This window comes from Hyposmocoma kahamanoa, unplaced genomic scaffold (genome assembly GCF_003589595.1).
Source record: "Hyposmocoma kahamanoa isolate Upper Pololo Valley unplaced genomic scaffold, ASM358959v1 232, whole genome shotgun sequence".
Taxonomy (NCBI): domain Eukaryota; kingdom Metazoa; phylum Arthropoda; class Insecta; order Lepidoptera; family Cosmopterigidae; genus Hyposmocoma; species Hyposmocoma kahamanoa.
In genome coordinates this window covers 1,744,594-1,871,686 of record NW_020653750.1, presented here as the reverse complement: position 1 = coordinate 1,871,686, position 127,093 = coordinate 1,744,594, and the positions used below count along the sequence as shown (strand labels likewise).

The 127,093-nt window shown below is 35.8% G+C and overlaps 1 protein-coding gene across 4 annotated transcripts; it reads right to left on the bottom strand.

Moving 5' to 3' along the window:
• Positions 1-6,376: 6,376 nt before the first annotated feature.
• LOC113228638 (brain-specific angiogenesis inhibitor 1-associated protein 2) lies at positions 6,377-90,939 on the bottom strand. Of its 4 annotated transcripts, none has more exons than XM_026461996.1 (15): positions 44,188-44,209; positions 43,821-44,042; positions 18,958-19,033; positions 15,771-15,863; positions 15,301-15,362; positions 14,272-14,343; positions 12,461-12,598; positions 12,054-12,119; positions 11,773-11,964; positions 10,703-10,919; positions 9,792-10,047; positions 9,363-9,531; positions 8,936-9,154; positions 8,689-8,861; positions 6,377-6,549 (listed from the first exon to the last, which is right to left on the bottom strand). In XM_026461996.1, exons 2-15 carry the CDS (start codon positions 43,863-43,865, stop codon positions 6,477-6,479), a joined length of 1,851 nt encoding a protein of 616 aa, XP_026317781.1. In that variant the 5' UTR covers positions 43,866-44,042; positions 44,188-44,209; the 3' UTR covers positions 6,377-6,476. The 4 variants fall into 4 exon arrangements, with proteins under 4 accessions (XP_026317781.1, XP_026317779.1, XP_026317780.1 ...); XM_026461994.1 differs by lacking the exons at positions 6,377-6,549; positions 44,188-44,209 and adding exons at positions 6,556-8,568; positions 90,922-90,939; XM_026461995.1 differs by lacking the exon at positions 6,377-6,549 and adding an exon at positions 6,556-8,568 and having other exon boundaries at positions 8,689-8,858; positions 44,188-44,306.
• Between the last annotated feature and the right edge of the window lie 36,154 nt (positions 90,940-127,093).

The following is a 127,093-nucleotide window of genomic DNA, read 5'->3' as shown; positions in this document are numbered from 1 at the left end:
TTTAGATTTTCAGTACAAATCGGCAATTTCATACTTTAACCCCTATTGTTACACTAAGTAACACGATTTTTGTTTCTGGGTTATAAACCTCATTTTCCAATTAATTCTAACATAAACACATGAAAAAAACTTTTCTTTACAAAAATTTTACCTTGGTGGTCAGGACAAGCAAAAGTTTAAGTTTGGGTACAGTCGGTGCCCTCACTTACGTAACCACTATTTTTACTAAGTACTATATAAATAGTGGATACCTAAGTGAAGGCACCGACTGTACCATTAATAAAACGTACACAATTTTCGGGTATCTCTTATTTAAAGATAAAAAGAAAAAGAAACCTTACATTTAAAATCAATAGTACATTCCCACCGAAACTGTACAAATTTATTACAAAGAACCCAGAAAAGTGTAGCCTTGCGAGATTATGTAAATATCACTATATGGCTATGTAAATAGGCAGATATTGTAAATACCTCTGTGAAAGTCACAAAACCAAAGTTTCAGGGGTATAGCTAGTCTTATTACATCCTTGCTTCTCAAATAAACAGAAATCAAAACTGCCAAACCAAAAACAGAATCATTTTAAAAATTATAAGTGTTATCAAGACACCAACTTTAAACGAAAGCTAAAAAGTGTAAATAACATTGTCCTCTAAATATCGATTCCTTAGGTTTTCGCGATTGTTACACATAGGTAATGAAATTTTTTTTTCGGACCTAAATCTGCAGTCAGACGTGACTATGGAACAGGTAAAAGGTCCGAAACTTTCGTTTGTTTGAAAAAAAAAAAACAAATATATTATATCCTTCTGACAAATTTATTTTAAAAAATTGTATTCCAAAAACAATGCAAATAATTTCATTGTTACAGCAGTGCCTTATTTTAGAATATTCGTACGTAATTGATGTGTATATTTTGCTGAGAAAATAATGAGTAGGACATCAAAATAAATTATTTATCTCTTTTTACGTGAAAAAAAGTTTAGGAGGCTTATAATAAATGTAACAACATTATAGTCTAATAAAAAAAAGTGTAAAAACTTTTGCTCGTTTATTTGGCGGGGACGTCGAAATGCGTAGAGGGAGCCTGGTTTTAATTATGGACCGTGGGGGGACATTGATGACAGCGGTGCTGGCAGCTGGGGTTTTGAGAAAAAAAGAAAGTAGTGCTGATGAGTTTCAATAAAGAAAGTGCAGTATATTACCACAGTTGGGCAACGAATGTAATGTATTTGCGCAGAACAACGGCGGGTCACTCGAGGGAGTCGAGCAACGCGGTCGCATCATGCAAAATTTGCCTGATCGTAAGTTTTGACCTATAAGTGTTTTAAAAATATTTTCAAATACGTTCAACTAGTTCTACGAAAGTAGTTGTATGCATATATAATTGCGCACATTTCCAGACGAAATACAATAGTTACACATAGGAAATGAAATTATTTTTCCGGGTTTAAAATAGGCGTATATTTGTTTTTTCGGGCCACTGTTAGGCCATGGCACCTGTAAAGGGCCCGAAACGTCGATTTGTTTGAAAGAACAAATATACGCGATTTAAACCCGGAAAAATAGTTTCATTTCCTATTGTTAGACTTATTAGAATTTAAATCACGGCTATGCTCATGTTTGCCTATTTATTTACGATGAAATTTTTCATCCTTATGCAAATACACTATGTAGTTATTGAATAATAGAAAACTGAAAACATATAAAAACAAAGTGTCACACAAATTTTTGCCAGTAGACAACACTTGTAAATATTTATTAATAGATTAGTAATATAGCACACTTGTTTGCAATAAATAAATAAATAAAATTAATTAATAAAATTAATAAGTGGTATTTAATTAATAACTATTGTAACTATAGTGAAAACATAAGGTGGTTAGCATCAATATTAGACATAACTGGTTGAAGACTGTACCACCTCAGTCAACTGTGACCATGGGACCTGTAAAGGGTCCGAAACGTCGATTTGTTTGAAAAAAACAAATATACGCGATATAAATCCGGAAAAATAGTTTCATTTCCTATGTGTAACAATCGCGAAAACCTAAGAACTCGATATATATATATATATATGTACTTATTTATACACTTGTTTAGTCATAGGATTATTTATCGCATGTTTCATCGTATATAACTAAAACTTTACGAGTGAATTGTAAAGAGATTTGAACAAAATATTATCAAATCGTTACTTTTTAAAACACCGTATTTAATTTTAATAACATTAGCTCTTAAAAACAAATTCTTGTGCTCAAATTTTGTCTTAACGGCAATGTTTCAGGGTTACACAACCTTTCGCTGCCTTTGTTTATACGGATTTTGATGCCATAGATATCGAAACCGCGTTTTATTTTTATATAAATACGTAGAATATAAACAAAATAATAAATGAAATATATAAACGTACGCGTAATAATAACCTCGAACTAGTAAAAAAATTATTATTTATGATACGTCACTTTGACAATGAAGGTTATTTGTTTACATTCCTTCACCGAGTTAGAAAAAGCCAAATTGAAACACATTATACATAGTTATTGTTATCGGATTTCTAGAGACGACTCATGAGATTGTATTTGTTTTTGCTTTGCAACGAGAATGTCACACGCACCAGGCCATGAAAATGAGTATGAACTAGACACAGGCTGGAGTCCACTCCTATATTGTTATTCGAAGGATTCGCACGAAGCGTTATGCTTCCACATTTATATGGCGAACAGCTATGGAGTGGAATTTCCTGCCTGCAGACTTGTTCCCTGTACGGTATAACTTTGAAGGCGAAAGTGATTAAGTGTGCAGGCTTCATCATTTACCTCATCGTCACTTTCCATCATGTGAGACGGAAGTGAAATGCGTACTTATATTTTTTTAATAAAAACAGATCCAGGTTGAGCTGGTAACTCCATTCACGGTACTCAATAAGAACAAACACTCACGCTCAATAAGAACATTAGATACCCACTAGAAGTTTAGGAAAACTTCACAATAAACTTTATGTGACGTCATAATTCGAGGAAAACTTTATATCCTTTCGCTTAGCGGTAGCCATGTCTAAGTTTTAGACTCGGTTTATTACACTGAAATATTTCACGGCTACTCGAGTTTGCGGATTCTTATCAAGTAACGACTTTGCTACAATATATAGTTGCTAAAATTTTTGTAAATTGTTGCCTGCTTAGCTATTCTTTGTTGTGTTTTTTAATTAGACTTACGAAATATAGCTTAGTAAAATATCTTATAAAAATAATTGAGTACTCCTAGGTGTATTAAAAATACAGAAAATTTATATACTCACGGATTTTATACTTACTTAATTTTTTTTATTGATTGCTGTTATCCTCGAAGATGGTAGTTTTGTACTACATAAAATCATATTTAGATTTTGTGCGTATCGGTTTTACGTGTCTCATTAATGTTAAATCACAATGTTGTAACCTACTAAGAGCAGCGGTTACACATGGCGATGCAGTCGCTAATTGTCTATCTTTACAGAAACGCGCGACTTAAGCAGTGATACAATTGCGATGCAATCGCGATGCATGTTTTTAAGAGTCTATACAACCTCAAATGGCTTTGGTTGATTCCGCGTAACAGTGAAAGTGTTGAATCGACCACTTTGGAAAAAATAACTAGTAAAATTGAGGATATCGAAATCGAAATTTTACAAGGAAACCGCTGTATTCAATAGGCTTTAGATATACTAACATTGACCTACCAATTAGGTCAATGTATACTAATGATATTTTTATATCAAATGAACTAAATAGAATACGTATACTATTTTCAAATGGCTTTAATATCGTTTGTAAAAAAAATGAATTCTGAAATTAAACCAGTGTCTCTGCCGCTCGACCCAAGCAAAATGAACCGTATTAGTACAGGAAAAATTTGAATTGGAGCTAAGGTAGTATCGACTCTTAATGATTCAACATAAGCGACTGCATCTTTGCAATCGACTATAAATTGTATGTGTCGCGATGCAATCGCGTGTTTCCCATACGCGTATTTGTATCGTTGCTAAAAATTGCCGTGTGTAACCGCTCTTAAGGCGATGAGGTGCCAAAATCGCTTAAACATGGTGTTTTTGTGTAAGTTTTTAGGCGATAACATAGCACGTGGAACTTTGAAAATAGTACATCCTGTAACACGTATCTTGAAGTGTAGCTTGAAAATCCTAGAATATTGCTTATTGTCATAGGTAATACAAAAACTGGATTACAGTGAGACTCTGGAGGTTATTTTTTGACATATTTTTCTCGGGAAAACCAAACTTGCTTACTACCAAATTTGGTGTGGTTGGTATAATAGTACTTATCTTAATCCTGACACTTTATTCATTCTAAATAAAAGACAAATAACAAATTTAGGAGTAAAAAGTAACTTTCGCCTACTAAAGTACGAGTTAAATATTTGCTTGCAAATTATGGTCAGCCACTTAACAGTGTGAAAAAATGTCATACACAAAAAAAACGTAAATAAGTAAATATTTCGTTTCAATTCGTTGAAATCAAAACAAAATATTTAAAAAAAGTCAAGTTTAGCCATTAGGTGAGAGTAAAAAAGAAATATATTTTTGGTTGGATTAAAACCTAAAACACAAAGTATTCAAAACAAAAATGAAATTATTGTTCGCGTCCTTGATTATTTAGTAAAATTGCAACGTTGAAAACTTCTGCTGCGTTGCTTGCGTTCGTGAGATACGTTGCCAGACCTCTGTTTTGCGATGGTTTTGACAAATTAACTTATATTGTATTGTAATCGGCTGTCTGCCGTCGAGCACGATACTTACGAGATATGTAGTTGGTCATAGTTATGCAAACTATAACCAACCCACAAAATGTCACTTTCGAAAAACAGTGTGAAGAAATAAATAGGTAAGTTATTTGAGACTAGAGACGCGCCGAGTACTCGTTTCCTACTCGGTACTCGGCCGAATAACTCGGTTCATGAGAAGAGTACTCGGTTAAAATAAAGCGTCACAGCTATAGACATAATAAAGTAAAATCAACAATATATTTAAAATATTCAAAAGAGATTTATTACTAGAAATTGTAGACAATTATAACAATTTCTAGCAATTTAGTAATTTAAAAAGAAAGTTTACATTATTAATATTTATAATTTAACAGAGGCAAGTTATGATGTAGGAATATTTACAAGGCTTTCTGCGCGTTCAGGTAATAAATAGCCTGTTCCTTTTTTCTGCATACACATTACCCGCTTCGGCAAATCACCGCTCGCTCTACAGTGCTTGCAGGTGCACATAAAAACACTCGTGCTAACTGTGCCAGTTTAGGATATTTTGTTTTATGCTCTGCCCACCATTGGAAAGAACTCTGCTCTCGCGACAATAAACAAAATAAAGGTAAAGAACACTTCTGGTGTTCTACCTAAATATATAACTCAATTTCACTCGAGGTGTGGGTTTTTTCTTGTGTTGCATAACATGTCCAGTTCTTATATGCTTTGATATTTTTTGGTTTGATAGCATGTGTGTATATAAGTACAACGCCATCTGTTAGCGTCAATCAATATTATGTTAAATCAAGCTGAAGGTCCAACTACCACACTCTTACCGCATCGGGGCGTATGGCGCCACCTTATTGGAGAAATTATAGTAGGCGTGTTATCGCTCAAGGTCATCGACGCTTGTCAGCGTCTTAAAGTTAATAATAAAATTTTGTCTGATAAAATACACTAAAACAATAAAGTTTACCGACATAGTTTGTCTCTCGTTTTACTGTCATCGTATTACTGAATTAAATTTTTCCGATTCGTGTCTGGATGTGTGACATTCATCGTATTATATGATATATACCTTAATTAAAGGAACAAAAACCATTTTTGATTTGATCTCTTTGCTTACTTAATTTCCGTTTCATTAATTATTATTCTTTTCTTCAAAATATAGGTATTCAATCCTATTTCCTATAGTGGCCCCAAATGGAAAAATACAAACAAGGAAATATATTTTCATTCGTCCAAAAAAATATTTTTAGATATTGGAGGCTGAACGGCGATCCCTTAGGAAGGGAACGGTGACATATCATGGGGAATATTTCTCGAGCAGCCAGACTTGCGCCTACCTCCACCGGAAATATAATAAATCATCGGCCTTTGTCGTCTTCGTCCAATTGACTTTGATTTTTCTCCTGTTTCATCATGTCATCTGCACACGGTTATACATTTTTTATCCCGTTTGTTATCATTTAGATATTTATTTCGCTAAATTTACGCTATCTCATTTTCTAGGTACACGCTTACCTCGTAATAAGAGGAAAGAAATCTTGCTTGCTTAAAATTTTAATAAATTCAAAGAAATTGACTGTAAGGATATAAAAGAAACAAACAGTTGATTATTATAAAAAATGTGATATATTCTTTGTTAGACTATGAATAACTGTACAAAATACATGGTGTTTTTAATTTACAATTAATATTACACAACAAAATAATAACATTAAACATTAATTTACTCAATGGCAGGCGACGATCGATCATTTGTTAGAGTTTTCCTTAACTTCACCGTTGCAAATTGTTGTGGCCTGCGCAAAAATATCGTATAAGTTAATTCAAGTCAGCTAACTTTCACCACCTTGGAGTAATTACAATTGTATATTGGTTATATTAAGATATTAAAAACATCGGATTTCAAAACTCTAGCAATTCTTGTAGAGAAAAACTAGCAACAAAATGAATAATACGTAATATAAACAAAGGACCATCTAGTAGCTAATTAAAAATAACGCAAACCTAAGCTATTCTACTTGTAAACTGCAGTTTCCCGACCCCACAAATCGTACCACGGACCAAATGTATGTCCATCCTCCGGTAACTCACTTCCTTCGACCGTCCGTTTCAGTAATTTAGTTCGAGGTAGTAGTTGTGGTCTTTGCTGTTTCAAGGCTTCATTAAATTTCTGATCATCAGACTCGCTATAAGGTCCTTCACTATTACGATCTATGAATCGTCTCGCCTCCAGTCTCGCTTCTTCTTGTCGTATTTTCGACTTTTCAGCTTTTTTCGAGTCTGTTTCGTAATCGTATCGCGATACACGTCGCTCTTGGTCGCTGAAGTATGAAATATTCGACTCATAATAACGTTCTTCTCTACGCCCGTTGTATTGTAAGGAGCTGTCATCATAACTTTTATTTAGTTTGCTTCTGTTTTTGAAATCTCTGTTCTTTGGATTTGTTAAGTCCTTCCTTATGTTTCGTCTATCCAAGGAATAATCAATACGTGGTTCGCGGTTGTCATAATCATTACGTGGCCGTATTTCCTTCTTTTGGTTTCTCATTTCGACCTGTGGATACTCTTCCTTATGGTTTTTGTCATTTTCATAATTGTTCTTCCGAATTTTTTCTTCTTTACTTGAACGCTTTTTATATTTAAGAGTTCCTTCATCAACACCATTATATGAGTCTTCATTTCTGATATCATTCGGATTCCTTTTAGTTGGGATACCATACCGATCAGTTTTGATCTCGTTATCTTTATATTTCAGAGTCTCCGATGAAGCGGAATAAGTTTTAATTTCTTTTGAGTTGTCTTTGAATGTTTTAAATTCCATAGTTTTGGGTGGAGAACGTTCGTGAGAGGACTTCTTAGATTTTTCAGAAGAAAGTGTGGCACGAACATGGGGCTTTATTGGAGTTATCTCTATTTCCTCAAACTCGGGCATGTACGCATTTTCTTTGCGTTTTTTAATATCATCGTCAAGCGATCTTGCCTGGCGACGTCTTTCAATTTCTTGCTGCTTCCTCGGTGTCATGTGGTCATCAACGATGATGCAATCGTAAGGATCGGTACTGGAAGCAACAGAATTGACTTCAGAACTGCTGTCATTGTCATATCTTTGTAAAATCTCTCTTCGTTTCACCGTCTTCATCACAAAACCTTCACCAGTCTCATCATTGTAGAAACTGTTTTCAAAGTTTGTTTTTATTGTACTTGTATTAGTCATATCGGAGTGTCTTGATTCATTTCTTGGTATGAAATCTTCACTTTTCTCTTCAGCGATGGATTTTTCTGACATGCTTTTTTTATTCATCGATGGATAATTGTCACCCCCATTTCTAACTTTTTCCATGCGGTCTTCAGCTTGTATGGATCCTAAACTTCTAGCTTGTCTAATTCCGTTAGGGACTTTCATCTCTTTTCTATCAATTGTTTCTTTAATGCGCGGCTGAACCGGTTCGACTGGAGGGGATTTTTCGGGGCTTGGTGGTTTTCTTAGCTCAGGCACTTCAGGAGCTGGTCTCAATTCCTTTTTAATTTTAGTAAAAAGTTTCATCTTGTACTCTGGCACAGTATCGACTATATCTCTATGTTGCCAAAGTGACATGCCTTCCATTATTTCTTCAGATGTTGTACGTCCGAATTTCCAGAACGATTTTGTTCTTTTGACTTTTTGGGAGTCTTTGTCCATGTCAAGCATGTTTCGTAGCATTAACTGTTGGTCGTCCGTTAAATAACCATTGGCGTTTACAGGCCTCTGAGGTCGTTTCAGGCTTTGCGTTTTGAGCAGATAGGCTTTATGATTGTTGGCTGCTTGCCCAGACTTACTATAAAAACAAAAAATAAAATAATCATAACTAGCGTTCTACAAAAAAAAAAATAGTAAAAGCGAAAAAAAGTAGCGATAATAATTTAAAAGCGAGAGAATTTATTAAGAAGTTATTAACCTTATAGGTACACGAAGTCTCTGGGCCTCTTCATCGCTGTAATCAACATCGGGCTGTGGCGGAGGTTCATTGGAGAATCCAGAATCATTAGAGCTGTGCAGTGACACGTTACCAACGGCGCCCACCGCTGATACTACAGTTTTAGCTGGCCCTGCTTTATTTTGTGCTACCTGCTAGAAAATGTAAAAAATCAACAACCGTAAATAGCGTTTCTATTAGAAACAAAAATGGCAAAGCTTATACAAACCTGTGAGCGTAAAGGCAATGTCTGTGGTCCAAAACTTCTTGTCTCAATAACAGCGTGTGTAGTGAAGCTAGCAGCTGAAGTGGAGTTCTTTATGGCGCTAGTAGTTGCAGGGGCTGGAGTGGAAGAGTGAAAGTTTGCGCTAGCTGATGTGGTCAAAGCACTGGGTGATGGAGCTGGCAGTGTTGGCGGTAAACCTGGAGAGCCGCTTCCAAGACGACCCTGAGGATACGAATAAATTAACTTTTTTATATAGATGTATATTGACTGTGTAAAAAATAGGTACTTAAATTTATTTGATGAAAAAATATATTTTGTAAAGTCATCAATCATTTTTTCTAATGTACGACAACAATGGGTAGGTACATATATTCCATTCAGTTTATTCATCAGAAAAGTCAAATTTTATTTGCACAAGATGAAAACTAACCTTAGTTACGTGATGGGCAGTGATAGTGTCTCCGAAGATGCGAGTTGGCGGGTGCGAGTGACCGGCGTGGACGGTTGGCGTACTAGATCCTTGCGCATGGGTCAAGGGCGCAGGCGGAGGAGCTTCGCTCGGCGTCTGGGCGCTGCTCCAGCGGGCCGGAGAATTGCCCCTTGGAAAAGTAGGTGTAACGTGAGAGAAATTTTTTTAGAAAATTTTTTACGTTCAACCAATGTTTATTTGCACATTTGTAACCTTTTATATGACAATAATTAAACCGATGAATTCTGAAAACACGAGGTTTATAACGGGCAGGAAAAATCAATAAAGGATATTAATGAAATAATCTTCATTATTTCAATGAATTGTGAGCTACTTAATGAATCTTAATAACAAATTAACTTGATATAAATATTATAATGTTAAACATACGTGGTATCATCATTAACAATAGGCTCAGTGTAAGCCAAAGGGAACCAGCCAGCTTGATGTGTACGCATGTTCTCTCCATACTGCCAGCCCTTGGTCCTCTCTCCTAACAGTGCCAACACGTCTCCCTGTTGGAAGCTGAGCTGATTGTCACCGGCTGCTGCGTAGGCGTACAGAGCTCGGGCCAAAGGAGGGTCTCGGGATGTGCAGGTGGGTGGAGCAAGAGATGTTGGACGGGTTGCTGTGCGAGATTCGTTGTCTGATAGGAAACGAAAACATTCTTGTTCAACTATACAATTCTTTGTACTACCAAACAAAGAAAATAACAGCTATGATACTATTCCGAATACCTTAAAGAGAAATGAAATAGAAGTGTCAGGACCACTGTCACAATGGCCAGACTGCTTGCATATACATAAAGTATTTAGTTTTACATTACTGATAATGAAATGTTGTTTCTTACGAAAATAACGGTAATGATTAGGTAAGTCCATAATTCATTGGCCATTACGATTAAAATATTGTAGATTGGAAAATTTTGCAAACTGGTCATGTTTTTATATAGATCCAATTACTCCCTATAAGGAGGGAGAGGGTGTTTCGAGCACTTGTAGCTCTTTGCACGGTTGCACACATTGTTTCTTACAACCCATTACTACGCGCATAGCATTACCATAAATTTTAATATCTGGTATTACTTCGCAAGCCGCGTCCATTAGCACACTAATGCATTCATATGTCGGTACCTACAGACATGAATGAACACTTTTCCCTTTGTTCGAATACGGGTAACTAATTCCGGTAGTAGACCAAATCCAAAACATGATCATATAGTTTGATAGATACTATATATTTATTTGTTGATGTTAAATATTAGCAAATTATTTCTTTTACATTACACTTCAAGTGTGTACCTTGATCACCAGATGGCAAAGTTTGCAGATTAAAATCGGACTTGGCTCTCGAAAGTCCTTGTGCAGGCGATCCCAAATCCGCGATTGACCTCACATCGAGACACGAAGCATCGACAGAGCGTGTCTTCCTCAATGCTGAACCAACTGAAGCTCGGTCATCGTCGTCTCCCATTCGAGGACTCGCATACACATCTTCATCGGCCCAGAAAGAAACTTGCTGTTGAATAACACAAAACATTTCATTATTACTCGGTGACAACCAGACAACCTTGACAAACAGGTTCTGGTTGGTAAGGTGGAGGGAAAGACATTCCGCGGTCGATCACATAGTCGATGGAGTGAACAAGTGACCGCCCTCACTGGCGTCCCTATAATAACTGTCCTGAGAGAGGCCGAAGACAGAACCAGATGAAAGTTTCGAAAACCTTTTGGGGACATACCTTAAGCAATGAAGAAAACAACTAAAAAGGGAGTAACACAAAACAAGATCAGTAGTTTCTTCTTATTCGATTTTTTGTCTACATGGACTCTTTTCACTAGCGCGTACTGATTTCTCGTTGCCTTTCGAAGAATAATAAAACAATTTTACGTTGGTATAATTATTTTTATTATATTTGTCTATTATGGGTCTTTGCTGCCCGAAATAAATGATTTTTATTTATTTATTTTATTTATAAACAGATGTCTCAAAATTTTCACCATGCGCCCGGCGTTATAGCCCTATAATGTTCCTTTAGTATATTCAAAGCCCTTCTTATTATTCGTAACAGATGAGATATGCCGAAATCGAAATACTTTCGATATTCGAAGAAAAGACAAGTGAAGAAAAGTAGTAAAAAATTTTGTACGGAAAGACAATTTTTTGCCACTTTTCTTCACTTGTATTTTCCTCCGTTATATTTCACCGGATTTCTACGTGTCATAAAAACGACTGTACTCCAAAATCAAATTCACTGTGCTCCTAACACACTGTGTCAAGATAACGGTATTGAACAATTTATCTCTTGGAAATGTTTTTTTTCTTCGAGATTTGTTAAAACAATATCGGTTCATATGTACACGTCTCTTACCCTCATTCTGCTGACAAACATGGCTTCAACGTTGGGTGGAAGGTATTCCCTTGTCCTGGACACTTCAAGCCACTCTTCCAAGCCTGCGTTATATGCGTTTGCCCCCGCGGAATGGTAAGCTAACCAATGTTTAGCAAGTGAGCACTGCCTTTCAAGTACAAAACCGTACCGTCGACGTTCTTGGGTCATAGCCTGTAAATAAATTAACGGATACCAGTAATAACAAAAGTATATTAAACTTTCAAGTAGTAATTCCACATAAACAATCAATTTCAACTTACATTCTTCAAGCTTTGCTCGCAAAACGCATCTAATTTAGTTTTCTCCTCTTCCAGAATCTGCATGTTCTAAAACCATAACGTACATCACCATTGAGCTTGTATTATACGACTGACAAAGCATAAGTAAAGTTGTTGTACAAGTGATATACCCAAGTTAAGTCGTAAACTGTTTGTGCTAATAGTCAATCTCTTGTGATTGCTCGGGAGAACTTGAGACGTATTTAGCTAGCGTGTTTGCGACCGCGTGGGAGTAGTAACAAAGTTTTCTCAAACTTAAAGATGCCATCGACATTTCTACTTAGTGATCTTATATGAAACTTTCAAACGAGAGTTCTAGTATTTTGAATTCTTGAAATTAATTTTCGTTTGACAAAAATCTTAGTAGCAAACATAAGTATTTTATGTACTTTCATTTCCTTGTCCATAGCAGAACCAGCTTTAGTAGCGTTGGGCTTCTTCTTCCTCTGTTTCTTGATAGTGGCTGCGGCTTTACTGTAGCTCTCTGAACGCAGCTTGTGCTGTTGCAAGAACCTCTTTTGTTCCGACTGATACAAATAAAAACAAAAATTAATACTTATATAGTGTGACGAGGAGTTGATGAGAATTACTTCGAAGGGTTGAAAAATTACAAAAAAAAAACAGGTAAATAAAGAGTTTAAAAGGAATCTGAAGCTTTTTCTAGTGAAAAAATAAACAATCGCCAATCAAAATATCACACCTCCGGTAAAACACCGACTTAACTGCAAAACATTGTGATCCCAAACCATTTTTAAAATGCAATTGATATGGAAAAACAGAGATGCATTATGTATTCCTTCATTTTTCTATAGAGGGCGTAATGCGTATTGAAATAGTATAACACTTAAGAGCTCCTCAAATGTGCTCAGTAGCTCTAAATACAAAACTTTTAATTTATTTTCTGTAAATTTTGCAACTAGTCATTGTTTCACAGGAGATGCGATATGTTCTCGCTCATCTAGATTTAGAATTAGATATAGATTTTATTTCTTTTACATTATAGATTTTAATTATAAATTTTAATATTTACTATAACATAGTCATTCCTATATGTACATAATTTATTATTATATCATACAAAATTTTACGTATATATAAATATTAGATATTTAGATGTAAATATTTTTCTCTGTAAAGAGTTTTATTTTGATATTATAAATTTAAGATATGTTTTGTTGATTCATTGTCGGTGGCGTCCACTCCGTTCCTCGGCCACTACAGAATATCAGCGTTGGGTTGTTTTGCATGCACAACCCGACAAATGCTGAGTGGTGACCATTTTGGATCTCAATGTTTAATATTAAGATTTACTTTGTATTGCTGGTAGAGACCAAATAAATATTATTTTCTTTCTTTCATCTACTAACAAGATTTTTTTTCAATACAAATTCCTATAACACTGGTGAATGAGATATTTAAATTTCTCGTTTGCTATATAAATATCAGACAACACCTTAAACATTGCTTTGGACTCAAAGTAAGTAATTATAGCACTTGTGTTATGGAAATTGGAAACAACGGCGCGGTACCACAATCACCCTGACCCGAGACAATATAGAAAGACAGTTTTATACATTGACCCGGTCGGAGATCAAACTCAGAATCTCAGAGATGGCGACATCATGAAAACTCGACCACGGAGGTCGTGCTATGTTTGCTTTATCATGGACCAATAAGTGAAGAGGAATGCTAATCGCGACACAAGACAGCTTAGTCGTGTATTTAAAACCTACTGGTACAACAGATTTGCGCGACGAGTACCAAATAGCTATTTTTATATATAATTTGTTTTACATTGACAAGCTGCTATTTATCAAAATTACTCTAATTTCTAGTGATAACAAACAAATCTACTATATAGCGCTTATTGCACAGATTTATATGGATAGTGCCGGCTATTTTTTTATTTTGTTTTTGATTAGCGCTATCTAACCATACCAGCAAGTTTATAAATTAGTTTGTAACACAATACCATATATTTGTCAATGTTTAGAAAATAATTTTAGCTCATGATCAATTTTTTAATAATATAAAAAACCTGACTTCTCTTGCATTTCATATTAAAGAGGAATTAATTGATAACTACTGCCATTTACACAATATAAACTACATTATATAATTCATTACAACAAGTAAACAATGCCTAGAACAGAAATAATCCCGATTAAAGATTGTAAAAGGAAAAATCGCATTGACCTACCTGTACTACTTTTGTATCTTTCTCCAGGTTAGTTTCCAGGGGCACCAACAAATCTACGTAGAAAGCTTTCAGCTGAAACAAATAATTATGATGATTCATTAATATTGTTTTCGGAGATACTTCCAAGAATTAAAATTAATACTCTTTATATTAACTTTATAAAATAAAAGCCGTGATAGCCTAATGGTTTGACCTACTGCCTCTCAAGCAGAGGGTCGTGGGTTCGAATCCGGGCTCGCACCTCTGAGTTTCTCGGAATTTATGTGCGAAATTTAATTTGAAATTTACAATTAGCTTCTCGGTGAGGAAAACATCTTGATGAAACCTGCACGTTTAAGAAGGTTCACAATCCTCGGAAAAGTGTGAAGTCCCCAACCCGCATTGGGCCAGCGTGGCGGACTCTGGCCTAAAATCCTCGTCTGAAAGGAGACCCGTGCCCAGCATAGGGACGTATAAATGGGTTGATGATGATATTAACTCTAACCCTGGTGGAAACCAGGCGGATGACTTGTTCGTCCCGTCAGTTGGTATTTAAAAAAAAAATTAAATAAAAAATATGTAATTTTATTGTGAAATTACTCCACATGTCTGTGCCAAACCTGGCCAACCCCTCTACGAACTGAGCTACAGCTACAGATCGAATCACCATATTGTGGCAGATTATTTGTAGAAGGTTTTAGTAGCAGTAGAGCTCCTTGTGAAAGAGTTCATCCAGGGAAGTACTGCTACCGTACCTATTTCTGCTGCCAAGCAGTAATGTCAGCATTATTGTGTTACGGTTTTGAAAGGTAAGGGTGCTGGTGAAATTACAGGCACATGGAACTTGTCAACTTATGTCTCAGGGTGACGGACGCAGTGGCTGTGCCCCTCAGATATTTGCGAAGCTCTCAGTGGCACTGCAACTGCAACTGTTATCGACAGCATGTAGCTTACCATCATGCGCACGACTTGTTCGTTACTTGATACCATAAAAAAAAAGGTTTAACAATAGAAACAAATTAATCTATTGGTTGGGTAAAAAAAACTTACGATATTCATCTGTTGGTCTTGGATTTCTCGATACACTTCAACGACCTTCATCAACGCAGTCCCTGCAAATGAATAAGTTGAATTTTCTAATAAAAAACAAAAGGAATTAGTTATTCCAGAATTGTGTTGACTATAAATAAGGCGTTACCCAGCTTAGGAGGCCGAGATAAATGCGACGTGATTAATGTTTATTGGACTTTTTTTGGAATCAAAAGCAGGTACGGCTTATTTCCATAATAAAGATATCTAAAGGCAGCTTAAAGGAATTCAAAGTCTAATAAACGTTTCAAATGTAATTGGATGAACTTGTAGTAAGAATGGATGATTGTCTCGATAATAAGTAAGCGGTTTAATTAGACTTATTAACTTTCTGAATATCGTACTTCTTTTATTTTATATGAGACCGCTGTGTCGAGAATTCAATTTTTTTTTGCAAAAAATTACACGACGCATTTTTGATACTGGCTTACCTATATCGGCACATCCTCCCCAAGTGCCTTGCTGAGCTTGTCGTCCCAGCTTCCCCACCGCGTCCACATACAGGCGAGATGCAGCGGCAGCACCTGATGATTAAAAAGTGATATAATCAAGCGATTGTTACACACCGGAAATTAAACTATTTTTTCAGATCTAAATCGCATAGGTATATTTGCTTTTTCAAACAAACCAACGTTTCAGGCGCTTTACAGGTCCCATGGTTAAGGCTGACTCAAATAAACAAATAAATGTACGTAATATCCCAAATTTTTTTCGTGACCATTTACATTTGTATGCGACGAGGTTTAAACATATACAAAATTACATTTTACCAGAATTGTTAATAAAAAATCCCAATATTCATAAAAGCATTTTAAAATATTTTAATATTAATCTGAAGAATACTGATAAATGTTAAGGAGATTTTACCTTAATGAAATAACAAAGTTGATGCTATTTAATAGCGGTATTCATAATTTTCTGGCCTTTTTGTGGACAGTTCAATAGGATGAAAGGATTTTTATGTAATCCTATAAAAGGGGTGTTTTATAAAAGGTTCCTTCGATTATAGAAGATTATAAGGTAGGCTATGGTTATATTGCCCCCACTGAATTTAAGTATAATTGATTGGATTTTAATAACTGTAAAAATTTTGTGTCTTTTATAATTCTAGCTATAAAAAACAGATGACCACATAAAAAATAATATTACTATGTAATAAAGGAGCTTGGTAATAGATACTCCCTGTGTATTTAGCTTGCAGTTACACTGCGACAACGAATTTGCGTTGTAAGCGCGGCGATTATGTAAAAGCTCTTTTTTGCAAGAAGATGCGTTTGTCCAACTTTAGACTTTAATCATCGTGGTTGAAAGTTCAATCCCAAGTTCAGCGGAGACAAGTTAATTTGTTATAAAATATAAAACAATGTAGGCAAGTGACTCATACCTACTCAGTGAAACGTAGACAATTAATTTATCTGTGTAAGCCAAATGGGTGCATCTATATGCAAAACCTCAGTGCTCCGCGCTTGTTTGGCTCCAGAACTGGGACGCATTAGGGTGTCTAGGGTTTTAGTCAGGGACGGGCTTAGGCTCAACTTCAGTTCACTATTTTTATGGCACCAAGTGACAGGACGAAAAGTCGTGCGCTGTCCGTAGCAGTTGCAGTGCCACTCAGAGCGATTTAAAGAATCGCAAAAATCTCAGTGACACTGCCACTGCGCCCGTCACCCTGATTCATAAGTGCCATGTGCCTGTAATTTCGTTAGCACCTTCAAGACTGGAACACACTAATGCTCACATTACTGCTTGGTGGCAGAAATAGGTAAGGTGGCGGTACTTCCCTAGAAGAAGAAGAAGAAGAAGAAGAAGAAGCTCTACTGCTACTTCAGCGTTATACTTCGTTAATTAATCAATTAGGTTGAATACCTGTGAAAGGTGAAATTTATGAAATTTGTCGTCTTTGTTTTTATTATCTTATAAATAGAAAAATGAAATAAAACGAAATCTAGGTAAAATAGACCACCTCTGTTTTGCGGATATTTCAAGGATTCGCACGAGTGGAATTCTCTGTCTGCAGCAACCCCACAACTTGTATCTTTTCAACATTTTCCATCTCAATGGAGGTCAAATGCGCACTTATTTTTTTGATATAAAAATAGATACTACTAAAAAATATCCTGTTAATATATTTACTGTTTATTTATTAATGGTGCATACCTATGTAAAGAAACATTTGAAGTTTTTTTTTAAATTCGAGGTTATATTTATTTAAAATGACTTTTTGTCAATGATGTAAATACCCAGATACTTTTTAAGAGATTTATATTTAAAATATTCCTTAATATTTAACAATTGATTATTATTAATTTCCACATTTGGACGGGATTAGTTTAACTAAAATTAGACTAAGCCTATTTTTACTGAGAGCGTATTAGCTTATTGTACTTTTGCTAGGAATGTTGCTTAATTGAATATAAATACAATATTGTCCTTAAGAAAACCAGCTAGTGAGCTATGTAACCCCCACCTAAGGTTATTCTACATGCATCTCTGGCGAGCTGAAGCGAAGTTTGTGCCAAATTGTCTCCGTCGGCTTATCTAGAGTATTATGCTCCCCGCTGTAACAACAATAAACTTGTGCGGTGCTATGTATGGTTCTTGAGTCTTGTTTTGACTATACTTTGAGCTTAACCTAATTAGTTTTACTTCACATCATACGAAATTTAGAGAACTAAGTTACTTTAATTAATTAAACTTTTAAATTTCATGATCATCATCCTATTAACCTAATAGACGTCCCACTATCTTACGGGTTTCGTCCAAGTCATTTAAAAATTGGGATCGAATTTTTACACATCTTAGGTTTATGAACCGTTGCCAACATACATGTTTCATAAGAACGTCTTCTTTCACTGTTACCGAAAGGTAATGCTACTAAATATTCTTAAATTAAAACATTACTTAGAAATTAAAGCACTAAGTACATCCAGATAGAAGATATATAAAGATCTGTAAATCAAGAAAGAGCCGTTCCCTCGGAATTTTTTACAAATTAAGTTTTTAAGTATCTGGTATAGAAGAGCTTTTGTCGGTGTCGGTTTATACAAATGTTAGTGCTGAAAACTTTTTGCTGAACCTCCTCGATGACGCCACATTTTCTAAGCTAGCTAGATTTTTTGCTATTAGGTACAGTGTAGTTAGTTTTATATGATTTTTTTTTTTATTCACCGTGTTCTCTTAAACTTCTTGTTATGTTCGTAATATATCTTTTTTTATCTCTTTAATAAAAACGTTAATTTTTATCTGTTTTAACGATATGTAGATCACTAGCAAATCTACTATCCAGAATGAAGTTTATAGAAATTGATGACGATGTTGAAAAACTGGGTTGGGCATTTATATTTCTTTTTTATAGTTAATGTTCCCTAGATGTCACTTGACTACTATGCCCTTAGGGGATTGACAATATGGCACTTGAAATGACACGTCTAACCTTGCCTGAAACTGCAAAACAAAAATTCACTAAGACTTGGGTGTAGAATGTAAAATCTTTGCCTTAAACGCAGCAACGATAACGAAAGCAAATTTTAAATGGTTGCTGTTTAAATTAAACATTAAAATAATTTAACAATTCCTAGTTCCGTTTTTTCAGACGTATTTTGATGGGACGACACTTACCGTGCAAAGCTTTTAGATAGGCTTTACCAGCGGTTATCATCTGCCGCGCTCCTGGATTGAATTTATCCAGGATATTCTGAAACAAACAAAATATACATTATATTTTCTTTCCAAACCAAACGAAACTATTGTTTCGAATCAAATTCGAGTATATTTGTTTTTTAAACAAAACCCGACGTCTTGTCACGGGACCTAAGATTATATTCTCGTAGTTGTTAGTCTCTTAGTTATATCGGTACGATTAACATACGAAATAATAGATTCATTTCTGAAGTGACCAAATGGTTTAGTTAATTTAAATTTGCTAGCGCTTAATGGTAAAACGATAATGTGGTCTAATTTATAATTCCAACGCATTTGATTTCGACAAAATTGGAATTCGTTGCACATCGATCGATGGATTTGCAGAACATCCAATATTGTGCACAACAAGTAAAGGCGATATAAAATATATTACAGATAAATGTACACATAGAGTACAGTATTTTAAGAACGGTTTTAAATATACCTCTACTTTGTTATTGTTATTGAGACAAAGATTGAACAAAGAAAAATCCCTTCGAGTCGGCTGGACTCAAAACCGCCTGTTGCCTCAGCGTGATTTAAAATTGTGTATGTTATTTCATTCATATGCAATCGCAGAAAATGAGAACTTAGTCCGTAAATAGAGGCGGAATGCGGCCTTTCAAGGATGCTGCATCGTGGGGCTGGCCGAGGTGTGGCCGACTCGCCGACTCGCCAACTTGTCGGCCCGAGGCAACATTCCACGAGGTACACAGACGTACCTCTTTGGCAAATAACGTGGCAATTACAAGCAAAAAGTAGGTAAAGGCGCCGACATTCCTACCAAGATGGTCCTTTAGCTCGATTTGGATTTTATATTTAAACTGGCCTACAGATTGACCTACATTGCATCGCGCGTGCCTACTTGTAAGTAGTCATAATTTATATGCAAACAACATACCCAACTTGCCTACCTCGTAGTTGGAGGCTGGTAGGTACATACCATAGCAAAACTAAATTTATTCATAATTTAAAATTGACAATTACGACTAAACTCACTAATATTATTGTTTTTAGCGTTTATTATATTATCAAAACACGTTGTTTTTATAATAATAGGGCTCCGACCTCGTCCAGGCAAGTACTGCCACTATACCTATTTCTGCCGCCAAAAAGCATTACTGCGCTCCGGTTTTGAATGGTAACCCCCCCATTTCATTGGCATTGCACTGCACGTATTTTTGTAGTATTCGATAAGCGTTATAAGTGGTGAGCGTTTTCCGCACTATAAACAACGTGTGAGTCCACTGTGACCATGGGACCAGTAAAGGGCCCGAAATGTTGGTTTGTTTGAAAAAACAAATATACGCGATTTAAATCCGGAAACATAGTTTCATTTCCTATGTGTAACAGTTGCGAAAACATAGGAACACGGCTTGTGAACGGTTCTATTATATATGTATGTATGCGCCACTGTCTAATCGGTTCGGATTTATATGCAAAAAAAACTTGTAGTGCAATACCGTGTGAACGGGGGGGTAGGGGTGCTAGTGAAATTACATGTACATAGGACTTGTCAACTTAGGCCTCAGTGGACAGGCGTGTCGCTTACCACCAGGCGCAACATTTATTCGTCTCGTCATTTGGTACCATAAACAATAAACGAACAGACTAAAACAGTTACTTTTATTTGATAGTCAAAAAATTTACATTTCATAAGATTATCGAAGTTTTTTTTATTACTCTATAGGACATTAGGTTAGGTTTATAAATATGTAAATAAAGTAAATAATAATAAAATACTTGACATTTTGAAATCGTTATTTATTACAAGAGAATTAATATTCATCAAAATCTGTTCATGCAGTTTGTTAATAAATTATTTAGAATTAAAATGGCTACACCAATGTTGTGCAAGTTCTATTCGCAGAAGTATGTATATTAATAATTTGCTAAACTACTACCTGATTTCAAGAACATTACTCAGAACAAACACTCAGACCGAAATCAATTTAGAAAAGTGAATATGAAAGTGAACTTGGTCCTTCCGGGAAACGAAGCCGGGATATTCTCATCTGTTGCAGAGCCCATGTTGCTAACCGCTAGCTTACCGAGTTGGTCAGTACTTTATTATTTTACAATTTAATTATATTATTATTCTTACATCTATCTGCTGACTAGAACTGTAGCTCAATTGGTAATAGCGGTGGCCCCGGTGTGGCAACAGACGCTGGTTCGAGCCCAGTCAAATCGAAGGAATTTTTCTTCGCGTTGTCCGATGTTTGTATTAATAATAATAACAAACTAGTGCAGTATTTTCACAAAAAATATACAATTTTTTTCTTATGACACCGCAGTGACGGGATGAACAAGTCGTGCGCCTGGTGGTAAGCGACAGGCGTGTTCATGATAGTTCCAGTGTTGCTTTAAATCGCTATGATCTGAGAAACACAACCACTGCGCCGGTCATCCGGAGACATAAGTGGACAAGTCCCAAGGGCCTGTAATTTCACCAGCACCCTTACCCTTAAAACCGGAATGCAATAATGCTCAGACTACCGCTTGGTAGCAGAAATAACTAAGAAGGTGATCGTACTTCCATAGGAGATCTCTACCACAAGCAGCTCTACTGCCACTAAAAATAATGTTTGTCTCTATTTTACATATGTAGGTACTCTTACACAAAGAGAAATTGAAGGGATCCGTCCAATAAGATTTCCCATAGTAAGCGTGTTAGGGTTAACTGTACGGAAATGCGCCTTGCAGAAAATGGACGAATTTCGGCCGCCCGTCCTAATCTTAAGGTTATTGCCACATTACAAAAAGCCAATGCATTTTCCTTTTACCCCAATATCACTGGGCTGGGCCGAATTGTGAGCCAAGTACGTGCTAATGTGTTTTATGAGTTGGCCGACTCAAAATTTTCACCCGCATATTTGTGCCGTCTGTCGTTCGCAGATGTATAATTCATTTTGTTCCGGGGTTGGAGTAAGAATGTTCGTTAACTACGCTGTTATGTGATTTCATAAAAATCTGCGCCGTTCGCAAGCATACGTTCTTATGTATTCCCTACTAAAATATTCAATCCAGTTACAATTCTATGTTTGTAGACATTTTACTATCAGTTCGTGTAGTAATCAGATTTAACAAACAGTTGTAATCTCCAGTGTCTTGCACACCGGATTTGATGGTGCCGGGTCAATGTAGAAAAACCAACTTTCCTATAATGTCTCGGGACTGGGTTATTATGATGCTGCCGCTGTTTCCAATTTCAATAACTCAATCGGTTTTTTATTTTATTGAGGGATGGCCAACAATTGTACAAGGTGAGTTTATACATAGTAAGAATAACCTTTTAGCTAATTGTGCTATCAACCACATCATCCACAAATTACTACTTTTACTTTTATTACATTAATTACTACAAAACACAAAATTTTAGTTATTTGCTTTGGGACCAGAGCAGCGTATGTGATGTTGTCTAATATAAGATGACTTAATGTTTAATACCTTTTCAAAAAATAAAATAATGTCTCCATGAAGCAAAATATCTCTTATCCGCCATATTTAAATTGCTTTCCTTCGTGTCGGATAGCCGTGGGACAGCCTGTATATGGTGCATTATTTTAAGATTGATGGATGTATACATATCTTAGGTACACCTTAAGTCCTTCTAAATAAGTTATCTGTCTCCGTGTTTCTGGCTCAATACATGGATGAGTGGAATATATAGCCTTGTCGGAAGGCAGGCGGAGGGCAATTTTTCACCGGATTCAGACGTACGTTTTAAAGTGGGAATAGACCTTGAAAGGAACTTATGAGAGTGCCAGGACTACAGAAAAAGAGCACAATACCGATTTCGAAGCATTAGTTGAGTAGATGTATTTGAGAACTACAAAATGAATTTTCTGCTAATAATCATTCAATTTAGAAGTCGGACAACAAGTGTCTAAAGTCACATCAATCTTTTCTACATCTCACTAATTGGCATAGGTCCTTTTAAAACGTAACTTTGGACAATAGTCTGCCACCCTGGTTCAACGCGAGTAGGGGACTTCTTTCTACGGTTGTGAACTTGAAACAACTTACAGGTTGTCACAATGTTTTCCTTCAGCGAGAGATATTGCAACTAAACGTTCACAAGTGTACTTTAAGATAATAAAAGCATAGGTATATTCTGTCACGGGATCAGAATGACGACATTATCAAGAATCAATCAAACCTTGTCCCGTCGAGCTTTCAGCGAATTTTTTAGAACCTTAAAGGTACGCAACAAGTCCAAAATCGTTCTTTCGCCTATGAAAAGCGGCAAACTGCTAGGCCATGCTTATTGCTCGCGTCGAAAGCGTAAATCTTCCGAGGGGTGCAGCCATAGGACGAGGCCAAGGGTGAAAAATAGATGCGCACTCACAAAAATTAAGTAGGCACCGTTATTGGGGGGTTCACGAGGATTTACCTAAAATAACTTGAACTTTTTCCCAAAACCCCATGAATAAGACAAATGCGTATTGCGGGGCACTTGTAAGGCTTTAAACTTTACCGTATCATATTAATTTCCTATCTAACATAAAAATAATAGGAGATGCTTTGAAAAAACCTTATCGTAGTTGAAGTAAAAAAAAATCATATTTATTTATAAACATTGCATTGACCTAACAATTCCAATGTAATACTAGCGGCTTTATCCCATCCTTTTTATTTGTGGGGCACGTAGCAAACGACATTTGGTACCAAATTGCCTCAGGCAGACTTCGTGACGCTTGCCGGCTCCCTTTCCTACCCTTTCGCGCCTTAATGTCCTACGCACACGTACGATATCTTTTTTTGTATTAGATCGGAATGCCTAGTATATTCATAAGAAACTTCTGGAATAAACATGCTCCCCCTTTAGTTTTGTTTCATGTTCAAATTATGTTATATGATCGAGATATTGAACCGATTGTCTCTGTGACTTTATAAAGAATATTCCACCGTATTTCTATTATAGAATACTGAAGATTCAAGGAAGGCTTGAGCCTTTAGTATCCTATAATAGAAATACGGTAGAAATTCTTAAGATTTCATGGGTGACGAGAAACGTAGACAACATATGTTAGACGAGTGGTGCGTGCAGGGAATAGGTCATACAAATGTATCAAATCAAAATACCTCAATGTCGAAATGCTTTTAAAACAGTATATTACAGTAAAGTAAAAGTACACTGTGGTATTAAGTTTATTGAATATCACGAAGCTTTGCTACCATGATATTCAGTTATTTTTTGTGAAATTACTTCACTAGTTTTTCTATGTGCTTGTTGCAGATCTTTGGTTGGATGGTTTTAAAAAGTCTTTCAAAACCAAAAACAGAAATCTGCAACAAACACATCGAAAAATTCATAAGACCTGCTACTTCGTTCCGTAGCTTTTTTATTATTATATCAAGTGACGGAATGAACAAGTCGTGCGCCTGATGGTAAGCTACACGCCTGTCTATAACAGTTGCAGTGCCACTCAGAGTTTTAAATCGCAGAGATCTGAGAGGCACTGCCACTGCACCCGTCACCCTGAGACATAAGTTGACAAGTCCCATGTGCCTGTAACGTCACCAGCAAACCGGAACGCAGTAATGGTACTATTACTGCTTGGCGGCAGAAATAGCAAGGTGGCAGTACTACCCTGGACGAGCTCTTTTACAAGGAGCTCTGAAGAGTATGCTGAAGGCGCTTGAATAAAATTTTCTAATCTTTGTATTAATCATTTCAATTGGAGTTCAAATAAAAAACTTTCGGATTAACACTGGTGACTACGTAAATCATAACAAAACTGTCACAGAGTAAATATGAACCCAATCATAATAATTCGATTCCGAATTGTTTTGCAAACGTAAATAATACCGGACAATTTGTAAATTCCCAAATGTTTTCCGCACACTGTATTAACGAAGTCATATTCGAGCGCTTTATCACGTACAGTTATTATTAGCTAAAACTTATGTTTATTTAGCTTTGTAGTTTGCGAAATTAAACTTCTTTGTGGTTGCATTGCCTTAGGGGATATTTCAAAAAGTTCCTTTTATTTACTAAAAGCAAATAAATGCAAAAGCTTCATACGAGACGACGGCGGCGCTGCAGTTTACACAGAGCACTTGTTGCCACTCCACGACACGAGAACATCGCCATGTTGTTTACAAGACTGCAAGCGAACCACGCGAAAATAAACACACAAAAGAACCGAGACCACTCCAAAATCCCATTAAAATAAATGTTGGAGATTTATCACGTAGCCCTATTAAAGGTTAAAGATAGACTTAATTTACGTAAATTGTAAAATCAACCAATAAACTAATTATCCGTTTTTTGCAAAACATCACCGTAAAGGACTACTTTGAAAAAAGAACAAACAATAAAAGAATCGCACGTTTCAGTAATTTCTAATTTTCTCTAGCATTTTAAATTCCTTGAGATCAGGTGGTAGTCACAGTTAAATTGCAATCTGAGCACTACCTTCGTTCTAGAGCCGAGTTCTTAACATAATCACTGAGTGCAATTTGTTGCAGGTTTAACAATGCATCTCTTAAGTTCTTTGCTGAAACGAAATAAAAGAGTCTTCTTTAAGTCCGTTCAATGAAGTTGACTACAAAAGGCGGAGCAAGCCCGTAATTCAAATGAACGCCGACCGCTCTTGGCTTCAATTCTGTGCTTTAAAAAGTTTAATTTTTGCAAAATTTTGCAGTCGCGTAACTTTGCGAATACCCCTAACTACATAAGTTTGAACTCTAACTTGGGTCTTAAAGATTTTACTTACACTGCAATTCAGTGGAAGTACCTTTATCGTACAGACAAGGTACTAATTTTAAAATTAGTAATTTAAATTCGAATCCAAAAATTTTGACTTCGTATTCAGAAATATATTTTAAACATTTTCGTAGTTATTCTACTGTAATATTCGTATGTATAATAAGTAAACGTTTCAGTTTAGTTTCTCTTAACAAGGTCAACATCCCACGAGTAGTCAATATTACCTTACGATATTTGTATAGATAGGTAGACTCAATGTATAGATGTTGTCCTATTGTTCGATGTCATTATTATGTAGATATTTCGCCATTCACTGTCGCTTAACTATGACAATTAGAACAACGGCAAGGCCGAAATTCTTGCCAAGTTGCCTACTTGTTACTTGTTTTGCCAATAACAACTTTGAATTGTCATCCAACATTAATTTCAATATCAATATTGCGTACTAATAGAACTTCCACAATTTGGTTTAATATTGCCTAATTTCTTCTGAAACATTAATTATAATGTTTATATTATTATTATCCCCAATATTGATAGACTAATACAACCTACAAATTAGTTAGAAATTATCTAGTAAGGTAATATATTTAAACGCAATCATCATACAAGAAACGATTATAAATTTTATGCCAATATAAAATAATATACAACAAATGTAAATATCAAATGAATCAACAAGAGCCTTGCCATTTACCAGAAGCGTTACTCAATCTATGTCGTTTTGCCGCGGATACTAAAATGCCAAATTGATTTGAGCAAGCTTTAGTGAAGATAAAAACGGGCTCGCGGATGCTTAAAATTTAAATAAATTACTTAAGATAGCGAGAACCAGTCCTTTGTTTTTTTTAGTTGCATTAAGAAACAATAAGACAAATTCTGTATAAATAACATGTTAACGCCATTAAGACGATAAGCTAAGCAATATAACTGTAACTAGAAACAAGAGGCCCAAAAACGGAAACATAAAATATATCTACCATAATGTATAGTATTCTGTAAGTCGGAGTCACGCAGTGTTATCTGTACAATTGTTTTTAGCCGAAATTGTTACAGCGTGACTTTACATTAATGTTAACCATTGATGTACGATATAACATAATACGAATGTGTAGAAGATCTGACAAAAGACAAAAATGTTGAAGTAAGACTAACGTAAGTCATCATCATCTAATTTAAGAGCGAGACTCTTGTGTGTGTAGTCTCCTTCATTCAATCTTCCTACATGTTCGGGAAATATTGTATTGGTTTCCCGGTCGCCTTCTGCACCAGGTGCATCGGCCGCATGGTCGCACGCTGATATCCAGTCAGAGCCGTTTCTAAAAATCTTTATATTGTAAGTAACCAAACAATATTGTACCGCCACAGATATGGTAACAGATACACGTACACCACTTAGCCAAGTAACGAAGTACTGTTGGTAGCTGAAACACACGTTTGCTCTGCTCTACTTTGGTAGATAATGGGCTTTGCTTATTTGTGTTACTTAGCCACCACTAATTGAAGTTTACGCTACTCTTATCTACAATCTATGAGCATGGATCATGCATGTCGTGGTTACTAGAACAGGTACGAACTGCCGCATTCCAAGGGATCAATGTTCTACTAACGAGTTCTTATAAATTATTCGAATGATCAGTTAACTGTAAAAGCGCTTCCTGTTTATCAATTATCTGATAGTTTCTCTTAAGCTCTGCGCTAAACAGGCACCCTTTAATCTGATTATTTATAACAGGCCGTCGTTCAAGAAAATTACAGCGTTAATTTTCCTCTCGTTGAAGCAACTTCATTAATGAAATGAAATAATTTAAAAAATATTGCGTTCGATAATCGCAATAGCCGTACAAAACGTTTTTTGGGAAAATTCTCTTTTACTAGAGAAGCTAGGTTGAGTAATACTATATACGGTTTATTTAACAAGGCCATATAAGATGATAATTTTTCAGGAGTGAGGTGCTACTAATGTTGTCGACTAACTATTGTCGATTAAGTTTTTAAACTTCAATAGGAGAGTTAGTAGCAGTAGAGCTCCTTGTGAAACGTTCGTCCAGGGAAGTACTGCCACCTTACCTATTTCTGCCGCCAAGTACTGATGTGAGCATTACTGCGTTCCGGTTTTGAACTGCTGGTTCCGGGTAAGAGTGCTGGTGAAATTACAGGCACGTGAGACTTGTCAACTTATGTCTCAAGGTAACCAGGCGCAGTGGTAGTGTCCTTCAGGTACTTTGCGATGTAAAGTTCTGAGTGGCACTACAAATGTTATGGAGAGGCAGGTCACCTGACAACAGGCGCACGACTTATCGGTCCCGTCACTTGGTATCATATAAAAAATAGGAGAGTTATAAAATTTTATACACGTATAATTTGTTTATTTTTCCGATTTTTATGTGATAAAAGCTTTTTAAACGAATGATCATTTATGGCTTTATTATAACAAGGGTACGAATAAATTTTTTTACGCTAAAGTCGAGTGGTGGTTGTGAAATCTTATGTTGTATCCACAAAGTCTACCTGAGTCGTGCTTACAAAGCGCTGAGTTACGATCAATGAACCCGGCTTAATTCCCAACACCCGACAGTTGCAGTACATGCCATTTATAATGAAACCAAATTTTATTGCAACCGCTGTAGTTTGCGGTCCCGTTTCTGTGTTCTGCGGCTTTTTAGCGAGCATTTGATTCGTTGAAAACAATTGGTGATACTTAATGATGCGGCTTGATTGTAAACGCCATTCAGTAGACGGTTAATTGTAAATCCAATACGTGTAGACTTATTTAAGTATTTAAATAAATAAATCCTCCCTCTTCTGAAATTTATATTTTCTTTTCACTAACAAATACAATAAACAGCTAAACAGTTTAATGAAAAACTGTAGCTACAAAAAATTTTATGAATATACATTATATTCATTTTGTATTACTTTAATCCCAAATTGACAAATTATGTGAAAATTAAAGCAGGCTAGTCTAAAACACGCCCAAAAACTTATTGTTCTTCATGAGATGTAATTGAGACGTAAATATAATATCTACTGTCAGTAAGGTATCATGAAATTAACAGATATAACAATAATTGAATGGAAGACAATGCACACATTTTTGAAGGTATAGTTTGTAACTTCGACTATAGAGTGACAAATAACAGCAAAATTATTATTGTCAGAAACTTCGACATATCTGAAAACCGAGTAGACGACGTTGAGAAGCAAATGAATTCCTACTTCGCCTCAGGAAGTGTTTTATCATAATGAAATTCTTCAAGCACCCCTCCCTTATGTTGATTACAATTCATATAACCGTGCAATACGGTTTTCTATACCCTGTGAAAGATATTTGAAAAATACCAAGGTATTTTACGTAAAGAAAATTAATACATAGAAATAAAACAGAGAACTGTAATATATCCAAAAATATAACCGTAAAATACGATACAAATTTTAAAACTCAAGTTGTAACTTCTTTTAAGGATAGGCGTGTCACTTACCACCAGGCGCCTGCCTGACACGACTTGTTCGTCCCGTTACTTGATATTATAAAACAAAAACTCAAAATAAAATTACAACCTAAGTCACATGTATGCTTCATATGCTTTATATTTAATTTCAATTAAGCGTCATATTTTGAGATTCAGTTTTAGTGGTGAGCCTATCTCTGACAGTTGCAGCGTCACGTCACCCTTAGACGTAAAGTTGACAAGTCCCAAGTGCCTGTTGTTTCACCAGGCTCTCTTCCCTTCAAAGTCGGAACGCAGTAATACTCGCATTACTGCTTGGTGGCAGAAATACGTATATTGGCAGTACTTTTAGTTGCAGTAGAGCTCCTTGTATGGACGGGTAAAGGCGTAAATTACAGGCACTTGTCAACTTATGTCTCAGGATGACGGGCGCAGTGACAGTGCCCGATCTTTGCGATTTAAAGCTCTGAGTGGCACTGCTACTGTTATGGACAGGCGTGTCGCTTTCCACCAGGCGCACGACTTGTCCGTCCAATCACTTGGTTCAAAACAAATTTCAAATGCTTTCCGGAAAGATCTCCTTCTCAAGGAGATTTAGGAAGATCCTTTGAAATTTTTAAAATACATGATATAATCAGGTATTGGATTTACATAATACATGTAACATCCATATGTTATCCACACAGTTTTAATGAGCTTGTCGAAACCATGTTGGATTTAAATTGTGTGTTGTGTTTCCATGTGATGTTTATTGAAATTACAAAGGCTCGGCGACGCCTGTGCCGATGCGGTCGAGTAACTGTGCTGGGCTATTAGTCCGGCGGGACACGTCCGCTATACAACCTGTCGTGCAAATATATCCACATCAGATTTACGTGTTAACCGCCCAGAATTATAATCTACATTGATTGAACGACACCAAAACCTCCATAATAACAATGATACGTTGTGAGAGTTGGACTACAAAGTATTTGGGGATTCTAGTTGAGCGGTTACCTGCTTTTCCCTTATTCTTCATGTAAAGAAAGAACTTATGGAAATTTTCAAAGTTTTACAATTTCCGGTCAAATTTATTAATTTTTATTTAAAACGGCAACAATAAAAACGAATCAAAGAAGTAATTTGATTTATAACTCAACTTAAATTATACCCTAAAATGTTTTTTGAATACTCAAATAAGTATTGTCTGATTATTTTTTCGTGAAGCGTTTTCTCTCGTAACAAAAAAGGTGTGAAATTCGGTCGGTGATTTAGGCATTTGTTAAGCCATCTGCGAGGAACTTGTGACTTGTTAGGTGGTTGTCAGATGGTGACGCGTGTTTAAGCTACACACAACACTAAAACTTCGCTAACACTCGTGTAACTGAAGTTGTAGTGTCATGTGTCGCTACGACATTCGTCGCCGTATGTGACCTACCAATGTAAGCGTCCATTCGCAGAAGTAAGGTAATGGTGTCATTGTGTTCTCTGAAATCGCGATTTCGCGCCAATCACCCAAGAGCGTACTTACTCGTTATTTCACTTAGAAAGTACAAACACACAATAGGTGGTGTCTAATTGTTCAGACGACTTGCTTGTCAATACATGCCGTACCCAGAACAGTAACTTAAAAACTCTTTCTTTTTTACCGTTCAGTTTTGAACACGTAACACTTTTAAAAGCTTCCGTATAAATGTTTCACCAACATGTCATTAAAGCATACAAATGCTGTTACAAACGAGCGTTAATTTCCAAGTGCTCTGTCGTAGATTCCGAAACGTGGTAAAACAGCTCTCTGTTTTGTGTCTTGGTGCGTAATTAAGAAAATACTTCGTGTAGAGTAACTAATTTCAGCCGGTTCGAGATGAGACGAGACAGAGCCGTGATGGTACAAAATGTAGGCAATTACACAAACGACAATCAACGTTGTTACAAAGACGTCAGAGAGGGAAAGTCGGGTAACGTAATTACACAAATATGGTACGTTAGCACAGCGCAGCGCTACGACTGACGGAACGTTCACATGTTCAATCAATGAACGTTTGCTATTTGACGTATTAATTACAGCTTCAGTTGATGGTGAGGACACTAAATGTATTTGAAAGAACCTTTACGAAACAAGAAGGTCGGAAATTGAAGTTCACTTTACTTTTGCATTGCTCTGATTGTAAATAGACGAGCAATACAAATAAAATGTAAAATGTGGCTTACTTTGGCGTTTGTGACGCTCGTTTTTATGAATATTAACATCACACTCGCGGAGTAATAAGCATTAAATGTAATTTGTGCAAATATGAAAACGGCTCAGTTGCCCTTATTAGCTAAACGACACAGTTGCGCGCTGCGCTGTTGCCTTCCCTAAACACATACAGACATTAGATTTGATGGCACATGTTTGCTCGTAATATTGTAATTCAATAACATCGTAAATGGCCCAAAGTCTGCATCTCTTCAAATGCCGTATCTACTTTGATTGCAAGAAATGAAATTAAAATGTTCGTTATTACATTGTGATCAAATATGTTTACAAATTTCAGAAGCGAGTGCTTTTAATTGAAGAATTGTAAACAGCACTAAATTAACAAGATTATAAAGCGCTGTGTCAAACGCTAAGCGGATTGAGGAGCATAATTTACGTTTGTTTGCAACTCGCGACAGCCCGCCGCTGATAAAAATGTATTAAATTAAGCATATTTTGAATTTGAATTGTTGTTATTTTAAACAAAACCCCGTGTTATAGTTCTGTTTACCAAACTTAGACATTATTACATATTCCAACAGACTTACAGATATACAATACTTAAATGTAGGTTCAGCTTAACTCGACGCGCAGAGAATTACAATGATGCCTACAGCCTTTGCCATTGCACTAAAGCTATGTGAACATATATTTATTAAGTTTATTTGTGAATTAACTCCACTGGTTTTGTTATACGAATACGAAGACAAATACGAAGGTTGAACTCACAGAAAAAAATTTTGTCTAACCGGTGGGACTTGAACCCACGTCCATGCTGCTCCGTTGCATTGCTCTAACCATCTGAGGCACGGGTCCAGTTACCGAGTCGGCGAAATTCTCCTGTGTTTATTGTTATAGATCTTTGTATCGACTTTTCGGCATTTGTAGCCGCTAGTGACATCTAGTGAAAGATTTTTGAACAACTACGTAAACATGTCAAGTATATCTTCACAAAATTGCATTAGGTATTTCGTGTGTTATATACCAAGCAATTTCGGTAAGCAATAAAGTTTCATCTTATCTGAAAAGTTGATAAACATTTTTCCCTTTTCAAGTGAGTACGTAAAACTCCTAAAAGAGTATTAAGGTGTCTGTAAAAGAAAAGAAAAAAACGTCTTTATTGTTATACCTGTACAAAAGGGCGAGTGCGAGTTACGTTGGCATTTATAAAATAAATTTTCTTTGTATTTTGCGGAGCCCCTGCCGTGGGCGTATTTCTTTCAATTCTTCGAAACGAAAGAAACGAGCCTCTGATCAGGAACATCTGTTATTTTTTGATCTGGTCTAAACACGTTTCCGGAATAAAGAACAAGCTTCATTTTAATATTCTTTCATTATTTCCTAAAGTTATAGATGGTCAAATATTTGAAAGGAATCTTAAACCTTTTGGTCTATTAAATCAATTTTGCTTTGTAGCCCTCTTATAAGTTTTTTTTTCTTACTTGTTATTTAAATGCAGCTTTGTAAATATTTTTCATTAGTTTACAGTACGTATATTATACATATAAAAAATATACAGGAATGTTTAACACGTTTGCGAAAGCAAATAAAGTGAGACGCACAAATCTCATTTCTTTCCTGATTAAAAAAATTTGTCAGTTAAATATAATTTCATTTCATTGTGATTTTTTTTAGCAAGAGTGGCAGCAGTACGCCGCGGTCCTAATAACTGTCATCCAGATTTAATATCATATCTACCATTTTGTAAGGGTTTCAAACCCGGGAGGCAATTTCCTTCCTGAAATTGCATTTGTGCGAATACGCGCAAACTAACTACGTATGCGACCCAAAAGAAAAATTTTATTTATATTTTCTTACAGCCATAAGATCCAGGGATGTACACGCGTTTTACGACAAGCTTTTATATTGATGGCTTTATGTTCTCTTTTTCCGGTCGGATCACATAAATCTCGTGTCAAATAAAATTATGATGGAGTATCAACATGCATGCGGATACAACAGATATGCATAATATGATTATTAGTTTTTTTTTAAGTCATTTGCTTATTAAATATTCTAATTCTACCCTTATTTCACCTTAAAATTCGCTAATATAGCAAAACACAATTTATTGATATTCTTTTTTTGTGTATTTAATCTAAAAATAATCTACGTATTTCACATTGTCGTTATATTAATAACATTATTTATTTAAGTATCATTATTTATTGATCAAAGCGTAATAACAAAATTTCGAACTAAAATAATTAAGGTGCAATAAGACATGGCTGAAGATTAATTAAAAAGTAATTCTGATCGTAACTAACGTAATCGATATTTTTATAAAAATTGAGTTAATAACATATCTGGGATCTGCGAAACGAGCTCTATCGAGCTCTAATCGGCTTTTTAATATCATTACCTACTTTCAGTTTTATTGTTAAGCAAATATTGATTTTTTTTAGGTGACAATAAAACTTTAGATGACAATATATCGAATGTTACCTAAATGCAAATGGGTTAATTAAGTCAAGGAGGGCAGAATCGACCACTGACTTTGCTATGCTATAGTACCGGCACGCCATAATGGCCGCTTTGACATTTGTCCGATCATCAAGTTTCGTATTAATTCATAACTATGTTGAAGGAGCTAATTGCTGTACATTATTCTCAATAGTGACGTGCACTAAAATTTATGGAATGTATAAATTTTACGACACTACTCGGCGTTTGTTTTTTGAAATTTTTAAAAATGAATCCTAATACGATCGTCACTTTAGGATCGGTGGCCAGCACAACTATATATCTACGGCAAACTCGCGTCAAAGCTCTATGCAAAAGAAAGAGTTTCGAATTGACGATATATTAAGCAAACAGTTTTGTTTTCGTTTAAAACTTTTTAATCAGCTGCCCCTTGCAATACTAGTTATAAATCTAAAACTTATAGATTCGACTCGCATTTGATTATAAGTATATTTTTCAGTGATGAAACGAGATTTGACCTCACTATTGTAATCTGTCAAAACGGCCATCATAGGGTGCCGGTATTGTAGTCATCTGTATTACGGGGGTCAATCATCCTCCGTGACAGCTCCACCACATTTTTTTTAATATAGTTAAGTGTATTATATGTTAAAGTATATTATGTATTAGATGTTAAACCTGCATGTCATGACAACCCGCTGATGTGAAGGTGTGTTCTCATAATATTCCGAAACGCGTTCATCAGCCGGAGGTCGCGCTGACAAATCGACCTGCTTCCGCGAGGGACCCCGCCGTTACTCATTCGCACAGTGATTGAAGACCCACTCAAATGTATGGTAAAATGTATTATTAACATCTTTTGGATATTTAGAGTTGATAACGCTCACGATCATGTATGTTTTTAGACGTAATACAACTTTTCAACCCTGAGACGAGGAATGTGGTTAAATTGGAATGGGAAAATTATATGGTTTCTTACGTCTTATTTTCTTATGGGACATAACACTTTCATTAACATTTTTAGAATATTTAGAGTTGATAACGCTCACGTGGAGATGTTCGTAGACCTTAAAATGCCTTTTCAGCATTAAAAGGAGAACCGTGTCTAACAATATAAAATGGTTTATTACGTCACATAGTACGTGCACCCTAGATCGATATTATACGACTGCAATTCCCATGGATGAGTGATAAATAAATAATAAAATATAAATTACAATGTTTGTATTTGTTCGATCTTAATATCAATAATAATAACACACTAGTGGAGTTTTTTAATCAAAAAACAAATCAATATTATGATAGTAAAAACATCACTATATTCAAAATAAAATATTGCAACTCTGGTTGTACATAACCAAGTATCTACATAAATACTACAACTTAAATATTTTATAGTCATGGCAAGTTTTTTACCATGAAATGCTCAAAGAAATTATCACTAAGTTTTATTAAAATCTGCTTCAAAGATTTCTCCTAGTCTATATTACGACTTTGACCTTTATCGTCAATGAAAAGTGGCCGCTATCACGGGAGAGAAAGTTTAATAAAATCATAGTTAAGGTTTGCGACAGAAAATAAAGTGGTTTTGCTTTTATTTCTCAAGAGTCTCAGTATTAAAAAAAATTCGAAACATTAAACGGTACAATATTTTATTATTTTTATAATGAAACGAGAGAAAAATGTTGTCAATTTTATGGACTATCATTTTCATCATGATAATGTTTATTTTTAGCAGCCGTAGAGCTCCCTGTGAAAGGGTTCGCCCAGGGAAGTACTGCTCAGTGAAGTCATGCGTGGTAAGCGACACGCCTGTCCAACCCAATGCAGTGCATTTCAGAGCTTTACATCGCAAAGATCTGAGGGGCACCGCCACTACGATTGTCACTCTAAGACATAAGTCGAAAAGTCCCATGTGCCTGTAATTTCACCGGCACCCTTACCCTTCAAAACCAAATACGCAGCAATGCTCACATTACTGCTTGGCGGCAAAAATAGGTAAGATGGTAGTACTTCCCTGTATTAAATCTTTCACAAGAACATCTACTGCTACTAAAAAGGTTATTAAGGTTTCCTACTAGACGTACTTATATTGACAAATTGACATAAGGCTTAATTGATATTTCCCGAAAAGATAATAGATTACGCCCGCTGTACCCCCTGTGTATAAAATACTACGCTAAATGTCCTCCTTAATTACGTAGTGGACATGTCCAAGGTGAACCCAGTCCAAGTGCCCCCGGGGACTATGAACTTGGGCATTCTTATTCAAATAAGTGCGGGCAGCGATTTTCCCCTAGGAACCATTTTAGATAGACCAACCCGTCAAGTAAAATTTAGAGTAGATTTTTTTACATTCTTCTCATTCATTGTTATAGTCTTCTTTCTGGCGAGGTTTAAGGTCTTCGGTTGAGGACTTCACACGTTTTCCGAGGATTGTAAACGTCTTCGACCGGCGGGTTTCATCACGAAAAGCTCACGAATTATTTCAAATTAATATTTGCACATGAATTCAGAGAAACACAGAGTTGCGACCCCGACTTGGAACACACGGCCTACTTGCGTGGCGGTAAGTCAAACCATTAGACTACGAAGGTACATTCTTCATTTTAAGACAAATATCAAGGTATTTTTAGAATTCTTGTACGTCCCGTATCGATGTCGCTAGAATAATTACAACAATAATATATAATAATTTACTTTTATTCACGTACTTATAAAATATCGTATTGTATAATCAAGCACAAACAAAACAAAACAATAAGTAAAGCAGGCACTCCACCAACTCGTATACTCCCATCTTTATGATGATAACCTTAAATGGAACCAAATTGAGGGTTCACTATAATTTCCTATTACGTTATCCCCGAGGGCGGGCGGGCAATTCTTCTCATTGACCCAAGGAAATCACGCAATACACCACACGAACACAGACGAACAAACAGACAATAGCGTAATGACGAAAATTTACATTAGGCCGGTTTAATGTCGCGCGGCAATCTCATTTGGGGGAGGAAACCGGGGAGCCCACAACCAGTCAACTTTGACCCCCAGAAATTATCACTCTGTTACGAACGTGAGGTGTTAACGTAGGTCTATTTGGGATGGCTGTTATACATCAGCTATGACGCGACATCACAACATAGACAAATGAGTCGCATATCTCGAAGGCGTCGTCTATCAACAACCTTGACTTTCTTATTTCCTTAAGAGCGAGTGACTCGTACCGCGCAATTGAAGTAATGTGACACAATATGTAACAATGCACTATCATTACACCACGTGTGTAATCAGTGTATAAGTAAAAAGTTTATCAGCAAATACTGCCTCCATGGCCGAAAGGCTACCATGCCGGACTGCCACGCAGAGGTCCCACGTTCGATTCCCGAGCCGGGAGAAATATATATGGCCTACATTTATTTCTCTCGTGAGTTTGGGTGTAATATGTGGTTGTCTATGTGTGTGTCCATGGCACCCGCGACACAGGGTTTCCCTAGTGAGGCTATGTTGAGTGTGTACGTTATTATTATTAAATTAAGCATATATTGCTCGTGCTTACATGTAGAACAAATCAGCATTACATAAGAAATAGTAAATAAAAGATAGTATATACAAAATCACACATAACAACAGCACCGGAAATAAAGTTCCCGGAGGAATTTAACGGCTGCCTTCGTAGACATGACGCAAAAAAATATTTCGGACATCACTCATTTTTTCTGTCTTTTGTGTGCAGCAATTTGGTAAGAATCGTTCACTAACAAGACAATTATTTGAGAAATTGGGTATCTTTGGAATTAAAAGAACAATCTCTGTATAGCGGGAAATTAAATTCAGTAAATTTAATTACCAGGAAAAATACTGTTAGTGAAATTTGTGAGATTTCAAACAGAATGAAGGCAATTTATCAGCCAATTTTTGCCAAACCGAGCCCAAAGAAGCGTTTGCTGCGATTTGTGTCGGTAATTAAATTGAACCCCTACAAGGTTTGAATCAAAGAGGCAAATTAATTTTGTCCTCTTTTTATTTATCTGTTTTTAAGTCTTGCACTGCTGTTAAGCGAACGCCTGTCCATAGCAGTTGCAGTGCCACTCCGAGCCTTAAACCACAAAAAACTGTGCCTCTCTCCGTGAGGCATAAGTTGACAAGTCTCACGTGCCTGTTGTTTCACCAGCTCGTAAGGGCACTTCAAAACACGGCGGCAGAAAAAGTAAGGTGGCAGTACTTCCCTGGACGCACTCTTTCACAAGAAGTTCTACTGTTACTAAAATCTGTATCTATATCTGACGCTACTTAATTTATTCCTCTCTACTGATTTGAATGTAATTATGATGTCCAGGCAAAAAGACCCAACTTTCCCCTCGGATTTCCATTAAAGTGTTACGAAATAAAAACTGGAAAATTTACGATTGTCACGTACTTTGTTATCACATTTTTTAAATTAAATTGTGTTGTGATTTTTTGCTCTTACTCTCTGCTTGGGACGTGTTCTATGATATTACTATGAGCTTTTCGCTGTCAACTGCTACCTAAATTATGTTCTGTTACTTTAAATATTTTTTTTACACTTACCATCGCAAAATATTAAAAATAAAATTTTGTTTCTCATAAAACATGCACCATATAAATAAATATCATAAACCAATGAAAATATAAACGAATAGTTAAATTTAAATCATATTCAATCACAACAAACTCAGCTTAGTGAACCGGATAATCGCTCTATACGGTAAATTAATTTTCAATCATTCATAATTTTGAATGTTCGTGATGAATCTAATTGTATCATATATTATTTATTACAACAGGATGAAATATATGCATAAAAAGTATTTATAAATTTAATTTTAACAATTTAATTGGGCAATAATTGAACGAGAACATCGAAAATTAAATAACTGCTTAGAAGGAAGAGGGTAATTATTCAACGAAAATATTTTTGTATTTGCTCTATTAACGATACTTTTTTTGCCGAATTTCGTGGTACGCAACGCAGTGTACCTGTAATTAAGGCAATTAATTAAATTTAAATAGGATATTATAAATATTTCTTTATTATTTTTATCATATACTGCATATTTATTGTTTTATTATTGAAATCAATTCAATTTAAATATTGGCAATATTGATGTAAATTTGTTATCATGTAGACGTTCAATGACATTTCTAAATGATACATTTTTGTGTGCAATGTCGTAAGTCATATCGTCGGCGATAATACATTTACGCGTAAGTAGCATTGGTTTATGAGTTTCCATTTCAGTTATTTAGTGGCCAAATCAAATACGCGTAAATTTCTTAGCCAACAAATCAGCGTGATTTACGGAAATCTATTGTTATGAGTCCATAGATAACATAAATTAATGTAAAAATTAGAGTAGTAGTCATTGAAATAACCAAGTAATAACGTTAAATCCGTCTACTGTAAAATGTGGTTTAGCGCAGATACGAGGCTTTTACCAATAATATATACGCGGATTTGCATTACCCCCGACGATATCACAAAAATATTGACCATCAAGATACTCATATGATTTTAAGTTCGTATTTTTGTAAAGTATTTGTATTTGTTCGCACGTTTGTTAAATACTGACGTATTAATAAAATATATTAGTATTTATAGAGTTATAAGTTACACTAGCGCTACAGTACTTTTATGAAAACGTAATTTAAGTTAAGAAGAATAACACTTTTTGTGAAAAATAGAAACAGACATAATATTAATCTTGACAGACGTCTTCACAAAGTCACAATATTGCATATACAATAATAGGGGTCTGGTTTATGTTCTAAATATCCCATTTATGAGGTTTAAAATTATAGTGTAACCATAATGAGTGTAACAAAAACTTTAAAGGTTTGTATGTACAGTTAAATATATTTTTATATTCAGCTTCTGTGTACTTGTATGACAAAAATCCATGGTTTTAAACCCATTTAGAGTGTGTGCTTTATTATTATTATTTAGATTCTTTCAAACTACAAAATTAGAAATAATTATTGTAAGTGATAAATTTGTGTATAAATGTCTACGTACTTACAAAGAGCAACTCCTACTGTTTCTTACTAACTACTATTTGCTGGATAGCGCATAAGCAGATTAAATGTGTTGAACGGCGCGTTTGAATCGCGTTAACGCGCGGTGTCTGCGTAAAAAATACGCCGTGTGCACAGACTCTTATGTCTATGTATATGAAGACTTTGCAAGAGTTGATGTTGTGTGGAAGTACTGTTCGAAGGTGGAAAATGCACAGATAGCTAAATGCAGCTTGAGTATATCGATCATTAAAACGATAGTACGTCCCATTAAAGACTTGCATGTGTATTTAGCGACTAAATATAAAATTTATACGAAGTGTAAATATTTTGAAGACTTATTTATCAACTTCTCTAAGTCTTACAGTTAGTAAGTAACCTTGTAGTTCAGCTAAGGAACGAGCTATTATGATATATGAGGATTAATAAATTAAAAAAATAATAAATGGAAAGGCTCATAATTTTTTCAGTATGCCTATAGCGCACTAATGACGGTTATTCCTACCAACGTGGAAGCACAGCGAGCCCTTTCCGCAGTTGGCTACCCAGTTTGTAAGGTCAGGAGCCTTAGCGGCTTTAACTATTAATACTTTGTTATTTTTGCACAGTACATCCGAAATAATACTTAACTACCATATTATGATTTTTTTTTTATAATATCAAGTTACGGTACGAACAATTCATACGCCTGATGGCAAGCTGCACGCCTGTCCTTAACAGTTGCAGTGCCACTCAAAATTTTAAATCGCAAAAATCTGAGGGGCACTGCCACTGCGCCCGTCACCCTGAGACATAAGTAGATAAGTCTCATGTGCCTGTAATTTCACCAGCACCCTTACCCTTATAAACCGGAACACAGTAATGCTGACATTACTGCTTGGCGGCAGAAGTAGGTAAGGTGGTAGTACTTCCCTGCACGAACTCTTTCACAAGGAGCTCTACTGCTACTACTGTGATACCTAATTTATGATTGATCTCAATAAATAACTTAATAATATCCTTTCTTTCTTTGAAGTTTATCCCTTCGCAAACTTATAGTTTCAAGATATAACCTTTTGTTCTCGAAGTCTTTCAGCATTCTGCGGGATCCAAATATCGAATGCAATGGAATGCAAATACCGGTATTGAGATTATTCGGCGGGATTGCATTCCCTAGTACTGAGTTTATAAAATACAATAAACCTAATAAGGAATTATGAAATCCTAATTGGACCTTTAAATTATATATACAATTTATTTGAACATAGACAATGCAAAAATTTACATTGTATATTTTAAAATTTGACAATAATTATAAAACCCTCTTTCATTTATATAAAATGAGACATAAAAAATCCCCAAAAGTAATCAAACGAAAAGTTATTCCCAACGAATACGGATACCGTCGTAAAGAATGCAATAAATATACATATTTATACGATAATGGTATAATGGTTTTAGAGAGATCGGGTGGAACGCTCTTGCTAACATTTAACTTGTTTAGTTGACCGTTTGACCTTGACATTTTATACAGCAGGTGTATTAAAATTAATGAACAAATGAAACTCTTGCTTCGGTAACTATTATATCGCGCCCTTGATGTAGTTGGATCACACCTGCAAAATAACAACTTTTTGAGGGCTTCAAAAAAGGAGGAGGTTTTCAATTCGACTGTATTTTTTTGTGTATGTATGTTTGTGTGTGTATGTGATTACAAATAGATAAAAGTTCATGGAATACCATTTATTTGCTAAGTTTTATAGAAATCGGTTACCGGATTCAGACCCTAGTTTGCCACCTTTAGAGGTGGAATATTTTCTTCAAATTTAAATGTAACAAACTGATTTTTTTTGTGTGTATGTTACGATATGATTACATGAGGCTTTGTTGTACCAAGGATGCGATATCTTGATGTCTTTAGACTAAAAAATTGTACCGTGCGGCCAAATATTTAACAAACCTATTACGAGAGTTTTGTTTATAAATGTCAGATAGCGATTCCGAAAATACAAGTTTGCTGGACTCTATTGGAAATTCATAACATAATATACATATATATTATTTGATTATGTATAATACATTTGTTTTCACCTTTGCTGCATTGAGCTGGTTTTGAGAGAAACTTTTGTCGAGTAATGCTTTCTAATATGAAACTAAGAAGTATGGAAAGTTTGTTAAACAACATAGCATATTGTAGTCACAGAGTTTAGTTAAATATATGTTGACTGAGAGACTTCTCACGTTACCACTATTAGTTAACTCGTAAATATTTAAATAGGTTTTTGTTTGTTTCGTATGTTATTTGTCTCAATTTCAAGAATATTGTCTACTTATTATTAAGCCTTTCCAAAACTCAAGAAAAACGATATTCCTTTGAGGATTCGCTAATAACATTTCCCCTCACAAACACGGGATACACCTGTAATTTAAATATACTACTGTACAATAAAGAAATATAAATAAAGAGTAAATATACTGTATAACCTATAATTTAAGTATACTACAGTAAACATTTTTTTAAATTGAAAAGTTGATATTTTTGATGATCAGAACAATTTGGAGGTAATTAGACCAAGGCCAAAAGTATATATATCTCCTATGTAAGCATATATTCACTTTCTTTCGAGGCTTTGTTCATATCACTTCGCTGTCGCACACTTAAGGCAGGCCCGATCACACTTTGCAAATTAGTTGTGTTATAAGAGGTTATTTACAAAAATATATTACGAATTTGTACCAATGTGTGAAAATCAAAATGTTAAATCGCATCATTAATGTTGTCCAAAGCTATAGCATCGGGACGGCCGTCATCTGTATCACGATAGTCTGTGCAATGCCCTCTGTGTTCCTGATCGTCGTTTTATATCCAATAAATTTAAATATTAACCGCTTCCTTACCTACCTATGATATCCTTTGTTGCTCATTTAAAGCGCTGCATTGGTCTTTGGACTTTTGATAAACCGTAGGCTAGAAGCTTAATAGACGTCTATTGATTTGATGTGAATAAATGTTTAAAAAATGTGTGATTACAGAGAGACGATATATCCCTCTCGTATATATTTTATTTTATAGTATTCAGTCCGGAAAACAGATTGGTAGTCAACAGAGGAATTGTAAATAATACCGCCAACGCTTTGCCGGACTTGTGACGTGAGAAGTTAAGTGTCCCGTGTTATTCAACACCGGAACTTACCATCAGTTAGCATTATGTATATATATAAATATTCAGTTATTAGACAACTATGGTAACATTCACATTTATCAAAATCTTTGACATTTATTAACTTTTCGATTGTTTTTAAAAATTATGGTCAAATTGTAGAGACACAATACTTCCATTATTGATTCATGCATATTATGTACATTTCAAGTTCATAATTTAATCAGTCTTATAGGTTTCGATAGGAGAATTTTAGATTATTTATTGATTGGAACCTTGTTAAGTTTGATAAAGAATCTGTTACCATTCTGTTAAGTTTTACTTCAAATTACGTCACAAAAGGAATTCACATGATTTTATGTATCTAGCTGGAGTTATTTCGACGGTGCTTTTAAACGCCACTCAGATATAAAATATGGAATGCACATTTGATTTTGAGATAGGAACCTACTCTACTAGCTAGATATCTACGACTACTACATAGATATCTAGATAGATGCCATTATTTTTGAGAGTTTAATAAAATGCACTTATTCTTTTATTGCAAATATAAAACATATTAACTACGAATTTAATTGGAACCGTTGCCGTCGTTACTTATCATTCGAATTAGGATTACCTTTTTGCTGATGTAGCAATGTCATGGCATCTGATAGGCAAATACTTAGTTCATTTCTTAGTCATAATGCTATAAATAGGCTATGATGATTTCAACAAAATAATACAAATACGAAACGAAATTGGAGGCTGACAACAGCAAAATACACCTTACACGTATACTTAAAAATAGTAATAAATTGTCGTATTCGTACCTTGTATATGCCATCGACAAGTTTAGTAAGTTCTTCAGTCTCCATGGCGGGATAGTTTCAGCAAAACAGGATCAACAGTCACACGTGATACTCATCGGTAAACTTTTTTATACACAAGTCAAGTTAGACTTTAACACCAAAACACAAAATTCACATTTCTTTCATTCGTTGTTTTCTTGGCGGCTTAATCACTCAAGCAAACCAACTCACTTTCGAAGACATCTGAAACAAAAGAAAATCGGATTACTTTCCAAGTTTAAATTTACAAACAAAAGTTAAATTAGAGCTTGTTTAATAATTGTATTGGCTAGCTATAGTAACTTGATATTATAAAAAAATAACAGTTTTAAAGAAGTATAATAAACACCTGAGATATATCGTAATATGAACATGAAGGCGTGCGTCCGGTGCGCGCCGTTCTACTCGAATCACCTATCGCCTCGAGTCGAGTATCACACGAATGTCGAAGTTTAGTAATACGAGGCAAACGAACGGCGGGCGTATTCTGTGCCTACGCAATGCATTCTCGATAGACACTAGATTATGCTGTTCGATAGGCAAATAGCTGATGGTATGCGAGGAATTTATAATGCAATGCAGTGACGAAAAAGAAATATGTTATAGAGCGGAAAACATCTTGATACGACACGAGCAGACACTGAATTTAAAAGCTATTTTGATCAATAAATAAAGTTAATAGTAATGTTATTTTAGATCTGCCTTATAGAGGTGATTGGTGAAATTACGTCGGGTGCAGAAGCAGTGTTCGTCCGATCTTTGCGTTTTAAAGCTCTGAGTGGCTCTGCAACCGTTATGGACAGGCGTGTCACTTACCACTCAGGCCAACGCGACGTGTTCGTCTCGTCACTTGGTATTATAAAAAAAAAGATCGAAAGTAATATATTTTAAAAATAAGTGACATTATATACAAGTTATAGAAGAAACTTGTCTTAACTTTGAGTTGCCAAATTCGGTAACACCGTAACAAAACATAAAGTAATTAAGTAAAACACGATGTTTTACACCGCTTCTTAAACTCTTTTCAGAATATGCGGTCTATCAGTAAGCGCCCGAACTTTACTGTTAGATAACTTCTTACGCTTAGCTTAACAAGTTAAGCTGGAATTTGGTGCGGTCACTTCCAAATATCTCTCGGCCATTGACTGTAAAATGATCTCTATAATGTCAGGTAAATTGCACAAACAAACTAAATTACCATTTTCAATTGTTTCGCTCCAGGCATTACGATTGTAATTTCCATAGCATTTCCAGTCGCGGAGAATTAATTGCAAAATAATCTTTTGATCAAAAAATAAAAAATAACGCCGTCGGCTGCAGAAAGTTCGTGTCGAAAAGGAGTGTTACGAAATATTTTTCATCAATGTCACAATAGCAATTTAAACAGAAATACTTATAACTGTGCATAGTATACATGTAATTTGCGTGGCAGGTGTTACCTACGCGTAGACGTGAACACAATGGAGAGCCTAAAATTATTCACTTTCATTTTCATTGACGCCTACTGGCTACCTTATCTATCAGGGTTCTTGAGGTTTTATGACTAACTCTGACTGAAGTCGCCTTTTAAACAGAGACGTCAAGCTATATTTTCGAAGTATAAATAAACATGCACATCAAATTATACTGAGTAGTACCTTGCACACGTGTCTTGATACAACTTTAGTAGTAGCCCCATATCTTTCTGCGTTAGTTTTGATTGTAGTGACCCTCCCTACCGACCTTTAGGGTATAAAAGAAGGGCACTATGACCTGACCATCTAAGTCAGATCCTAACCCCGGATTAGCACGTTTGCACGCACTTCATCCGGTTGTCTGTAAGGCTTAGTGCCTTAGGTGAGCCGCCCCGGGTGCACGTACAGCACCCTCCCTATTTTCCAGATAGGTACTGGAGCTGTAGGCACGCTCACTTCCTGTCGCGCTCCACACGACTAACGGTTGTAACTCTTAACTTAGTACTTTAGTAGCAGTAGAGTTCCGTACCCATTTCTGCCGCCAAGCAGTAATGTTGCGTTCCGATTTTGAAGAGTAAGGGTGCTGGTGAAATTACAGGCACATGGGACTTGTCAACTTATGTCTCAGGGTGACGGGTGCAGTGGCAGGCCCCTCAGGTCTTTGCGATTTAAAGTTCTAGGCGGTACTGCAACTGCTGCGGACAGGCGTGTCGCTGACCACCAAGCATACGACTAGTTTGTCCCATCACTTGCTTTTATAAAAAAAAAAAACTAAAAATTTGCCGTAACTAACGTAAACGACATTTTTAGCGAAATTAAGTTATTAACATATCAGCGAGATCAGATCTACAACCCCCTCTATTGGTTTTTAATTTTTTTTGTTTAGTTTCAGTTTTATTGTTAAGCGAAATCAGCGTAATTGACCTTTTTTTTAAGTGACAATAAAGATATAGGTGCCAGTATCTCGACAGTTACCGAAATGCAAATGCGTTAGTTATGACAAGGAGGGGATACTTTACGAAAATAGGAATACAATATATTCATGTTGCAACGCTAATTTAACAACATTAAAACGAAACGAATTCAAATAAAGTCAACAATAAAGCGTTACGTCAACGTGGCGTATCGAAAATCGCTGTCTGTGCCGTAGGCGGCACTTAAGCATCGGCAGCTTTCAACGATCCTAAATACTTTTACTTTCTAAATCTTTATAAATTATTTACCTGCATTTCATGTAAATCTTATCGTTACGCTCCACCAGGCAAATAAGCGGTGGTCGTATAAATCTGCATAATTACGTAAAAGCTTTATGCACTCCGCTAAAGTGTTAATCGTATGCATAGCCCGTCTCCACACTGAAGTACTCTTAATGGCAATTCATAACAGATTTAAAGTACACGCATGATTTGGTATGTTAAATATTCAAGATTCCTGAAACTTAAAGAAGATGGTATTAAGTAAGCATTTCATATTTCCGCCTTTTTGCGACTGTCATACCGGTCGTAAACGGCGACGACGTTGAAGAAAAGGATTTTTATTTTTTAATACTTACCAACGGACGGAGCTGTGCCGGTCTCCAACAAAAAAGAACTGAAACTACTCGTATCTCCAACTTTTTTCCCGCGTCATATGGTGAGGAAAATATAAAACACAATATCAGAGCGGTACCGTAACTTCATTTTGAAGAAAAGAGATTTGCGCCGCGACCCCACCCGCCCAACACGCCCCTTGCATATGCATCCGTACGGCGAGCGTCTTCCATTCTATTCTTTCTTCCTCGGGCATAATACAAGTGTGCGAGTCGGCTGCTTATTTCACTTGGAACTTGTTTAGCGCGGATTGAACTTGTTGGATCCGGATTTGGGAGTTGCGAGGCCTCGTAAGCAAACAGACAAGGGTAACAAAGTGGGAAGCAGTCGTGTTATCTAACGGGTGAGTATTGGTCCTGGAAAGATTCCTCCTCGAGCTAAGTAAACTGAAAGTCGACTTAGAGTTTTTTTTTATTTATAAAGTTTCCTGCTTTGTCTTTGAAAGTTTTCGCTCTGAATTCATGATATTCGATTTTACAGGATTGTAAAAGACACGACTAAACTTTTGAGCCTTTATACCAAGTGGAGGAATAATATAGAACGCGAGGATAGATGAATTGGCATAAAACTGTCGCATCTTGGCGGCGCGGCGGCGGCAAGAAGATGATCGTTTTGCTGACGAGGCTTGTTATCCTGAATATAATACTCGTATGCGACTGCAAGTCGGGGCTGAATAATCATATTCTAGTCAGACTGCAGCTTTGCTTAGACAAATCGAAATACGATGTTAGAGTAAAATTTTGACATAATGATACAAGTGTAGGTATTTTGTGGTTTTACTTCATTGAATTTGTCACGTATTCATGGACGATAGTTGGGTTTGATTTATGCCAGGATGTTGAAGCCATTGTACGGACAACGGCACATCAGACTACGGAACTACACTCCACTACTACTCCAGTGCAACGGAACAAGATACGTCAATGTGTAGCTTGATGTGCTGGCGTGTGTACCTATTTTCCGTTTACTAATCAAGAGGAACTTATGTTTTGTAAAATCACTTATAGGCAAATATTGAATAATGCTTCGACAACAGTAGCAACAGCTTTAGTAGCAGTAGAGCTCCTTGTGAAGGAGTTCGTCTAAGGAAGTATTGCCACCTTATCTATTTCTGCTACCAAGCAGTAATGTTAGCATTACAGTGTTCCGTGCTGTACAGTGCTGGTGAAATTACAGGCACATGGGACTTGTCAACTTATATCTCAGTGGCAGCAACCCTCAGATCTTTGCGATTTAAAGCTCTGAGTGGCACTGCAACTGTTATAGACAGGCGTGTAGCTCATCAGGCGTACGACTTGTTCGTTCCGTCACCTGATATTATAAAAAAAATAAATTGCCTAGTGGTGATTGACAATGTGGTCGAGAATGGTTATGACATGCTTACACCTAAAACGTGCCTTTGGATTTGACTACGAATAATGTAATACAGCAACATACCCATACTATACGAAACACAACGCAACTTGGGCAACAACGAGCAATCCCTATAAACTGAACTGATGTTGTCTCGACACGACGTGATCATTACGTAGATTCGAGATCCGACCCTACACTACATACGTATGAAATCATTCAACTGTCACTCGTACTTGGACTTACGGTAATGAGATTCCCAATCACTCCTGGGAAATTCGCATAATGTGTCCCCTCATAATTTGTTGCTAGACTGACGTGATTTCCTTTCAATTATACAGAAGCTTTGTGTGTAAACTGAACCATTAATTCATTTGCTTAATTGCTTTTCAATTGTTTGGTAATTTATTATATTACGCGTAATTTTGTTAAACAATTTTCTAAATCCCAAAATGATTACATCGTCCTTGGTTTTGAAGCAACGTGACACAGTTAAAGTATCGTATGCTATAACTCTACAAATAACGGTAGCTTAAGTGACGTTGTTATTTACATCCCAAAACCGCTGTCTACAATCCAGGAAGTGCCATTAATCAAACAAATACGGCAAACTAAAACTGAGTAACTTTAAAGGGAGCACGCATGGCGGCCTACAAAGGGGGTCTCAGTCCCCATAATCCCTGGAAAGCGACAAATCATTACCCCTTGATTGTTGCAGTTTGCAGGCGTCCACACTGAATACCCCGAACGTGCGTGCCTGTACCTGACAACTTGCAAAATTGGATACCTTCGCGAATAATTTAGAGATGGGATTCTAGTCGATGTTTGTTAACGATTTCTATTTTGATGACACTATAGTTGAATATTTTTGTGTTAATTCTGATCGAGTATATATATATATTTATTGTTCCTTACTACTAACTTAAGCATAATATAAAATAAAATTAAGGAAAAATAAACTCAAATGATCTTTATTTTATGGGTGCGGAAATTATATTCGATTAAACTCTAATACTCATTCGTAAGGCAGATTCCCCTGAGAAAAATGAGTAAGAAACTCTAGGAGTTGCTCTTTGCAAGAAAACATTTGTACGCTTTTATTATGTACAATATTTATTTCATATACTCAGAAAAAATAAAGCAGAAGAAGTAGATTTTTTTATAATGTCAAATGACGGTACGAACACGTCGTGTGCCTGATGGTAAGCTACACGCCTGTCCATAACAGTTGCGTGCCAGATGGGCACTGCCACTGCGTCCGTCACCCTGAGACATTAGTCCCATGTGCCTGTAATTTCAAGAGCACCCTTACCCTTCAATACCGGAACACAATAATGCTGACATTACTGCTTGGCGGCAGAAATAGGTAAGGTGGCAATACTTCCATGCAAGAACTCTTTCACAAGCAGCTCTACTGCTACTAAATTGAGGAAAGTTTGTGCACCAAAACACATACAAACCAATATTCGTAATCTCAAATTAATTTTCAAAGTAAATATCAAATTAATTTTCGTACGTAAATTAAGAAAACTCAGAGGTATTTAACAGCCTGGATTCGAACCAACGATCTCTTGCTTAAGAGGCGGTAAGTTAAACCATTAGGCTACCACAGTTTATTAATTAATAAAATTACATTACAATAAACTAAAATTATTGTTATTTAATTTTTAAAATGATGAATGAACAACTTTTATTTTCAAGTTTTTATTATATAAGAGTTCATTCATTATATAAATAATGAATGAAATAAATATAATAAATATAATAATAAAATAAAATCATATTATAATATTTATTCCATGGAAGCTTTAGATGTTTTCCCCCCAAGCATTACATTACCTAATTATTTGTTGATCGGCACTCCCTAGACCCGTTGGATAGAGATTTAAATCCTCTTTATAGCTGCTTTAAAGCCAATTACCCGGCAAACGATATACGAACAACCAACATTATTAAAAATTATTTTCTTATAATTTTATATATATCTATCACCACTCCTTACGCTTCGGGTTTATTTAGATTTAGGTTAGGCTGGCAAAGACAAAATTAATGAAATAAGAAAATATTTTTTTAATTTTTGAATCTTCTAATTTTTAAATCCTAATATTATTCTCTTTATTACTTTTATTTTTACCTAATCACGGGTAACTGGACTTAAAAGATCGTACGTCAAAACTTACATAGAGTATTTTCAGAAACAGATATTCTAAAGATTCTATTTTTACCAATAAATATTTCCTTTAGAAAAAATACACCTGGATACCGTTATGCCTATGCATACAAGTAGCAAGGGTCCATTGTAGCACTCGCTACTATATCGGTAATCTTAAAGGCTATTATTGTGGCGACAACAAAGCTTTAATATGGAACCCTAAGCCACCATACATTTCAATAGTATTCCATTTTAAAAGGAGATAAAGGCATAAAGGGACTTTCTAGGAACACTACTATTTCCATAGATGTTCTGTTATATATATATATATGAGTAATAAACAAGTATTTAATTCCAAAAAAATGTCACCTGATGGTAAGTGACCATTTGGTTATAGATATGGAATGCCGCATAGAAAGTGTCTAAACTGGTTTAATATTATGAAATTTATGTTTTATGTCTTAGGACCAGGTATCGTATTTCTAATTTTATTAAGTAACAGGTACAAAACACACAAAGGGTAAAGCTGTAATGTAGCCTGATAAAGTACTTAAATTATATCTATGAAAGGTAAGGTAATAATTTCATTTGTCAGTGATTAGAAGATACTTATAAATAAAGTTTATTGACTGACTAATCTAGTTTTGTTCGCGTGCTATGCTAATGTAAAAAGTACTTCAAAATCAAACTTTAGCTAGATACCCTTTCGTTAAAACATTGGCGATGAGATTTAAGGTATTTAGAATTTCAGCATTACTTGCCGACCCAGGTGACCAAATATTTAACTTTTGAAATAGACGTGACATGTGTCGGCCATACACCGCAGACAGAAATTATGCGATGTTTGTAGAGACAGCGAATATTCACCTCAACGGGAGTTCACATTACCTAGTGCCACGTGCGCCAAATTGTTCAGTTTCATGCACGCTCTCGATCCATGAAAGTACTCAGAAGATACACTTTAATTTTATGTTTCTATGATATGGCTATAATGAGCATAGTACAAAGTAAATAAAATTAATTTTTGTGCGAAATATTGCACGAACAAAGGATAAACTTTATCGAATTGGATATGCTTTCTATGTTTGATTGTAGAGATTGCACTATTACAAGTTCTGTTAGCTGCGATATTATAAAATCACTCATAGTCAAATCACGAATTTCCAAGCGTAAAATACCTATGTTTTAGGATGTAGAGATTCTTCATATAAGGCATAAAAATTTACAACCATGCACGAGAAAACACTTCCTACTTACCATAGCTGCTTAGAACCTCAATTTACCTACAGTACTTATAATTTACACACTAAATAATAAAAAAACCAATATACTTATTTAATAAAATTGTTTAGTCTCTTCATAATTAAGCGTCGATAGCCATTTAATTAGTTTCTTCTTAACTTGGAATCTATTTAAAGTAAAAATGTTTACAGTTTAGTCATACTCATAATCTTTATTGCATTAATGTTGTAGCACATAAAGGTCTTAAGAGCTAGTGGCCATTCTCAATATGAGCCCTGTAATGGCATAGCAAAAACACAAATACAAAATCTTAGATGTTGATAAAAATGTATTACATATTAACAAATGGGATACACTACATCTTATTTAATAATAAATAAAATATAAAATTAGTAAGATGGATTTTTATTTCATAATATTTAGTAACGGGATTAATAAGTTATGCGCCTGATGGTAAGCTGTAGCTTATGTGCTTGTCCATAACAGTTGCAGTGCCATTCAAAGCTTTAAATCGCAAAGATTTGAGGGGCACTGCCACTACGCCCGTCTGCCTGAGACGTAAGTTGACAAGTCTCGTATGCCTGTAATTTCACCAGCGCCCTTATACCCTTCAAAACCAGAACACAGAATGCTGGCATTACTGCTTGGCGGCAGAAATAGGTAAGGTGGCCGTACTTCCATGCACGAACTCTTTCGCAAGGAGCTCTACTGCTATTAAATTAAATTTGAACTAATAATAATCCTTTAAAAGTTAGTTTTGTCGATTTTATTGCACAGTCTTGAACTCTGAGCATGGAATTATCGACTAAAAAAAGCTGTACGATATTGTACTAGGTGACTGACGGGAGCATTTATTAGATCTACGTGGAGTGGTGTTTTTGTCCAATGGTAATGCAGGCTGGCGACGAAGCACATCATATATATTATAGTTCACTTATCGTAAGAAATCTACAGAGTAAAGTGTTTTTTATTCTTATTTAATCGGAATTACCCCAGTTTAGGTGAGCTAAGTTGCGTCGATACGCGCCCTGCAGAGGAGGGTTTGTGTAAACGTTTTTTAGACGAGACTGTGGTTAATACCATTTGTAGGCACCGCGAGCCGTCGATGTGATGCGTTTGCTCAATTGGCGAGAAATTGCGACGCGACTAAACTAGCGGAAAATTGGCGATATCGTTAATATTCACCCGAAACCGGCGGTTCACGTGGCGACTACAAATAACGAGCAGACAGCCCCCATAGATTTATGCTCTGTCGTTTAAGGTGATATATAGGCCTCACCCACCCACCGACCGCCTGTCGAAGAACGTCTCAAGTAACCGTTTATAGTTACCCAAGTGATACATTTTAATCCTCTGCGATGCACAGTTAATACTCCTAACTAAAAAAAATAGCGGTGCCGGGGCAATTCCCGTAGCCAGTACGTTGAGACGCCTTGCATCGAACCACCCATATTAATAGGTTTTTGGTATTAATGACGGGAGTATGGCAGCAGTTCACGCTTGCCGTATCTTCTTCCACCCACTACTTAGGAAATAAGTATAGCTTAAAATTGACGTGAAAAATATTTTTAATTCGATCAATGAAGAAGCTTAGCCAAACGAGAATAAAATACATTATTGATCAATAATTACTTTTTATAGTGTTTTTATTTCAATAAATACAGATTTGAAAGCCACATTTCAATCTACCGTCAACGTTTATCCCACTCACCATGATTGAACCTTCCCGTTAGACATGGCAGTTCAGATATCAGGAGCATATCGATATCATCTAAAGAACGGTCAATTTCGTAGGCGTTTCGTCGTCAATGGCTTTCGCCAAGAAATAAAATCAGGAATAGTAATAGCTTGGCTTGCTCTAAACTAAAATCTACCTTCCAAGTTGGAAAGAAATAGTATGAAAATACGCTGAATAACCAGAACATAAACAACACCCCCACTAAACCATGCCCGACTGACCGCAGGTTTACACCTCAGCCAATATCAGCGCCATCCTGAATGCATTCCACTTTGCTCTCAACATCGTTGCGGCAAAAATGTACCTAAGTACGTTGAGCTGCCGGAAAGATTATAATATTTAAATTAGCAAAATATCAGCTCCGAATAATAACAATACAATATTAATAACGCACACACTCAATATAGCCCCGCACTAGGGAAACACTGTATCGCGGGTGCCATGGACACACACATAGACAACCACAAATTGCACCCTAACTCACGAGAGAAATAAATGTATGCCATAAAAATATTTCTTCCGGCACGGGAATCGAACTCGGGACCTCTGAGTGGTAACCGTGCGGCATGGTGACCGTTCGGCCACGGAAGTAGTTAATAATATTTGCCACTTCCAAAGTTGATAGCCATACAAAGGACGAAAGCTACCAGCATTTTGGTCACTTTATCGCGGAGACAGGTATTCAAGTTTTAGTGTATGTTAATTTTATCTGTCATCTATCAGTAGGTAGGTAGGTTATCTATCAGTAGTCCGAAATGACATTATCCAGAAATAACGTTTGGTCGAAATTTCATAACCTCGAAAGCAATTTTGAGAGGAAAATGTATTTTTCTTTTAAACCTAACTTAATCTAACCTAACCTAACATAATCGTGTCTTTGCGGTAAACGTTCAACAAATCCTGAAAGAACAAAAATGTTATAATTCGGTGTAATGAAAATTCGAACAAACGTTATTTCGGACAAAAAAAATTTCGACTTTGTGATAGGTTACCGTATGTTAACCTCTTGTATCGTTATGGGTAATAAAATTATTAGATTTAAATTATTTTAAGTAAATATACTATTCCTTTCCTGTAGGAACGTCTGGAGCACTCTGGGAACAATTGGCGAGTACCTTATGCCGATTGGCAAATTCGTTTACCATGATGACAAACATTATACTATATGTCATCGATACGATAAGGAAGAAGAAAAATTATTAGATTGGAAATAACGCAGTGTGCGCGTTATTTCCAATCACAGCCCCTAGCTAGGGAAACTCTGTGTCGCGGGTGCCATGGACACACACATAGACAACGACAAATTACACCCAAACTCACGAGAGAAATAAATGTAGGCCATACAAATATTTATCCCGGCTCCGGAATCGAACCCAGGACCTCTGTGTGGCAATCCGGCATGGTAGCCGTTCGGCCACTGGGGCAATTAAAACTGAAATGAAACTATTTTTTTCTAATCTACACCACGTATATTTGCTTATTCAAACAAACCAACGTTTCTGACTCTTTATAGGTCCCATGGTCAGTCATCCGTGATTATGAAACGTTAGCTGTTTGAAAAAACAATTACACGCGATTTATAGTTCCGAAAAAACAGTTTCATTTCCAATATGTAACAATCGCGAAATCCTAAGGATTCTATAAATTATTAAATTTGAATAGATAATACAATTTACCGTAATTGTTACATAAAATTACGCCACTCAGCGGGAATCTCGTGTACCCATTTCTAACCGCTGACGCGCGTATAATGTAATAATAAAATCGTAACATAATCGAAACGCTATTTCAGCAGCCTCTGTCTGAAAGAAATATAGCAGACATGTGCAGAGTTCATAAAATATACGGTATCTTGACAGGTCCCGAGAAGCCTCAGGAAGGTCTAAGTAACTTTCTCCGGGACGTTAAGCCGTTCGCCAGGAAATTCGGTGACAAAAATATTCCAGTCATGTAGTGGTCCCTTGTTAGCGCCCCGAAAATACAAGAAAATTTCCCCTTCTGACACGGCTTGTTTCTTAAGATGGCTCGTTGTTCGCTAGTAAGTCTTTATGGCAGGCGAAAACTGCCGAACTCTTAAATTTTATGTCAATAGATGCAGCTGGGTGCGTGTGCGGCCTCCTTATCTGGTCGTCGAAACATTACATATTGGCAAACATGTGTGTTTACGAGTTTAGGCATGGTCGCTTTTACAACACTTTTTAATAAAATGCTTTCAAAATGTTTTGTCTGTTAACCTAGTATTCGTAAAAGAGAACAAATCGCCGGCAATATTGCACACATGCACTGCAGTACCATGTTTTTATGAAAGTTGGCAAAAGCCTTGTAAATGATGCTAGTTGGATAACCGAATTGGAGACTAAGCCGTGCATAAACTGCGGGATGACCTCTGGCGAAAGCAACGAAATTGCCTGACTCGGCGAGAAAATTTTCACATATTACTCATTTGATAGATCGTCCGCTTTGCATGCATTTTAAGTACCATAACGGTTATATTAGCATGGACTAACTTATTTGTTGAAATCATAAACGAATAATATTGTTTCGTTGCCGGAACTATTAGAGATTATACCACGTACGTAAACCAATATTTGTATTTATCTGTCTGTTAGCCTTCCATAACGAATGTTTATTGCTGATATCACATTCGCGTCAGCGAAGGCCCAAGAAGTAGCAAATATAACCTTCCCTAAATAAATATTTTGAGTTACAAAAAACAACCGTATTTTTATTTGCGTTTGCCAAAATTAGACGGTAACAGGACATGATAACAAAAATATTTATATATTATATAAGTACTTAAGCAATACCTGATTGTTATAATAATAATAAAGTGCTAGACAACCACGCCGTTGCCTAGTCACAAACTACATAGTAGCAGTAGAACTCCTTGTGAAAATGTTTGTCCAAGGAAGTACTGCCACCTCCTTATTCTTGTCGCCAAGCTGTAATGTGAGCATTACTGCGTATCAGTTTTTAAGAGTAAGGGTGAAATTACAGGCACATAAGACTTTTCAACTTATGTCACAGGGACGGACGCAATAGCAGTGCCCCTCGGACCTTTTAGCTCTGAACGGTACTGCAATTGGTATGGACAGGCGTGTCATGTCTCTTTCACCTAGTGCTTACCACTAGGTGCACGACTTGATCCCGTTTGTTATCATAAGAAAAAAACAAGATAGAAAATTATAAAATTTTTGTATACTAAACGAGTTTCAAACGTCAAGGAGTCTAGCACGTTTATAATAGAAGCATAACAAAATTCATAACACCTAACAAAGTAAATTCGACGTAACAAGATAAGTTTTTGTTATGACAAAATTTGTTATAGGAATTATTATTTGTAAGCTCCTTCAAATTCCTGCATAAACTGACTAAACAAGTTCCTGAGCTACTTATCATCATTCAAAGCGATTCCGTACCAAATTATCATTCAAGCAATTGAGGAATGCAAGGCGGTACAAAAAGCTGCTGCTGTTTACCGGCTGGTTAAATACAGCGTTTATATCCATTAAGGGCACTTCCGACACGTAACGGGTAATCATATTCCGGGCAGGCACAGCATAAATCATGAGAGGATAACCGGGGGCAAAAAACAACACAGCTGGACTCACGCACCCGCCCCTAACCACTGTTTATTGTAGGTTTTAACATTCACTTTATTGCACCACCTATCTGATGTAGATTGCGTGGCTATTTGGTATGTTCACTGATAGCGGTGTTAGTTATTGGAATGGCAATAGGACAAAATGGAGGTTTTTCACTGCACGCTATCTTGACTACATCTGTGCCTTCATTTTGTTAGTTGAGTACCTATAAATGTAAATGTTTAGCAATTTTGTCCAAAGGGTTGTTCAGCGAGACAAATGCGAAAGGTAAACGCATGCTGTTTTGTATTGCAAAAGTGAACGACGTAATATGTTTGATCTGAAAATGTTAGTAAGTAGATAATGTATGAGTTACGTTAAGGGCCTCCAAATGGCTTTGAAATTTTCGACATATCTTTCACAAAGTTCGGAAATAATGTTGCATCGAAGCGTGGCTGAGTAAACTTATTACTTTGGAAAGAATATTTCGCAAGAAACTCCAGAGAGCATAGCATCACGAGCAGCAAACTAAAAGCTAACATTACGACCGTGTTATGGCCGGGATTGCAAACCCAAATTCACGATGTAGTTTCTTTATCTACGCTACCAAGTAAACAACCTTTTTACTTATCCTTCCGTACAATGAGCGCATAATTAAATGTTTTAATCTTCTTTACTTGTTAACCCGTTAGACCACCTGGCACCTGTCTATTAGCAGAATAAAAATGACGATATTGATCTAACAGTATATTATATTCACTGAATTCTCAGGTCGATTGCACAACAGTCATTGCCAGCAGTGGCTGGTAGTCAGTGGCCGATAAAGTCGAAAGTACGCCGGCAGTGAGTGCATTATGATCTAACTCGCAGGTGCAGGCACTTCTACATTATTTTCACGTTTCCAAGAGCACCGTGCAATAAGTACGCGCCGTCAGGGCGCGAACTCTTCACCTGTCTTCTTTTACTTGCCTCGCTAAACCGCTTACCCTGAAAATAAACGTTGTTTAACGTTCACGCGACGGAATCTGAAAAATATTTCCCTCATTCAGTGGCTACAGAGCTTAGCTGTCTGCCCGCGGTGCACTAGTAATGGGCGAAATGAAACGTTCAGCGGACAGGAAACATGAACAGTGTAGACGCGTTTATTCTACCCGCTTTCATGACAACGTGGGTTTGTTGACCTGTGACTTTATGGTTGCACCACAGAAAATACACCGAACTGAGTAATAATGCTGGGCGACTGCGAAGTTTTAGCTCTGAAGTACATTTTAAAGGCTATTTAGAGTTAGACTTGTGTAGTTATATTACCGATGTACTGACACTCCTACATTAGTTTACTTGAGTGAATATTTAATAGCAGGTTAAAGTGGTTGGATCTCATCCACATTCCATGAATCAGTTGTCGTCTTTTAACGGACTTCAAAAAAAGAAGGAGGTTTTCAATTCGACTGTATTTTTTGTATGACGTTACGCGATAACTCATTTGTGAACAGATTTGGATGATTTACTTTTTATTGGAAAGATTATTTTTGGTCCCATTTAAATGAAGAAAATATTCCACATTTAAGCACGGAAAAGTAGGGGATGAATGCGATTTCGCGCACTTTCCGGTAACCGATTTCAATAAAACTTGGTAAGTAGATGTAATTCCACGAACTTTTGAGGTCGGTTTTTTAGTAGTCTGTACTGAGATTATTAACGAAAACATATTATTCTTTGTATATTTAAAATATCTCATAGTATGTATGCAGGTATGTAAACACTTTATTGTACAACAAAAATTTTAACAACGATTTCATAACTGTAGCGTAATTAACGGTAATATAATAGTAAACATAGGGTGCTAAAGAAACACACCAACTACATGGTCTCAAACTACGGAATTTTCTGCAGGCACTATGAGTTACGGAGTTCATTCTGGGCACTACCGAGAACACCAGATCAGAATGAATATAGAAAAGTTAATTTCGAAAATTGATCCTACCAGAAATTGAACCTGGGACCTGGATGGGGATCCAGCGTCCACAATGCAAATAATTGGGCCACTGCGGTCGTTAGAGTAATACAAGTATGCGCTTTTTATTCAAAACAATCTTCCTCTTGATGATTGAATAGACCTAGATTGCGAAGTCTCCATTTTCAGTACAATCTCAACATTACTTTAGGGATTCATACACCTAGAATTTTGCAGAATACCGTAAGTGTGACAATGGTTTTAGACGGACTTTCAAGTAAAGTGCAATGTCATTGTTTGGTATTCAACTTCCTGTGCAATTTCCGCTTTCTGAAAATGATGTAGCACCGAAGGGAATAAAAGCTTTTACAAGTTCAAAACTTCTCGTATTTATTCCTTATCTAAACAAATACACATATATGAATGAATATCACATGGTTTCTGAAAATCCAAAGTGAAATCACGCTTATCTCCCAGTGAGTAAAAACGTACCTATTATAAATAATTCTACGAAAAATTAAGGTAATCAATTCGACGCCAAGTTTTTACTTCTCACTAATGTTACGAGTATCATACAGACTATTTTGGTACTTTGAAGAACCATAATATTCTGTATAATACTCGTAAGGGTATTTTTTCTCGATACAGAGTACTACAACACAACAGTACAAAACCGACCTCAAAAGTTCGTGGAATTACATCTATTTGCCTAGTTTCATTGAAATCAGTTACCGGAAAGTGTGCGAACTCGGATTCATTTCCTAATTTGCCACACTTAGAGGTGGAATATTTTCTTCAAATTTAAATGGGACCAATACTGAGGTGTCCTCTTTCCAACAAAAAAAGAATCATCAAAATCGGTGTACAAATGTCGTGAGTTATCACGTAACATACATATAAAAAAAAGACATACAGTCGATTGAGAACTAGAAGTCGGTTAAAAATAGATAAATATACCGGTACCTAAGCATGGTCCAACGATGCTCAAATTAATTTACAAATGTGGTGTCAAATGAGCGGTGTAGAAACGTACAAACTTATCATCAGGACCAGCAATTATCAGATGTCAGAGAGCGTAGAGAAACGCCCTCAGTCATTGCGTTGAGTATTATTATGAGTATTGAGTATAAGAGGTAGATATGGATTGTGTGTAAAATATATATTAATAACGGCTTTCCCATATTCAATGTACTCGTAATCAAATTATGCGAAATGTAATTACAAACAACAAAACTTTGTGAACATCGTCGGTTAATTAAGAAACAACGGCATTTAATCTACACAACTATACATATAATACTCTGCAATTGTGGATATACATGAATACGCGTAACAACAGCCAATTCTCCGGGGCAGAATTATGGCCCCTATTTGGCATAAATATCGGGCGATTCCCGAATAGATGGCTTGTTTTTTTTTGTTTCATCATATATGTTGATAAACTCGCGAGCGATCAACATGATGTATCAGATTATTACTGGGGATTACTTGCTATGTACACTGCAAATATACGATGCACGGGCATTTATAGAAATTAGGCTAGACTTTGAGGTCTTATAACGAACAGCATGCTCTTACCGTACCTGCTTTAGTAGCAGTAGAGATCCTTGTGAATAAGATTTGCTGTGTACAGTTTTGAAAAGGTTTTTTTTATAATATCACGTGACAGGACGAACAAGTCGTGCGCCTGATGGTAAGCTATACGCCTGTTCAGAAGAGTTTCAGTGCCACTCAGAGCTTTAAATCGCAAAGATCTGAGGTGCATTGCCACTGCGCCAATCACCCTGAGACATAAGTCGACAAGTCCCATGTCCTTATGATTTCACCATTACTCTTACCCTTCAAAACCGGAACATAGTAATGCTGACATTACTGCTTGGCGGTAGAAATAGGTAAGGTGTCAGTATTTCCCTGGACGAAATCTTTCACAAGGAGCTCTACTGCAGGGTAAAATAAGGGTGCTAGTGAAATTACAGGCACATGGGACATGTCAACTTTATACAAAAACTATTTACAAATAAATATTTGTTGTAAAACGAGTTTTGTTGAAATTTAACTGTATTATTGTAATAATTATTACTTTCTGATCTAAACCATTCGATATGTCTTTCTATTGAATCGAATCGCTTGAAAATCGCATTGAAATAAATCGACACAAAAAATCGTTAAATTGTAGGCACTTGAATTGATTTTCATAAAAATCGCTTCGTAATGTGCATGCTTATTAGTGAGAATCCACAGGATTGCAAGGTAGGTATTAGCATGCCTCTTTTTGTCAATAAAAGTTTTTTATATCGAAAATTTTAATAAGTGTTGAATAACTTTGGGCAGAAATGGGTTAAAACCCATCCAAACCGCCCGGGTTTGGATGGGTTTACTACCACCACTACCCATCTCTGTTAACCATAAATTTTCAGTACGTTTTCTTTCCTACTGTTTTAACTGTATAAGCTTTACATCACACTATGTTGCAACTTGGAAGGCCTGGGTTATTTTAATGACTATACAACTAAAATTACTCTCCGACACGTTGACAAGTCAAAATTTGTATATGCACTTTAGGACACAGTTGTATACATGATTCGAAATGCTTAGCGAGTGTTTTCATCTGTAAATGTAACCGTATGCAATAGGTTTCCTCGTTATTCACGGTTCATGTTCCCAGTTTCCTACTACGAGTAACTATAATAGGACATACACCTATTTCTCACCTATCTCTGATATGTTCACATAACATGTACCTAGGAACTCTAGTGCACTGTTTTGCATTACCTACCGTTAAACGGGTGGTGCTAATCGGATCTCGCGTGCACGCCTCGACGGTCGCAACAATAATGGCATTATACACAATACAATTAGAGACCAATGGATACGTCCTAAATTCTCGTGTACCGTGATTGGATAATAGGGTATTATACTTAATTTCTTTTCGGTTTAATTTTTTATTATATTACCTCGTTATATTGTAGAATTTTATTTCAGCGCTTTTCTGTATAGGCAGGAAATTCTTTGATTTTATGCCGAAAATCGTCTTTCTAAAGTTCACCAAGTGGGTTAGTGATTTCTTTAGGGCTATCTGACGTCATATGACGAGCTTTGGTAGCAGAGAGCGCTTTTATATACTACGCAACGACAACTTGAGCTCAGACTATCTTCAACACGGACACGTTACAAAATTTGATTTTAATTTTTTATGAAAATGATTAATAACTTTTTAAAATATCAATATTTGGTTGTACTATAATAGAAATGGCTGTCGATCACAAATAAAAAAAATCTGTTAGATGAAGTAATGTTAAAAGTAATAGTATACGTAATAACTTTCATAAATTTCTCACAGGTGGCGCTACAGCAATAATAATAACAAATTTATTTCTCTCCACAAATTTTGGTTACAATTTTTGGCACAGAAACAAATCTTATTTTCTAAAGTGACAAAATTTGTAGGAGATTGGAATCAAAACTATATCAGAGATCTGTATCTTAGGCTTCCAGGTTCCCCACCTCAAACTTAATGCCATTTAAATTTACACCAATTCTAACAGATACATACATACATAAGCTCACGCCCTAGTCCCACAGGAAGGGTAGGCAGAGACCACGGGACGCCACATTCTAACAGAGACGTAATTTAAAAATTTTATACTGTACTAAAAAGTAACTAAGGAAACATGTATTTAAAACAGTCGCGTGTGTCTGTATGTACGTCAAAGTCAAAGTCAAAGAATCATTTACTCCACAGGAAAAATAAATTTACGCTTGAAAACGTCACATTTAAGCCCCTTTTAAGCTAATGCTCGTTCACTACGCTGACTTCCCTGAGTAGAACGGGCAAGAAACTCTAGGGATTGCTCTTTTCAAATAAACTTAAATGCTATGGACATATACACTTTGAATCAAATTTGTGTGGAATCTGGAGCCATGTCGTCTTTCATGCATCTTTATCTAACACGTCTTCTTGAATTTTGTAATATGACTTTTCAATCAAAATATTTTTAATGTATATCGAGTTCTTAAGTTTTCGCGATTATTATACATAAGAAATGAAACTAAATTTCCAACCGTTAGTCAACCGTGACCATGGAACCTGTAAAGGGCCCGAAACGTTGGTTTGTTTGAAAAAACAAATATACGCGAATTAAATCCGGAAAAATAGTTTCATTATTTTATTTTTTATGTAATTTTTAAACTTAGGAAATGATAATCTTAATATATGCTCCGGAATCTTATTGTAAAAATATATACAGTTCCTCATAAAAGAGTCGTTTATTTTGGTTAAACGAAATCATGGCACCATGAGTTTGGACTTAACTCTAAGGTTAATATTATGGATATCTTCTTTCTTATTGAAATTATGTATATTTTTACGGGCATATAAAATATTTGAGTAAATGTACTGTGACGCCACAATCATGATACCAGTCTCCTTAAACTTTTCTCCGAGAGAAACCCGAGAGCCTAAACGGTACACAGATTGTATCACTCGTTTTTGCAATACAAATATGGTTTTAATATCTGCCGCTTTACACCACATGAGAATCCCGTAGGACACTATACACTAGAAATAACTAAAGTAAACTAGTCTAGCAGTACTAACATCGGTAAACTCAAGTATTCTGCGGACTGCACATGCAGCGGAGCTTAATCTGCTGGCCAGGGAAGATACATGTGGAGACCATTGAAGTTTACTATCTAAGGTCACTCCCAAGAAGACCGCTTTATTAACAAGGTCTAACTTATCCCCGTTTATTTCTATGCTTGGATTAGTCGATTTTTCGTTAGGTAATTCAAATTTAACACATTTTGTCTCCTTGGCATTAAGCAATAAATTGTTAGCATTAAACCAATCAATTCTTAACTCGTTAAAACCAAACACAAAGATCTGTAGCGAACACAGAGAATTTCGTAAGGTCTGCCAAGTCGTTTCGTAGTTCTGTTTGGAGAACGATAGCCCCAGTATGGTGAGGTCACTGGTCACAGTGCAACCGGATCGAAGGAATTATTCATTGTGTTAATTCGATCTTTTTATTATATTCTTTTTATTAATAATAGCAACAAACTAGTGGAGTATTTTTACAAAAAATATGAATATCGTGGCAGTAAAAATATCATGATATTGATGACATATGTAATTTGTGTTTAACACAATATTATAATATTAAAATGTAAAAAAAATGTTGGCTACAAATTCTTTGTTTCAAATCAAATAGTAAATTGTTTAATACTAGAATAAAATCATGTACACTAATTAGTATATTTTAGCGTAATAACAGTAGAGGTGTGTTTAAATTGACTGCTATTTGGCGGGTATCGTAACTTCGAGCCGCCCTAATATAATAGTGGGCTTGGGTCGGTTTCCTAGATAGTGGTCGCAACTAACTTTAATGAAACCGTTTCGTTTTAATTACTTTATTTGAGGTAGAGCTCGTTTTACTTTCATATCTGCGTCTTATTGTTATTTTGAATTTATGCAATGTGCCTGAATTTCAGAATTCTGAACACGAAAAAGCAAATTATTATTAAATTAGTAATTTATTAATGTTTATTTACATTATATTATTATATTTATTAAACGCACTTTTACTCGCCTGGTAGCCACGGTGAGACAACATACGCTGGTTCGAATCAGATAGAAATATTTTTTTTCGGTCTTTGTGTAGTTGTTTTACAAAAAAATATATGATTAGACCTCTGTAGTCGAGTGGCTTGCACACCAGTTTTCATGGTATCGCCAACCCTAAGTCCCGGGTTCGATCCCCGGCCGTGTCAATTCGCAGAATCTAACTTTTCTATTTTGTCTCGGGTCTGAGTGTTTGTGGTACCGTCGTTGTTTCCGACATCCATAACACAAGTGATTTAGTTACTTACTTTGGGATCAGAGCAACATACCTGTGTATTGTTGTCTAATATTTATTTATTTATTTAATCATGACATTCAATAAAATAAATACATAGGTAATATTACGATACATATTTAGTAGCAGTAGAACTCCTTTTGAAAGAGTTCTTCCAGGGAAGTACTGTCACTTACCTATTTCTATCACTAAACAGTAATGTGACTATTACTGCGTTCTGGTCTTGAAGGGTAAAGGTGCTGGTGAAATTACATGGGACTTGTTTTGTTGTTGTGTTTTCCACCAGGCACTCGACTTGTTCGTCCCGTCACTTCGAATTATAAAAAAACTTATTTTAATTAATTACTTCGGCCATAAGATGGGTATAGTAAAAAAACTGATTAATATTGAAAATAAAAATTTCATTCAATGTCTATACCAACCAATATATCAAAGTTTTCCATCCAAGTAGTCAAGATTATAATTTGACGTGAAGGTTAAGGGGAAGGTTAGGTGTATATTTCACCATTTTTAGTAACATAAACCTACTCCGTAAAACTCTTTTCAAAAAAATCTTACGAGTTATAAAACTATATTCGCTGGTTTATCCTTGTACGAGCTACGTATCTACAATTTGTACAGCTGTATCACAATGTATGGATTGGTTTAGGGTGTAAGGGGTTCAAACCAAATGTAATATTATAAAGAGGAAAAGTTTGTTTGTTTGCAACAGACTCGGGAACTATTTATCTGATTTGGAACCTCTGCTGATGTGTTACCATATATCCATATACGTAGGTATGGATACGAGCATACACACATACGTTCGTAAATATTATTAATATTTTGATGACCGTAATGATTTTGCAAACAATGATAATTGATTAGTATTATAACTACATACAATGTGTTTTTCTTAATGGGACAATATGGGGAAATCCGGAACTATAGGAGATACAGGAAAACTGTGAAGTCTTTTTTTTGTGAAAACTATTTTGGTGTAATATTTTTTTGTGTAAGCGTGATTTGTGCATAGAAACGAATTGGTTAATATTTTTGTGCTGCTCAACTCAGTGTTATATAAGAGTCATTTTGTTACATTGGAAGAAAAAATCGAGACAGCAGAAGTTAGTCAAATTTAATAAAATATTTCTCATACAGAATTAAAACTGACAATTTTTTTGAATGCTGACATTTATCAATTCTCTTCTTGTAGGGTTTTGAGTGAGTCATCATAAAATGCAAAAAAATTAAATGTGTAAGCATTATTAGCCACTCAGGGATAATGAACTCAAATTAAAAAAAAATTAGTTGTAATATTTATATAGTAACCATTAAAAACCCCAGAACTAGAAAATGTTTACTACCAGTTAATAAGGTATGCAATTTTTAATAACCGTTTAGGACTTAAAAAGGTTTTCTTATGACATCAAGTAACGGGACGAAAAAATCGTGCACCTGGCGACATGTCTGTCCATAGCAACTGCAGTGCCACTCAGAGCTTTGAATCGCTAAGACCCTGATCGTTACCCTAAGACACAAGCTGAGAAGTCCCATGTGCCTGTAATTTAACCAGCGCTTCAAAACCGGAACGCAGCAATGCTCACATTTCTGTTTGGCGGCGGAAATAGGTAAGTTGGCAGTACTGTCATGTACGAGCTCTTTCACAAGGACTTCTACTGCTACTAAAAAGATACTTGTAAAAGTAATCCCAACTCCAATAATTGTGCTTTCAGAAAAAAATGCTGCATCAACAATAGAACTTTAGTCCTTGAGAGCTGACATAGGTATTTAGTTCCAACAATCTTTTTATTGCCAAGCCTATATTGCAAGAACATTTCCATAAAGTGAGTGTGAGTGTCCAGGTACCACTTTTGTAAACCGGCTATAAAATAGGCCTAGCAGCCGTTACAAGCGCCTGATAACCGCCCACAAGGACTCGACTCCTAGTGAGCCAATAAATAATATAGCTTTATATTGCAGGTACTATATAGCTTGTACAGGTACTATAGTTTATCAAAATTCGGTCAGAGTAGTATTTATTCGAGAAAACATACATAGTTATTTGATTTTACTTTAATTTATTTTTATAAAACAAAACACACCGCAATTTCAGCATTTACATAAAATAGGTCAATGCCATCTAGCGCATTTTTATGGAATCGCAAAATGCGCGTAGTTGGTAATCCTGTGATATGATTTATTTTTCCATTACTGGAGGCACAAAAAACATTGGTTAGTAAAAAAATAGTTGTAGGCAATGTGATTATTTTTACCATAGCAATAGTGCAAAAGTACAAAATAAATAAATAAATAAATTACCACTGTGAGGCATTTTTTTTATGTGTGAAGTTACGATTTTTATTTGTAAATTCTAACAATACAGTTAAAAAGAACTTTATATCTCTACTTTGATTTATTTTAACAGCAATTTATATTAATTCAATGTGCCAAAACCGTAATTCTTTAAATATCCTTCCAATATATTTTAAAATTGGATTCGGAAACAATCTGTGGTGGTAATTTACGTTTGAAACTGTGTTTTCGCTGCGGAAGCTTGTAATCGGTTTCGGAGCCGTGCGAGACGTGCCTGGCCTACTACCGCATACAAAATCTAAGTACTATGTTTACTGTTATTATCACCAAAAGATGCAAGTTTGAATTTGGATTCAACGAAATTAATTGATTTTGAAAAACTACGAAGTATTTTATTATTTACTAACCCAAGCACAGATTAAACTTGTGTAGCAAAATTGCGACGCCTTTTGATGAACGAGTATTTAAAATGTGGTTTATATAATACTAACTGGTGCCCGCTACTTCGTCTGCGTAAAATAAGTACTTTGAGTAGCCTACTTTACTATACAAATTTTCATAGTTTTATTGGTTGTCCATACAAAGTCATATTTCTTCTTTCACCGCCTTTAAGATTTATTTTCGTGATAAAAAGTCTATGTCCTTCTCTTAGGTCCAATCTATTTCTATACCATTACTCATGAAAATTGGTTGAGCAGTTTAGGCGTGAAAACGTTGTTACGTTACCCTGTCTGTCGACAGGGTTGCTTTCGCATTTATAATATTAGTTCGGATTGTACATATTAAATGAGTCAATTCTTATACAATTCAGGATTTTTAACATCCGGAATTTGCGGTCAAAATAGTCATTTGTTTTCAACAACGACAGACGTCGTGGTGAGTTTTTTACGACTATAACCGTTGTATTATCGTTGTCTTATAGATCAGTGTTTAATCGTGTTATGGGCACACCGCACTGTCCGCATCTCAAATTCCGGGCATCGAGTCTGTTCACACGGACTGCATCGTAATATCCACCGCTAACCCGCACAGGCGCCCCAATACGCATAGGAATTCCGTCCTTGCTGTATACGAGTAGTATTTACACATAAGTACACATGAAACTCTTCATAGAAAGTGTACGGACAACGAAAGTGTAGTATAGTCAAAGAAACAAATAATATCAACGTATTCATGCGTACACCATTAAACTATAAATTATTTCCTGCTATACCGTAGAATCAGACTATAAAGAAGGGACCAAGGCGGATATGCGGTTATCACTCACCTTTATAGGCACTAATATTGAGTTACGGTCGCGATCGGTGCGCCGCGTCCCCAGATTCTAATGATAATTGACGGCAGCGCAGTTAAAAAGATGGGTTGCCAAACTTAGATCCTATCGGACGACGAACGACCCATCCGATCAGAGCCCTACTTCACCCGTTTTATACCTTGCTTTGAATAGAATATTGTAGATATTGGTCACCTTACTTTATAATATTCTTTTTGTTAACGGCGTACTTTTATTGCCTTCTGGATAGAATTTCCGTACCTACGATTCACATTTTTATTTTACTCCTACACTGTACGTATGAGACTATTTTCAAAAAATAAATCGTAAGTTTTGGCGTACGGTAGCGAAAATGCGGCAAGCTTTACAAAAACTAGTTTGTAACATTCGCTTACATTTCAGTTGGAGTTACAAAGCAACTAGCTGTGTGTCTCCAATACCAATATCACTTTGTCACTGCAGAGTGTATTGATGCGGATTGGAAGACTGTTTTGCAATTTCGTAGGTTGGTATATATTTTCGCATTGACCCATTTTTCAACACACCAATTTTCATTGCAAATAAACAACGTATTGCTTCGACTGACAAAACTTAGGCCGGATTAATCCGGTGTTAGATTTATCGCCAAAAATAAATCAATAGGCGAGCGATAAACAAGCCCCTTCAGCCGGTTCCTGCCGATTTTTTGTCTTCCCCGTGTAATTTATAGGCCAATGCAAAACTCCGTGACTTTTACTTTATAATTAAATATCGATTTTATTGACGTTTTTTACATATTTTGCTGTTTATGGGATACCGTATGCTAATTGTTTTTAATTGCAATCTTTTATGAAAATTCGGTAATTTGTATCCGTACAGCAAAAATATGAATATACGGCCAATAGGTACTTGTTTATTATAGCAGTTCAATAATTTGATTTATCCTTAATCACGTGTCACAAAATAATGTTCCAAAAGTACTGCAAGTACTGGACCAAGTGCAACTTTACATGCTTCAATTTAACCGAAATAACTTTTTGCCAACACATGCCAACTTGGTAAAGTGTGTGTTCACTGCGCGGAATTTTGTCTAAGAGCCAAATTGTCCGCCTAAAGTACTGCCTAACATTTTATTAGTTGATAAAAACACGGGCGAATTCTGTCCCTTCTTCGTTGGCTTTTATGGCAACCTCTAAGCCGAGTTGCATGCGATGAGGAAACTTTCGAATAACCGAGTCAATTTGCCATACTTTTCAATTTTTTTGGGAAAGTTTTAATGACGATAATACTCCACAAATTTATTGCTACGAAACCAAAATGATGACCTTTACATTATAACATCCTTTGCTTATCTTAAAGTCATTTTAATGTTTTGTTTGAAAGTTATTAGTTAGATTTTAAAAAGCCTTATTATCATTTCCATGTTGTTTGTTTGTTTCCATAATTTCGTTATGTATTTATGTTCTTCTTATTTCTTTACGACTTCAATTGTATAGTGCTTAACGTTAATTCAATAACATATAAGCTAACCATTTATCAACCTAGTCTAGATCAAGTAACGTTGATTGTAAATAGGTCACGTACAAAGCAATGTCCAACTTGCACGGGGAATTGTTGCCACCCTGTTCATTACCTACGTCAGCGGGATAAAGCCTGTCATTGTGGTCCACGATTGTGTAATAGTGGTCTCTACAAGTTACTAAACATATGTATAACATGTGTACATCAAAAGTGTATACGTTTTACGTCGAAATTATTTCCATATGTATGGGTTGGTAAAACTTATTGTTTGTTTCAACAATAAGTTTTACCAATAAATAGTTACCGAACATTTTTGTACAGAAGAAACAAAAGGCATAAGGTTTTAAATTGTATGAATTTGTAAAACTGTTACAGCTACACGTGAACAAACACTGATGAGATTTGTTAAATGTAATTTTTGTATTTATTAAAAGTGGCAACTCCTTTCACTATTCGTAGTTTTAATTTTAGAGAATAGTTAATAGCAGTAAAGCTCATTGTGAAAGAATTCGTCCAGGGAAGTACTGCCACCTTACTTATTTCTGCCGCCGAGCAGTAATGTCAGCATTACTGTGTTCCGGTTTTGAAGGGTAAGGGTGCTGGTCAAATTACAGGCACATGAGACTTGTCAACTTGTGCTCTTAATTCTTTGCGACTTAAAGCTCTAAGTGGCACTGCAACTGTTATGGACAGGCGTGTAGCTTATCATCAGGCGCACGACTTGTTCGTCGTCTCACTTGATATTATAAAAAAAAAGTTAAAGGAGTTTAATGAAAGTCGGGCATTGCATTAATGATACCGTTAATGCAATGCCCGACTTTCATTAAACTCATTTAACTTAATTAGATTCTTGTAATGGATTAAAATTAAATGCCAGTGGGTAACGATTATATATTCATTTTATTGCTATAGTGGAAAGTAGTCCAACTACAACTTCAATGGAAACCAAGAGTCACAAGATATTCCTGTGTACTGCGACTTGCATTGTATTTGTTTCTAGTATTATTGTTTACGGAATAACAAGAGACTTTGTTACACGATGAAGCTTTTAAGTACGGAATAAATGAAACCACTATTTGAATAAGACACTAGTCTTTTTTTTCTATTTCAATTATAGCGTGAAAACATTAATGACCTTTGAGGATACTGTTAGAAGTACATAAATAAATAATAACCACTTTTAAAAGATCGGCTATCTGACAGCAAAAAGTAGGAAGGTAACATTTTACCAAATAAATAAACGACATTGGCGAGAACGTAGTCGCGCTTCTGTTGTTCATACATACAGTTATGTATATAACATTTACTTATAGTAAAAAGTATTCGCTTTGACAAGTAGAATGGCACCATAAGAATGGTGTTCTGAGATTTTTGCTGATATTAGAAATATGACTATTTTTTCGGGTTTAAATCGTGTATATTTGTTTTTCAAACAAAACAATATTTCGCGCCCTTTATAGGTCCCATAATCACAGCTCAGTAAGAAGGTAAAATGTGGTTAAAGTCACAGACATAACTATGTCTAACATTGATCAAATTTTTAACCATAGTTACAATAAAATATTAATTTAAATACCTTATTTTTAATTTGAACCAAATAATGATCAGCCACGGTATGGATCGGATCTATGTATCATGGTAGTAAAACATCATAATATTCAATAAACTAATATTAAGGATTCACGCTACGTACATCTTGCAAAATATTTCATTACTTGTACTAAATTAATTTTGCTAGCTAAAATCAAATTCGAATATTTTTTTCATCCCAAAAAAATAGTTTCATTTCATTCTCGTAGTCATTTATGGGTCACATGTAATTGGACCCTAATGCTATTGTTGATATACCTACTCAGCGCCCCTTTTCCATAAGCTCGCCACCAGTTCATAACTTTAGCCGTACAAAAAATCCATACAATCAAGTAGTGAAAATGGCATGTCAGTGGCACGCCTAGAGTCTGGGGAGTCCGCCCCTACTCTCCGAGCCTTTGCATGTCATGCGAGACGCCCGACGGTCAAAATCACTGACAATACAAAGAGAAATATTATTCATCGAACAAAATTGAAGAAGTAACAGTAAGCACCAATATTTTTTTAAATATAATTAGGCTCTTTTAAAAGCAACCCAAAACAAACCCTCTGTACTTTCAAAAATGCTCATAAACAGTTAACCAAAATGTGTGGGAGCCCGGTTGGATCTGAATTTATAATAAAAAAGAAAAAAGTTTGCCGAATACATTATTGCACCCTGTACAATCTGCATCCGTACAAGACGAAAACATGAATTTAAAAAAGTAATGCTAGTATCTTATATCCACTGGATTGAAACAATTTAAAATGAACAGACTTTTTCATAACTTTTTTGCACTTACTGTTCTTGAAGATCTTTCTAAAGTATTTTCTCAAAGTTATAGTAATATTCCTTTGTAAAGCTACAATATTCTGAGAATAACAAAAACACCGCAGAACAAGAACAGAATAAAATCTTTTGAAAGATCGTAATAATATATAAAGGTATAAATATTTAGCGCTAAGGAATGTATTTACTATTTATTAGTTAATCAATCACGATCAACAAATAAATTCTGTCATTTAAGCATGATTAATCATTTGAAAGTATTAAGCCGATAAAAAGATATTAAATGCTATGAACATAAATATGTAAACCATTAACAACAAAAACTGGAAAGAAAAGGAATTTAGTTAAGAGCAGACCAGAATCAATAGTAAACACTTCATCATTAATGCTTATTGCAGGTTGATGCATCGTGACATCGGTTCACACGCTTTACCGACTAATCGAGAGTGAATTTCTTCATTTCGTTGTAAGAAAGTCTTCATCAAGCCGACCTACTTTCCAAAGAAAATACGACTTCACCATTATTTCAATTTTCTTTGAAGCAAACACAATGATGAATATTAAATTATGCTACAGTAACACTATTGGAGAACTCGAATTATTTTTTTTTTTTTTTTTTTTTAATGTTAACCAGTAGGCAAACGAGCAGACAAGCCACTTGATGGGAGGTGGTCATTGTCGCCCATGGACACGAGCAATACCAGAGGCATCACCCATGCGTAAACCGACTCCGGAGAACCTTGTTTACACGTCTTTTGAAGAACTCCATGTTATAGCGCAAGGGGAACACTTCAGGAGGAAGGCCATTCCACATCTTACTGGTTCGGGGAAGGAACGAACGAGATGCTCGAGTGGTCGTGACATGCCAAGCATCGAGGAAGTGGGGATGGAGTCTTCTCCTTCGGCGGGTCGTGCAGTGGTAAAAGAGTGACGGAGGCACCAACTCAAAGAGTTCGTCTGAGCACTCCCCGTTATACAGACGGTAGAACACACATAGAGAGCCAACATCTCTCCGCAGACTAAGGGGCTCTAAACCGTCTGTGAGCATAGGGTCGTCGACAATTCGAACAGCCCGACGTTGGATGGAGTCAAGTGGATCAAGCTGATACTTGGGTGCTCCAGCCCAGAGGTGCGAGCAGTATTCCATATGGGGCCGAACCTGAGCTTTGTATAGCAAAAGCCGGTGCCCCGATGTGAAACACCGCTTCGCTCTGTTGAGCACACCAATCTTTTTAGAAGCCATTTTGGCTTTATTCTCCAAATGACCCCGAAACTGGACTTCGTTCGAGATGTCGACGCCAAGGATGCCTATACTATTAGAGGTGACGAGGGGAGTGCCTTGGAACTTAGGCGCTATAACAAATGGAGTTTTCTTAGCGGAGAACGCGCAAACTTGTGTTTTTGTGGGGTTAAAGCGGACAAGATTTTGTCGGCCCCATACGGAGACTTGCTCCAGTGAGGTCTCGATTTCAGACACAAGTTGTGCTCTTCCTTCTACCACTTCCTGTTGGGTCATATTTGCACGGCCAGTATAAAAGGTATCACCAGTACTGTCATCCGCATAGCAATGAATGTTACTTGTCAGTAACATATCATTGATATGCAGGATAAACAGGGTTGGTGATAGCACTGACCCCTGGGGAACGCCAGCGTTGATGAGCATGGAGTCCGAGCAGAAACCGTCTAACGCAACTTTAATGCTCCGCTCTATCAAAAAACTGGCGATCCAGGTGCAAAGACCATCTGGGAGCCCGTAGGATGGTAACTTCGATAGAAGAGCCTTGTGCCAGACCCGATCGAAAGCCTTAGCTATATCCAAACTCACGGCCAATGCTTCCCCCCTGCTCTCAATGGCAGCTGCCCATTGGTGAGTGAGATACACAAGAAGATCACCAGCACCGCGACCACGACGAAAGCCGTACTGGCGGTCATTAATCAGCTGGCGATCCTCAAGGTAATCTAGGAGCTGGTTGTTCACCACGCGCTCCATCACCTTAGAGAGCAAGGAGGTTATCGCAATTGGCCGGTAGTTGGACGGGTCCGAGCGATCACCCTTTTTTGGGATAGGGTGAACACAGGCAGTCTTCCACGAAGCCGGGACTACACCTAAGCGGTATGAGAGTTGGAAGAGGCGCGTTAAGACCGGAGCCAATTCAGGAGCGCACGTTTTGAGCACAACTGCAGGAATACCATCAGGCCCACTGGACTTCCTGACGTCGAGGGCGAAGAGAGCACGCCGTACCGCGCATTGCGTAAAGCGGATTTCTGGCATAGAGTGCCCACACCACGGGATAGTAGGTGGTGTATTACCCCCGTCGTCAAGATTTGAATTCGACGCAAAGAGAGAGCAAAGAAGGTCGGCTTTCTCTTTTGCGGAATGTGCCAGTGAGTCGTCAGGCTTGCGCAACGGCGGAAGAGACACCCGACAGAAGTTTCCCTGGACTGCCTTGGCGAGAGACCAGAAGGCACGGCTCCCAGAGGGATAGCCCACTAGTTTCTCGCCAATTTTGCGAACGTGCACGAACTTTGCAGCGGCTATTACCTTCTTGCAGGACCTGGAAGCGGCGTTAAATTTCCGCTTCAAATTGGGGGTATCGGGATCATTGACAACTGACGCAGCGGACCAGGCCCGGTAGGCCTCACGTTTTGCTTTGCAAGCATCAGCGCAAGACCCACCGAACCAGGGCCTAGAACGGCCCCCGACGCGCACTGTCGAACTTGGAATGAAACATTCCATGCCCGACAGTATCGCCTCGGCAACCGATAATGCGCAGTCATCAAGATCCGCCAAAGAGAAGCAGAGTCGCCCCCAGGGGAAGGAAGCAAAGAACCCACGCAATCCATCCCAATCGGCTGACCCATAATGCCAAACACGGCGCGTCCCAGGTGGTCGGGGACGTCCGGTCTGAGTGACGCATACCTCAGAACGGATCAGGAGATGGTCGGATGATCCCAAGCAAACATGGCGGGATACCCGAGTGCCGTCTGGGTGAGTCGTCAGCATTAAGTCGAGCAGGCTAGGGGTATGGCCCTCCATATCGGGAATTCTGGTGTGGCCATCCACTAATTGCGTGAGGTCATTGGTCACGGCAAAGTCGCGAACAGCTCTCCCAGCATAATCGGTACGTGGTGATCCTAGCCACTCAACATGGTGAGCGTTAAAGTCGCCGAGGATCACCACCTCCGCTGAGGGGAGCTGTTGCAGGACTTCGTCGAGTGCCCGCTGAACGCGGCCCAAGAGTCGGTTGGTCTCCGAGTCTCCGCTGTGGGACCTGTAAAGGCACGCGTAGATATAGGTGTGGCTCCCATAATCGACGCGCGCCCACAATAAGGACAGGTCCCTGTCTTCAAGACGATGAAGACGGCGACAGCAGATATCATCCCGGACGAACATGCACACCCCAGCCCGAGACAAGAATTTGTGTTCCAGGCTGTAACCGGGGTACATGAGGTACGAAACATCGGCCGGGGTAGATATCTGCGTCTCCGTCAAGAAAAACAAGGCCGGCTTGGACGCTTCTAGGTGGTGGTGTACTTCAATCAGATTCGAATGAAGTCCCCTGATATTGCAAAAGTCCACATTGAGTGTGGAACAGGGTGCCGCTGAGTACACGTTTTTCTTATTACGACTCGTCATATAAAAAAGGGTGAAACAAGGGAGAAAGGAGGATTGCTGCAGCCTCGACACTTCCACAGGCAAAGAATAGACCAGACCCCACCCTGAAGCACCAAGCGGTGCGCCCCTTGGAATGGGGGACGGAAGGGCCCCCGGTCCGACCTGTGGTTGGCCGACGGGTTCCACTCCGGGATCCCAGTCCGGCACGCCGACCAACGCACAGGCTTTTGACACTGGCGGCAGGACAGCCTCCCAGGCTGGGCAAGGCAAGGGTTCGGGTCCTCTACGAACCAGCGGGCGGTCAGCGGGCAACCGTTTCACCGGGTCTCCCTGGCCCCCACGCCAAGGCGGCACGCCCAGCGCAGCAGGGTAGGGGGAATCGGTCTACACGGACCGAGGAATTGGCGAGGCTGCAACAATCGGGAAGAGGGGACTGGTACTCGCGTGCGCCGTCGGAACACACCCAAAGGTATTTGGCGACGGGTTTCGACACGAGGGTGGTCGCCAACCAGGCGAGTAAGCACTCTACCACACAGCTAAACGGTGTTTGGAAATTACGCAAGGCCACCGTAAAAACCTCACAACCCAGGATTAGGGAATCTGTTGTTCATTTCGCACTACCCAGGAGACACGTGTGGGGTATCGAGAGTTAAAGCCCACGGACGCGAACAACACTGTCACCCCAAATGGAATTATGGAATGTGCTTCAGGAGAATTTTAATTCTATGCACAAAATGATTCATCCACAATTAAAGACAAAATAAAATTTTCTTTGAAGCAAACACAATGATGAATATTAAATTATGCTACAGTAACACTATTGGAGAACTCGAATTATGGAATGTGCTTTCGGAGAATTTTAATTCTATGCACAAAATGATTCATCCACAATTAAAGACAAAATGGTTTTGTAAATAACCCAAAACAAAATACGGTTACTTACTAAATACGCACCCATTTTATGTTACGTACGCATTTTATGTTTTAAAAGCTAAGAATCATAATCCCAAAGTGCTACAATTGTAAGCCCAAAGAATGAGGAAGTAACTGAGATCAAATAGCAAGATATACTTACAAATATGAATTATGACATTTGTGCCTATATGTCGATTAATGAATTAGACATACGAAGGTTGCAATACAGGAAGCCTAACAGCACAATCGACATTTCATGTAGCACATTAACTATTCATTTCTTGTCTATGATGGATTACATTTGATCTCGGTTATGTAACTTGTAACAACAAACGAAAATGGCAGCCGTCCAAACGAAGGCGTACGTTTATGTCAAGGAACTAGAGTGAGGATTTTTTTCAATACGCTTTTCTGTGCTAGCATCTTTTCTGGGTTGATTGTTATCTAATATTTGTTATTGCTAAAAATACTGCATTTACTGGTAATTGTTATTTCGAAGCCCTGGAAATAAAACTGTAGAGAAAAGAGAAAACAATCAGTGTAAGTAAAAACAAACGGGATAAGGAAACAAGTTGCCCCGCAGTATCAAGTGCTTTCATTTTTTTTTGTTTGATTTAAAAATGAATGCTTGATAGTAGAAGTTTTGAACAAAACTTCAAAATTAAATGCTGCATTCGAATCACACAATCATCAATGACGTTAACCTTATGGAACTATTGAATAACACACGTTCGAACGAATGACTGGCATTGATTAGAGAACGGTCCTGCCGTCGAGCCAAGATTCGAGCGTGAATGTATGGATGTAAATATCTCATGTAGGAGGACACTGCATTCGTAATTTATTAGGCACGAACTCGTTACACTAACAAGCCAATATTGTATTGTACAGTTACATTTGGTGTACTTGAGTGTGGTGTAGTTGAGTCACGTACACAGATAGGTAATTTTAGCAATAGATATTTTTAAAAGACGCACATGCGTAGCGTAGAATTAGTGGTACTTGTAGCAACAGTCCCATATCTTTCTAAAAAAATTTTGTTTACTTCGTTATATCTTTACGGACCCTCGCCACACATTACCGGGGCAGAACATATCCGTCTCTATAGCTACCACAATCCCCGGCGAGTCCATACCCAGAGACGCCTATGAAGGCGTATCACAGGCGGAGAGGTTAGCCCAGACGCCCGCCGCACCCTGATCTTACCAGGAAGCCCGCAGTCCCCCTGGAAATCCCTGTCCATCGGATCGACAGATAAAGACAAATTATAACAACAGTATTATCATAGTATAATGAAATAAGTATGGTAACTCACTACAAACGTGGCAGCGACGTTTGTATGAGTGCACGTACGACGCGCGCCGTGTACAGACGCATACATTCGCATAATAATAATGAGCGCGTGGGTTGACCATCGCTATGCACCGCAAGTGCATCGCGGTATAATGCACGCAGCGCGCGTACACTCATACAAATTGCGCTGCTACATTTGTATGGAGTTCCTATACTAGTCTTATTATACTATGGCATTAGTTGTGTCATGTTTATTAGAAATATTGACCAAGTTTCGTCTACGGATACCTAAAGAGTGAAAGGGTTATGTATATGAAATAAATTGTTTGCTACTATTTACATATAAGGCGTCCTTTAAAGAAAATACTTTCCTCGTGGAAGCGAGCCAAACTCGTACTGGTCTCGCTAGACGTTTCTAACAAAAGCAAGTTAATGAGGAAATCGTGTATAGAGCCTCTCGATCGGTCCAACGTACTGATTGAGTGAAAGTAACCATTCAATTGTGTAGTGTATTACAAGAACCATACCTATACAACAACGTTGTTATACCGTGAACTTAGATAAAACTTATTACTCTAGTATGATCGATGATTTTCGTTGTTGCACTTTAGCTTATAAATATTTTAACACTTTCTTTTCATTACTATGAATTTATTCTTACTATTTTTACTAATCATCATCATATTACTAATCAGATTAAACATATGTAGTAGTGCTAGAAGATTATTATCTACTGGGGGATATTAAGTAAGAAAACAAGGAAAATAAGGGACAAAATATGTAATCCCTAATCACTTCAAAAAGTTTTCAGCAAATGGCTTCGAGTAATAAGGATATAAGATTTTAATAACAAATCCACGATGTAAATAAGTTTATAAACAAAATAAAACGTTTGAAAAAGATATATAAGTAATAAAAATTCTAGTATTTGTTTATGTTACTTGTTACTCGGTGATAGTGTGTATTTTAGTATATTTAAGGCATAGGCATGAATAGGCCTCTCCTGGGCGAGCTCGTTTCTATCGTCACTCCTATCTTTGCTCCAGGGCTAGGTAATGGTCAAAAGCAAGTGCATTTACTTTAAATATTTTAAAAAATTACTTCCCGCTACGGTTTCGCTATAAATATGTATTTTCAATGATAGTAGATGCTACCACCGAACCCTTTTCTGTTATTGCAAAGCAGCACTGATGTGATCCAAAAACTAAAGATATTTTGTCCCACGTCGGCCACACATTTACGATATTAAGGATACTCATTTTTTTTTATCGCAAATGTCTGTAGGCGGTCGTAACCACTTCCATCAGGCGAACCGTCGCACTGTTTGCAGGTTTGACTGCCATAAAATAAAATGAAATTGTAAAATGTGAGTATAAGGCGTCTCCACCATTTGGTGGAGGATACTCCCATTGGGGAGAGGAGAAGAAATGTGTATAGACTACTAACAAGATTTGTTTGTTCCATTGAACGGTGAAGAAATGTCAAAATAACGAAATTGTACTGGTCGTTCGAACAATCCCCAATTTTCTCCACTACGGTGGATATTAAAAGATATATAATTGCTTTTGATGTATACACACACTGAGCGGAACAAAAAATGAGAATATAAAATACTTAGTAACGTTTATATTTAAATAAATAATGATAATGAAAAAAAAATGGCATATAAAGTAATAATTAACATCTTTTAACGTCAACTTTGTAAAGTATATCTTTAAAAATTTTATTATACAACGAATTTAAAAGAAAATGCATTTTTTTAAAATTTAGTGTTCAAGCAAAACAAAATTTTTTCTGGGAAAGTTCACGAAGTTTACAAAAACGCCCAATCAACCTCGAACTATCGCAGAACCGATGAGCGATGAAGTAAACGAGTTCTCGAGTCGAGACCACGTCTCGGCATACGTAACGTAGGAACCCCCTGGAAGGAGGAAGCCCCCCTGCAAGATGGACCGTCGATCTGAAGAAGACCGTGGGTAGTGGTTGGATGCGGGAGGCTTATATCCAACAGTGGACTGCAATAGGCTGATTGATTGACTATTGTTGCGCTAAATGTCCCACTGTGTGTATTTTATACTGCGATGGACTACAGCCAGATGTATATAAATATTTATTAGTATACATGTACGGACAACGGCACACCAGACTACACATTTTTGTTCGAAAATCGCCTCCAGTGCAAGGGAACAAGATACGTCAATGTGTAGCTTGATGTGCTGGCGTGTGTACATGTATACTAATAAATATGTAAAGTTCGAAATTATAAATTTGTCTAATGTTATTATTAATACAAAGATAAAAATACGAACACAGAAAAAGCTCCTTCGATCCGACTGGATTAGAACCAACGTCTTCTAGCAAACCGTGCTAGACGCTATTCCAACTTAGCCACGGAACGAACTAGTGGACCTTACGAATTTTTCTATGTGCTTGTCTATCTTTGTTTTCGTTCTTAACGACTTTTTTGCCGTAGCGCCATCTGTGAGAAATCTATTTCTTCACTCAGTGTAATGGTTTTTTAAATTACAATTAGAGAACTGACTCCGATGAAGTAGTGGAAAACAATATAATAGGCTAATAATTTTATCACGGTCGTTTAGTAATATTTATTGTCTCGTGGAAATTGAAACTGTTGTTGCTGCAAGAAAACGATTGAGTTTTCGTAATACATTCTATAGAAATGGGCATTGTTATTGCAATGGATGTTATTGTTGAAGGGTGATTGATTTTCGCAAAGGCAAAAGTTATGTAATATATGTAGGAAGGTTAGATTGTGCTAGTTTATTTACAGTTGTTTCCCACTTTTGATAGATATGTTTAAAACGTATATACATATAAGATAGTGGAATTAATTTGACATATTTAATCAGTTATTGAGTTGGTACTTACGTAAAAAGTACGGCTTCTAAGGTGGATATATTTCATGTTTATATTTTTTTTATGATACCAAATAACAGGACGAACAAGAAGTGCGCCTGATGGTAAGTGACACGCCTATGCATAACAGTTGCAATACCACGCAGAACTTTAAATCATAAAAATCTGGGGGGCGCTGTCATTGCGACCGTCACCCTGAGACGTAAGTTGACAAGTCCCATGTGCCTGGAATTTCACCAGCACCTTTAACCTTCAAAACCGAAACGCAGTGCTGCATACATTACTGCTTGGTGGCAGGAATGTTTACAGCTAATAAAACGTAATGTTGCATACTAGGTTAATTTTAATACCATGCTTGATTTATGAAAACAACAAAGACAATATAAATTCTTATTTAGAAACAGCAAGTTACTAAAGAAAACTGTCATTCACATAAGTGCATTAGGACACGAGATATTAGTGTGGGAATTGTCTCAGTTCGCACGCATTTCTCGTGGAGATTAATTCAGTCGGTTACGCCACTAATTGTTTAATTAATTTCGACATTAGTTGTGTATTGTACGAAATTTTGGATCATTTTCTCTGATTGGATGTCTATTATTAGGGTTTGTAAATAATGTACTTATCTACAACGAAATTAATTATACCCATATACTTATTTTCTCCCATTTTTACAGCATACACGAGTAGATAAAGTTAATTGAGGCTTCTAGAAACGATAATGTTATCAGACGAAGTTGATGTATTTCACGACTCATTAGGTGTATAATGGAATCTTAGGTTCAATTTACGTATATTGCGGCGGAACGGAATGGAAGCTAATTTTTGTAACAATATTGTACGTAGCACAATGAACTTTATGGTCAATTGTGTAACGTACAAACTAGATACGAGCCAAAATCTTCCGCGGAATGCGCGAGCATTCTCGAGCACGCGCGAACATAAAGGTCATTATGCTATGTACAATATGGTTACAAAAATTCGCTTCCATTCCGTTCTGCCGCAATATAATATATAAATTGAGCCTTAGGGGTTGAAAATTGCTGCATAGTCGTAATAAAGAACAGAGTCGTCAAATTTAGGGATGTTATGAATGCAATATTGAGAATCTTATAACCAATAACGAAAAATATTAACAAGTATGTGACGTTACAAAATGTTTGCAATCGAAGCCAAACAGGCGCTCTAAAGATAAGACTCAAGGTTTGTCGCGTCTCCGATTTCCTAACTACCAATGATAATTTATTCGAAACGCCCATTGAGGGCATGTTTATGGTTGATTTACCTCGTTTATTCCGCTAAAGAATTTTTTTTTTATTAATGTGTCAAGACATGAATAAAGAAAAGGCAGCAAAAATTCTGGCAGAAGTTGTTATTCATCTAAAGACATTTAACTGAACTAGAGTGTACCTAATTTCAACGAAATTACATAAAAGATTGCATGTACCATAGATGACATTCTATTGTGAATGCAAATTAATCCATGTTAACTGACAATTTACGGCGTAATCAACCCTCGCGAATGTTCGAACGGAGTACTTGGAATTTTCATTTGTTTGTTTGGCACTAAAGATAACCATGTATTCAGGATTTTGACAAACGCCTAATAGAAAATTGATTTTGTCATGTTGATAACGATAATGTATTGAGTATCCACGATCGGTCGGTGGCGGCGGGTGTACGCCGCGACACGTCCTCTCCGGACAACTCGCCGACGTGACCGGAATGTTACCAAACTTTAACAGTTTCAATTACATGTACGATCAATACGCAAATTCTGAAACTAAGCTCATAATGCCAATTTCAATAAGAAGTACTTGAATTTGGTCGCCTCAAATTTCAATTGGTAATTGCCACAAATAGTTTCAGGAGTTTCTCAAAGTGCTCTGGGAAATTACGATTCGGAATTAAAATTTCTATTTTAACAGCCGTAACGATAAAAGAGAGATATAGTCATCAGTCAAACAAATCTGCATGCTTATTATTTTTATTTATATTTATGGACATAACATTACGCTAGACATAGAAGAGAATTAATGAAAGGGTGTATTTGTTTGTGTATATATATGTGTGTGTGTGTGTGTTGTGGCATTCTCTTTGTGAGAAACATCAGTATCTTGCCAAATAATAACAACCTATGCCTTACATTGGGAATCCGTTATGTGTAGCATGAAATTGTAGCTTAGCGCCAATCGGGTGCTTAATTGCAAAGAGTCGCGTCAGCTAAGATTTACCAATTAGGGAGATCGGGTGCGGAACCACTTGCGCAGTCAGCGCACGCCCAGCGGACCGCGGCGAACACAGGGCACTGCCTGCGGCACCCGGGCCTAACTTAATATTCTTCACTTATAGTTAGGTAATACCAAGTTAATAGAAACAGATGACGACAAATAATACACAATTTTATGACCCATGGAGGCAATTATGACCCAAACTGGTGCTTAATATTCGACTCGAGAAGCATTGTTGTAAACATTTCCACAGCTCAATCTGCATTGCAGCGATGTAATGTACGTTTATTCGTCCAAGAATATCATTTGTAAATTCTCTTGCTACCCGCTTTCGCTTCTTCCAATCTCCTCATTACAATAAGTCTCATGAAAATGGTTCCACGTTTTCTCCCGCAAATGCTATAATTTCCTCACCAGTTTTCAGATATTCGCGTATAAAACCGTAATAACACTGAAATGATACGCCATAAAAACTTTGTCGTTATTGTGTTCCGAGTTTTCACTTCACTAAATGAGCATAACCGTAATTTCATAAAGAAAATTTGGTAATTCAATTTCTTGATAAAAGTAAAAATTTGGCAACTCGCAGAAACGAAAATTAGTCCTAAGTCCAGAGCCAACCTTTCTCTTAACAGAGATTACTTGTCAAGGTGGTAAGTAATTTGTTTTTTTACCGAATCTGCCTTTGAACCTGGCAATAATAATGTCCAACGAACACTGACCGCATCGCAATTTTTCCAGTATTTGCACAACAATGAGATTACAAGAAGGTATTTCTTGTAAACTCATCTCTGTATCATTCCCCAAACGTACCCCGGACCCGGCAAGCAATAAAAAAGACAAAAGAATGAGAACAAAGCAAAGGTAAATTAAACAGCAAAAATAAATAGACAGCACGTTTGAGCGTGATTCTTTAAGCCGCCTGAGAAAATGGGACCATCTTTCAGTGTGTAACATTTCGTTGCAACGAGCGGCGCGCGATATTGAAACGAGTAACAACGTCTGCCCCTCCCCTCCTTTGAGATTATCTGACACAAAAGCAATCACTGAAATTCTCTCTGGAAAAGAGCCAATTAAAACATGAAAAATTGCACTCGAATTTCGCAAACTCAATATAAATAAATAAAATTCTAACGAAAAATAAATAATCGTCTAATGACAGGATCTCGTCGCCGCGAGTGAAATATGGCACCGGTAATTTTCATGCGATGATCAAAGGATCTTATATTTTCAATAAATCGAAAGGAATAGAAATTGGCATTTGCACCAGTAGACTACTTATTACTCGAAAAAATATGAAAATAAAAAGGAGTCAGCCGGCACTTACAACATCTCACATATTGCAAAAGTTCATATAACTCATTTCGCCACTGACCGTGAAAGATGTGCATGAATATGTGCAATAGTTTTTCCAAGTGCACATCGATTTGGAATCGAGCCTCCAACGGTAATAAACTGGCCTGCTGTAGTATCACTCAATGTTATGAGTAGCACTCAATGCGGATATTATTGGATTTAGCCTACATATTCCACCTTCTTGCTCTTCCATTTAGTAGAAAATCCAGAGTTTCGGATATGCATGCTTTATATGATTAAATAGATTAATTTGCTTCTGTGTTCCTTTATAGAATATGGCTTTATGTAACATGTTATGTGACGTATTAACAGGGTTAGTATAGTATATAAGTTCAATAGTAGTTATCTGACCTATAGACTTTAGAGCGTTTATTTTAGTAGATTGTTGTAGACAACGCAAAATTCCTTGTACAATTTTATATCAAAATTAATGTGTAGGTTTTTTCACATTAAGTAATTTCCATATTTTTATTGAATAACTTTTTCTGCGAAAACCGAAGAACCTTTTTCTTTAAAGGTTTTTAATTCTAAATTAATCACTATTAATTATTTTAGTAGCAATAGAAACTCCTTGTAAAAGAGTTCATTCGTGGGAAGTATTGCCACCTTAATAAAGCCAATAAGGTTTGAACTTGCAAATAAAATTGAATTGCTTCGGAAAGTTAATTATATATAAGTAAGTAATAAAATGTTATAGGTTATTCACGTACACTTATAACAGTTTAATATTTACGTACCAGCGTCTGCAATTATAATAGGCCATCTAATGAAATTTACTGTTTTCCTTTCAAATAAATGTGAAAGGGTTAATTAACAGTAGAAACAAAATTTATTTTGTATCTTCAGCTATCTAAGTCGAGTTCAGCATTTGAAGAAGCTTTGTATCAAGTGTTCATTTGCTAATTGAAATAGAACGAAGTCCAGTAACAACTTCAAAACTACCATAATTTACCTACCTATCTACCTATCTGTCTTTATTTTCATCCTATCCAAAAAATTGTAGTAATTTAATTTAATTTTGCAAATTATAAAAGCAAATATTTGATAGCAATCCTTTTAATCCATTTTTACTGTTGGTTTACTTACTGTACCTACCTAAGTTATGTAAAATTTAGTTTAACATAATTGTAATACACTTCGCAGAGCGATGACCTGTAATACACGAATTTTTATGCCCATCTCAGGCACCAGTCTCTCGCAAATAAAGTTTAATGGTGAAAGTCACTAGTCAGTAAGCATTTATATAAGTTACCTATCAAAAAATATTTACCTTATTTATGTATCTCGGGAATTTGTCACATGACATTTTGGTTTTTTTTTTCATCAGGGTAATTAGTTTTTTATTACAGTTTAGTTACATGTAGGTCTAAATTGCTATTCCCATATTCATTGATTTGAATGAGAAAAGAATATTGGGTATAGGATATACATAAAGTCAAACAAATTCGTGAAAGTTTGCGTACTTACAAAGACACAATAACGTCTTGTCTGATGTCAAATGCAGGTGACACGATATGAACCGCAATATCCTGCGTTTGGCAGCGATTTGTATTTACTCGATCCGATTGTATGCCCGATGTTTTGGGAATCTATGGCTTTGTGGATTCAGCTCACAAATGAATTCACCGGATTTGTCTTTTTTAGAATTTTGTGATTTAACCATTTTAAACTTGTGAAATTCCGTAGAGAAATGATTATGAATACAAAGATCGAACAAACTGGAAAACCGACCACCAGGTGGAAACCGTCGACCAGGTGGAACTTGAACCCACGTTCATGCTGTTCCGTAGCATTGCTCTTTACCAACTGAGATACGGGTCCAGTTACCGAGCCGTTGAAATTCTCCTATGTGTTTTTGTTATAGATCTTTGTACTGGCTTTGGGCATTCGTCGCCGGTAGTGACATCTAATGAGGGATTTTTGAATAATCTTCTCACCGCAGCCGATGCCTTTACAGGTATCACAATTGACGCAGATATCCTTTTCGAACAAATGTATTTATTGAGATTTTTTCTGAAATAACTCCGCTAGTTCTGTTATGATTACAAAGATCGAACACACAGAAAAGTTTCGTCGATCCGGTGGGATTTAACCCACGTCCATGCTGCACCGTAGCATTACTCTTTACCAAATGAGCTACGTGGAGTGCTACTAGTGGAGTTATTTCACAAAAAATCTGAAAATTAACCCAATAAAGAAACCATTATCCTGTAAATGTAATCTGATTTATCTCAACCTTGATGGACAAAATTGAAAAAAAAAAAAATGTTAGAAGGTGATGAACTACATATTATATATAAATCATTGACCCATTTATATCACCCATTGCTAGGGCATATAAATGGATCTGCATTGTCAGGGTGGCCATAGTCCGCCACCCTGACGATGCAGATTGGGGATTTCACATATTTTCCAGGGGTTGTGAACCGTTTTCGACATTCGTGATCATCGTAAATTTCATATTAAATTTCGAATATAAGTTCAAGGGAACACCGAGGCGCGAGCCCAGATTCGAACCCACGACCTCTGCTTGAGAGGCGGTAGGTCAAACCACGGCTTCAAAGATTATATAAACGTTGCATAAATGGATCAGTCATGATCGTTAAAAATAATTATGAAAATAACAGGTACATTTTATTCACGTCAAATTTCATCATGAAATTATTGAAATATTATAAAAAAGAAATAGACCGTGAAAAGGAAAGTTTTTTTATGATTTGCAACCGAATAATTAAACAATGGCTCTCGACAAAATCGAGGCTCGAGATTTGTAAATTGTGAACAGTTGAGAATAGAGCTAGGCAACTCTACCGAATGTTTTTGGTGAGCGGTGAATTCGGTGCTCTCTATAGGCACTTTTTACTACAGACGTAGTATCCACCACTGAGTAAGGGTTGGAACGGTCTTGTCTGTCGATTATTTGTAATAGCTTTATATATCTTTAATAAACTAAAAATAATAATTAAAAAATAGTAATAGCAGAAGTGCTAAGTTATTGCTTTACAATAGTGTAACTTATGTAAAGAAATAACCTTTAGTAGCAGTAGAGCTCCTTGTGAAATTCATCCAAGGAATTACTGCCACCTTAACTATTTCTGCCTCCAAACTATAATGTAAGCATTACTGCATTTTCAAGGGTAAGGGTGCTGATGAAATTACAGGCACATGGGACTTATCAACGTTATGTCTCAAGATGACTGGTACAATGGCAGTGCCCCACGAGTCTTTGTGATTTAAGGCACTGAGTGGCACTGAAATTATTATCGACAGGCGTGTCGCTTATCACCACTTGATACTATAAAAAAACTTTTATTTGCATTGTTTTTGAAAGAATTCACGTGAAGTAAAACTCAAGTAACCACATCATTAAAAGTAGCGGCGCAGCCACACATCCCTAGAGCAGTTTTGATTTGTTTTATTTGGTGCCACGTATTTCCGATCCCCATTCACATGAATCAAACCGAGCGGACTCATTTATTTGCTACTCGCACTAACCGAATAAAGCTATACGCATCTCTATAATTCTACTACAGATACTACGGATTGGGTGCAATAAAAAGGCTCGACTAATTCATTTATCCATCAAATTATGGCCATATTCAAAAGGGATGAAGATCAATTTCATTAAAACGCCATCTGATTCAATAGAACAAATCAAAATGAACCTTAGAGTTAATATGAGATTTGTTGCTCTGTCTGGGATGACACGAAAATTTAATTTTCACTTCTCATGCTCTTAAAGTTCGTATTTATGCTGTATAATCGTCATTTAAGACCGAGGCAGTGATGCCTGCGCCAACAGCCACACACACTAGAACTTTATAAAATAAAGTTTTACTTTTGTTTTTTTAATCCGTGTTATATTACAAAATTAAAAAAGTATATATAATAAGTTATAAGAAATAGAAATGCATGAAAAATAAAAGCTTGTAAAATATAACTGAGCATTATGTAGTACATTGGCAGAAAGTTGTTACTTTTTCTTGGCAATAGTTGTGTTATTGTTTATTTGTAATATTGCTGTTTAATTTCCTCGCAATCGAAGTGAAAAGCAGAGTGTATAATTCGTTCATAAAACTCATTTGTCCACACTTGCCTGCGACTCGGGTGGATATACTCGTCTCGGGTAAAAAGACGCGCTTTATGCACTAGTTGTACAATCTATTATTTCGTTTCAAGCTGTTAGTCAGCAAACAACTAATCTAAACTAATTTTGAAGTTTAGCAACACTAAAGGTTGAGTTCTTGGGTAAAAGTTTGGATATCAACTTAATATACCTAGACAACTCATTTCTCCTAATATAAATTTTCTCCGCCAAAAAGTTTCACTTTCGCCGCGCATCGTGAAATTTCCTCTTTCTTCATTTTCCCATTTATTAAGGGTCGTGTTGTGATAAAAGCTATCTAATTTAATTAAGGTAATGACTACTGTGCAGCTCAATCCCATCGTCTTCACCATTATCTTTTAGCTTTTTGATGTGAAACGTCCAATATGTCGAAACCTTTACAGCGACTAAACGACATATGCGAATACAATTTACGAGACGGTGTTTCAGGCTGGTCAATACTTTATAATTTTAGGGCTATATTGACTTTGAGTGATGTAGCCACTTTGACTATTTATGGCCGAGTAGAGACCTTCCCGCGTTTAAGTGTCTGAGCACTAGGAACACAATAGAGAGTGTTGTATGGATTGTATCGAATCACTGCTGTCAGATTGGGTTAAATTAGCTTGGGTGCATGGAAAGCGCCTCCTTGTAGTGCAGACCGGTAACAACGGAGGTGCATACCTCTATATTCGTATTCGTATGTATCATTTAGTAGCAGTAGAAAGTCATTGTGAAAGAGTTTGTCCAGGGAAGTACTACCACCTTCTCCTATCTCTGCCGCCAAGCAGTAATTTAGGCATTAATGTGTTCTGGTTTCGAAGGGTGCTGGTGAAATTACAGTCGCATGACTTGTCAACTCATGTCTTAGGGTGACTGGTGCAACGGCAGTACCCCTCAGATCTCTGCGATTTAAATTTCTGAATAGCACTGCAACTGCCATGAATAGACGTCGTGCACAATGTAGTCTTCCCGTCACTTAGTGTCATAAAAATATATATAATGTGTACCTATATTTTATACGCTATGGCGCATCAAAAAGTTCTACTAACCTTGATGATACAAAAACAGGATTTAAATCTGCCACAAAAATAGAGAGAAACAAACAGCGAAGTTTATTGCACTTGAAGGGTTATTAGGGTTATTATATATTTTTCAAAATTAATTAAAAGTCGCCTCGACTCGAAGGCAGTTTGCGAGGATGAACGTGCCCAAAATACTTTTCCACTCCCTTTATTCTACTCCATTTTTGTCTACACACCCAAAATTAATTTCTATAAAAGACTAGATATCATATTTATTAACTTTCTAATAAAATACATTGAATATTTCTGTTTAAAATTCTTTGTAAAAATTAACTGATCGCTAATTATGGAGGCGCGTGTAATTTTTCATCATCGTCAATCCCCCGTAGCTCTGTTAAAAGCAGGCGTCGATCTTTTAAATATTCATATAGATATAAGTATGTAAAATATTCTAAGTTTAGCGTTAAAAGAAAATTTGAAAATTTTATTTAGATTTACCTCTTCTGGAAACATGTTTTAAACTTTAAAAGAAAATAAAACAACATGATTATTTATTTTCTTTTCGTGCAGATCAATCCCGACATGATCTCATTTAAAAGTAAAACTGGTGGCGGAGCATGACGCCACGGTCTAGCGAGCAGCCGCTGATTGAAGAGTGGGGGAGAGAATTGGCCTTAAATAAAATTTGATAATTTAGAATTCCATACGTTGGAAATCAAATTACAATTTGAAATATATCTAATTAACATGGTTTTATATGCATAAGATATTATAGAGTACTAGCACGTAAGATAAAACGTTCTAAATTTAAAATGTTTAAATTATTTTTGAAATATATTCGATCTGAGGGCCACTGCCACTGCGCTCATTACCCAGAGACAAGTCAGATATGCCTGTAATTTTACCAGCACCCTTACCCTTCAAAACCGGACGCAGTTATGCTTACACTACTGCTTGGCGGCAAAAATTGGTAAGGGCTCTGTTGGTAGTACTTCCCTGTACGAACTCTTGCACAAGGAGCTGTACTGCTACTAAAACTATTTACTACTTACTTTACTTATACTATTTTTTGTTTGTTGTTTCAATGATTGTCTATGATTTCAATATTTTCGTCAGCTTTTTTGTGATTTTGTGTAATTTATATAGAATATTACATAACCACTAATGTTAAAATGACCCGGCTTCGAGTCAGTCTTAATTGAGATGCACTTTTCGCCAAAGTTACGAAGATTTATTGTACAAGAACACTTCAAAGACGTTGCTTATGTATTGAGGTTGAATAACGAAAATTTATTGTAACAAATCCATTCTACTTACATTGAGCTGTATTTAATGTGTTCCACAGCAAATCACTACTTGTACTTGCCCAAGATTGTGAAATACCTGCAAAAACACCGTTTTAGGATTAAACAAGGTAATAATATTAAGTAGTATACGTGGACTTAAAATTAATTACAAAGGTGACCTAAATTTTAAGTGCGTACAGTAGGCTCGTGAAGGCTTGGTAAAACTTACGACAAAATTATTTTACAAAAATTGAGTATAGAGATACTGATTTTAATTAAAAACTATTCACAAAATTACTTATTCGGATCTCAAAATCGCGTATATTTATTTTTTCAAAGAAACCTACATTACAGGTACTTTACAGGTCCTATAGTCACAGCTGACTGAGATGACTCTACATAGTGACAAAAATTATTTATAAAAAAAATAAGTTATTTTTAATTTACAAAAGAACATGATATTACTATTTACGCTACATGCTATTTGCAAAATATTTTTATTTTATTTTTTTCTAACTATAATTCAGAATATGGTGGTTTGCATTAATATTAGACAACAACTGGTTACAGTCAACCATGACCGTGCGACCTGTAAAGAAAAAAATTAATCTCACAGTGAATGCTGCTCGTATGTGGAACCTTCTCCCAGTCCAGGTCAACAGACATCTTCGGTTCGGGCTTTCAGAGGTGCCCTTTTGAAATCTTGGAATCATTCAAGCACCTCACGTTAGAGCTTACTAAATATCTTGCTTAAATATTTATTTACGATTCACATATTTATTTATAGTCTTATTTTATACATACTTTCACTTAACTATATATTTGATATGTATCTTTTACTTAATATTGCGTATTCGTACATTTGATATAATAAATTTGTCCTTGTAATTATTATTGGGTATGTAGCATTCAATTTCGTCATTTGTTACATTTTATTGCCGATCCAGGAGCCAACTTTCCTTTCAATTATTGAAAGGTTAGCTGGAAGAAATCTCTTTATAGGATAAGCTCGCCTTTGTACACTTTGTAACGTTTTATTTCTTTGTAAAAAAAATTGCTTTTTTGTACAATAAAGTGTTGACATACATACATACATAAATCTAAATGGGTTTCATTAATTACAGGTTTCTTACCACGGTATGAGTTCTTTTCATTTTCCCGATAATATCGTAACATATTGTCTGACTGAGTCAACCCGTGACCGTAGTACGTGTAACCACTCCGAAAGTGATAATCATTTAGTGAATAACCACGAAAGCCTTATAGTCTTTATAACAAATATAAGCGATTTTAGTTTCTAAAATTTCTAATTTTATTCACAGCCGTAAAAAGCTAAGGATACGATACTATACATTAGTTTGAACATGAAACTTTAAAGTGCTAAATATGCTATTACCTCAGCCAAAAACTTATATGAGTATAGAAAAAAGTGGATATTAATACAAAATAACAAAGTTCATGCGAAATTGCGAATCTAAAACTCCGAATTTGAACGTTGATAAGTTTTCCAATTTCATACCATTCTGCACTGAAGTGTACTTCCATTTATTTACAATCGTTTTATTAACACTCCACATCATCATTACACGTTGATTGTAGCTGCTTGTATTACTATGCATTTATCTTGCATATTGTGCTTTCGATGTTAATTTATCAGAATTTGGGTGCAATTTGTATTGGAAGTACAATTTATCTACTTTACCAATTCAAGTACCATCTACGTATACATATAATGATTAATAATATACACACAGAGATTTACAAATCTCTTGTGATTAAATCGCATGCAAGGTTTTTTAATACCACGTAAGTCTCCCGCTGGGATAGAGACGTTCACTCATTTTCAGATCTGACAAATAATAATCCTCGAACAGCTTGAAGAAGCACGGAGATCCACACAGCTTTGTCTAACACCCCTAGGGATGTTAAGCCATTCAGTGTATGCTTTAATTCTTCAAACGTCCCTTTTATTCGAAAATGTTATGTATATACTAAAACTAGGTTATGTTCCGTATTTCCTGCCAACTTCCACGCTACATATAGCTGCTGACGAATGTTTACGGTCTGATCAAACTTTACAATTACAAACGGTCTACAAATCACGAGTAAAACCTCGTGCAAAAAAGCATTTACATTTTACACGCAAAAAATTCAAACGTATTTTCTCTTTTTTGGAATGACCAAAAGACTCCATTGCCAAATAAGATATCTGCTTTGATATTCAGAGTGTTAAATGCTGTACGTATGAGCGCATCAATAAAACATGTGTTCACTGTCCATGGCTCAACGTTTTAATTCCGCTAAAAGCGTCCATCTCATTGTGGTTCAGCCGATGATTCGGGATTTTATACTATCCCTTGTATATCCCTCGTGTATATCAACACGTTACGTTTGAGTTGGTCGAGACGCACCTGGTGAAACGAATGGAAGTATCTCACGACATTAGGTTTTGTTTAGGAAAATTGTTTTAATAGAAACACTCCTTTTCCAGAGCAATCGCGAGTAAGATGTCCTAATCTTAAGTATTAAAGTTTTAGTGTTGTATAAAAGATTACTTTTTTATATAGAAGGATAATCTGTTTATTGATGAAATTATCCATGTTCTGTACGCAATAAAAACATTCAAGGCGAAATGATAAGGTTGTGTAAGCTTCGAAGTGCGTGTAGTAGACGCAGAGAATTTCATTGCACGATGTTTAAATATTTGCATTTTAGAAATAAAATATATTTCCTTAATGCAAAATAAACTTGTATTATATTACGGAATATAGAACACAGAGAAAATTGCATAGAGATATCTCCACTAACACTCGGATGAAACTGATTTTTCCGTAGATGAACGTAGTGAAAAATTAAAATTTTGCGGAACTTTGTAGTCATTTTTTATTGTTATTCGTGTTCCGAGTCCAATAGTTCAATACCAGTGTCTTATGTTTTCATAAACAATGAAAAAATAAGTTGAATTCGCATTTTTTAATGTCGATAAAACGATTTTCAGTGTGGTTGTGATGTGATTTTCGAAGTACGTCGAAACGTATAGTTTCACTTCACCTTAAACATTGGACCAACGCCGTCCCAAATAGTCCCGCTCTTAAATTAAAAAGTCTACAGAAATCGTACTTATGGGATATTATAACTTTTTCAGGTTGGGTTCCGACTAGTTACTCCCAGGTGGTTAAACAGAGCATCGTGAGTTAAAAGGGTGTAGTCATATCGAGAGAGTGGAAATCTTTTTAGGTTTAAACTTTAAATTGAACATTATTACTCTTGCGGGATTCCCATAAACTTGCCGAGCTACGGCGCCACGATACTTTTACGCGTGGATACAAACTTATTTAACTTATCCGAAATGTCATAGGCATATTTGGATTCCCTGTCCCCTTCGTCCTCTCTAAGTTTTTTTTATATATTCACGATGATGACTAAGTTTTCTTTGTCCCACTACAGTTTTTTTAATAATATCTAGCGACGTTACGAACAGGTCGTGCGCCTGGTGGTAAGCTACACGCCTACCGAGAACAGTTGCAGTGCCACTTAAAACTTTAAGGGCACCGCACTGCGTCTGTCACTCTGCGACATAAGTTGACAAGTCCCATGTGCCTGTAATTTCACCAGCAGATACATGTAGAGAGAAGAAGATTGACGATTGAAACTGATTTATAATGAGAGAGTGAGAGGGCAAGTTGGGAGTGAACGTCTTATAGAAACGCCAGGTCAAGAGTTCCCTTAACAGATGAGTATGCATGAAAGCTCTGATGCGTGCCGGAATGCGAAGGAACTGTGTCAGAATTGTAGCAAGTGGATGTCTGTTGTCTGTGCCTACCCCGATGGAAAAACGGTGTGAAGTGTAATTACGCGTGACTGTACAAAAGTCGCGCCGCATTCCGGTTTTATAAAAAACAAGCATCCATTATAATTCCTAAAGATATAGAATATAAATTTAGATAATTTAGATATAACACATTCTCACAAGTAACAATGCGAAAAATTTTACTAAAAAATCGCTGATGGCCAAGAGCTTTCCGCATATTGTGCACTACCACTGCGGCCGTCACCCTGAGATATAAGTTGACAAATCCCATGTGCTTGTAATTTCACTAGCGCCCTTACCGTTCAAAACCGGCACGCAGTACTATTGGTATTGGTATTGGTGCAACGGGCTGGTTTCCGCAACTATTCACATTACTGCTTGACAGCAAAAATAGGTAATAGGTAAGGTAATAGGTAACGAGTTCTACTGCTACCACTACTACTAGTTATAACATTGAGCATCCTTTGTTTAACACGCTTATAAAAACATGACTTGTTATGTACGTAATATATCATGTTACTATACAAATATTTAATGCTAACTTCTGGAATCATTCGTTACTCGTTAAAAAAGTACTTCATAAACTATACGAAAAGCACTAATGTGACATGGTCACAGTTAATTTTAACTGGAAAAGCACTACTGCGTGCACAAAAATTACACGTTACGACAGTGTTTAACTTCCTCCCTCACAATTAGTGTTTATTAATAAAGCAAAGTAGTAAAACTGATTTTCGGTTTTAAATTGTAATTATAGACCCTGTTTCCGACTTACAAGCAGATTTTGAATAATTACTTAAAGACGACAGTATTTGTTTCTATAAAATTGTTAATATCAATCTCAAAGTTGAGACAAGTGAGTGAGGTATAAGCGATATAATTTAAGTCAGTCTCTTGACTGGCTTGATATTTAATAGCTTAAAAATATCCTAACCATCAACTAAGATGAATTACTAAAATTTCCGAAAAAATTGAAAGATATAAATGACTTTTGAAGGATAACTTACATTGACAAAGTGAAACGTTGAAGATGCTTTTAATATGATAGAGTCCGAAGTATTGACCTACCATGTCAATACTTCGAACGAGACATGAAGATAATAATTATGCATGCTTTGAGAATGGGAATTTGAAAAATCCCGATTGTTAAACTGAAGCAGATGCAACAGACAGAAATTTAATCAAGAGTAAACTAAGTAAATGCTCTAAGCAAACAGACTAAAAGTTAATAAAGAGTAGAAACACGTTACAGGAATCGAATAAGCAAGTTTTAATTTAATTATCTAGGCAAACGTTCTCAAAGAGGCTTGCTGCATGCGGGAAGCCTTCCAAATGGGCAAAACAATTAAACGAAGTTCCAGCCGGTTGCAGACACACTCGTGCTCCTACCATCAATTCCTTGCATTTTTTGCAAATCAAAAAAACATTTCCTTTGTTTCCCGTTTCATTAATTAAACCAAACTTACAATCCTCCTGTTGAAAAGTTGCGTCCATTCCATTGTAACCTTTAACTCAACTTTCGAATTCATCATTTGCAAAGCCTTTTTTCTTGAGTTCCTAAGAAGTTGCTAAATTAAAAAGTTTGTTTCAATTGATAACTCTGCCGAAGTTATACTTTACGACGACAAATACGATCAAGTAAAACTGCGGATGTAATGTTAAAAACGTTGATCCTTTTGCCTTCCTATTTCTGACCCGAATTAAGCCATCGGCGATTTAAAAGCTTTGTGCGACATCGCGGGGTGCTCTTTAATGAAAATGTCATTAAGTTAAACTCAATCTTCCTTAGTGACAGGGTTAATAGCGAAACTGGACAGCGATGGACAAATATCTATAAACTGCTTGAAAAGTCGAAGAGTTAAATTCATTGGTGGAGCTAAACGTGAGGCACAGATTACGTCACCCTGTAGATATGCAAACTGGCAGGGCTAGCCCCCAATATTGCGTTAGGTCAGACAAATTGGGATCAGCTAGTGAATATATTACGGTCCTGCACTAGCCATCGGTTTGTTAATCGTTTCCAGTTATTTATGGCCGTTTTCACTGTTTATCTTAGGGGACGTACGGTTAGTGTGATATCAGAGTTGAATTACTTTTTAGGAAGCGCTTTGTTTTGTATTAGGTAAGTAGTACATTATAAATATTTGTGACAATTACCCACGGACCACTACTTAATTTATGATATTAAAGTAAAGAACTGTTAGTCAATTTGGTTTTGTTCATTTCTTTCTATGCGCTGAATTGCAATTAATTTTGACAAATGACAATTTTCACTGTGGTCTATTCAATTTGCAACCATTGTAATATGTCCTAAATACCCAACGTCATTATCAGACTCGCACTGCAAATCAAAAGCATTTGCAAATTAAATCCAACTCACAAATTAGTTTCGGTTTCCGAACCAATCGAATTCTAATTTCCTCAGTCAGGCGCAATAAAGTTCATAATTATCCCAACTTATTACTCCACTGGAGCAGGTATTAAAAAGTTTTAATATTAAAATCGTAACCATGCTGCATTCTAACGAGTTCTTGGTAAAGAAATTGTACCTTTTGTTGAAGTCTTCTTTACTGCGCGATTTATTTTTTAACGTTTCATTTAAAATCTTAAAAACCGCAGTCAATTGTTTTCGTAATTAGTTTCCTCGTGTTATTAATTTAGTGGGGACAAAAACTTTTGTTCTTTTTTCGCCACTTCCTTTGCATAAAGTAGGTTTCAGACATAAATTGTAGGGTCGGGACAAATTGCGATCCGGCCGTAATGTATTCGGTTCGGTATTGCGCCGCACATTCGTACGTGTCAGCTGGATTCGACTAAATGAAACTTTTCTCACTTGTTCCACTTTTAATCAGTTTGGCGTTAGGAGCAATTTGACACAGGCTGTTCTGCTCTTCGGCGACTCGATAAGTAAGTAATTCGCTTAATACTTGTCGAGCATTCTAGAATTTGGCATGGATGGCGCGTAAACATAGTTTGGGATTAGATTCGGACATTCACATAGATTCCGAAGTACCTTGAAGTTATGTTAGACAGCAAAGTTTTATGCCTACATTTTCTATCAAATATGTTACTTCTACAATTACACAAAAACCTAATTTATAAATTGGTTAGGTGTCGTAACTCGGAAAGAGTTGATTAAATCGAGCTCAAAATTGACCAAAAACTTTAGCGAGGGGTTTTTTAAAATATTATATATCCAAATAAGAAACTGACTCGCTTTCTCCATGGTTTTAAAGGGTACTTAGACACTACATAAATCAAATAGATAAGTTCTCTGAATGCCCTGTTTCATTGGGGCTTTGGTTTCCGTGAAATATGACCGGATTATACTTGCTCTTGTGTGGAATCTCGCACATTAAACGTCTAATAATGCTATTAAGGGACCATTCATTCGCATGCATTTACTCTAATTTCTAGACCGTACGACAATTTGCGAACTTAGTTGGATAGTGCCATGATTTTATCATGTAAATGCGTTTGAAAATTTGATGAAAATGAAAATGAAATGGTGTAGTAAAATTGAAGAAAAAAAATTATCATTATAGTGTTTATCAATATATATTTCTAGTAGCTACAGAGTTCCTTGTGAAAGGGTTCGTCCAAGAAGCCACCTCAACTATGTCTGCCGCCAAACAGTTATGTGAGTATTAATTACTGCGTTCCTGTTTTGAATGGTAAGGGTGCATGTGAAATTAGGCGTATGAGACCTTTCAACTTATGTCTCAGGATGACAGGTGCAGTGGCAGTGCCCCTCAGATCTTTGCGATTTAAGCGGCACCACAACTGTTATGTGTCGCTTACCACCACGACTTATTTATCTCTTCATTTCGTATCATTAAAAAAACTATGATCGCATGTACCTTGCTTTTAAATAGCTCAAAATGATAATGTAATGCGATATTTTCTAGTTGTCACATCATGACGTACCTAATTGAAACCCGGGTGGATCGGTGTGGAGCAAATGTTTACCGAAATTCTCTAAACTCTACATAGCTTAGAACAGTACATATAGGTAACATATATTAAATTATAACAAAAGTGTTCATCTTAATTATAGAGTCATGGAACGTTACCATTTGCCTATTTACACTTTAAATTGATTTCTTATTAAATTTTGTTCGGTAAACACTAATTTAAAATCTAGGCGTTCTTTTAAAAACGAGCAAAAAGATCAAACACTCACAGCGAATGAGTTCCATTGTCCAACACGGTCCCGTTGACTTTTAATTAGAGGGCCTCCGCACTTCATTGTGTGGACATTTTTAGCAACCTCCACGTTATAAAGTATCTCATTACAATGGTTATGTACTTTCAATATGTGTAACGAATGGAAGCATGTTGTAATAAAATGTAATGCTGAGTATGTCCCCGTCGTATTAAATTTTTTTAAATATCCAGTCGTAAATTTACGAGTATTTTTGAACAATTTATTAAAGCCGAACCTTATCCAAATTGTTTCGTTAACTTAATTCCACCACATTTTACGCGCATCAGCCTCATCTGCGGGATGATTTGTCTGATGTGAATAACACACTATTTAGAAAAGCTCCCTTAGGGCAAGCTCGTATAAGGGACGGTGGGACTGAAACGTCAATTGGATAAATTTGGTGAAAATTTATATCATACTGCCTACAGTTGTTCTGCGTGTGGTACCTAGGCACGTGCCGTCGTCACCGTCGATTTTTTCATGCTGCCGCTGCCTATGGATTACGGGATCTGCGTTGGGAAAATTTGTTTTATTTTAATGAAGACTAGGCTTCTTTGTTATTTATTTACAATAGTTAGGTGGCGTAAGATAAACATACTTTATTTTGAGTCAGATGTTTTAAGCTGTAGAAGGAAGAATAGATAAAGTCTTGTGAGAATTTTCAAGTAAGTACTAATTTTGCTTTTGTTTATCATCATAATCATTACTCTAAATTCAATACTCACGTTGTATTTGCCGAAAATGTGTTACCTTGTGCTAACGTTTCTCTTCCCTCAAAAGATGGGGTAGGAGAAACAATCATCATATTTATTTTTAAAGGTAATGTACCTATATCTCGTGTTCAAGATTTAACAACTGTCAAATTTGTTTACTTCGCTTTTTTTATTTGGGGCATCGTAGCGACATCTCTTTAAAAATCGTTGAAACTAGTTTGTTTGCCTATTTTATCGACTGAGGAACTATAGTGCTAAACTCTTTAGATTATGAGTTAAGGCTTCAAGTCCCTCTTCTGCCGGTGTTCCTAATACACCACCTGACCCTATATTTCAATACATTATTTCTGTGGAGTTACGTTCCGTAATCCTATTTTCTTTATTCCCACTGGGCGTTTATTTTTATAAACTTTTACAAACACTTTTTAACATGATCAAACACAAATTAAAGTGTAAAAACGTTGAAAATAAATACAAAGGTTGATTTATATAATTAATAGATTTATGCGTTATCTTGCGGAAATCCATGTTAATAAAAATGGAAGGAAATTAATTTGCTATGCCGTGAAACAGCAGAGGTTAAATAGTGTATTAATATATAAAATTAATCATCAACGGGTTCGCAGAGTAGCAAATTAATTTACTTCCATTACATTACATTTTATTTTAATGTTTAAATCAAGTTTTAAAGTATTCAAACAAGAGAAAATTGTTTGCCATGCCGATTTCACGTAATATTCTCAATGTCTTTATGTTCCCACTTTGTTCTAAAAATATTAGCGTCGTTCGCAATAAGCTTATCTATGCTATAGAGAAATACTTAATTACGTATAAAGGCACGAGGTAAAAGATCGCTTTAACATTAAACAATTTAGAGTGAAATATAATCAGTTAAGACAGATGATATTGAAAAAACATTGAAGGATAATTAATATTGCTTCAGTGGAATTGACAGCTGTTTGCGCCGTACCGGCTGAGTCTTTGATTTGATTACAATCGCGTTTATAAACTCTTCTGTATGTACGTATATATGGTTGCTTATGACATTAGTTATTTTATATAAAATTTATATTTTTACATTTTATTCACATAATTTATATTTGTAATAAAATTCTTTGAAACTTAACATAAACTTATTCACCATATAGGTATTTATTTACTAGAGTTGCAACGAATATTCAGTTCGACTTGTTCGGCTTGTTTTTTGCTATTCGGCGGAATACCGAATACATACAAAACAAGCAGAAGAAATAAGAAACAACACAACAAATCATGTAACTTTTATAAATACTGACCGTACATAGCAAGTTCGGGAAAGCGCAAATTTTCGCTTATTTATCAAAAAGATTAAAGGAAATGTAAACTATGTACCTGCTTATTATGTACACACATCAACAGAATCTAGGGATATTTTATATATCATCAAATATCAAAAAATCTATGAAGAATTTTCTGATATAGTAAATGGAAGAATGATAGGTTATTATAAGGTCTTTAATAAATAATAAAAACATTTCGTGACTTTCTTGTTGTTAATAAAAAAATATTTTTTTTAAAGGCCGTAAAAAATTAGTATAATACAAACTCTTCATTTCTTCTTATAAAACTACTAATTCTAAGTAAAATTGAAAAAATCTTATAAATTCTAATTATTAATAATCAGTGTTGCTACCTCTTACATTAATTACATTTGCACAATCTTACACAATTGCATTGACATCGATTGTTGATACTTAAAATTAAATTGTTAATATCTTGCTACAGTATAAGGTCCCATGTTCTTTGCAAGTGTTCATAAAGTTGTTGTTCCGTCATCAAATTTGGCGAGAAATCTCTCAACGCCTTTCGTTGTAACATGTCCCAGGCATGCTCGATAGGATTGAAGTCGGGCGACTATACAGGCCAATCCAAAACTTGAATATCGCTGTCTCGTAGAACGGCCTACACCAGACGCGCCGTATGGGAAGGAGCATTATCGTGCATAGAAATTCCGGGCCCATTTGGATTCTGTGTGGAACAATAACAGGCTCTACTACCTCCTCGTGGCATTTTTGTGCAGTTAAGCTGCCTTGGATCTAAATGAACTGAGTTCGACCGTCAAGACGAATTCCTGCCCACAACATGATTGTCCCGCCTTGGTGTGAGTGAACCTCCTGAGGGTGCCGTAGACGGCTGACTCTCCCTGGAGTTCTCCAAACCCGTATTCTTCGTGAATCCGGATGAACCCCAAACCGGGACTCATCGATAAACAGCACCGAAGACCATTGTTCGTCACTCCACGATAAATGCTCCCAAGCCCACGAAAGCCGCCGAACGCGATTGCCACGTCGCAATGCTGGAACACGTAGCGGTCTTCGAGCATGAAGACCAACTTCATGCAATCTCCTCTGCACGGTTTGGTCGCTTACCAGCAGCTGGTTATCTTCCTGGAGCCTTTGTACTAGTTGCATCGCTGTGATATTGGGCTGTCTTCTGGTGGTCATTTAGAGAAATCGATCCTGTCTCTGCCTAGTAACACGATATCTACCCGTGTGCCGTTCAGCCACATCCTCAATAATGCGATAACGTGATCACAAACTTGATATCACGTTTTGGCTGCTATGGGGCCTCATCAATGACGCGTTGAAAAGCACCATTTTCTAACATGACCACAGCTCGTAACATTTCATCTCGACTCAAATGACGACGTGACGTGACTCTTAAAGCTCAAACGACACGTTAAATTAAAAAAGAAAAACAATCTAATCTCTTTTTAATAATTAATATTACATAATAAAACAATTTTAATTTTCCTTGCCGTAACGGACTACTAACAATTTTGCCGCCGTATTTTGCTTTCTCTTTTCTTTTTTTTTATTTACACTTGTAATTTTGAAATTAGAATAAAAGAGGTTTCATTCTGTATTATGGGAACAAAAAAAATTTTAAACTATAAAATCGTAAATAATTTAGGATTAGGGTATCCCTAGATTATGTTGATGTGTGTAGTTTATTATGTAAGTTATGACAACCAAGTACTTTATATTTGCAAACCATTTTTTATATTAATCAAATTTAAGTGAAATAAACCATTACAAATTTATTAAGAAGTCATAAATTTCTAAATTTTTGGAAATCTAATAACTTTATTTTTGTTTGTAAAAAATTATTTATCATAACTTTTTTTTTTTTTTTTTATACACTATAACTGAAGTTTATAAGTAGTACTTTTCGTGCCAATTTTAGTACGTGAGTTAATCGGGCCGAATTGTTTCGCCGAACACGACTCGCTCCTAGCCGAATATGTAGTTATTCGTTACAACACTAGTAGTAATTATTAAACAGAAATTAATGAATCTTTTAATTTAAAATAAAATTTATGAAATAATTTGTGAAATTTGGTGTGCATTAACAGAATCACTCTCATCGGTACAGTTTCATTAATTTTATTTAATTATTTAATCATTGTCAGAACTCTATTTTATTGCACTTTAATATCGTAGACATATTATATTGTAGAGCCGATGAAATAATAGATTCGATAAGCTTCGATAAATTTTCATACATTTCTTATCTAAAATATAACACTAAATTCGATAGTTGTTGTTCAGTTCGTCTTTTGTTCATCAGTTCTATACTCGTCTCTTGATCGTTTACCTTAAAGGTCATCCTTAGTATCTACATAGTATAGTATCATAGTATAGTATAGTATCTGCGCGCGGATACTTAGCACTCCTAAATCGTAAAATTCGCTAAATAATAAAGGACTAAAGCTCATTACATCGTCGAGCCGTAAATTCCAGCGGGACCGGCTAGATATTCCCAACGATGACCACGTCCGTAATTAATTTCGGTCGATAATTGCCAAATGTTTGCTACACGCGCAATCGAAATGCATCGGGTGATCAAACACCCATGATTTAGATGGATCGTACACAGCTTACATTATATTCGTTACGCTGGTTCCAATTCGTACATACTACGGAAAGGGAATTTCCAATTTGGTTTGAATTGATGTTAGTTAACACATAGTTTGCTTTTGCATTGAAAACGTAATGAATAAACTAATTTCCAACGATTTAATACACATTTAACATAACATTAAAAAGATACCTTTGTGTATATAAAAACGGACGTGGGCGAGGTACATTAGGGGAAGGAAAGAGCGCTGGACAAGGCGAGTAATTGAGTGGAGACCTAGAACGGACATCAGAGCACTGGATGGACGACACTCGACGACACTGAGGTTGGGACTGGATGAGTCGGGCACAAGATCGCCAAGAGTCAAAAAAAAGAGGAAGTAGGCATATATACAAGATTGGATCACAAAAAGGCGTGACCTTTGTGTAAATTATTGGTCCATAGTGTTATCGCCATTATCTGTGAAATATTCATTCCACATTTCAAAAGTATAGGAAATTTTGCTACCTCGGTCAGTAGCTATAAAAAGAAATTAATTATTCTGAAAATTAAACATGGCCGGCCGTTCCCTACTCCCGTTTTGGCAAATTAAAATACTAAAAACGCTTCAAGTGTCCCGCGAGCAATTAAGTGTTACTTTCCCTGATTTATAAAAGACAAATCTTTGGTACCATCAACAAAAAGGAGAAAATAATTTCATGATTAAATTTCTTGGCGGCTTACGTACTAAATTTACAGTTAAGCTCAAAATTACTGGAGGCATTCTGCAAAATGCTCAATTTACTTAGAGGGGACCGAATGCTCTCCTTGATAACAATACAAAAGGACAGTTTGAGAGAAACAGTTGCACAACTGGGAATATCAGATACGGAACTTTGTCGTAATTATGATATAGCATCCCTTTTTTGGGTAGTACGAAATGAAACAAAAGTTTTTAAAAATATCGCTCTCTTTTTGAAGTTTTTAAGCGGAAAAGTTTTGGATATTACCTGAAGTGTAAAAAAAAAGACAATTGAAGCATAGGGCGTAACAAGGGCGTATCACGTGAGATTCGAGAAAATTGATCTTATTGATCTTATATCTTTTTAGTATTTATAATGTGACTCTTATATACTTTATTATTTATTTGTTAAAAGATTCAAGTGCAATTATTATTTTAAAACAATTAGAAACATTTGAATTTTTTTTCCTTGTGTTATCCGCCCTTGTTGCACCAAACCGGTAAATTAATGAAGCGATCGTTTCATTATTGGTTTCTAAGGAAATAAATTGTGAATTAGTCTTATTTAAAAGTTACATTGAAAAAACTTTAAACGTATTTTTAATCATTCATAAAATTCGCTGGACTTAATCGACAGTATTATCTTCAGCAGGTTTCACTGGCCTCCATCTAAGAGGCCATCTCCATGTTGACGATGAAGCTGCTCTTTTCAGACATTTTTTTTACATTACAATAAGTTTTTACAAACTGCAGGTGGTAAGGAGTCCGAAATTCAAACGCACATTTATAATCTATGCTACAAGAGCGGAGCGCCATCTTTCATATGAATGAAATTTTGCCATCTACTACGTAGTGTTTTATGTCTTTTGGCGCAATTACATCAAAACAGGCTTTAGATGCCGAACGCCCTATTATGTTCCTTTTAAATAACTTCAACAACATACAAGATAATACAACGCGTGGAAACTTATTTACAATAGAAATATCTTTGGCGATTTTTCTGAGAAATTTGTGTTCAATTAGAATTCCTTCCGCGACTAATCCATTTAACTAAATCTACCTATTTCACTCAAATTAATATTCAGGAGTCACAATCGGATGATATTGAGATAGAGTTGGCGTTGAGCAACCGTAATTATGCAACTGGATAGACTGGAATGAGATACTATGCGATATCTAAATTTCTGGGCTCCGTTTTGTAACGAGTTTGTCACAGATGTACACTACTTCAATAGCTTCACGTATTATTCAAATGAATGGCTGTGTACACACTAATAAATTAACGCACAACGTCTAGTGTAAGGTACAGAAATTGTTCCCTTTAAATTATATATACCGACAAGCAATGGTGGTAATTTAGATAGAGATACTTAAAGTTACCATTAAAATGCCTTAATAATAGGCTATGAATGCTAGACTTTATGACTAGACTCTCACGATTCAACCTTTTGAAGTGTCCGTCATACAATATCTCTCCCAGACACCAACATAATAACAAATGTACCTATTCGTAGTCTAAATGGCTTCAAAATACTTTTTTAAGGAATAAAGTGGATGTAGTGTAAAGCATGCGCTTTTCTGATCGTAACATTTACTTACGCATACAATGAATATATTCTTCGTCTATTTATTTAACCAGTCTTCAAAAATGTAGTTGGTGCCGAATTAAAAAAGAAATTGCGTGTTGAAAAAAATGTAGACAGCTAAAAGCACTCTGTCGAAAATAAACTGTTTATTTAGGAACCACGATGAGTGGAAACGTTCCCATATTTGTCTATCAATTTGTAGAAGGCTGTACGCGAGTGAATAGAAGAGCGAATCAAATTATCAAATGTTTGTCAAAATCGGAGTGCGATAATGGGTTCTCAGTTGTTTATTAAGTTTTCTAAAAGAACTATGTGACGTAATTAAAAAATGGAAGTTTTCAAATCGTGCCAGTTCAATTCGTAATCTATATGTAGGTATATATTAATAGAGTCTGTGCATTAGTATGAAAGCGCGTTTTTGTTGACAATAATAATACACAATAAATAAATCATCGTCGGTTATAAATTCGAAGGCCGCCAAACTGCAGAGCAGTCTATTAGCGGAGACACACTCTCATTTCTAAACTTAGTTTTATATCTACCTACTTTTTTTTATGTTTAGCGATCGACGAACAAGTAGTGTATATTTACCCGCATCCTCACCCTTCAAAACCGAAATGCAGTAATGCTCACGGTACTCCTTCGACTGGTTTGCGGCAGAAGTAGGTAAGGCGGCAGGCAGTATTTCCCTGGACGAACTCTTTCAGAAGGAGCTCTACTGCTATTATATATCGTGTACATTTTAGACGATTTATACTTAGACACTATCTATACAGACTTGTGATAAAAAATTTTCTTTACATATATCTTTAAGCGCCCCATAAACGATCAAATAATTTGTCAAATTTATCCTTTAAACTTCCAGTTTTCATCAAACAATGTTAAATGGACAAATAAACGGATATTAGACAACATCACATCCAAAGTAAGTAGCTAAAGCACTTGTGTTATGGAAATCGGAAACAACGACGGCGGACCCAGACCCGCGACAATATAGAAAAGTTAGTTTCTACGCTGACCCGGCCGTAGATCGAATCCGGGACCTCAGAGATGGCGACAGCATGAAAACCCGTGTGTAAGCATCTCGATCACGGCCGTCAAATGTCGCAAACGAGCAAATAAACCATCAAACGCCTGTATTTGACACTCGATCATCTCTCTCTACAGTCGTACGTACATACTATACCTATAGTTATAATACAATAAGTCATATCTCTTTATAATTTGTGCAATGAGTAAGAAATATTAGTTAAAGCGTTTCTGGCATTAACTCTAGCACTATGTATTAAGAAAAAAAGACATTTACGTTGGTATAGAGAATGGTAGAAATTAAGAGAAAAACAATTAACACACAATATTGCGCACAGAACCAGACGAATATATGGAATCTAGCAAGGTGAACACCTAGGCGACAACTGAATGCTGGTTTGACAAACATGCCCGCATACCTTCTAACATGTTTGTCAAACACGCCATCAATCTAGATTTCCATCAAGATCATCAAACACGTAATTTTTTTTAACACACTCATAGTCCCGCATTAGGGAATCCCGGGTGCCAAGGACACATACATAGAACACCATAAATTACATCAAAACTCATATAATTCAATATTATATTTATCATACAATTTAATATAATATAATAGGCCACATAAAGATTTCTCCCGGTCCAGGAATCGAACCCGGGACCTCTGCGTGGCAGACTAGCACGAACACGGTAATCGGTCACGGAGGCCGTTTAAATTATTTGACACCATCAGACAAACACGTACAGTTTGACAAATTATTTGATCGTTTACGGGGCGCTTTAAATAAAAATAACAGGCAAATAATTGTAAATGAAAGGTACTGATAGATCCAGAGCACAGTGCAGGATGTGCGGCGCACATGGGCACAGCGTCTTACGGGCCGCCGAGCGCCATTCGCGACGCTTCCAAAAAGCCTGTGTCGTTCGCGACGCAACCAAAGTAAAGGGGCTTTCGAACATCATTTATAATTATACCATTTGCACCCGAATTTCCGATCACTGGGGATAATATAACTGTCATTATTTCATTTTGATCGCGTGTTTACCCGCTAAATGTGAAAAAACAAACACCTGTAATTTTACTAAACTGATCGAAAGCCACAATCATAGTATCATTTCCTTCTAAATAGCATATCATCTTAAATAAAAGGAAAACAATCAAATTTAACATTTAATTTGAAATTTGGTTCAGGCAAATGAATCTGTCAGAGATTTAGTTTACTGAAACTGGTATGAGAATGTAGTAGTTACAAACTGAACTTAAACTTATTATTTAAACATTCAGCTTGATAAATAAATCAAAAGGAAGCGAAATTATCAAGAGTTTGCATACTACAGAATAGGATACATTTTGAGCATTTAATAACTTAAATTGATTGTAAGTTGCAGTTAAATGTACCTAATTATTTTGATTATTCTGATTTGAATCTATGAATGCAGTTTGAATTGTTTTTAAAATCAAAAAGAAATCTTCTTTATGTATTTTTTTTATCTACGGTGTATGTAGTTGTGGGATATATGAAAATAGCATCCTAATATAAAATAATTTTGTACTTTAATATCATTTAAAGTAATATTGTAAAAAAAAATTGTTACACCACTTTTGCGCTGATAGCCTCTTGTACGAGACAGCAAGAGTATACTTAATAACTAATTTATGTTTAAGCTATTACAATTTCTTTGTCACTTAGTAAAATGTAAAAAGAATGAGGCATTTCAGAAATTAGTGGGCTCTAACGAAGTCAACGATGTTCCTTCTGTCCGTTCTGTGTCAACTGCTTTCCTTTGTAATTTAATTTTTTTTTTTACATTGATTTAGTTGACTAACACTGAGCAGCATGATATATTAAAGTTTATCGTAGTAATCTCAGTACAGAGTACTAAAAAACCGACATCAAAAGTTCGTGGAATTACATCTATTGGCCAAGTTTTATTGAAATCGGTTACCGGAAAGTGCGCGCAACCGGATTCGTCTTCCAATTTAACATCCTTAGAGGTGGAATATTTTCTTCAAATTTAAATGGATCAATGGTACCCTCTTTTAAACAAAAAAAAATCTTCAAAATCGGTTCACAATTATAGCGTAACATTCATAGAAAAAAAAAAGAATAAATTCATGATAGGAAGTATGTGTAAAATTTAAGGGTGCTACAACAGTAAAACCAGTAAATAACATAAAAGCAGTTTTTAGTCCGTAGGTCACTGGGTCCACATCCTAGTGAAATGGGACATATGTATCTGATCCGGGTCTATGGCATCCATGGCGAATGAGTCCTTCCGACGTAAAAAAATATTTTGTCGTTATAAATTACGGATAACAAGTCTCCTCTGCTAACACACTTTCAGTACTTTAATAACCTACACATATTCACAATGTTCAAGAATATAATTTTTATAAGTATGTCTTTATTTTGATACAAAGATCAAAAAAAAATACAAAAAAATATATATATAGAGATACAAAAAAAAACTCCTTGGGTCTGGAACCAGCTTTTCGCCTGGCAATGTCTTTGTCTAAAAATCAAATGCCAGCAGTGTATAATGCTCGTAATACACGAATGAAATATACGTAAAGCAAATTATACTAAAGTGATCTACAGTCTGGTTCGATTCCAACTTTATTCTTAAAATGAGACATTCAATACATCCCAGTATTAATCAAGTTTTAAATGTAGTTTTGCAAATACCGTACTGTGACTAGCGAGGCTAACTTGTTGTACAATCTCTTTGATAAACTCACTCGGCTAGTCTTGCACGGCAGTTCACAAACTTGCACTTAATGTGCAGCTTAATTGAATCTCCCAACTGGATTCGATTCTTCGCTGTTTCAGATAGTTCTAGACATTTGCCTTGTGATATTTCTTGTTTACTGGCTATTTTCCGACAGGTTCTTGTTGTTGGTGTTTGAAAAGACGATAAATATTAATTTCTCAAACATGCTCGGAAATGTTTGCATTACTTTCAAAAAACAAAAAACGGAAGCTTTGTCATTTATGAACCATGCGACTTCTCCCAGGCCAAGGCCTGCAAAGTAAGTATGAAAATCCATTACTGTCCTCTTCTCTAAACTTTTAAATCTACCTGATAATAATGAACTATTTAAACAGGCAAAAGAAAAACTCATATAGCCAACTGCCCAGTGTTCATAATTCCGTGAATTAAAAATACCTACCTGTACTTAAAAAAAAAAGAAAAAGGCGGTAACATTTAAACTAAAGTGTTTTGGTATTCTTTTGTATTTTCGTCTTTTTTGTATTTTGATCCCGAAAATGAATGCTAGTGAGAAAAGCGATAACGAAAATACATTAATAGATACACATTCAAACACATCATCAGAATTTCATCAGACTACTATTATTGATGTGCATGGAAAATCACACATTACATCTTCCTCTCTTTAGTACTAATTAGTACTCTCTTTAGTACTCTTTAGTACTAATAAATTATTTCCTCACATTGTTTGGGAAAAATTCTATACATGCCTCGGCGAGAACGAAGATGCTTGACTCGTATTAATACTCGTACCCGTACCAGCAATCCCTTCCTTCCCGGCCTCTGCAATAATGTAAAATAAAGTGTATAGAGTTATTTTGTAAAATACTAACAACCTCACAGGACTGTATTACTAACATCATAAACAACAACTTTTGATCCATGTCTTTTAATGGTTCGTCAAATTTTAATGTAGTACAAAAATAAAAATATTCAAATAGACCGCCGTAAATGGTAATAACTCTGTGCATTAGTAAAAGAAAGCATGTGGGAAGCGTTGCTAAACAACTTGTGTCAGATAGTACAACAAGAATTTCAATGTTTATTTTTGGTAAATTTATTATGTTTTGTCAAAAGTCATGGAACAGAATTGTTGTTTATGATGTTAGTAATATAGTCCTGCGAAATTGTTATTATATTACAAATAATCCGATAAGTAGAATTCACTATGCTAAATATAAATAAACACTGCATGTAAATTTTATTGCAAATTAATTAATTAAATAAAAGACAAAGATGAGTACAAAGTTGTGCCTAACTCCCAAACTAGGATTCCCTGTATTGTCGGTAGCTAGGTCTAACGTCCATCACGTTAGTTACCTTAAAATAACAACAAAAAACGTCTTACAACAAATTTACATGTAAATTAATTTAATCTTATTGATTTTTACTTTTACAAATTGAATTTTGGATCGTAACAGCAATTTATTTTATTTTGCAAAATGGATTTAAATTTATCGGAATTATAACGAGAAGCTGTGTTAATGACTATTAGGACGGAGTTTACTATATTACAGATTTAGTATCTGTTATTTAAGATACCTACCTACCTAATTCTTCGTCACTAGACAAGTTATTAATGGACCTTTAAAATGTCTAAGTATGTTTTTTTATTAACGTTAGCGATAGCTGTAGAAGATACACTAACTTTTTGCCCTTTTTGACGCCTAAAGGATTTCGAAAATAAAAAAGCGATGAAAATAATATTCTTTAATTCAGACATGCCGTGCAGAAATATAATTACGCTCAAACGGATATCATCAACAGCGTAATTAACAGGTGATGTCCGAATTAGAGATAACAATCGGTGTCATCTGCAACGAACGTTTGGTAACAGGGAGTGGACACGCGATAACGTTATTTGTTATTTTACCCTCCCTCAAACACTGTCGACACCAGTAATTGGATTTTTACACGTGTTTCCTAAAACACGACAATTTAAAAATATTACGCTTTCGGAAATATTTCTATCACGTTCGTTTTTACAAAATAAATAAACAAATATTTATATTTTTTATGATTAATAAGTTAAGAAGCAAATTTTTAATATTTAACCTCTATAATATATTTCAAAATTCTTTTAACAAATTTGCTTAAAATTACTGGTATAATAGATAAAGATCTGCAATAAACTGAATTATGGCAGACGGAATATTGGCAAGAGAGGTTTGCTTATAATTTTCGCTTACGTATTCTTGAAAAAGAGAGGACTCTTTCAGTCGTAGCGTATTTAGTAAATACAATCCAATTAGCGAAATAGATGCGACTTCAAACTGAGGCAGGGTAGTGGTGGAGAAGTTATTCAGTCTGGAATTGTCTGCATTTATCAATTAGCAGCTCCCAAGCCATTCGGCCAAAGAGGTCAGAAGGCAGCTTTGCTGTATAACATAATAAAGTTGAAATTGAATAATTTGTTTTTATCGTATTTGTTTAGCAATATTTAATGAATGCATTTGGTTCGACTAATAGATGTTTTATTTCTGAAACAAACTTCTATACGAATTCTGTATTGAACTCGTCAATTAACCCAAACAAAATATAATCAAAAAATATCAAGGGCATTAAAACTTATAAAATATATAATAATTCGTCTATAGTAAAACAAAGTGCTGACGTCAATAAAAGATAATGAACAGAAGGAGACTGTTTACTATCCCCCAGAGGAGGAAGTTGGCAGGCGCTCAGTCCACCAGGCGTCACGCAACCTCTCGTACATATTATCATTGCATTAATATTCCGGGGACCTGCCAAACTTCTCAGTTCTGCCGATGGCTATTTGCAAATTAATACGCGGCTTCACTGACACACTTTAACAGAAATTGCTGAGGTATGGTAACATTAAGAATTGGCTATTTTTACAACACTAAAATGTAAAGAGTCTAGCTGATAATCTATGTTTCAAATAAGTACAAGTATGTACCTTTGATATATGTCGCCATATAAAACCCTATGTCTATATTTACATACTTTATACACTGACGTATTTTATCCTACTCAAAGCGTTGCTGGGAAGTCTTGGAACTCGTAAAACGCTGCGATAGTCAAACGAGTGAATACAAACAAATTACACACTTCGGCTTACCCACAAACGATAACAAGAGCTAATGAAATCGCGACATAATCCAAAATTGTAGGCACATTGTTATTGTTTGTTACGGAAGCCGATAATATTCAGTAACGCCTAGTGAACTTCGTCGTGAAACTTACTCGTTGTATTTCCCCGGTGACGCCACCGCCGCAATAATGATATTGTCAACCTATTGTGCTCAACTTTAAACTACATCTCCAGGAATATGGGGTTTTGCTCCATTTTTGTCTTTTTGCTGTATAACATACGCGACACAAGCTTTGTGTAGTCTGCCTCGCAATTCATTGTGACTTTATGATTATAATAAATAGTTCTGTACTCGAAAACAACACCCATAATTTAACATTACAAATCCAAATCACGTTACATCAACCTGGAACTCATCTTCATTAAAGGAAGGTCCACTATTTTCAATTTGACCCAAAATCGTTAAGAGTACCTTTTTATATTTTTCTCGAAAAGGAATACTCGCTTCCTACGTCGAGTCTTGTTTATAGCACGGTTTGTTTATCGAGGAATGACTGCCAAATAAAAACCCACTCTATCTACAAATTCAAAAGTTATTTTAATGAAGTAATTAATTTCGAATGTTTGTATGTATAGGTGAAAAAGTAATTAATTAATAGGTATAATCTATATAATATATATATAATTAATTAATATATTAATATATATAATCATTAATTTGTCTATTACCATATTATACCTGCAAATACGGCGAGAACATAATATGTAAATTGAAAGCTATTTTAGGAAGGCATCTCAAGAAAATTATTGTTCGCTTAATGTAGCAAATTACAAGAAATCAGTTACGAGGCTCAATTAATGTGTCAATCTCATTACACCCAAATTCGTCCTTCATCCATTGTCACACCTCAATCAAATAAATATAGTCTTGTCAAAGTGGCTTCACACGGAACTAAAACAGACTCCCTCTCTCGCCCTAGCAAATCAACTAGGTTAATTAGAAAGCGATCTAATGTAAATCGAGCTATTTGCGTAACAATATCCCTAAGTCTTTAATAGTCCCCGATCATATCCTCAAGCCGACTTGAAGACAAATGTTTGCGAATTTACCCCACACCTGAAACTGCAAGAGTAATAAATCTTTCCGCACTTAATCCTCGAGAAAGAAATGTCATGGTGCTGAATTCTCTCCTCATTAACTTTGCTGTACAGTTGGAGGTATGAAAATTATATTTCGATTCCCTTCGTTTTCTGAGAACATTCTTAGAAATTGCATTATTCAAGCTACGACAACAATACACATTTCTTTTATTTACAACCCTATCCATTAAAAAAATTTACTAGCAAAAAGCCATGTATAAACAAAATACAGAATCCACCAAATTTTTTTCACCAAAGTTCTTTTGTGAAACCATACCCAAGTCAAATATGAGATCCAAGATAAACCAAAAAGGGACAAGTGATCCGAAATTCGAGACTGCATACTACTCAAGCCCCTCCCTAGAGTACTGTACAAAATGATGAGTTCCACTTCCACGTAGGGGTTCCTAAAAGAGTCCGCTGAAAGTGTATCACGTACAGAGGGGGCATTTTTATAAACTGCGAAAGGTTGCGTTTAATGGTGTACGGACTTAGAACGGGATTGAGGATTTGCCCGAGACAGCACGGCAATGGAGCCTAAGGCTGAGATAATGGTGTTCGTACGAAGGTTCGGTGCTCAGAATTCCAATTGAACAATTGTGGTTATTTGGTTTGATGCTCTATACTCGGTGAAATTTCTACATGCACATTCTGTTCTACTATTTGTTAATATTCTTTGTATATATGCTTTATCACAAATTTCACAAGCTAAATCAATGTTTCCAATTATATGGCGAACAGCTATGAAGTGGATTTCCCTGCCAGCAGACTTATTCCCTGAACGCTATACCTATACTATAACTTAGGCTTTTCAAGGCGAGAGTGAATTATTTAAGTGTGCATCGTCGACCTCATCATCACTTTCCATCAGATGAGATGGAGGTAAAATTAAATTGTACTAGTTTAATTATATTTTTTTACCTATTTTTATAAAAAAGAAATATATTCAATGTCTTTAGATTAATCATGCCATACACTCGTAAAATAGTGTTAGGAATTATATTGTGTTATTTATCATCTACGTAGAAAACACATTCCGAAATTACGATCTGAACACACTCAATTTTAATTCGTAGAATATATTAAGTAATATAATGACAGTAATATAAATAAATATGTATATAAAGTGATCTTATTACCAACTATTATTTGTGCTCACTTGCATTCATTACCTTATAGATTGCAGTAATATTTCAACGACAAAATTGAACAGGCATTATTATTCGGTTTTGCTTTTATTATTAATTGCCGGTTTGGTAACTGAGAATTACGATTTTGCTATGGTAATTGCGAGGCACCTGCGTCTGCGCAACTCGCATAGCATTTCATTGCGAAATCGACTCTGAGTACACGTTTCATTCCCATTGACATGTATCCATACTTAGCACTAAGAGGTAGCATTATGTCCATTTACTTTGTTTTGTAACGAGTAAGTAATAATTATGTAACGAATACCTTAGTCATCCATTGATTCACTCTGCATATCTAATAGTAATAATCAGGTTTCGTCTCTCACAAAGACGGAATTGCATATTTTCAATTTACGACAGAATGCAATGAGAAAGAAACCTATAGTCTCGTCGCCCTTGACATAGTATATGTGCTAAACTCTCCTTGTGACTCCACTTACGTGCATTTGAATACCACTCCTTTAATATTATAATGATAGGCATGGTACAAACTGTATAACTAAAGTATTAAAGGTGTTGAATGTTGACAGGTACTTACACCAATGCCACGCTCCATCAAGTATGCATAAGCTCGCTCTGCGTATGAAAAATGTCATGCTTGAAGTAGAGGCAGGTCTCACATAAATTACTCGGTAAAGCAAGGCAAGGCTTTGGAGGTGTAATCCGTAACAGGTATAAGAAACGTTGAATTCTACGGAGAATATTTTTCAATGCTAATGTACTGCCGGATTAGACCAGACGATATCAAATACACTGTTTATATATTATGATAATTAAATCGGTCAACGAATCACACCTACACAAAGCTTACCGCTAGCCGTGATTCAACTTTATAAATCTGCAGTAGTTTAGGTAACACGGAACCTAATACAAATTAACTGTTATTTAAATTGGTAATATAAAAAATAGAGGTATTGAACGGCTCTATGCCTCAATCGCGTGCTTGTAACTCGTAATGCGCCGGCGACTTGCAATTTATCGTAATAAGCACTACCTCAATAAAAGACCCATAAATTTAAAAGCTTCGTTAACACTTTAATGCAATTTCTTTTAAAATAAATGCAACAAATGATTTACATAAATTATCTTTATATAAATCATCAGTACGAGCGATGCCACCTTGGCGCTGCCGTTGCGTTGAGTCGTCGTCGTCGCAACGCTATGATTTCAACGCACCGAGTTTACTTGCACCGCTTACTTACGCACCGCAGTACCTTTCTCCGCTTCGTCTCCTGACTCCTTGTCTGATGCTCACGGGTTCCGTAGCCGCGTACCGTTTTATCGCACCAAATAGCATTTACAATAGTTCTAATTTATATATAATATAACGCAGCGTCATCGTTTAGGCGCAAGGCCGACGCAACGCATCGTGTGGCATCGCTTTAAAGCGAGACTAGTTGAATGACACGAACAAATTCTTAATATGATAGTAAGAGAGATTGGTTGTATGACTTTCATATAGCTTTCAAGCGCAAGGGTTGAGTCATGTCAAAAGAGTCCGTGATGTGAAGAGGCTCTTTAATGCAGATAACAACTTGCAATTTCGAAGTCTCGCTATCGGCAGAAGTAAAATCAGCAATTTGCAAAATTGCAGTAGCGTGAGGGTAGCAGTAATTGTGCCCTCTTGCCGATAACTTGGAAAGCGATAAATAGCTATAGATAGATTTCTCTCATTGCAGCGCGGCGGTTAATGGCTGTCGATCCCTAACTCTGCAATCTAACGACGTTTGCTGAACAAATATTACGAAGAGAGTGCAATCTAACAACCTTTAGTGTAACGAGCTTTAAGAGAACTTTGTAGAAACTCGTTGCAAGAACGCAATGTAATTTTATACCTTTGTTTACCCATACTTAACTACGTACATCTTTTAAAGTTATGAAATAACCTTTAATTAAAGGTAACTTTTACTTATTCAGACCGTTATCAACAAACCAATTTAATTTTGAGTGGAGATGAAAGTCTCATTTCTTTTGGAAACTTCCGAATTCGTTGAACTAACTATATTTCGGAATAAAACTTTGATTAACTTTATTTTTAAACGATCATAGAACATTGAATGAATAAATTAATTTATGAAATGTTATTTTTTGCACATTAATTAATTACAATCACAACACGGCACCGTAATGTATCACAGAATATGCAAGTATACGACATGCTTTATTGCTAAGTAACAATTGTCAACTAACCTTAGGAGCAAGCAACCTTAAGAAATTTGTTTAATTAGAACAGAAATGGTGTGGATTGATGACATTTTTAATAAAAATAAGAACTTTTGTCTTTTTTACATTAATTTCATTAGTAGAATTTGAAATTCTACTAATGAAATTAATGTAAAAAAGACAAAAAAAAAATTTAAGCCATTTATGGAACATTTGAGACAAATCACGTGTCAGATTCGACATTAGATAAGCTGACATTGCTATTACATTGTACGTTATTTCCTAAATTTACCTCAATAACTACTGATGGTACGATCTTGAATAACATCGTGTGATTAACATAAGCGCATCTGCGCCTGACGACTCGTAATAAACCTTGAAAATTATTCGCTATATATATTGAACAACGGGGGAGGAGTAAAGTTGGAAGTTTAATGGAATTTGGCCACAACTCCTGGGCGTGACGTCTTAAAGCCAAAGGGTCTTCGGGTCATGTATTAAAATGACTGGAAATTCAAGCGAAAGGGTCTGGAAAAGAAAATTGAGTCCCTCATTGCAAGTATAGCCCATACCCGGATGTCACCGAACACGTGACTTCGGACCAATTTCGCATTTGTCCCTTGTTAAATCAAAATCTGTTTAAAGATACCTTCCTTTTCCATTACATAGTTGGTCCAGAGTGCAAATAGGTACTGCACGAGACACGTTTTGAATAGACACTGGTTAAAATTGAGATATTCTATGTAGTATTATATAAAACGTAATTCGCTTGTAACGGTTTAGTTTTCCAGTCAGAGTACAAAGCGAAAACGGCCCAATACAAAAGATTCCGCGTTTATTTATGCAAATATCTTCCCGCCAAAACCGCCAAACGTCATACCTGTTTTGGCGGTATTGGTTATGACCAACAATAATACCAAAAGATGAAAACAGATGGCAGATTACAAACAAACGACGTAGTCTACTATTAAGAAATATTTATTGGCAACACCGACATAAAAGTAAAATGTCATCGATTCGCTCTGGGCCTTTTGGGGGGAAAGGTGTCGTTTTTATTTTGACTTTCAATTATTTTGTGAAATCTGGTTTAAAGTGGAATAGGATAGTGCTATTGTGCCTTAATCGAATATTAAAACGCGAAATTATACGAATCTCGAACTAAAATACCCGTATCGGCCCGTTCTAAGGAATCCCGAGTCAATCCAAGCACGCCGCCTCAAATTGCCTATCCTCTTTGTGGTGGGCATATATTTACATAATATTTACAGAAATATAATTAACCGTTTATGTTTTCGGCTGAAGGACTTTGTTTCCATGGCCAGCAATAATTAAATAAAAAATGTCATCTGTAATTCAAATTTCCCTTAAGATGGAAAAAAAAATCTCACTAATACTTAAAAAACCGACCTCAAAAGTACGTGGAATTACGTCTATTTGCTAAGTTTTATTGAAATATCCCCTAGTTCGCCACTATACAGGACTTGATACTGGAGATAATAAAAATCGGTTCTCACTACTAAGTATATGGAGAGAAAAACGCCTTGAATTGGAGAAATAGCAAAATCAACCACTAAAGTAACTGCTCCTAAATTAAAGTTAGGCGCTATTTAGAAAAATGTATCTTCATGCGTGAACAACCACCCTTCGAGGTGGATGATTTTCTTCAAAATGAAATGGGACCACTATGGAAGTACCTCCTTTCCAACAAAAAAGAGTCATGAAAATCGGTTCACAAATACCGGAGTTATCGCGTAACATACATACAAAAAAAACATACAGTCGAATTGAGAACCTCCTTCTTTTTTGAAGTCGGTTAATAAAGGAAAGGAGCTGTCTTACCTACGGAATAAACGTCCCTATCTAAACCAAAAATGTCCACCACAAATGACGAATTTCTTTAGTGTCGATATTGACTTATCATAAAATTCGATAAGTCAATATCGACATGCAAATGTATGGCTTGTTGAATGTTGAAACTGTTTCTTTTGTTATGTTTGTCATTTGTATAGTTTACTGTAATCAAAATATGATTAAAATGTTTAATTAAAGTAGATCAATATTCATTGTCATATGGGAATATCCGGGATGATAGATATGAGATTTTGAATTTATTATTTTGCATTAATAAATGCTCACTAATTAATATAAAATATAAAAAATATTAATATAGGAGATCTCTATGCATTTCCAATCTTAAGACTGATATTAGATTTTTTTGAAAGGTTTCCAAATAGTTTAAGTTGTTTTGTATTTATATATTGGTATAGAATTAATATCAATGATTTTGATTTAGGCGAGTCTAACACTTCTATTTAATTTTTAACTTAAAAAATAAAAATAATAATAATGAAATAATAAAAACCTCGTAGGGAATTGTTTTAATATCGATAATATATCTGCTTACAAGAACAACACCATCACAAAATTATCGTTATCAACAATCTTCAAAATATACTAACAAACAGGCAATCTAAAGTTACCAAAGTAAAATTCGGCAAGACTTATGAATAAACTACTTAAATGAGTGTAATTACGTGAGATATTTGGGTTATTGTGTGATTTATAGACCAAAAAAATACGAAATAGTAGAAAATCGGAAATCATCCGAATGTTACATTACACCGGCTGTTATTTGTTTGTTATGTGTTATTTTTCTGCTTATAAATCATACAATAGCCCAAATATTTCATGTAATTAGACTCATTTAAGTAGTTTATTCATAAGTCTTGCCGAATTTTGCTTTGATTATTTTAGATTGCCTGTTTGTTAATATATTTTGATGATTCTGATAACTATCATTTTGAGATAGTGTTGTTCTAGTAAGCAGACATATTATCGATATTCTATTATTAAAACAATTCACTATGAGGTTTTTTATTATTTCATTATTATTATTTTTAAAGTTTACCTACAAATGAAAAAAGAAAGGAAAAATGGTTGGAAATTATAGGACTGCCGAATATAAACGTTGGATCAAACACCATTTTCGTTTGTTCGCCCCATTTTGAAGTCAAATTTTAATAGAACTTTGAATGTAACTAGATTACATGATAATGCAATTTAATGCAATTCCATCGTTACATTTATTGGTAGCTTTATATTTATATTTAATTTTGATTAAAATGGCTCATTACTTGCCTAGTAATAATAGCCTAGTATTAATCATACTTTGATTGCAGTAAACTATACAAATTTGCAAACATAAAAAACAGTTTCAACATTCAAGCCATACATTTGCATGTCGATATTGATTTATCTATAATTATGGTACAACACTAAATCCGCCATTTGTGGTGGACATTTTTGGTTTAGGTGGGTACGTTTATTCCGTAGATAGAGCAGCTCCTTTCCTTTAGTTTTTTCCATCCTCTAAGCAAATTTCCCACTTTTGATGTCATATGAAGATTGAAACTATTTACAAAGTGAAACCAAAATGAAGAAAAGAAAATGAAGAATAGGGTGTATGGCATTATGCCAAAGCCGTTAAAACTCTACTTAAAAAAAATCTCAACTATAACAAATTTACTTTAATATATTTGAATTTATCGTGAAACGGTATAACAAATTCTATGTAACAGTTTGCAAACGTGAAACATTTCAATAACCATATTTGTTCGAGTATGATACAATGACAATGTATGCAAAGTACGACCTGATCATGATTGCAACCTAACAATATATATTATACTATATGTTGTATACTATACATATATTGTATACCATAAAATGAACTCTAAGTTTATGATACAAAATTAGACGTGCATGAAATAGAAACTGACACCAATGTACTTGACACCTCATATTTCATAAGCATCGATAGAAAGTAATTATTTAGTGTAAAACTTAAAAATTCTTGGTAAACAAATAATGCCTTTTAAACAATTGAGTACTTACAAACTATCATTTGAACCGACTTTCATTGTACCAGCTTTTATTATTTTCTACCGAAACTCGCGTCTCAGGAACTTTATGTACTTTGCTTGCAGAGACAATGCACTGTAAGGCAAAGTTTTCAATGTAGATAGTCGTCAGTATTTGTAGGAACAAATAGGTAGATAATTATGCAGAATCGTCTTGGAAACTATCTCTTCCCTAAATGTGAATAAAAACATTCATTTTACCGAGAATAATTTACCTTTGTAATATATATTTTTCCATAGAGCAATATTTATTTGACTTACATTAACACAATAATAGCTGTGAGCATTTGAAATTGGGCTAATTTACGACAAATTTTCTCTCATTGAACTGTCTTTGTTGTGGATGAAGATGTGGATTAAATGGCCCCCCCATTTAAGTCTTTACGGAGGATGCGATCAATACATAACTATCGCTCAAGTTGCAAAGTCAATTCCATTGCTCCATAATGATATTTTAGTACCAGTTATGACGTCATATTCAAGGCTTCGAATTTCCGATCATTAAAATGTTCGCACCCCTTAATACTGCTCAGAATGGCTTCAATAAAATATACTAACAATCCCACAAACGCCTGATTATTCCCATCTGATAAACAGGATTATCTCCATCAGCTTTATGCAAGAATATCCTTAAATTGACTTACAAAATTAAGCTTAAAGTCAACAACAAAGGTTTACCATTGCCACAATTCAACTCCCAGTAGACATAGTCAAAGAAAGCCCTATTCATTTTTGTGCCAAGCGCCTATTAAATAATAACAGTTGCTTGGTGGTTTTAATTACATCGTAACGAACATTCAGTACGCCGGAAACACTCACTTTTATAACTTTAATGACTGTTGATTAACGTTCCATAACTGCCTTTTAATTCAAAAACCGTAAACGCCTATGTGCAGAAAATATAAAAGCTAGTATGAGCGTCGTTGCTACAAGCAAATAAAGTTTAAGTCTTTAAAATGTACACATGTGCAGCATACTTAAAAGTGGCAATTAAGGTAGTAAACTTGTGAACAACATGCTAACTGAGCTGGGCTGGGATGGGCTCGGCTTCTTTGTGCCACAATATCCCCCCATGAGATTTTCTAAAATTTAATTAACATCTTAATGTGTTCAAAAATTGTTACGCTCAATACGAAGTTACCCTTACATTAGTTGCGAAAATGCATAACTAAATTAATTCTTCTTCGAAATAGAATTAATTTAATGTCACTGTGCATTAAGCCGCCAGAGGTAACATAAAAGCATGCAATTAGTCTACCATCAATCCATTCCTTCCAGAAAGTCTTTGGGCCACCCCAAATAGGATTCCATGTTAAACAGACAACTTTATACATACCCGGCAAACTTGTAAATCAATCATGAAATTTGAATATCCACTTAAAAGTTATTTACCATTTATTAAATTGGACGTTAATAGCGGACTTGTTTCCTTTGAATAAGTTACTTTAAACTTTTGTTGTGCTTGCTGGTTAAAATTTATGTTGTTGGCCTATCAAAAGAGTGAATTTATTTTCTAAATTATGCTAACAGAATACAGAAATTAAGCATTTTGCTATCCTTTCAGAAGATATTTACATAATTATCGAGGCGTAAATTCATCGTTTGTGATCGTACTGTGATGAATCTACGGTATTCCGCATGTACGTTTTGTACATTCCAAATTCCACCCGGATATAATAATGATACTTTTATTTTTATGACAACAAACACTCGAGTTTTGTTGGTAAACAATGTTGATTCTTAAAAACTATGTTAGTAGTACTAAAAATATTAATTTAAAAGTATTTTTAATTCTTAAAGAAATTCAATTATGCTTCATAAGGGAGGCGAAAAAAGCTGCCGCATATAAGGTGAATTGCATCTACTGACAATGGTTTCCAGTCTTTGTGTTGGACAGCTAACACGCAACCTGCAGAGCACTGAGGCTGCCTTTTTACACATAATGGCATAAAAGTCATCCGTGTGTGTGAGCGCAACATACCTGACGCGCTGTAGAAATGTGGCAGCCCTAACAACATCCGAAAACCATTGTTGTACTGCACTCGCAGGGCACTTGATGATCTTATTCGTATAGTCGGTCCAAAGGTTGCACGTGTAGAGAACTTGGCAGTACGCTTTAAAAAGCAACATTTTTACTCGTTCACCACAACGCGCAAACCTTCGCACGTACCACCATTCCTAATATTACTGTCATATTTTTATCCTTTGTATGCTTCATGGATTCACTTACCTGAAAAATAAAAAAAGATACTGTTACGTAAGTATTAATTGACAACTATATATTACTTTGCAGCTACTGCTATACTAACACATCCATCAGTACTTGAAAAGGAAAACACTAAATAAACTTCATAATAAACTATATCTTAAATGTATCGTGAATGTCATAAATCTACGATAAGTATTAAAACACAAACAACAAGAAACTGGTCGCTGCAACGTGTTAAAAGGACAAAACATTTTTGGCAGAGAATAACTGTTCAACCGCGGAATGTTAGCAACTTTCTTCACAATTACGTAACACAGTATTCGGCTAATGTAATATTTCATATCTATCTAATACTGCTATAAGAAATAATGTCCGAACAAAAGATTAGAAAAAATTAACTTCGAAATCTATTTTCCATATTGAAAAAAAAAAATATGACGCAGACGTAAAACTGCACCCTAAAATTATTAATGCAAAAACTTGGATACGGTCGGTCGGGCTGCAAATCGAGGATTGTTTTTTGTTATGGTTTCCGAAGTCATTAACATAGTTATTCGAGCGTAAAATCGTTTATTGACCACCGCAGTGTTGACGAGAGCAATACTAGCATATAAACCCAACACATTCTTGGAACATTTTTATTTTATAGCTATATTCTATTTCAGTAAGCTTTAAAAAAAATCAAAACAAAAATAGAAATATATTATGCTACAATATATAACAATGTCACAATATAAAAACATGAAGTTATTATATACTCATACTGATTATTCGACATAACTTGGCAAATGCATTGAAAATGTAATTTACTAACGTACTGTAATAAATGATAATATAAGATAATAAATGAAATAACATAATTTGGACACAGAATAAGAATTACGTTAGAATAAAATGTTAATCAACAACGTTAACAACAAACAATAAAGTTTTTGAACTTTACAAGCTTACCTCAGACAAACAACTGATTCCCATATTGTGTACGATACACATGAACGAATGAATGAAATGCGGTGCTAACGTTGAATGCTCCGCATCAGTTGGACGGACAAGGTCAGGAATGTCGAGGTCCTTGGAGAAGGAGAAAGAAGAAGGTTGCCTATTGAGGTCATGTACTGCGACATGACAGATATCATCTATTACACGCCATAATGATGAGCAAAGTAGCTGGGAAGCGGAAAGTTGGAAGAAGGAAAATGCCATGGCTTAGTAACATCAGTGAGTGGGTCAAGACCGTGGAACAACTGTTCAGGCTAGCTCTGGACAAAGAAAGGTATAGAAAACTGACTGCCGACCTTCAATAATGGAGCGGCACTTGAAGGAGAAGTACAGTAAATACACGTCATAGATTTTCTCATTTGAATTTAGAAGCACCAGTTCGATGTTCCGAACGGAACTTGTCTTTGAAGAGCACTGGAACTTTTGTAATAAAAACGGCCAGCATTTTTAATTTCCGCCTCAAGTTGCCGCTTTACGAGATTTAAATGAAAACTGGCAACAAGTTCGCGAAACATTTAATTAGTGGCGTCAAGGGTTCAGCGGAAATGAAACAACCTCGGCTCGGTGTCAGTCCTAACACCTCCGTGCGTGACATTCTCTGCAGTACGTTTGGAAGCTTTTATTTTTCCTGAACGATTTAATTTTATTAAGTTTTGTTGGGTGAAAGAAATTCACATCTTTTTATTGCGACGTTAGAGCTGAAAGTGTTGACGTGGAAGCGTTTTAAACGCACAAAAGAAAAACTTAGACAAAACGGCTTTCTCTATGCAAACGACTCCGAGCTCGGCGAAAGTTACCAAGTGTTTTCAAGTTGGTGGCGACAACTGACGCCAGCAGCCGCCTGTTCCAGCCTTACTTCACTATGCCAATATACCTCTATCTACAAATAAAGCGTAACTTCGCTCAAGCCCTCTCGATGTTTTGAGAAAACTATGCAAATCTAACTGCACAAGCGTAACACGTGACAGAATATAATATGTCTCGTTTATGACAGCAATATAAGTTTTACAAAATTTTGAATAGCCGAAATATATTCTGTAGGGTTACATACTGCAGTAACTAAACTCTTTCCATTTTCATTTTTATTTTCAACAAAGGTGCGTGACAAAATTTAATTTAGTTTACAAATCGTATACAAACACTGTTAGTTTCAGTACAAATTTAAAGTTTATGCTTGAGCTTATGTCTATGCAGTAGATTTTCAAATAAATTACGAAATATTCAAATTGAGATATTCAAATTCAATCCACAAAATGTACTAGAAATAATAACATTTTTGTAGAGCTTATTTTTTCGGAACTTCAAAGGATTTTGAGATGAATTGGAAAACATAATCTCAATGACATAAAAATGGCGTTGTTGACCTGTCTTTATCTTAATCAGTCATATTTTAAAAGGTCCGCCGAGAGTGGTTATCAAGATAAAAATCCAATAGCACTGGACGTACTGGACTAGTTAGCGTGTATCCACACGCCAACTAGTCCTTTCTCATATATCTAACCGTAATAAACTTATCCATAATTATATTTTAAAGCGCTCATCTAATTTCCAGCAACCATAAAAGTTACTATGCCTTGGTAGCCTGATGGTTTATCTTACCCCCTCTCATGCAGAGGCCTTGGGTTCGAATCCCTGAGTTTCTCGGAATTCATATGTGACATTGAATTGGAAATTTACATTAAGCGTTTCGGTGAAGGAAAACGTCGTGATGAAACCTGCAGGTCGAAGAAAGTTCACAAAAGTCCTCAACCCGCATGGCGGAATATGGCCTAAACCCTCGCCTGAGAGGAGACCCGTGCCCAGTAGTGGAACGTATGAATGGGTTGACGATGATAAAATTGATATTATCTGTCATAAAAATATTAACGCTCATCACTGCTATTCGGTACACAAGCATAATAATAATATTCTCGACGGCTTGTTTATGAAAACGGTTTATTAAAACCAAGCCCTCTTTTAGGCAAAAACGTGATTTATTGCACTAAATGAAAATGTCCTTCACATGTGCTCCAGGATTTAATAAAACTGAGAGATCTTGAATGATCGAGTGAAACTGAACTCGGCGTATCGCATTTCTACTATAATTTTATAGGCTCCGCTTTTCCTATTGACGGGTACGGTAACGGAAATAAAAAAATATCTTTTTACGTGCATTCAGCAATGAGCTTATATAATATTTCTACAATTACAACTTTTTTGTAATATAAATCGACCTCTAAAGTTTCTTTATCTGCTTTCGTTGTGTGTTACATATACATATTTGACAAGTTTTATTGAAATCGGTTAACGGAAAGTGAGTAAAATCCAATAAATCGGATTCATCCCCTTATTTTCCATCCTTGGAGACGAGATATTTTCTTCAAATTTAAACGGGACTACTACATAGGTATCTCCTTTCCAACAAAAAAACAGTCATCGAAAGAGGTCCACAAAATGTCGGAGTAATCGTATACCATACACAAAAAGTACTATCGAATTCAGAACTTCCTCCTGTTTTGAAGTGGTTAAAAATATTACTTAATTCTTATTTTTCATTTTTAATTCTTTTTTTTTAATTCTTTATTTCTTAATAATAAATTATTTCGTCTCTAAAATGCTAATTTTATTTGAAATGCTGCATTGACTAGTAGGTTATCGTAATAAACACAGAACAATATATTGTAAAACTTTTCGTGGTACAAAGAAATATTGAGCACAATTTCCTCTTAACGGCATTTCACAGACACGTAACAATCTTGTTACCACTTTCAAGCGTTTAGAAAATCTATACATATTGAATGACACGAGA

Coding starts and splice junctions, on each gene's coding strand:
- LOC113228638 (XM_026461994.1), bottom strand. CDS start 43,865: ATGGAGACTGAAGAACTTACTAAACTTGTCGATGGCATATACAAG. Junction 19,034..43,820: donor TTGTCGATGGCATATACAAG/GTACGAATACGA, acceptor TGTTTGTTTCAG/AATATCCTGGATAAATTCAA. Junction 15,864..18,957: donor CTATCTAAAAGCTTTGCACG/GTAAGTGTCGTC, acceptor TTTAATCATCAG/GTGCTGCCGCTGCATCTCGC.